General features: G+C 38.4%; 2 protein-coding genes, 1 long non-coding RNA gene and 1 pseudogene across 9 annotated transcripts in view; 2 read left to right on the forward strand and 2 right to left on the reverse strand.

The window, feature by feature from the left end:
- Positions 1-389: 389 nt before the first annotated feature.
- On the reverse strand, positions 390-1070 carry LOC145720360 (uncharacterized). Its single transcript, XR_014143277.1, has 2 exons — positions 697-1070; positions 390-504 (listed from the first exon to the last, which is right to left on the reverse strand). It is a non-coding gene; the product is annotated as an uncharacterized LOC145720360 (long non-coding RNA).
- Positions 1071-4483: 3413 nt separating this feature from the next.
- LOC115940590 (pancreatic progenitor cell differentiation and proliferation factor pseudogene) lies at positions 4484-4982 on the forward strand (annotated as a pseudogene).
- A 21372-nt stretch (positions 4983-26354) lies between these two features.
- Positions 26355-110506, reverse strand: KLHL5 (kelch like family member 5). 6 transcript variants are annotated; one of them, XM_081812452.1, is made up of 13 exons: positions 110240-110358; positions 93199-93672; positions 91999-92094; positions 79325-79507; positions 76373-76509; positions 75638-75834; positions 70487-70699; positions 58927-59113; positions 45061-45285; positions 39925-40087; positions 35663-35875; positions 31873-32044; positions 26355-27741 (listed from the first exon to the last, which is right to left on the reverse strand). In XM_081812452.1, exons 2-13 carry the CDS (start codon positions 93576-93578, stop codon positions 27685-27687), a joined length of 2223 nt encoding a protein of 740 aa, XP_081668578.1. In that variant the 5' UTR covers positions 93579-93672; positions 110240-110358; the 3' UTR covers positions 26355-27684. The 6 variants fall into 6 exon arrangements, with proteins under 6 accessions (XP_081668578.1, XP_081668579.1, XP_081668582.1 ...); XM_081812453.1 differs by having other exon boundaries at positions 93199-93669; positions 110240-110352; XM_081812456.1 differs by lacking the exon at positions 93199-93672 and having other exon boundaries at positions 110240-110506.
- A 12985-nt stretch (positions 110507-123491) lies between these two features.
- Positions 123492-129079, forward strand: part of TMEM156 (transmembrane protein 156) — a 45398-nt gene continuing 39810 nt past the window's right edge. The window contains exon 1 of one of the 2 annotated variants that reach the window (XR_014143061.1): positions 123492-123677. Coding sequence is in view for 1 of the 2 variants with exons in the window: in XM_006732305.3 (XP_006732368.1) it covers positions 123590-123677 (88 nt within the window). In the remaining variant the exon portion in view is untranslated. The remainder of the gene's footprint in view (positions 123678-129079) is intronic. The other variant, XM_006732305.3, reaches the window with a different exon arrangement.

Consider the following 129079-nt stretch of genomic DNA (forward strand, 5'->3'; position numbering starts at 1 on the left):
TTTTTTAAGATTTTATTTATTTATTTGAGAGAGAGAGAGAATGAGAGACAGAGAGCATGAGAGGGAGGAGGGTCAGAGGGAGAAGCAGACTCCCTGCCGAGCAGGGAGCCCGATGCGGGACTCGATCCCGGGACTCCAGGATCATGACCTGAGCCGAAGGCAGTCGCTTAACCAACTGAGCCACCCAGGCGCCCTCTTTTTTTTCACTGTATTATAAAATTGTATTGTTATCTTAGCTTTTCATGTTGTGAAAGGTGCTGTTGAAACAAATTGCTTGTCTCCACCCCCAGAGTTTCTGATTTAGTAGGTCTGCGGTACATTTGGAGAATTTGCTTTTCCTTTTTTTTTATAGTAACTTTTTTTTTTAAGATTTATTTATTTATTTGAGAGAGAGAGAGAGAGAGAATGATCAGGGGGAGGGGCAGAGGAAGAGGGAGAAGCAGACTCCCACTGAGCAGGGAGCCTGACATGGGGCTCCACACCCCAGGACCCTAGGATCATGACCTGAGCCAAAGGCAGACACTCAACCAACTGAGCCACCCAGGCACCCGCCATTTTTTTTTAAAAGATTTTATTTGTGTGAGAGAAAGAGACCCTGAAGGGGGGTGGGGAGGAGCAGAGAGAGAGGGACAAGCAGACTCTCCACTGAGTGCCCAGCCCAATGGGGGCTGGATCCTACGACCCTGAGATCATGACCTGAGCTGAAATCAGGAGTCAGACGCTCAACTGACTGAGCCGCCTGGGCAGCTCTGGAGAATTTGCATTTCTCACATGTTTCCAGGTGATGCTGATTATGCCTATCTGTGGATTGCTCTTTGAGGCCACTTCAGGTAGTTTCTTATGTCTCCTTCACTTTTTGTCATATGTTATACTAAAACAGCCTGTATTCTTTTTGACGTTGATTAAGTTTACAAAGCAACAATACTTTTCCTAGTATATGCCTTCTGAAAAATTTCAATTTATTGTTTTTTTAAGATATTATTTATTTATTTGAAAGAGCGAGCACGAGCAGGGGGAGGGGTAGAGGGAGGGGGGAGAAGCAAACTCCCCACTGACCAGGAAGCCCAATGCAGGACTCGATCCCAGGATCCTGGGATCATGATTTGAGCTGAAGGCAGATACTTACCCGACTGAGCCACTCTAGCATCCCTCAATTTATTATTTTTAAGTTGCAAGAAGCACTTGGTATTATTTTCTATAAACCAGGGATCCTGGGGCACCTGGGTGGCTCAGATGGTTAAGCGTCTGCCTTCGGCTCAGGTCATGATCCCGGGGTCCTGGATCGAGTCCCGCATCGGGCTCCCTGCTAGGTGGGGAGCCTGCTTCTCCCTCTGCCTCTGCCTCTCTCTCTCTCTCTCTGACTCTCATGAATAAATAAATAAAACATTTAAAAAAAAAAACCCAGGGATCCTAATTAATGCCTGGTTGTCTATATTTTTGTTATTCTTGTTTTTCTCATTAGGCTGACAGAATAGGTAGGATTTCAGTAGGGGGATAAGAAAGGATATTGAGAGATAATGAGGTACAGTGGAAGATGCAGGCAAGGCGATTTGAACTCAGTAACAACCACTTAGTAACTTAGATAATGTACTTCCTCAGCCTCACTTTTTTTAATTGAAATATGTTTGACATACAACATTGTGTAAATTTAAGGTATACATGTTAATTTGATACATTTATATATGTAGTATGATTGTCATTGCAGTAATAATTATCAGCTTCACTTTTCTTATCTACAATGGAGTTTGAAAATTAATAAAAATATTTGTTGTATTCTTCTGGAAATATTTGTATCCTTTGCAAATGCTTGAATCCTTTCCTGAATGCAAAATCTTTTGTAATATGATATTTGGGAAAGAAGGGAAATCCAGCTCCCCATTCTAAAATTTAAGAGCCAAGAACATGGGGCGCCTGGGTGGCTCAGTCTTTGGGCCTCTGCCTTCGGCTCGGGTCGTGGTCTCGGGGTCCTGGGATCGAGCCCCGCATTGGGCTCCCTGCTCTGCAGGAGGCCTGCTTCTCTCTCTCCCACTCCCCCTGCTTGTGTTCCCTCTCTGCTGTGTCTCTCTCTGTCAAATAAATAAGTAAAATCTTAAAAAAAAAAAAAAAAAAAGAGCCAAGAACATGATTAAGCCTGTTCATGTGGGAAAGGATCTGGTGTCCACTTATTTGGGAGAGGTTCATTGAAGAGTTTGTTAAGCCATTACACAACCTGTCGGAGGGGTAATTCTAGAATGCACAGAGCTATTTTTGTTTAAGCTATACAATTTAAAATCGATTGCTTATTTAAGTATAAATAAATAGCTGTTATTATAGCAATCTGCAGAAACCTCTAATTTATTTGGAAAAGCATGGCATTATGAAAAAGTTGTATTTTCAGAACCTGCTATAAAAACTGGTAAAGATTGCAGGAAGCTTGTCAAAAGGATCCTGAAAAAAAATGAACATAATTTGCTATAATATCAGAAAAATGTTTTTCCAAAGAGAGAAAGTGAGAGAGACAAAGAGAAGGGAGAGTTTCCAAGATGAAGAGAAAGAGAGATAGCATGGGCTTGGGGATGGAAAATAATGACATTTATACTAAATACAGATAAAGGAATAGGAAATTTAGGTAGAATTCCGGGTGGTTTTTTTTTTTAATAAACATATAGAGAGTTCTTTATTGCACATTACATTTCCAGCAAATGCCAGTATTGTTGATCATCTTATGTTTTTGCCTCCAATTTATCTTTTAGACTTCTGGTCTTTAAAATGGCCATTTGAAGAAATAATTTTTTTTTTTTTTACCAATATTACATAGAAAGGAAGTTAGTTATAGTTAGTAATAATCATACTAACTAGGGAAAGATAGTGTATTCAAAAATAACATCTGGGGGCGCCTGGGTGGCTCAGCCGTTAGGCATCTGCCTTCGGCTCAGGTCATGATCCCAGGGTCCTTGGATCGAGTCCCACATCGGGCTCCCTGCTCAGCGGGAAGCCTGCTTCTCCCTCTCCCATTCCCCCTGCTTGTGTTCCTGCTCTCGCTATCTCTCTCTCTGTCAAATAAATAAATAAAATCTTAAAAAAACAAACAAACAAAAACAAACAAACAAACAAAAACATCTGGTAGGGATCCTAAATTGAACATTTCCCTTTGGTTTCCTAACTAATATCAGTAGCTAAAAATATTAATGTCATTTAAAATTACTAACTGCTATAATATATGATTAATTTTAAGCTTAAAATAAAATAGGATGTTCCACATTAAGCCAGTTATTTTTGTCCAATTCTGTCTGACGCATGATTCTAGGTACAGATACATGGCTACGAATCAAATAGCCAAGGAAATTAAGAAATTAAAGTTAGTTCTGGGCCCATGACAATTTAATGATTCCTATTCTCTGGGGGAAAATTTTTGCATTACTTCCCCAGAATTCATATAGAGTAGGAGTTCTCAGTGTTGGCCGCCATTAGAATTACTTGGGGGTCACTTGGGGTGGCTCAGGCTCAATCCAGATTTATTAAAACAGAATTTCTAGAGATGGAGCCTGGATGGAACTTTTTTGCTTGATTTCCTTTTTTGTTTTGTTTTGTTTTGTTTTTTAAACTCTGTGGTATACAGCCAGAATTGAGAACAACTGATTTATTCTACAGTATGCTAAATCCAAGAAAGCAGATGGAAATCCTGTTTTGTTTTTGAAGGCAAATAGCCTCTTCTCTTCACAAACCTATGCTCAGAAATGTAAAGGGACTCTGTCACTTTGGAAACCAGTTTGATGGTTCCTCAAAAAGTTAAACATAGAATTACTGTAAGACCCAGCAATTTCACTCCTAGGTATATACTCCAAAGAATTGAAAACAGGGACTCAAACAAATACTTGTACACATATGTTCAGCACTATCACATTAGCCAAAAGGTGGAAACAACCCAAATGTCCCAAATGGATAAACAAATTGTAATACACCAATATTATTATTATTCAGCCATTAAAGGAATGAAGTGTTGATACATTTCACGCTGCAACATGGATAAATCTTAAAACTATGTTAAGTGAGAGAAGCCTGACATAAAGGGTCACACGTCATATGATTCTTTATGAAGTATCCAGAATAGGGAAATCCATACAGATTGCAAATTGGGGATTGCCAGGAGCTGGGAGAAGAGGGAATGGGGAGAACTACTTGAGAAGCTATGGAGTTTTCTTTTGCGCTTCCAAGAATGTTTTAGAACCAGATAGAAGTAGTGGCTGCACATTATGAAGGGACTAACTGCTACTAAATTACTTTTAGGATTTATTCTAAATTTTATTTAGTATTATTAATTTAGTTCACTTTAAAATAATGTCATATTATATGAATTTGGCCTTAATTAAAAAAAAAAAGCTAAGCACAAACATCAGATCTTTACATTTAATGTGATTTTCACCCCTGCGCACACCTCAGTTGTGGAGTGGCCTTTGGTGGCCTAGAGTCCCTGTCCCCGCCACCCGCGATTGCACTCCGAGGCCCGCGAGGGGTCACCCCCTTGGTTTCCACCAGCCCACAAGCGACAGCATGGCAGCCATCCCCTCCAGCGGCTTGCTCGTGGCCACACAGCCCCGCCTGGGCTCCACTTCCACTAACAGCTCCTGCAGAGGGGCGGAGCCTCCTGGGGAAGCCATCCCTCACCACCCCGGTCTCCGCAAGGCCGACCTGAACCCTGGTGGGCAAGCTTCTTTTTCCAAAAACCCACTCTCCCGTACGTGTCTACAGTCTTGGAGTCCTCAGAACGCTCGAAATCTTCCCAGGCCTCCAGCGGCGCGATCACCTGTGACTTGGCTCTGGAAGCCATGAGGAAGCAGCCCGGTGGCCAGCCTGGCAAAGCCAACACCGGGCCCCAATCCGCAGTGGCCTCCACCAGGCTTCAGGAGGCGCTGGGGCCCGCCCGCCCCTCCTCCCCTGTAGGCTGCAGCAAGCAGAAGCAGTTGGGTTCTTTTATATCAAAACAGCAAAACACCAAACAGTAAGTCGAGAGACCCTGCAATGGTGTGCCTTGCACCAAGTGGAAAATAAACTCCAAGCAGCCAGTAAAAAAAAAAAAAAAAAGTGATTTTCCTGCTAAAACCAGCTTTTTTGAAAATTAAAGCTTGTCATTAAAAACAACTAATGAACCTAGTTAATCATGTGATCCAGATATTCTGTCTCATAGATAGCCTCAGGTAGAAGCTGTGACTTTCCTATTATTCAGAATATATTCTGAATATACCTAAGAATATACTGTATCTGTATCCAGAGATTTGAACTTCTTTACAACTGGGTGTTTAGGCCTTCAGTGAGGAGCATGCAGGGACCAAAGGGTCTTCCTTGTCCCAATAATTAGTGTTAGTGATTTCAAAACTTCTGGCCCTGTCCTCAAAGGGTAAAGGATTAAAGATACTGTTTTCTCTAAAGGGTAGAGAAGAAGCTTACCAAAGAGAGAACAGGAAATGAAGGAAAATAAAGAGAGAATAGGAAACATCAGAGCAGAAGGGATGAGAAATGTGAATATTGTCTTAAGTAACTGCAGACTTAGAGGTGTTTTTTTTTTTGAAAACACACCAGAAATGTGAATTTTTCTTAAAAAAAAAAAAAGATATAAAGATGCTCTTATGGTATTTAAAAATGCCAGGCAATGGGATATATTTGGAACCTAGGAAAAAGTTGCTGTTTGAGAAACAATCTTCTGAAAGAGTGAAAATTGTGGGTAAGTAATGCAACCGTTCTACCGCAAGATTCTGTGACACACAGGATCACACACATAGGACAGAAGGGGTCAGAGGCCTGACACCTGCCCTTCGATTCTTTCTGGCTGAAGCCCATATCCTCAGGAGGACGGTAGGAATAACATGGAGCTGAGGCCCCAACACACTCTGGTTACATCAGGCCTTTTAAACCCTAAGTCTAGCCCTGAAGATAGAACACATTTTGACCTTCCCGGTTAATGTGTAAAAAATGTGCTATTTGTAGGAAATGCTGCCGCCATGACTCATAAAAAGTGAATTGCCATGCATACCTAATAACTAGCAATTCCCTCCCCTGCTCGTCTTTGTATTTTCAAGAAAACCAGGTTAAATGTAAAGATTTAATTTTTGTACATAAACTTCTTTTACTTTTTACTTTGAAATAATTGCCGATTTATAGGAGAGTGCAGAGGAATGTGCAGGGAATTCCCACGTCGTCTTCCGCTGGCCTCCCAAAATGTTACCATCTTACACAACTATTGTGCAATAGCAATGCCAAGAAATCAGTATTAGTACAATCCATAGTTTATTCAGATTTCACTAGTTACATAGGCACTTGTGTGTGTGTGTGTGTGTAGAGCTGTAAGCAATTTTATCACTGACTTGGCCTTGCGTAACCACCACTGCAATCAAAATACTCAACCGTACCATCCCAAGACTCTTGTAATATTCCCTTGTAGCCACGTTCATCCCCTCCTGCACCATCTCTAACCTCTCGCAACCACTAATCTGTTCTTCATCTCTATAATTATGTTATTTCTTGAATTTTAAGTAAACGGAACGATGTAGTAGGTAACCTTTTGGCACTAGCTTTCTTCACTGAGCATCATTTCCTTTAGGAGGTTCATCCATGTTGTGGCATGTATCAATGTTCCTTTTTTTTGCTGAGTGGTATTCTGTGGTATGGATGTACCACATTTGTTTAGCCATTCACCAAGTGCAGTTTGGGGCTATTAAGAAGAAAGCTTCTATGAACATTCATATACAAGTTGCTGTCTGAAATTCACTCTCCATTTCTGTGGGACAAATACCCAAGGATGCTACTGCTGCATAGTATGGTGAGCCTATTTTTAGTTTTGAAAGGGACTGCCAAATATTTTCCATTATATGCATAGGCGTGTAAGAGGGGAAAATGTTCACTTTCAGAAAGAATGAATTTCGCAAATGAAATCTCTCATATCTCCCTAAATAAGTGAAATTTTTAAGGGAGAAGAGAAAGGAAATTCTTTCTTAACATATAGGGGTGCCTGGGTGGCTCAGTCGGTTAAGGGTCTGACTCTTGGTTTAGGCTCAGGCTACGATCTCATGGGTCATCAGCTCGAGCCCTACATCGGGCTCCGTGCTCAGCGGGGAGTCTGAAGATTCTCTCCCTCTGCCCCTCCCCCTACTCTCACTCTCTCTCAAATAAATAATCTTAAAAAAAAATAGATACAGTGCTTGGATTAATTGTATTTTAAGTTTTGTGACTCAGACATTTTCTTTTTCTACTTCCTCTGTAATGATTCAGAGGTTGCTCACAGCCGTTGTACCTCCGTGAGTTGTGGTCTCACAGAAAATGAATATAACCCCATAGCAGAGACGGTTGTCAGGGGCTCAGGGATAAAAATAATTTTTGGTACTTCGGTTAAAAAGAATCACGAAAACAATATTTTCAAAGAAAGATTTATGAAAGAAGACAATAGTAGTTTCTATTGGCCCACTGACTTGTAAATAAAGTAGGAATTTCTCATGGTTCATTATTATAAAACTTCATATAATTGAACTATGGCAGCTGCTAGCCTTCTTAAATAATGAAGGAGAGAATGAAGGAGATGGAGCCTTTGGTAGTTGGTATATTAGACCAGGGATATTGGCATATTTAGAATGGGACAAGGGAGATGGCAGGCTAGAGAAATAGGGTATTCAGCATCAATTAACCTGTTCCTGCATCTCGTGATTTTTCTTTAAATTTAAATGTAAAAAATTGTCTGTGCATCTTTTCACCTTCTGTGTTCCTGTCTCCTTTTTACTTTTTCTCTGCCCTGGAAATCATAACTATCTGAAAAATAAGCTTTTCCCTTGGCTCATCACTAGCAAGATAGTGTAACATAAATATCACCTTAAACTCATAAAAATGTTAATTCCAGAGGTTTCAGCATTTCTTTCCATGCCTTCATTCACTTTCTCTTATCTCTCCCACAGGAAAGGGGATCAATTTTCTCCTAAACATTTCTTGAAAGGAATAGAAAACTGAATTTTGTGTGCTTCATTTGCTCTATCATAAATATGGTCATTTTCATAAACTCTATCTCATATGGGAGAAGCTGTCATTGGCATTTCTGAGATCGGATGTGCAGTCTTCAAAAATCAATTATTTGCAGATGATTTGCAACTCCACTAATATTTCCTATGCATCTGGGGAAGGCAAGAAATTTACTTTGTGGAAACCTGGAAGGAGGAGGCCTAGAACACAGAGAACATGTGTCAAGCTGAAAACTGAGCCTTTTTAAAAATATATTTTACCAAATTTTGAAACAATCGGAGAGTTACAGAAACATAATTTTTTTCTGAAGTGTTTGAGAGAACATTGTTAGCGTAATGGTCCATCACCCCAGAATACCCTGTATTTCCTACAAACACACCTCTGTACAAAACCACAATACAACCATAAAAAAATCAGCAAGTTCACAAGATACATACACCTAATTGTCTCTATAATGTCTTTTTTTTAAAGATTTTATTTATTTATTTGTCAGAGAGAGAGGGAGAGAGAGACAGAGAGCAAGCACAAGCAGGGGGAGCGGCAGGCAGAGGGAGAAGCAGGCTCCCCAGTGAGCAAAAGCCCGATGCGGGACATCATCCCAGGACCCTGGGATCATGACCTGAGCCGAAGACAGACGCTTAACTGACTGAGCCACCGAGGCGTCTCCCTATAATGTCTTTGATAGTGAAAGAATTCAATCCAGGATCATGCATTGCATTTGATTGTCCTGTTTTAGTCTTCAATCTGGTACAGCTGCTCAATCTTTCCTTAACTTCCAAGCCTCAACACTTTTGAAAATTCCAGACTAGTTATATTGTAGAATGACCCTCCATTTTAGTTTGTCTGATACTTTCTCATGATTAGATTCAGATTATGCATCTTCAGCGGGAATATCACAGAAGTGATGCTGTGTTCTTCTCATCCCATCCTCTCATGTGGCCTAAGATTTTGATTTGTCCCATTACTGATGATGATCACTTTGATTACTTGATTAAAGTGGTGTCTGCCAGGCTTCTCAATTTAAAGTTACTCTTTGCCCTTTGTAATAAATGAATATTTTGGAGGGAGATTCTTTAAAACTATGTAAATGTCTTGTTCCTCATCAAACTCTCAGTGTATGTGTTTTAATATCTGTGTGGGTTCATATTTTATTCAAAGGGTTATAGTTCATTGCTGTCCTTTATTTTTAAGCTTAAATAGGATCCAGTTTGTTTAGTGGAAGCCCCTCCAAGCTGGTTTCCAGGTCCTTTTCCCATGTCCCCCACATTTTTTGAGGCCGATATTGTTTACTGGCACAATAAGATGTTTTAGGCTCACCTTGTATTTTTCCTGCCCCAACTCTGGAACTAGGCATTTCTACAAGAATCTTTTATTCCTGTTAGGAAATGGTATTTAGAAGTCAAGATCTGGGCACAAGGTGTGATCACTGCTATTCCCAGATTCTCTCCGTGGAGAGAGTGCTAGGGAAATACTTGTCCGTTTGTCTATCTATCTATCTTAACTATCTTGAACTGTGAGTTTGATGTGGGAAACAAAGGCAGAAGAAAAATTATTAAATTTCCTTACTACCAACAGCCCATTAACAAGTCCTTGAAACAGGCAGAGTGACATTCCTCTAGGGACTCAACTGCCTCGATGTTAATACTTTGCTAAGAGCAAAAGGCAATCCTAGCCCGAACTCTGCCTCCCCAGGATCCTGTAAGTCTACTTTAACATACAAAAATTCCTTTGGAAACTTCCTTTATCTCTAAACCCCACAAGATACGTGTTGGCAAACATCCCCCAAGCATATGGCCCACCGATATACATCTGAAGGGTCTCATGACTCAGGTTTTATTAGACAGTAATAAATGACCTTTTCTCAACAATAGCTAGCCCCTTCAAGGTCCTGGAAACCTTGCTTCCAAAATTCCTTAGAGACGGATGCTATCCCTAACCCCTTCCCAACTTGAAAGTCTATAATGGGCTACTCCTCATGACCCCATTGCAGCTGTTTCTGCCCATGGGTCCTGTCCCCGTGCCTTAAAAAAATCACCTTTTTGCACCAAAGACATCTCAAGAATTCTTTTTTGGCCGTCGGCTTTGAACCCTAACGTCTTTCCTCCATCAAGTTCACACAGATGCATCCAATCCCAATTCAATACCAGCATTCATTCTAGTTTTTACTATTCTGTACTTATAACTCCCTTTTCCAACGGTTAGAATCTTGTGTTTCATTATCCTTAATAATTACTAATTCAATTAATCCCCTTTAACCATTTTGAGACCAATCCCAATGTCTGTGGGTTTTTTCCACACCATCAAGTAATTCTCAGACATCAGTTGGGTATAATACAATTCAACTCAATTCTTTTTTTTTTAAGATTTTATTTATTTATTTGTCAGAGAGAGAGAGCAAGAGAGCGAGCACAAGCAGTGGGAGCAGCAGGCAGAGGGAGAAGCAGGCTCCCCGCTGAGCAAAGCCCGATGCTGGGCTCGATCCCAAGACCCTGGGATCATGACCCGAGCCAAAGGCAGACGCTTAACCGACCCAGCCACCCAGGCATCCCTCAACTCAATTCTGACACTACCCAAGTAGTGTCAGATCCCACAGGTTAAGGGCTCAGTCCCACAGGACTGCTGCCCCCATTCCCTCAGTTCAGGCACTAATCACAAGTCCAGGTTGCCACCTGTGCTTCGGATCAACTGGCTGTAGATGGAGTTTCCAACAACCCCCTCCTTGGGTTCGATTAATTTGCTAGAATGGTTCACAGAAACATTTTACTTAACAGTTTGCTATAAAAGGATATAACTCAGGAAGAGCCAGGTGGAGAAGATGCATAGGGTAGGGGAACTTACCTTAAAGGTTCAGAGCTTCTCTGCACCCTCCAAGCTGCCGGTTTCCTCAATTCTCCTCAGACTCACCAACTCAGAAGCTCTCCAAACGCCAACACTTTTTGTTTTTTTTTTAGGGAGGCTTCATTTCTTAGGCATGATTGATTAAATCATTGGCCACTGGTGATTAAATTCAATCTAGGTCATGGCGTGGGACTGAAAGTTCCAACCAACTATTCACCTGGTTGTTTCCCCTAGCAACCGGCCCCCAGCCTTAGGGGCTTTCCGAAAGTCGCCTCATTAACATAACAAAAGACACCCTCATTGCTCTGGTCACTTGGGAAATTATGTGTTTTAGGAGCTCTGTTCCAGAAACTGGAAGGAAGACATAAAATGTATGTTTCCTATAAATTACACCCTTGTACGCACACACAGATGCACACACTTCCCAATCCTGTCCCTACTCTCTTGGTGTCCAGATGCCTGCAGCTCGCTGCTGGGCTCTGACTCCCCTTTCCAGGCTGTCCCCCTTGGACACCTTTTTCACTCTGCTCAGCCTCTGACTTGCCAGGGGCAGCTGCCTGATGGTGTGGTTACCTTCCTCACCTTGCCTGGACTCCAGCGCCCCACACTGGGCCACCATGTCTTCCCTCAACACCACTGGCCATGCTGTCCTTGCCATGTTCCACCTAATGGCTTTAGATTGCATTATTAGGGAAGGAAAATGCTTTCTTAAAAATAAATTTTAAATTACTTAAATACTATGTTTTTATTTGAATAGATTCATTCTCCAGTCATTCTGTTTCCCTTACTTGGTTTTAAATTGGCTCAGCAAGAAAATCAGATGGTACTTTGGGCTGGCATTACTGGTAAGCAATGTATATTTTTCAAGGCCTGTTATTTTTACTTAGAAGCTATATAAAGCTTGATATTTTGTTCCCTACTCTTTATTTCCCCCTTTTCTGTTCAACTCCATGATGTCCCCTGTAAACTTTTTTTTCTTTGCCATCTTCTTTAATTTCTTTCTCTTCTCTTCCATTATTTAGTGAGCTCATTTTTTTCCCCACATTTCTCCAAAGAAGGGTCCATAGGTTGGTAGAGATTGCCAGAATAGGTTTTGTTGTTAAGTTCATGCAGAAAAGGAAGAGAACATCCCTTTCCCCTTTCCAGTTGACCTCTGGTTGGAACATGAGATTTACCTCCATGTCCATGCTGAATTTCTAAATCTGAAGTTTAACTGGGGATGGGCAAGGGAATCAGATTATGGAAGAAGAGAAGTAGATGCTACACATTTATTTTTTAAACTGAGATATAGCTTAATTCAGTGCACCACTTTTAAGTATACATTTTTATATATTTATACACCTATGAACCATTACCAGATCAAGATGTCAAACATCCCATTGCCTCAAAAGTTACCTCTTGCCTACTTATAGTCATTACTCCTTCAAAGTTAATCACTCTGAGCTCTATCACCATGGATTAGTGTTACGTCTTTTTGAATTTAAGTAGAAAGATTCAGAAGCATATGGCATGCAGTTTTTTGTGCTCTATTTCTTTCACTGAACGCTACATCTATGAGATTCACCCATGTTGTGTGAATTAGTAGTTGGTTCTTTTTTATTGGTGAGTAATAGCTCATTGTGTCAATAAACCACTTTATCCATTTTCTGTTTCAGGACATTGGGGTCATTTCTAGTTTTGGGCTATCTCCATTAAGCTGCTATGAACATTCTTGTTCATGTATTTTGATAGAGATAAGCACTCCTTTCTGTTTAGTATATACTCTGGAGTGGAATTGCAGGAACGTAAGGTATATTTGTACTTAGGATTAGTATGTAGTGAGAAACATCTTTTACAAAGTGGCTATATTAATTTAGATTCCCACCAACAATGTGTAAGAGTTTTAATTGCTCTGTCCTTACCAACACGCAGTATTGCCAATCTTTTAAAATTGTATTTATTCTAGTATGGTGTACAGTGAATGCTATGCCATCTTTAACTTGCATTTATCTAATGACTAATGATGTTGAGCACCTTTGCATATATTTATTGGATACTTCGGTATTTTTTTTGCGAACTGCCTTCAAGTCTTTTGCTCACGCTTTAATTGGGTTGGCTGCACAACTTTAAATCCTGCAGAGGTGCTCTCTTGTGCCCAGAAGCAGGACTCAATAGCATCAGATCAAACACTTTCTGATGCAGGCAGTCATGAACTCAGTTTGGCTAGTCTGAGAGGTGGGACAGAAACTTCTAGCACTCTCTGGAAGTGTGAGGGAAATGATCAAACTCAGCATGTTCTATATAAGTTCTGAAGCTATCAGAACACTGCTGTATGTCTTGAAGGATAAAAGAAACAATTTTCAGCAGACTAATTTTTTTTTTTTTTGCTTTGTTGACAACACCCATGACTCAATTTAACAGGAAAAAAATTAAATTTTTTTCCCAGAGCTTTCTAAAAATAAGATAAAATTATTCTTTTTGGGACGTGAATCAGTGAAATTACAGTCCCTCACTTAGGTGTCCTAATTTTTCTCTGTGGGACGAGTCACACGCTTCTCCATTATCTACACAACCTGGCTCGGTGTGGCTCTTGGACCCTCCACAGCTCCAGCACCCAAACCTGCTTGTGCCCGTCTCTTCCCAACTTTGCATATAGGGACGTCAGGTTGGTAGCCTGAAATTGTTACCTGGTGGGAGTATTTAGGGACATCACTAAAATTGGCAAATGCACAAATCAGAGAATGTTTTTTTCTTTCCCCACAGATTCGTTGTTAAACATTTACCAAGACACAGCTGCTTCTAGTTCATGCAAACTGCTCATTGCCAAAAGCAGCGGTCAATTTTAAGTTCCCGACTTCCAGGTATATTTTTAAGTTTTGCAGCTGTCCTGGCTTAGGTTGGGTCATGAAGGTACAGGGTAAGGGGCTGTATCATGATAGCAATATGCCCCCAAAGTAGGGAAAGCACAGAAGTATGGGAAAGTAGAGGAGAAATAGCTCATATATGGAAGCAACTTGATGCGAATCTTCCCCAAACCTAAAAGATTTACCTGACATGAGCAATAATGAGTTGGGAAGCTGGGAGGGGCGTTTGTAAACTATGAACAATAAACAACAAATTATGATCAACCAGGCTAGAGGAACGTGAATTACCTTGCTACCTTTCTATACTCTCTACAGAAAATACTAGAAAACTGTCACCATATGATGAGGTGATCAGTAAGCAGGCAACCAAAAACTGTAGGAGAAAAGTATTATAGAGCTATGGCAGGCAGTTCATAAAATTATTTCATTCTTTAACTTGTACCTTAGAGACATTTAACAAATGGTTTTTTTTTAAAGATTTTATTTATTTATTTGTCAGAGAAAGAAAGAGAGCGCCCACGGGCAGGGGTGAGAGGCAGAGGGAGAGGGAGAAGCAGGTTCCTCGCTGAGCAGGGAGCCCGACACAGGACTCCATCCCAGGACCCTGGGATCATGACCTGGGCCGAGGCAGACACTTAACTGACTGAGCCACCCAGGTGCCCCTTAACAAATGTTTACCTAATTTCTGAAAATGTTTGCTTGTCTATAATCCGTTTGATGTGTGGTCTTTAAATCTTAATATATTATTTGGGGTTCACTGACTGTTGAAGGTACTCTCATTTTTCTTATTTTACGAATCACACTTCTTCCTCTGAATTTTTCTAAAGTTCATAATCTGTCCCAGTTGTTACTTATCTTCTTGTAGTGGGATTATCTGTCAATATGCTTCTTTTCTACTAGAAAGTTTCCCCCCCTTTTTCCCTTTTGTAGGAAAAGGGACATTGTTATGGTTAGCTGTCTGTGCCCCCAAGCTTGTGAGCTCCTTAAGATCGCGGAAGGGTTAGGGACTATGTCTTTTGGTTTCTTCAGCTCTCAGTACACAGCGGAGATCACACACACATACACACACACATACACACTTGTTAAAATAGACTGACTCACCCTCTTCCTTCTATTCTATATTTTCAGACTACATCTTGATTCACTGTGCCTTGTACTATTAATAGTCATATATGCCAGCTTTTAATTTACGGCTTCTCATCTCCAATCTTCATTACCTGCTCTGTGAAAATAGAGATGGGCCTTTTCCTCCTTTTCCATCTGGCACAATGCTAAATGCTGGAGACGTTGCAAGAGGAAGGGGAAGGCAATGTCCTGCAGTCCCTGAGTGTCCCTCTTCACTACTAGTAACCCAGGCCATTTCTCAGGCTTGTGTGTGTAGTGAGAAACCTCGAGGACAAAGAGCAGGCTTGTCTACCATTTACTATAAAATCATGAATTTCCCTAAGCTCGGTGGATTCCCCACCTGCTCCTGTGGGACTTGGGGGCCAGGGGAATTAACCCAAACTGTGATAGCCACACTTGTTTTTGTACTTTGGGTAATAAAGTTCTTTGTCTCTGCCCCAGTTTAGTGCCCTCTGCCAGCATCCATGAAACAATTACAGGCTAATCTACTAGCCTGCAAGTAGGGCAGTCAAACCCCACACCATGATAACCAGCCAGTCCTGGGTGAATCTCACCCTCTGTAATAGTACCTAACTCCTTATACCAAACCTTCTCTGTTCCACTTACGGTGTGCGTTCTGTCTCCTGATTGGACCCTGACTGATCCAGTACAGCTGCAGAATCATCTTCCTCACATCCTTAGAATCCTGAAGCATTTGTGTCTCTTAAATTATATTAAATGGCGAACAACGGATTTATGACTTGCTAGCAACGGGTCATCCTCTCATTTCCATTCATGACTGCTCCACCCAGCATCCCTGCTCTTTGCTCTATTGACAGCAACAGTTCTCTGTACCCAGGACATTAAATATGCCCCCCTCACTAAAATGCCCTTCTTTTGTCCTCTCACAATGGCGCGGCACTTACTAAGGGCGTGTGTGTGTGTGCACGCGCGCACGCGTATGCACTCATGCACATAATAGGCAGAATTCCGTAGCCTGTTCCTACTCATTAAAAGTGAGAATTTAAGGGCGCCTGGGTGGCTCAGATGGTTAAGCGTCTGCCTTCGGCTCAGGTCATGATCCCAGGGTCCTGGGATCGAGTCCCGCATCGGGCTCCCTGCTCGGCGGGAAGCCTGCTTCTCCCTCTCCCACTCCCCCTGCTTGTGTTCCTGCTCTCACTATGTCTCTCTCTGTCAAATAAATAAATAAAAAATCATTAAAAAAAAATAGATTTGCCTCTGCCATTTACTAGCTGGTTTCTACACCATTAAGTGGGAATAATCATATCGACTTCATAGGGCTATTGTAAAGATCTTAAAAATTAACATGCATACGAGGTGCTTAGCACAGTATCTGCCACATAATCAAGTTGAATCAAACTCTCTATATTTCAGTAAACAAATGACCAAATCTGAGGCAATTTAATAAAAACATGAGCTTTTAACCCACTTTCACTTGGTTGCCTCAACTGCTAAGCTAGTCTCTAATTGTCTTCGGTCCCAGAGAAGACTTCTCCAAGACTCAATGGGGAGGCCAAACATACTGAGTTCAAGGCCTCATTCCTCAGACTTGCCTCCTCTCTCTATCTTCTTCCAATCACTTTCTTGATATTGAAAGCTCCCTCTTGGTTTACCATTTTCTTTGCTCTGTATTTTCCTTATTTCCACCCCCTCAGAGGCCTCATCTCCTAGGTGATGGAAAAATGATCCTCCATGTACAGGTTGGCAAACTTCTTCTGTAAACGTCAAGAAAAAGATAGGGTTTCTGTCACAACTCAACTTTGCTGTCATGCACAAAAGTAGCCAAAGGCAATATGTAAAAAACAGGCACATCTGTATTCCAATAAAACTTTACTTACACAAACAAATGGCAGACAGATTCGCCCTGTGGGCTATAGTTTGTTGACCTTTGATCTGTAGTTTCTCTGCCTTTATTTAGTCTTTGGACCTAGAGAGCTGAAGTATAATTTTGAGTTGGCCATTTTTCTCTGTATTTGGTCTTCAAAAGAGGAACTCATTTGTAGAACTTTGTCTCACCACAGGTAAAATCTTCATTTTGAACATATTCCCCATTCCAGTAGTACTTACTATATTTTATCATGTATCATGGCCCTTCATTGAATGGTTCTATCTGGCTCCCTGAGATTCTATCGTCACAGGCTATTCACTATATGTATGTAGATGATTAGATACAAAAATACCTTTAGCTTGAATCTTAAAGCACTATGTAATTACTGAAAAAAATGGCAATGTGCTGAATAGCATTAACTATACAGTATCAATGAACAACTCAGATTAATGAGTCAGCATAATTTTTATACTTTGATGTAATATTAGGAAGTCCATAGTCTAAAATTTCTACTGCCTAAGTAAGAAATTGAACTGAATAATTTTTATTATCAAGAGAGAATAATTTCAAAATAATGACTATTAAAATGTTTAATATTAATTAAGTCATTGTTTTATTATGGTCAAAGAACTTGTCATCATTATGCAGTCATGGATATATTGGGATTTTGGTTCTCTTAACTAAACTGTCAGTTGATATTTTGTAGGTTTTGCAATTCTTTCTGAATGCTCAAACATTATATAACATGATTATACTCATGGCAATCACTGTAGTGAACAATATAGGAGACTAGATAGAATTAGAGAAGTAACATCTTTCACCATATTTTGAATAATTACAGAATTAGTTTAATGTAATGAACAAATTTAGTATTGTTGAAGGTCATATGAATGAGAGAAATATTTTGTTGAAATTGTATAGATAGGGCATTTCTTTAATGTCATTTTTCTGAAATTAATTTCCTGAGCACCTATTATTCTGTTTAAATACATTTTAGAAAGATAGTCTTCCTTGACTGGTAGAAATTGCCAGTGAAAATATCTGGGCCTGGAGTTTTCTTTGTGAGAAGATTTTCTTTAAATGATTATAGGACTATTCGGATTCCCTATGTCTCCTGTAATGTAAATCTGGGCTGCAACTTTTATGGCAGGTGTGTGGGGAGGCATGGGAGGGGTGGGGGGCTTCAGGCCCAAAGAAGACTTCTTCTGTAACCTGTTATCAGAGATCCCAAGGCATTTTCTTTTCATTCCTTTTCTTTTTCCTTTTTTTCCTTCCTTCCTTCCTTCTCTTTTTTTTTTCTTTTCTTTCTTTTTCAGTCTCCTGATAATGGAGAATGAGGTAGGTATTATTTTGGTTTGCCATTTCCCTCTAGCTGTAGCACTTTGAGATGTCAGCTTTATAGAGGTAGAGTCTTTCCATCTTGGGCATGTCTTGGGTTTTGACTTTTCTAGCCCACACCCTAGGAGGCCAACAAAACCAAAGGAAAACTTCCTCAGTTTGGGGAATGCCCTCAGGGTAAAAAAGGTTCAGTGCTCAGCTCATCTTTCTGGATCTTCCCTTTCACTTAGCTTTTTGTCTTCATAATCTTTAATATTTTGTTTGTTCTTCAATGCTTTAAAGAAAATGCATTTTATTCAGAATTTTTGGTTGTTTTAAGCAGGATGATTCATCTAAATAGTCTGCATAACCATATTCCCAGTAACGGAGGAAGTCTGCTCTGAGTTGTTCATGTTTTTCAAAGCTGCTTTTCATTTTAGACCATCACAATATCTTCTCAAATAACTTTGTTAAAAATATCCCATTTCTTCTACAAAAATACTATACAGGCTCCCTTATTTGGTGTAACATAATTGGGAAAAGCTCATCTAAATTGCGAAAACCTCTAAGTGGTATGTTAAAATAAATTGTATACTTTGCACATGCTAAATAAAGCTAGCAAAATATCATCTCGTAGTGGTCCTTGGGGGAACTTGAGCAGATAAGAATGATTTGCAAGCTCATAATTTTGTGACTAAATAAAAAATGGTTCTCCTAAAAGGGCTTGAGGGTGCTTGGAAAGTTCGCTCTTGGTGTAACACTGTGGTAGTCTGTGCCAGTTGCTATAAAAAAATATCACCGACTGGATGGCTTATAAACAGTAGAAATTTACTGCTTATAGTTCTGGAGGCTACAAGTCCAAGATCAGTGTGCCATGTGGTTGTGGGAGGGCCCTCTTCTGGTTGCAGACTTCCCGGGATATCCTCTCAAGGCAGAAGGATCTAGGGATCTCTGTGGAGGCTCTTTTTTTAAGACACTAATCCCGTCCAGGAGGATTTCTTCCCTCATGACTTATAAGCACTTTCCAAAGGCTCCGCCTACTAATACCATAACTTGTGGGGAAGAGGCTCTGCACGCGTGACTTTGCAGGGACACAAACACTCAGACTACAGCAAGCACAGAGGGCCTTGATTTGAAGAAGTTGGCAAGGGATGACATAGTCTGAGGGGAGTGGAAGCCACTCTGTGGGACATAGGCCTAGGGAATGGTTCTCTACTGTGGCTGCACATTAGATTCACCTGGGTTCTGGCTGGGACTGACAGCCTGAGATGGCCCATATGGGGTAGAGTCCAGATGCCAGGGGTCTTTTTAAAGTTCGTCAAGTAATCCTGATGGGATGCCATGGCTGAGAATCACTGGACTAGACCGTGCCAGCAATGGGGTGATAACGCCGTACCATTCTGGGTTCTGGCTGGGATGGTATCCCAAACTGTCCCATCTGGTGGATATGAATGCCGACAGATAGTCAGATGATAGTCAACCTACATTATTGAGTACTGGAGCTGGAAGGGACCTGAGCAATCCTCTAGTACAATCTTTGCAAATACTATTATGAAAGATTTATATAACAGGGAAAATACAAAAGTTCTCTACCATCCAAATACCAAATATTGAGTTGAATGTTCATGACATCTGAAAATTGAAATTGTTGTAACATTGCTGGGAGAAGAGAAAGCAGGCCACTTAGCTGATATATTTTAGCTGTACGTGGTCCATATGACTCCTTAAATAAGGTCAGATGGGAAGAGCAGGTAGACAGGGGGCCTACCTGTAGACTGCATCTCCGGCGTTATTTATAACCATCTGGAGCTTCTTCATATTATTTTGGAGTCATGTGCAGATAGAAACGATGACTGTCATTCTTAATTTGAATAAAACAATAAATGAGCCAACATTTCCCTCCATCGCCCTGCATGTATCTGATGCCTCAGCAGTCAGCCTGGGCTGCTGCTTCCTTCCCGACCATATTCTAGTTTTCTCACTCCCATGCACATGCTTTCTACCCCTCTCCTTATGTCATAACCCTCTTTCAAAATGTGAACAAGGAAATCTCATAAATTCTTTTTGTTCTATCTTTCAGAATTTGTGTTACTATAAACCCACATTTCAATACATTTGCGGTGCCTGACCTCAAAGACCAAGTCCACTCCATATTTACATCAACCAGTAATTAGCGAGAGCCTATTATGTGAAGGTGTAACAGTGGGTAAAATGCTAAGTGCTACAGTGGGTACAAAAAGATACCCCAGTATGTGCCCTTAATGAACTAACATTCTTTCCCCTCCTTTGTGTCATGACCAACAATTATATAAGATTTTAGTCTCCCTCCTGCTTTGCTCAATGCACATTTTTTTATCAGAAAGTTTCTGAGATAAATGAATTCTCAATTGGAATAGCTGCCCCCACCCCCACTCTCAGTCCTCTGCAGCTTTGCTACTGAGTTTGTGATACAGAATCAGCCAGGTAAGTAGGTCAGCTTTTGCCAAACTTACTAGCTGGGATTTTCTTTCTTTGAAGTCCTCATACAGCCCAGCTATTCTTGTCAGACACAGGCAGCTCTTTGAATGACAGCTTCTCTCTAACCTCATTGCTCCACCACTACGCAAGGACCTCTTTCCGTCCACAAAATTTACTCCATCTAGGTCTCTTTTGAACTGCTCAGCTTATCATGTACTTTAGATTTGTAAAGACGCATAACTTCAAAGAAAGCGATTTTAAAAATGTAGTGGATTCTACTTCTCAATTTCAAGTGGCGTGTTTGTACTCTCTTAAAAAGTGACAATAGACTTTCTGGGTAGAATTCACTCAGACAAATATAAACAAGCAATCTGACTAGTTTTGAAACTAGTGTAGTCATGATAATGTTAATACATTGAGTATGCCGCCCTCCCAAAGGGTCACTGAGTCATTGTTTGCCTTCCCAACTTCTATTAGTTACTCTTTAGGCACATATTATACAAGTAGTATTCATTCAACAATATAAAACCAATTACCGATATCTTGATTAAATATGTGTTTATTATCCCCAAAGAAATGTCACCAAATGGAACCAACTTCAGCTTGAGCAAAGATGGAGGACACTGAACATGGTTCCCAAGCTTCCTTGCCTTCTTTAGATGCATCTCATTAGCTGGGGGAAAATGGGGTGGCAGTAAACACTAGTTGTGAAGCTAATACCTACATCAATCAATACTGTATTTCTTCAAGAGATTCACAAGATGCCAGAGTTGCTCAGGCCCAGGAGAAGATACAAAATAAACATGGTATTTTCTTAGGTCTTAGGAGTCAGGACAGAGTCTCTGGTGGGGGAGTTGGTCCATTTTTATAAATCATGGAAGGTATCTGAGATTGAGAAGGATGAAAATGCCAAAAGTAGGTTTTAATTTTTCATGGCATTTGATTTTTTACTCCAATTAAAAAATGAAATAGAATGAAAATATTACATGGGAATTTATAATCCAGTCACAGTAAAATGTCATTTTACTGAATATTTGTTCAATAACAGTTAAGAAATTACAAACATTTTAAGCATTATACAATTAATGAAAAGATACTTACTTTGACTTTTAACATTTATGGGATGCCTTTGTGTACTAGGCATTGGAAAAGAGCTTCCAATCAAAATTTCCTCTTTGTCACTGTTTCTAAATCTAAAATCTAAAGAGATTTTCTGTCAGACTTAAAAATCCATTTACTTGCACATTACATTGAGAAAAAATCTCTTTGGGATGAATGTAAATGCAGAGTTTTAATCCTAGCAATATAGAGAATGCCTATTGTTACAACATTTAAATAACAATTTCTAATGTACCTACTAAGCTTTTTATTGTAAAATATACATAAAATTTGTCATAAGTGACATTTAGTACCTTCACCCTGTTGTGTAATCACCACTAATTAGTTCCAGAACATTTTTATCACCCCGAAAGGAAACTCCTTACTCATTAAGCAGTCATTCTCCACTCCCTCTTCCTCTCAGACTCTGGCTGCCCCCACGAATTTGCCTATCTTGTATATTTCATATAAATGGAATCATACAATATGTGGTCTTTTGTGTCTGGCTTATTTTACTTGGCATAATGTGTTCAAGGTTCATCCATGTTGCAGTATGTATCTGTACTTCATTTCTTTTTATGACTGAAAAATATTCTATTATATTATGTACCACAATTTGTTTATCTATTCATCAGCTGATGGACATTTGGGTTGTTTCTACCTTTTGGCTACTATGAATAATGTTGCTATGAATATTTATATGCAAATTTTTGTTTGAACACCTGTTCTCAGGGTTTCTTATTTTGGTAGGGGGGATATACACCCAGGGGTGGAATTGCTTGGTCACATGGTAATTCTATGTTTAATTTATTGAGAAACTACCAAACTGTTTTCCACTATACCCATACTATTTAACCATCCTACCAGCAGTGTATGAAGGTTCCAATTTCCCCACATCCTCTCCAACACTTATCTTCTCTTTTTAAAATTATAATCATCCTGGTGGATTTGAAATGGTTTTGATTACACTTCCCTAATGACTAATGATGTTGAGCATCTATTCATGTGATTGTTGACCATTTTATACCTTCGTTGGAGAAGTGTCTATTCAAGTCCTTTGCCCATTTTTAAATAGGTTGTTTATCTTTTTGTTGTTGAATGTAGGAGTTCCTTATATATTCTGGATAGACTTTTTATATGATTTGCAAATATTTTTTCACATTCTGTGGGCTGTCTTTTCACTTTCTTGATCGTGTCCTGTGATGCATAGAAGCTTTTAATTTTGATGAAGTCCAGTTTATCTTTTGTTGCCTTGTGTTTTGATGTCATATAAATGAAACCATTGCCAAATCCAAGGTGATGAAGATTTGTACCTATGTTTTCTTCTTAGAGGTTTATGGTTTTGGTTCTTATATTCAGATCTTTGATTTATTTTGAGTTAATATTTACACATTTGTGAATTAAATGTCCCATTTCATTCTTTTCCACATGAATATTGCTGTTGTAGCACCATTTGGTGAAGAGACTATTCTTTCTCTATTGAATGGTCCTGGCTCCCCTGTTAAAAATCAGTTGACCATAGTTTATTTCTGGACTTTGTATTTCATGCTACTGGTCTATGTACTTATCCTTATACCAGTACTACACTATTTTGATTACTGCAGCTTAGTAATATATTTTGAAATCACGAAATGGCATTTGATTTTAACTTTAACTTTGTTCTTTTTAAAGATTGTTTTGGCTCTTTTGGGTGACTTCCAATCCCATATAAATTTTAGGATGAGCTTTTCCATTTCTGCAAAACAGGGCCAGTGGGATTTTGATAGGGATTGCATTGAATCTATAGACTAATTTGGAGACTACTGCCATCTTAACAATAATTCTTCTGATCCATGAATGTGGGATGTCTTTCCATTTATTTAGATCTTTATTTCATAAGTGTTTTGTATTTTTCAATGTGCAAGCCATGCACTTCCTTGGTTAAGTTTATTATTAAGTATTTTATTCTTTGTAATGCTACTATAAATAGAACTGTGTTTAAAATTTCCTTCTTGGATTTTTTTTGCCAATGTATAGAAATCACTTGACATTTCTGTGTTGATCTTGTATCCTGCAACATTTCTGAATTTATTTGCACTCAAGTTTTGTTTTGTGTGTGTATGTGTGTGTGTATTCTTTAGAATTTTTAATATATAGAATCATGTCAGCTGCAAACAGAGTAGTCTTACTTCTTCCTTTATAATCGGGATTCCTTTTATATCTTTTTCTTGCCTAATTGTTCTTCCTAGAACTTCTGGTGCAATGTTGACTAGCAGTGGTGAAAGTGGGCATTTTCTTGATCTGAAGAAGATAGTTTTCAATCTTTTACCATTTAATATGTTGTTAACATGGGTTTTTCATGAATGCCTTTTAACAGTTTGAGGAAATTCCATTTCTCCCTAGTTTGTGGAATTTTTTTTTTTTTTTTTACCATGAAAGGGTGTTGGATTTTATCAAATGTTTTTCTTATCAATTGAGATGATCATGTTGTTCATTCCCCCTTCATTCAATTTTTTTTTTATAACAAATAGCTTTATTTTCATGTCATTGTCCTTTATTTTCATGTCATTGTCCAACTAGGACAATGTTGCTCCCTTCATGCTATTAATGTGATATGTTATATTGACTGATTTTCATATGTTGAAACATCCCCATATTCTTGCAATAACTATTACTTTGTCATAGTGTACAATCTGTCTGTGTCTGGCTTTGGTATCAAGATAATGCTGGCCTTATTGAATAAATTAGAATGTGTTTCTCCTATTTTTTTTTTTTTGGAACAGTTTAAGAAGAATTGGTGTTAATTTCTCTTTAAATGGTTGGCAGAATTCACCAGTGAACCCATCTACTGCTGTATTTTCTTTGTTGGGAATTCTTGATTATTGATTCAATCTCTTTACTTGTTATAGGTCTGTTCAGATTTTTTATTCCTTCTTGAGTCAGTTTTGGTAATTTGTGTGTTTCTAGGAATTTGTCCATTTCATCTATGTCATCTAATTTTTTTGGCAATAAAGCCTTTTTGATAAATAAATCTGTTTATGGTTCAGTCATCCAAAATACCATGCAATCCATCTAATATTTATAAAATGTGAAGTATATATCGTGTTTTCTTGCATTTACTTTTCTAAAGCAAATTTGTATGTAAAATTCTATAAGAGATTTAAACAAAATTTCCCCAATGAGACTAAAGAACCAAAATTATCTGAGAGGGGTATGACTGGTATAAATTTTACTTCCAAAAAGCATAAACCTTCTTCGTTTTCTTTTTATTAAAATAAATGATTCCTCATTTATTAAAATGAAACCTCTCTTTTTCTACCTAGAGAAAGAAATAAGAGTATGGACTCTCAAGTGCAGAGTGCCTGCATTCAAATTCCTGTCCTACCACTTACTTGCTATATTATGATCTTGGGGTTAACTTCTCTGTGCCCCAGTCTCCTCATCTGTAAAAATGAGAATAATAATGGAACCTACCTCATAAGGTTGTTGTGAGGATTAAGTGCATTAATGCGTGCAAAAAACTTGGTTCTTAATTCATAATAAGCATTCAATAATTACTAACAAATATTATTTTTATAAGGTATCACTAATTGAGGTTAAAATAAAGAGCATCTAGGTATCATCATCAATGAACAAGCAAGTATAAGTCAAGGCAGCAATGTTGGATGATGGATACAAAGAAGAGTCGTATTTTCCTCCAGAGTTATAAGACCCCAGACGAGAAGAATGAATGTTTTGGTGAGCGTTCTGTCACCAGAAAGAATTGGTTCTCTTTATTAGTATTCAGGAAAGCAGATCCTCTTGACCATAGTTGACCTTTGAACAATACAGGTTTGAACAGTATGGGTCCACTTAGATGAGGATTTTTTTTGATAAATACAGTACAGTACTGTACATATATTTTCTCTTCCTTATGATTTTTTAAATAACATTTTCTTTTCTGTAGCTTACTTTATTGTAGGAATACATACAATATACAAAATATGTGTTAATCAGCTGTTTACATTATTGGTAAGGCTTGGTCAACAGTAGGCTATCAGTGGTTAAGTTTCAAGGAGTCAAAAATTGTATGCAGATTTTTTGCTGTGCAGGGAGTTGGGCCCCTAACCCCTGTGTTGTTCAAGTGTCAACTGTACAAAACTGCATTAAAAAGGTCCTCTATCAAGGTAGAAAAATCAAAGGCACTGTTCATGAATCCCATAAGGAAAGGAAGGTCCTCAGAGAGTGGATGGTGAGTGTTCAAAGGAATAATCACAAGTATAAATCCTTGTATTGTACAAGTATAAATTCCTTTCAAATCACAGGCCTGAGCCTCCCCAAGAAGGTGATGATGTGCTAACACATTTCTGCTTTTGATTTTTTGTTTTGTTTCCTGTAACTTTTCCTCTTCTTTTCCTCTCTCTTCCCCTAAATACATAAATATACTCTAAGGCTGATCCCTCCTTGTCATGAAAATAATTGAATTTATATTCATAATATAATGAATATAGAAAACATTAATGTATTTTTCACTATTATTTTCTTTGTGGCCACACCAATAAGATGACCACAAGATTTGCTTTGGGAATGGAAGTATTCAGTTTCTTGGTTTCCAGGGTAGAAACATTTCAAGAGCATTCAAAATTGGCTGCCTCCCACCCCACCCGCCCCACCCCCCACCAAAAAAAGAGTTGGTTTAATTTTTTAAAGAAAGCAACTAAAATGAAGTCTACCTTGATATAAAATGTAAAAGCACATTAACCACAGTTCTGTATTTTAAAAGATGGGTATTTAGTTTATACTCATTTTTATATTAAGACATAAATTAATGATTTTCATATCTTAAAGGATTTATCATAAAATGTTACTGCCCCAGTGCATTTTTGCTGACAAGAAACAATTCACTGAGAATATTAACATTCACATGTGTAATTGGAGTTTACAAATGTACAAAACTTTGGGTAATAAACACTTTAAACTTATTTTTCAAACATTCAATAATCCCATTCCCCTCAAACTATTTGATTACAAAGAAGCACAAAGGGTTACTAACTGCAGCAAAATGTGAGAAACAAAGCAAGGGAGGCAAATCCAGACTTAAGAACATAAGAATATCCAAACAGTTTTGTCAATATCAAAATCAAAACATCTTATATAATATAAAAGAAAACAAATCCATATAATTAAGTGCTACTTGGGTGAAAGAACATTTTAGGGCATATGACATTCATTTCCTCTACATAAATTTGCATATCTTTTATTTTTTTTAAAGATTTTATTCATTCATTTGAGACACAGAGTTTGAGACACAGAGATACAGAGAGAGAGAGAGAGCATGAACAGGGGGAGAGGCAGAGGCAGAGGGAGAGGGAGAAGCAGACTCCCCGCTGAGCCAGGAGCCCGATGTGGGGCTCGATCCCAGGACCCTGGGATCATGACCTGAGCCGAAGGCAGACTCTCAACCATCTGGGCCACCCAGGCACCCCCATAATTTTGCATATCTTAAATTTAATGCAAAACACCATGTTTCAGTTCCAATTTGAGAATATCATAATGCATAGCTCTTAGTGAATCTAAATATAATAGGATGAATATTTTAAAAGAACCCAAAGATCATTTCATTTTCATTTGGTCATTATTGTTTTAACTCTCATTTTTCTTTATTCATGAGACTAAGCCAACTGAGAAATAAAATCCACAATCAAAGCATATATAATGCAGCTATTTCTGAAAACTGAATATCAGCATAGTGTTTAGTATGTCATTAAAGCAGCGGTTGTGGTTAAATGAACAAATGGATAAAAATTACGGCAACTAATGTACGATAAAGTTACAAAGCAAACGTTCAAAGTGTTATCTGGCATATATGCACTGTAGTAAAAGAAATCTGGATAAAGTGAGTAAAATGTGATTGATTATTAATAAATGACATTCCCAGCTAACACTGGGTCGTGTTGAGGAGCAGTGCATTTGTCCTCATATGTTATGTCAGGAACATATGCTCACAGTCCACCAGCTGTAGTCTGGATTTGCTGAGAAATGACTTACTGAGAAATGTAGGATTTAATCCTGGGTCATCCTCTCGTTCCTCCCTTGTTTTACCATCTTCGCTTTGAGATTGGGCACTCTGTGCCCAGGAATGCGGCATTGCAAATTGGCTAAAAATGTATCCATTGGTAGGAGAATAATTTTACTAAATTCATGAGGCAGATGAAATCTTCATTTAGAAAACAAAGCACTATGTTATAATTTGACAGTTACAACGCAAGCCCCAGCTCTTCCTAGGCATAGTGGAGCAACCTAAAATAAAAAAGCAAAAAGACATATTTGTTGGGTATGTGGGTTCAACTGTTGATAAAGCCATACTAGTTGGTAAAATACTGATATGGTCTGTACTTGTCAAAGAGCTACTGCCAAACTCTGCTGCCCCAGCCTTCCTGCCCCGCCTTCCTCCAAGCCTCCTGCTGCTGTCAAAGTTTCGCAGAGTCAATTGTTTAGGGTGTATCACAGTATTATGCAGTATTCCCTTCTCTTTAAAGGTAATTCTAAAAAAAAAAAAATTGCTCAGGACGTATTCTACCTGAAACACTTTATTTGGCCGACAGGATGTGGGATATGGATAATGAGGAACTGTGCAACACTTTGTGACCCATGTGGCGAAAATATCAAGTATTTTCTAGAGAGGGCCTGTGACAGATACCCTGTCTCAGAGCACACCAGATTCACTGCATGCCTGGCTGCTTTTTTCCCAGGGGCACGAGTCATTGCACATTTACTGACTGCCCTCTCTGTGCAGGGCTGGGCCATCTAAGCCCACTCTGCTACTTTTTAGCACAGTAAATAAATAATAAATATGCCTCCTCCAACTCCCTAGGAGTAGAAACAAACCTGGTGAATAAACTCTATGACAATGAGATACAAGGGCAGGGTGCTGGGAAAGAAGTATAATCTTAGTTTATGGATAAGGAGTAATTCCTAAATCTTTCACTTACCCTTCCTTCCTTCCTTCCTTCCCTCCCTCCCTCCCTCCTTCCTTCCTTCCTTCTTCCCTCCCTCCCTCCCTAGACACCAGGCCATTCATAGTGAAACTAAGTGTGGACAAGGATAGTTTTTAAAGAAAGATTACTTTGTCCACAGTAAGACCTAAGAATTAAAACAACAGTATTCAGGGAAGGGGTGACTAATACAAAGCACTGAGAAAATTTGTTTTGTATTTTATAATCTCATTTCGTTCCCTAGACAAATGTCCTCTTGTCCATTTGTTGGAACACTGAATGGAAAATTTATTTTTCAGATTCTGCAGTTATAAGTCCAAATTTAGGTGCTTAAAAATAGTAATAGAGGTGATGTGCAAACAATAGCTATGTGGTCACTGATTATTAATTTTGATAAGAGAGTAATTCAGCATAAAGCATTAATTACCTGTAATAACAAGTCTCAAATACCGGCCCAAAGATTTCCTTATAACTAGCCTAAGAGCGTAAATCAACACATCTTAGAAAAAGAGATTTTTACATCTCTTCTTGGGCTCCTTGGTTATCATTCACATTGCCATGGCAGGAGGCTGATGGTGGATAATCACATAATTTCTTTTTTAAAATTTTTATGTATTTATTTATTTATTTTAGAGAAGGGGAGGCAGAGGGACAGGAAGAGAGAAAATCTCAAGCAGACTTCCTCCTGAGCACGGAGTCTGACATGGGGCTCATCTCCCGACCCTGAGATTATGACCTGAGCTCAAATCAACAGTTGGATGCTTAACCCACTGAGCTACCCAGGCACCCCAATCACATAATTTCTGATAAAATTCTGTAGTGCTGATTTGCGCTCTCAAATGATCTCTTCTTTCCTTCACCCAGTGACCCCATTTAAACTTAAGAAACAAGATCAAGGTCACACACTAAGTCCCTTTTTCTATCCTCTTCATTTAAAAACTCCTGTCCCTTTCTACAGTCATATTTTCATCTTCTTCTCCAGTCTTGGAAGAGGTCTTTCCTCCAGTCTGAGGAGGACCAGTCTTTGCTCTCAATTCTGTTTCCTGCCCTTCTTTCAGAAGTGTCCTTTAATGCTGCTCTCTCTTTCCAGCATCTGGAATCTCTACTCTCTAGTTTTCACCTCTACTGTGAAAAAGACCTTTGGCTCAAATTCTAACTCTACCATTGATTTACTGTGTGACTTGGGTCAAGTATTTAACCTCTCTGTGTCTCAGATTCCTCATCCAATAGAGTCTAGTACATAAAATGTGTTTGATAAATGTTAACTTCCTATCATCATCATTATTTGAAAATTGTATGCCCCTCTAGGTCCTGCATTTACTTATTTTTCTCTTTACTTTTTACACTGTGTGGTGGTTTCTGCTTCTATCACATTCTCATAGGTTCTTATAACTTCACAAATGACAAATTACCTTCATTCTTCCTTATCCTGTTGAAACCCTGCTTCCTCTCTCTAATTGCTCTATTCCGTTATCTTATCTAAGACACTCTCCAGTCATTAATTTGCTGTTTTCTTCAGAAGTTGAACTTTTAATCCAACCCAGTAGAAAGAAAGAATAGACAGGACTTGGTAATATCTCTTGAATCCTTCTCTAGAGTTGACACCTCAAGCCTTACAAGTGAAGCAATCTTCTAAATGTTTTATTTTTATCCAGCCTTTGCTTCCCCTGCCCTTAACCCAACTTATCCTGTCCCCAACTGCCACATGAACTTTCTATTACTGTATCACTCTCCTGGTTAAAAGTCTCCACTGGCTTCCCACTACCAAACTCTTGAACCATGGCCTTCACTGACTTCCATCCTGACCCCAACCTTGCTCTCTAATAAGAATGTCCACAATAGTCAAACTATGGAAAGAGCCCAGATGTCCATTGACAGATGAATGAATAAAGAAGATGTGGTATATATATATACACATATATATACACAACGGAATATTATGCAGACATCAAAAAATGAAATCTTGCCATTTGCATTGACATAGATGGAACTAGAGGGTATTATGCTAAGTGAAATAAGTCAATCAGAGAAAGACAATTATTATATGATCTCACTGATATGTGGAATTTAAGAAACAAGGCAGAGGATCATAGGGGAAGAGAGGAAAAAATGAAATAAGACAAAACCAGAGAGGGAGACAAACCATAAGAGACTCCTAATCATAGGAAACAAACTGAGGATTGCTGGAGTGGAGGGGGGTGGAGGGATGGGGTAACTGGGTGATGGACACTGGGGATGGTATGTGTTGTAATGAGCACTGGGTATTATATAAGACTGGTGAATCACAGACCTGTACCCCTGAAACAAATAATACATTGTATGTTAATGAATTTAATTTAAATTAAAAAGGGCAGAAAAAAAAAGAAGTCCTACTCCTACTAAGCTTGGATCCTTATAACCAGCCACACTTTCTCAATATATCTGGCGTATTTCTTCTTCACTGACATTTCTTTCGTGTTTTCTCACACAATTTTCCATTTCTTTCTACCTTTTGAATTGGATCAATTCAAAGCTTAAGTCCAACTTCTCACTGAAGCACTCTCAACAACCATTTTATTTTTTCTCTTTGATTTCCTACACCACTCAATGCCTACACCATGCGACACTTCCTACTAACTGTTCTACATTGTGGGTTCTCCCCTTACACACACAGATCATACGTACTTAAGTAGTTAAGCTGTATGGCAGTGCAGATTCTTTTAAGTTTTGTTTTCTTGACAGTACTTACCATTGCTCCTTGTATGTAGGAAAACCTTGGCTCAATTAAACATCTGAGTGTCTTTCAGGTACCAGATACTGAATTGGGGCACAAAATTCCTAATTCTGTTCTCGGTAATGATGGAAACAAAGACCTCAAAAGCTCATTCTTAGAAGTGCTAGGCCCTCCAGAAATAGACACGGCTGGAATTCCTTCTGTTAATAAGCTTGCCGGGTCAAGTTTCTTACTTGTTAATGTAATTTAAGGTTGCCATCTTTATTAGGTGAATCCCAGACATTTCATCTGCTCCCAAATATCAGTGGCTTGAGTATTTAAAAATTATTGCTCACATCTGCCTAAGTGGTTCACATTTTTCTGATTTCTATCTTTGTTTCTTATTTTCCACAATCTCCCCTCCCTTTGCCATAGCTCTCTTGTGGTCCTATCTGCTTTATCAATACTAGAATCTCATCAATTCCCAGTAATCAAATGGTGGCAGATCAAAACTATTAATAATTTCTCTGAGTATTAACTTACACTTTAAAGATAATTTTGGATTTTAGTTAGGTCATAAAATTAAACATTCCTTCTTGTTTTCATATATTTAATCAAGAGATGACTTTATCATGCTTATGCTATATATTTTGATATTGGACAAAAGTGAGAAGATCATTTTTACCAAATGAATTGTTTTAATAAAAAGAGAGAAGTGTAATAATGAAAAATGAAATGCCATACCTGGGTCCACTCATTTGTCTGCGGATCATAAGCCTCCACTGTATTAAGATAAGTCTGTCCATCATACCCTCCAACAGCATATAATTTATCACCAAGTAAACAGACCCCCACTGCATCTCTGCTGATGCTCATAGATGCCACTGCAGTCCACGTGTCTGTTTTGGGATCATATCTGAAAGAAAATTTTAGAACTGGAGCTGACATTGTTCTCACAATACTTTTAAGTAAAAATAGTTTATGGATGAAAGACTCGCATGTCAGACCTGATACCATAAAACTCCTAGAAGAAAACATAGGGGGTAAGCTCCTTGACACTGGTCTTGGCAATTATTTTTTGGATCTGACACCAAAAAGCAAAGGCAACAAAAGTAAAAGTAAACAAATGGGACCACATCAAACTAAAAACCTTCTGCATAGTGAAGGAAACCATCAACAAAATGAAAAGGCAACCTATGGAATGGGAAAAAATGTTTCCAAATCATGTATCTGATAATGTATCTTTATATCTGGAAGATATAAAGAATTGTACAACTCAATAACCAAAAAAACCCCAAAAAACAAAAAAAACCCCAAATAAACCACTTAAAAATGGGCAGAAGGTCTCAATAGACATTTTTCTAAAGAAGACATATAGATGGCCAGTAGGTACATGAAAAGGTGCTTAACATCACAAATCATCAGGGAAATGTAAATCAAAACCACAATGCCGGTTACCAAAAAGATAATAACAAGTGTTGGGGAGGATGTGGAGAAAAGGGAACCCTTGTGCACTGTTGGTGGGAATGTGAATTAGTGCAACTGCTATAGAAAACAGTATGGAGATTCCTGAAAAAATTAAAAATAGAACTACCATATGATCCAGTAATTCTACTTCTGGGTATTTACCCAAAGAAAATGAAAACACTAATTTGAAAAGATATATGTACCTCCCCATGTTCACTGCAGCATTATTAACAGTAGCCAAGACATCTAAACAACCTAAGTGTTCATCAATGGCTGAATGGATAAAGAAAGTGTGGTACATGCATGCATGCACACACTGGAATATTATTCGGCCATGAAAAAGAATGAAACCTTGCCATTTCAACAACATGGATGGACCTTGAGGGCATTATGCTAAGTGAAATAAGCCAGAGAAAACGAATACCTATGATCTCACTATATGTGGATTCTAAAACAAAAACAAAAAACTAAGCTCATAGATTGGTGGTTGCCAGAGGTGGGGCATGGAGGGGGTGGGTGAAATGGGGGAAGGGGGTCAAAAGAGACAAATTTCTAGTTATAAAATACATGAGTTATGGGGATGTAATGTATAACATGGTGATACAGTTAATAATACTGTACTGTATATTTGAAAGTTGCTAAGAGAGTAGATCTTAAAAGTTCTCATCACAAGAAAAAAATTGTAACTATATATGGTGATGGATGTTAACTAGACTTATTGTGATCATTTCTCAATATATACAAATGTCAAATCATTATGTTATACACCTGAGACTAATGTAATGTTATATGCCAATTATACCTCAATAAAAGAATACCTACATATCCAGAAACACCTGGGAGAGGCAGTATAGCAAAGTGGTTAGAGAATGGACTTTGGATTTGGGCTGAAGAATCTTGAGTCCTTATCCTTCCAATCACTGGCTCTGTGGTATTGTAGAGTTACTTAAAATCTTTACATCTTAGTTTCTTTATTGGTGAAAATACTGCTCACCATGCAGCATTGAGGATTAAATGAAAATGCACAATAAGCATTTGATAAATGTCATCTTAAAGATGAGTTGGTTCATTACAATTTTTTCCTATTAGCAAAGAATATATTCTTGTAACAAAAATTCAAAGATTACAAAAATATATAAAAAATGCAATAACTAGCCTCATTTCCTTCCAACTTTAATTACAGAGTCAAGTGGTAACCACTATTAACAGTTTGGTTTGTATTTGATCTTTTATTTTTTTTAAAGATTTTATTTATTTATTTGACAGAGAGAGAGATAGCGAGAGCAGGAACACAAGCAGGGGGAATGGGAGAGGGAGAAGCAGGCTTCTTGCTGAGCAGGGAGCCCGATGTGGGACTCGATCCCAGGACCCTGGGATCATGACCTGAGCCGAAGGCAGACGCTTAACGACTGAGCCACCCAGGCGCCCTGTATTTGATCTTTTAAATATTTCACTTTTTATTCTCAGGGCTTGAGATGCCTATTTCAGAACATGTTTTTTTTTTTTTTTTTAAATTCAATTTACTTTTTCTTTCCACGTAAAACATTAACATTTTTTTCTTTCAAGAAAATAAAAATAGTTTAGTTCTTTAAGCCTACCCTTTATCTTATTACTTCTATCTAAAGTCCATCTGAACATATTTTAGAAAAAATATCAATATTTTCCTGAAAAGCTTTAACTTACAATATTATGGATTCATTTAGTAAATCCATAACAAACTATCCAAAAGAGCTAAAGTAAATACTGAAAACTGCTTTAAGATTTTCTATTGCCTACTGAAAATCTGAGGAAATCAATACACGAAACTCTATGTAAGATGGCTTACAGATGTAATCATTAAAGCTATCCACTTTTGAACCTTCTTGTTCCTTTCATGAAATATATTAACTAGAACAGCCCAAAGTTGTCTATCTAAGAGCAGATACATCATGCTCTAATACATCTATTGCTTCTAATACGTCTTGCACAAAAATGAACAATTTTTCATTGGGTGCAGTACTGCGGTGAGCCTGTAACTTATGGGGTAAAGTGTACAAAGAGTTCCATATTCCTTTCCTGGAGTATAACATGCAGCAAGCGCAGTCTCCCTAAGACAGGTGAAATATAAGTATATCTTTCCTGCTTTCTCAAAAGACAACAAGCCGACCCTCCTTATTATTAAATAGAAAGCACTCATTGTCATCAAACCTGCATTTCACTTTTTATCTTTCTTCCAATCATGTATAATTAAATAAAACATGAGCGTGCACGTGCACACCCACACCCACACACACTTATCAACTTCCCATTGCTCTTTAAAATCCAGAATCCTTAAGACTCCACGTGTTCTGCCCCCATCTCCACCCTCGTCCGCCTCCTTTCCTGTCACTGTCTCCCTCATTCTCTGTTCCCCAGACACAGTGGCCGCCTTTCAGTTTTCTGAATGAACCATATCTCTTTCTGCTTTGGAGTGTTCGTACATGCTCCCATTGACTCTACCTCCTAAATACATTCAATTCTCTCCATTCCTTGAACCAGACTAAAGATAACAGATGGGAGCCTGAACTACTGTCCAAATCGTCCATTGATGTTAGGCTCTTTACCTGGCCCCATACTTGAGTTTCATGAGGCCAGTTTGGATGACTTGTGTAACCTTTTAAGCCATACTAGTTTTTTATTTTATTATTTCATAGTATCTCATTATATCAAAATGTGTTAGAAATGTTCCTCTCCTTTTCACCTCTTACTTAGCCTCCAGCCCCATTCCTTCTCTCTGAAATTTGTCAAGCTCCTTTCCTTTTCTTGTCAGGTACAGTATCCAGTATAAAATATGTACACAATAAATGTTTGTCATATAACTCAATTAATAAATTATATAATTAATTCTAAGGTAAATTTTAAGTAGGCAGTAATATGATGAGAGAAGAATCTGAGTAAGCTGTTAGGAGAAAGACCAGGAGATGGCCGGAGCAGACAACCCAATGTTTACAAAGCTGTGAAGGAACCGCCTTGCATGTGGTAGACGTTCAATAAGGAGTCATTAATTTGTCTGGAAGGGTCAGACAAGTTTTCCTTCACAGGAAATTACCTCTCCACGCAGTCTGAGAGTCTGGAAGTCAAGTTGGACGCAGGAGCATCATGTCCTCCAATTGCGTACAGCAATCCATTCCAGGTAGTTACTCCTACTCCCCCTCTCCTTTTTGACATTTGTGCACAGAGTGTCCATTTATTAGTATGAGGATCAAAACATTCTACTGATTTGAGGCAAGAACTTCCATCACGACCACCAACTGCATAAAGCCTATAAGAACAAATAGAATAATAAATAAAAAAGCGCCATCATTATGATTAAGACAAAGAGATTATTCTTATGGTATTTCATTGAATTTAAGGTGCCATAGATTATAAGACACACTGTCAATTTATGTGCCATCAAGAAAGAAGATATGCCACCAATTATATGACATATGTATATGTACATATACGTATGATATATATATATACCAGATATCACTCTGTATATACATAAAAAAGAACAAACTTACATGGAAGCAATGATAACTATTTCTGACAAGTCACCACTGATTATAAGACGCATCACAATCTTAGAGGCATAAAATGTGTCTTAGAATAGAAAAAATGTGGTATATAAATATACCATGACTTCTTTCTTAAATAGCTAAGATAGGACTAGGTTATAAAGGAAAGAAACTAACCTTTTCTGCACCTACCACAGGCTAGACATTTTACCTGTATTAATTTAATCATCTCAATGATGCTATGAGAAACCATTTATATTCCTGTTTCATGGGTGAAGAAACAGGCTCATGGAGATTAAGAGGCTTATACAGGGTCAAAAGCAGAACCAGGACGCAGTTAGAGTAATGAGCAGCTGTACTGTGAGCAGTCACCTGGGATGTTCTTGTAGTAGTGAAACAGGAGAAGAAAAGGATTGCTTGAAACAATGGTATGTAAATTAATATTTATTACATACGAACAGTGATCCTTCATTAATTTAAATTACTGCAGAGAAGCATGCTGTAAGTTATCTAAAATGAATATGGTATGTTAATGTCCTAAATGTTGCCTAGTAGATAAATTTTAATTCATTACCAATCAATATATGGCATTAATTTTAAAAGTCTTTTACTCTGACCTTAAAATATATGTAAAATATTATATTTTTCTAATAGTTTTTTCAAGAGTAATAAATTCAGGTCATTGCTTATATAAAAGCCCCCACATTTTGAATTTACAGATACCTTAGTTAACATTTAACTATTTTTTTTACCTCAGGAAAGAATATTTGAACTATACCAAATATCTGCCAATTAAAACTCTAAGTATTTATATTTGGGTAAATACATATATTTTAAAGACATTCGTTCATTTTAATTCATAATGTGAAGTACACTATACCACTCAAACTGGTCCTTTAGTGAGAAGATGACCATATCTTAGCAACATATGGGTGGCGCAATATCTTGTTCTAAACTTTATATTAATAGAATTAATTGAATTTGAAATTTATTTGAAACTTTGTTAAAAGTTTTTATCTGTCAAAAACTACTTTCTTGTCTTATTGTTCTTAATATTAAACTGTTCTCATTTTTAACTAATACTTGGTAGAATAATTGTTTGAATATGGATCACAGAATATCAGAAGACATCAACAATTAGAAAACATCCATAATTTGGGCGCCTGGGTGGCTCAGTTGGTTAAGCGACTGCCTTCGGCTCAGGTCATGATCCTGGAGTCCCGGGATCGAGTCCCGCATCGGGCTCCCTGCTCAGCACGGAGTCTGCTTCTCCCTCTGACCCTCCTCCCTCTCATGCTCTCTGTCTCTCATTCTCTCTGTCTCAAATAAATAAATAAAATCTTAAAAAAAAAAAAAAAGAAAACATCCATAATTTAAAAAACATGTACACATGTGCGTGCATACGTGTGTGCGCACAGACACACATGGATTCAAGACCATAAAAGAGGCTTAGTCACGTAAGCTACTGAAAACTTTTAAGCAGAAAAGTGACATGGTCCTATTTGTATTTTAGGTAGGACATTAGGTAAGTCTCTAAAATGAAGGACGAAAGAGAGTTAAGATTAGGGGCAAAATGACCAGCTTGGGAGATATTCCAACAGAACAGTTAAAATCACAAAGTAGATATACTGTACTTTCTTTTTTTTTTTTTTAAAGATTTTATTTATTTGACAGAGAGAGAGACAGTGAGAGAGGGAACACAAGCAGGGGGAGTGGGAGAGAGAGAAGCAGGCTTCCCGCTGAGCAGGGAGCCCGATGTGGGGCTCGATCCCAGGACCCCGGGATCATGACCTGAGCCGAAGGCAGACGCTTTAACGACTGAGCCACCTAGGCGCCCCTATACTGTACTTTCAAAATCAAATGTCTTAATCATTAATAGATGAGTGATCTTCAGCTTCTGATATGATTCTTTGATTGTCTCAGTGTCAGTATTCAATAAATTGTACCTCAGATGGGCTAAAGACTGAAATATTTATTTCTCGTAAGAGAGCAAGAGAAGGTGAGAAAGTAAGATATTTCCATGCTTAGAAGTTAAAGCTACTGTAGGTCTAGAAATTAGATTTTAGAGAAGGCAGCTATGCTTTTGTGCTGTTAGAAATATTTATTTCTAGGCTAGGAAATACGTCAGTGAACAAGAATTAGATCAATGACCTAATCCCAGGAAGTTTAACTGAAGGGTTAAAACTGAAAAGATATGTTAGTTTTCTCTTTTTTCTCATTTACTAGATTCTTTGGTGGCTGACTGCTACCAAAGAATGAGGGAAGATACGTAGTGATAAATTTTGAAGTTCTTTCTTTAGCTAAAACAAATGAAGGGAAGGATTTGGAGATCAGATACACTTTTTTAATTTTATTTTTAAAGATTTTATTTATTTGACAGAGAGAGACATAGCGAGAGCAGGAGCACAAGCAGGGGGAGCGGGAGAGGGAGAAGCAGGCTCCCCGCCGAGCAGGGAGCCCGACGCGGGGCTCGATCCCAGGACCCCGGGACCATGACCTGAGCCGAAGGCAGACGCTTAACGACTGAGCCACCCAGGCGCCCCCAGATACACTTTAAAAAGTGGGTTTCTATTTCTCTATCTTACCACTTGTAATAGTGCTAAAAACCAACAAAACGTAGGACATAACTAATAGGTCCTGAGGAACCAAGACCTTACGTCATAAAGTATAAAAATCTGACTAATATTTTCTCACTTTCTTTTACCAATCAATACAATTCTACAAATAATTTTAAGTCTCTTTTAACTTTGATTCCTTCCCCTTTCTGGAAATGATGATAAAGCATTTTTTTTTTTAAGATTTTATTTATTCATTTAAGAGAGAGAGAGAGCACAAGCAGGGTGAGGGGCAGAGGGAAAAGCAGACTCCCCGCTGAGCCAGGAGCCCGACGCAGGGCTGGATCCTGGGACCCTGGGATCATGATCTGAGCCGAAGGCAGACACCCAACCATCTGAACCAGCCAGGTGCCCTGATGACAAAGCATTTTAAGTGAGTAAAGGTATGCAACACACAACTTTTATTTAATAACATATAGGGCTTCATTTTATGGAAGAAAGGCCTGTGATATGTATTTAGTCTCTGAGTTACCAAGAGCTATTGGTGATGGTTCTGTCCAAATCTGTTAACTCCAGTTAGAGTAGACAAGAGCCAAGAGAGCACCTTTCTAAACCCATTTCAGTTTTCAGCAGTTGACCAAGATAAGAAAGAAGTAAAAGTAAAGATAAGTCAATAGAAGAGATGGAAGGAATTATTTAGGAAAACACAGAGAGGGCCTATAGTACATTTAAAATACTATATACTTTGAAAGCTATATAAACCACCAGATTTTTACTGTATTTATATAAAACTTCTTCACTCAAAATAACTTGAAATTTATAATATCTGCACAATAGAATGAAAACCCAACACGGTGAGTTATTTATATTTAGAACTACAATAAAAAGAGACTATTTTAAAAGTTTGCATCACTCTTAAAGTTTTTCTCTTCTGTGACTTTGTGTATTTTTTAATGTATATTTTTAAGTTAGACAATACAGCTCAATAAATTTGGTTTATTGGGGTGCCTGGGTGGCTCAGTTGCTAAGCGTCTGCCTTCGGCTCAGGTCATGATCCCAGGGTCCTGGGATCGAGCCCCGCGTCAGGCTCCCTGCTCCACAGGAAGCCTGCTTCTCCCTCTCCCACTCCCCCTGCTTGTGTTCCCTCTCTCGCTGTATCTCTCTCTGTCAAATAAACAAAATCTTTAAAAAATAAATAAATAAATAAATAAATTTGGTTTATTGTGTTTGAAACAGAATTTTAAATATTTCCTTACTTTCCACTTAGTACTGCCACGCCTACTGTGCTCCTGGGGGTGGACATAGTGGCAACAAAGTTCCACTGGCGAGCCTGAGGGTCCCATCTCTCCACTGTATTCAGATAGCTCCAGCCATCATGTCCTCCTACTGCATACATGGGACCTTCCAATACAGCCACACCTGCAAGGAGACAGGAAAGAAGCAGTGACTCCAGATTTGCTGCTAGGTCTTAAAGATCACATTTCAACTGAAATCTAAATATGCAATTCACCACCTATGTTTTCACCTGAGTTTGATGGTTCCAGGTCTTATGTTCAAGTCTTTAACCCATTTTGAGTTTATTTTTGTGTTTGCTGTAAGATAATGGTCCACTTTCATTCTTTTGCCTGTGACTATGCAGTTTTCCCAGTACCATTTATTGAAGACTGTCCTTTCCCCATTGTATATCCTTGGCTCCTTTGTTGTAACTTAGTTGACCACATATGCATGGGTTTATTTCTAGACTCTCTATTTTGTTCCACCAATCAATGTGTCTGTTTTTAAGCCAAATACCATAATGTGTTAGTTATTATCACTTTGTAGCATAGTTTGAAATCAGGGAGTGTGATGCCTCCAGCTTTGTCCTTCTTTTTCCAGTTTGCTTTGCTATTCTTTTTTGTTTTGATTTGATTTTTTTTTTTTGTGGCCTCGTACAAATTTTAGGATTATTTGTTCTTTTTCTTTGAAAAATGTCACTGGAATTTTGATAGGCATTGCACTGAATCAGTAGATTGCTTTGGGAAGTACGATGAACCTTAAACATGCAAATTTAATTAAGGAAACATTTATGGTAAAGATACCTGGTTTCTTTCTAGCTCTTCTTGGTTGGTCGGTGGGTGGGTGAGGGGGAAAGTAGCTCTACGGCTCTGGTCTACTAAGCTTTAGAGGCAGTATCTTGAGATCCAACAGTGGAAAGTTATTTAAAACTATACAATATGTATACGTTGCCGTATTTAAAAGATTTTTCAATAATTCAGATTTAAGATATATTTGTAAAATCGTATTTATTCCTTTCCCCCTATTAGTTCAAATTCATGAGATTTTATTCTAGTTAGACTTGATACCACAATCTATTGGTGTGATTCATTACCACGGAACCAAGTTCCCTTATTCAACAAACATTTAGTTTTTATTAAGTGCCAAACGTTTAATAGAAGATAACAGATAAGGGCCCTGCCATCATGGACCTAATATTTTAGTCAGCAAACAGGCAAAATATATTTCAGGTATTGATGAGTGCTAATAAGAAAAATAGAACTGAGTAGAAGGGTAGGGAGGGTCAGGGAAGACCTCTTGGACAAAGTGACATTTGAACAAAAATGTGGATGAAGTTAAGAAGCCAGACATGGAGATATCTGAGAGAAGAGAAGGTAAGGTAAAGGGAACAGTATGTACAAACTACACACATACACACATATGTATAGTTCCAAATATATAAAAATATATCCAATTATATGTGTGTATGTATGTGCATATAATTAATTAAAGAGCTGGAAGAAAAATTAATGGGTCCATCTAGTTCAACTCCTTAAACAATATCTTTGAAAATGAATTTTAGCAGCAGAACCACTTCTTCAAAATGAAATCTTTATTTAATTCTCACATGTAAGAGATAAAAGGAGTGTTTCCTATGTAAAGAGTTTCTTTTGTAAGTTCAAATTTATAACATTGATTTATTATATGGTAAATAAGTAAGAACAAGAATGACAGAAAGATTTGGAAAAAGAAAAACAACTTGAAGAAGACATTTGAACTGGGCACCTGGGTGGCTCAGTTGGTTAAGCGACTGCCTTCGGCTCAGGTCATGATCCTGGAGTCCCAGGATTGAGTCCCCCAGCAGGCTCCCTGCTTGGAGGGGAGTCTGCTTCTCCCTCTGACCCTCCACCCTCTCGTGCTCTCTCTCTCTCTCATTCTCTTTCTCAAATAAATAAATAAAAAATCTTAAAAAAAAAAGACATTTGAATTATATGATCATTCTCCTTTGAACTTGCTTCAATAAAGCATTTTGTATGGTACCTAGAATTAATGTCAGTATTCTATGCACAATCTAATCTGCACAAAACACAGCAAGATCATGGGCATTCTTATTCTCTATACCATAAGAATTTACCTTAAGTTAAAATTAAATTTCTTTTCTCCACGGTGGGGGAAAGTATGCAGGTGAATCATACTATTGACCCTGGATTTTATGGTCAACCCAAGTTTTTAAGTCTCATTCATGCTGCCTTTTTTTTTTTTTTTAAAGATTTTATTTATGAGAGAGAGAATGAGAGAGAGCATGAGAGGGGGGAGGGTCAGAGGGAGAAGCAGACTCCCTGCTGAGCAGGGAGCCTGATGTGGGACTCGATCCCGGGACTCCAGGATTATGACCTGAGCCGAAGGCAGTTGCTTAACCAACTGAGCCACCCAGATGCCCCTCATTCATGCTGCTTTTAAGATACATTCCCATTCTGTGCTTACGTAATAAGTTGATCTTATGGACTCAAGATTAATATTTTATAGTTTTGTTAAATCTCATATAGTTAATTTTAAGCTCCCCTCTCAGTACCTTACCCCTAGCCCTCTGGTTTTACTTCCTTACCAAACTTGAAACTTAAGATCACCTTGAACTGAAATCTAATTGCAAATAGTAGAATCACTTGTTTCTGTGATCTTTTTTGCTGTACCCACTATCAGACCAATCTTCATGCCTAGATAATTTTCATTACTGGCTATTGGCTTTTTTTTGGTGGCCTCTACTCTGGTGCTCAGCATTAATAAATCCAATGTAGTACAAAGTTATGCTATCTAAACTGAACTATGACTTCATTGCTACTCATCCATCTTTCAATTCATCTTTCACGACGATCTATCAAATTCTTTTTTTTTTAAAAGATTTTATTTATTTTTTGACAGAGAGAGAGAGATGGCGAGAGAGGGAACATAAGCAGGGGGAGTGGCAGAGGGAGAAGCAGGCTTCCCAAAGAGCAGGGAGCTCAATGCGGGGCTTGATCCCAGGACCCTGAGATCATGACCAGAGCCGATGGCAGATGCTCAATGACTGAGCCACCCAGGCACCCCAATCTATCAAATTCTTTATTGAAACTAATTTAAACCTTTTCCAAACTGTGATACATTGACAATATGGCCACAAATTCTTTTTATCGCTGAATGCATGCCTATTTTCAATGTGACTCTGCAGCTCCTTCCGCCAAGAGTAGTGTCTTCCGGATAAGAAAGATGCAGTGTCTTTCACACACACACACACACACACACACACACACTGGAATATTATGTTATAAAAATGTTGAGATCATACCATTTGAGACATATGAGTGGACCCAGAGGGTATTATGCTAAATAAAATAAGGCAGACTAAGAAAGACAAATGCCATATGATTTCATTCATAGATGGCATCTAAAAAATGATTAATCAGGGGCACCTGGGTGGCTCAGTCGTTAAGCGTCTGCCTTCAGCTCAGGTCATGATCCCAGGGTCCTGGGATCGAGTCCTGAGTTGGGCTCCCTGCTCGGTGGGGAGCCTGCTTCTCCTTCTGCCCCCCCACTTGTGCTCTCTCGTTTTCTCTCTACCTCAAATAAATAGAAATAAAATCTTTTGAAAAATAAAATAAAAAATAAAAAATGAATAAACAAATAAAGAACAGAATCAGAACTAAAGATACAGAGAACAAACTGATGGTTGCCAGAGGGGAGGGTGATGGAGAGCTGGGCAAAATGGATGGGCAGGGAGATAACAGGCTTCCAGTTATGGAATGGGTAGGTCATGGGAAAAAGAGGCTTAAGAAATATAGTCAGTGATAATGACGTAGGGATGTATAATGGAACAGATGGCAGCTATACTTGTGGTGAACACAGCGTAATGTTTAAACTTGTCAAATCACTCAGTTGTACACATGAAACCAATGTAACATTGTGTATCAACTAGACTCAAATAAATATAAATATAAATACATACATACATACATATATACATAAATAAGAATAGTCTTTTTCTCTACTTTTTGAATCTGGGCTTGCCCACGTGACTTGTTTTGGCCAGTGCAACATTAGCAAACATGAGGCAGGCAGAAGCTTGAAAAGTCTTTGTGCACTATGGCTTGCCTTCTCTTGCTGCTTTTGAAACTCTGTGACTGCCACCACGTGACAAAGCCTGGCTAGCCTGCTGAATGATTAGAGGCACGTGGCCCACTTGTCTCTGTTGCCCAGGCCAACAACCTGCCTACTACTACACATGTGATTGAGGCTATCTGAGATCACCTAGCTGACCTGCCATCCCACCAGAGATCCATGAAAAAACCCAGCAGAAATCATCCAAGGCAGCCTGGACCAGAAGAATGGCTCAGCGGACCCACAGATCCATGAGCTAAATATACGGTTGTTTTAAACCTCTGACTTTTGGAGTATTTGTTATGCAGCAAAAGCTGGGTGATAACCCCATCTAATTTTATTTCCATCTGCTTTACTCTCATCGAATAATTCTATTTCACCTATTCTTTCTCCCATCAAAAAAAAATAGGTCATGTGACACAAGACCCTAAATTATCCTCTATCATACTCAGAGTAAGCCATCAGTTCCTTCAGAGTAAAGACAGTGTCTTCTTCATCTTTGTATACCTACTGAGCAAAGAACACAGCACATAGTACATGCTAATCAACGTCAGTTCAGTGAATTATTGAGTGAAAGAATGAAAAGTCGCTATCATTATATTCTCTGTGCCACCCCAAGATTTCTCTGGGTTTTTATTCACTTCTGCTTAAAAACCAGGGGCTATAGATGAAGATTTTTTAAATAAGCATTTCAATCAGGTTAGACTGTATTCTGTGATTGTCAACACAGAATACATATTTAAAAAGGTGGCTTATCACTCCATCATGCTACAATAAAATCTTTAAATTACTTGTTTTTACTTGTGCTGGTTGCTGTTACACTTATGTATATGCTTGTTTGCCCTGATTCTGCTTCTCAGTTAAGGAGCATGTGAAGGAATGCTTGGTGACTGATTGTTGCTGACTCAGCCGCTGCCACAGTGGTCTTCTTCTGCCTGGTAGATTGTAAAAATGCTGTGGAAGCCTAATGTATGATATCATGAATGAACCTGCATAGTTATACTCACCAAGGCCATGCCTGTGGGTGGACATAGGAGGCATCACACTCCAGGTTTTTGTTTTGGGATTGTAGCATTCTACAGTGTTCAAAGTCTTCAGTCCATCTCTTCCTCCAACCACATACAGTTTGTCATCTAACACTGCAACACCAAACTGTAGCCTCCTCCCATTCATATTTGCTACAGGAGTCCACATATTTGTACGAAGATCATACTTTTCAATGCTTGTTGCTCCTTAATAGTAATATACAGAAGTTACGTAAATAAAAACTTTACCATGTTTGAGTATTTTATGAATTTATACATATAAAAGTATAATTTTATTAGTATTGACAATAACCCTTTTATTATATTTCTGTGAGCTCCTGCATGATCAGGCCCCTGCTTCTATCTCTGACATCATCTCCTACTATTCTCTAGGGCATACACAAGGCTCTATATTAAAAAGTCAAGTGAGAAAGGTTTATTTGTAACAGCCTGTAGTGGGAGGAAAAGCAGGGTAGATTAGTGTCATGAAGCCAAAGTAAAAAAAAATTAGCAGGTAGTTTTGAAGGCAGATGGTGGCAGAGTCCCATGAACACAACTAGATAACTATCAAATCCTAAATACCCCAGGAATGAATCTGAAGACTGGCAGAACAAACTCCACAACTAAAGGTAGGGAAGAGGCCACACAGAAGATGATCGGAAGTATGGAGACATGGCTTGGGAGAGAAACAGATCATGGCCAATGTGGTGAGGAGGGAGCCATGGTCTCAGAGAAGGGTAGGAGACAAACTAGCACACAGGGGAGTGCATGAGGAAAATGAATCCCCTTAGCAATTGGCTTGGCAAGTGAGAGGGCCTGCATTTTATGAGTTCTTACAACCAGTGGGGCTTAAAGTTTGGAGATTTAAAAGTCAGCATGCTTGGCTTTGGAGAGCTTGGAGGACATTGGGGCTGCTCCTGAAGAAGACTGTGGACATACAGCATGGAAACATTGATCTGAAGAGCACCTGGGGCACGCAGTGGGGAGGTTAGTTGCCATCAGAGCATGTCTCAGGGAGGCAGCATTCATGGAGACCCCTCTGGGAACAAAAGAACTGACAGGTGCCATTTCCCTCCTCCTGCTTCTCAGCATAAGCACAGGGCCAACTGCAGGAACCAGTGCAGTGCTAACATTCACCACCTACCTTGCTTACACCAAGCCCTGTTCCCCCAAACTCCAGTGGAACTGCCCTTCACAGTCACACTTGTCTTAGTCCCAGCACAGCAGGCCCCTTCCCCAGAAGACCAGCCCAAATCCCTGCCAACACCATGTCTGCCACCGAGGAGTTTTGTGAGGACTCAGTTCCAGTGGCAGTGGTGACAGGTCTCATTTCACAAGCAGACCACAGCACACCTAGTTAAAATGCACCACATTCAGGCCAGGGACCAAACACTGCCCACAACAAGCAAAGAGAGCCTCTGCAGACAACTGGTCTGAAGCATAAAGTGGCCAGGCCACAATAGCAGAGCACACACAGCATACACTGGAGACACTCCTTGAAGCACCAGGCCCGAGGGAACAGGGGGACACTACACTGCAGGGCACTATAAGACCTCTTCTTCATAGAGCCATTACCCTCAAGAACGGAGATATAGCTGACTTTCTAAACACAGAAAAACAGGGTGACTTAGACAAAACATAGAGACTTAGACAAAATGAGAAGACAGAGGAATTTGACCCAAAAGAAAGAACAGGATGAGGCCACAGCTGGAGATCTAAGCAAAACAGATATAAGTAACATGCCTGATGGAGAATTTAAAGCAGTGATCAGAAGGATACTCACTGGACTTGAGAAAGGAGTGGAGGACATCAGTGAGACTGAGAATAAACTTAGGGAACTCAGTGACTCCATCAAACATAATTAACATTTGTATTATAGGAGTCCCAGAAGAAGAAACAGAAAGGTGGCAGAGAATTTATTTGAAGAAATAATAGCTGAAAACCTCCCTAATCTGGGGAAGGAAACAGATATCCAGATCCAGAAACACAGAGAACCCCCGCAACAAAATCAACAAAAGCAGATCCACCCCAAAACATATTGTAATTAAAATGGCAAAATAGGGGCGCCTGGGTGGCTTAGTCGGTTGGGCATCTGCTTTCAGCTCAGGTCATGATCCCAGGGTCGTGGGACCTAGCCCTGCATTGGGCTCCCTGCTCTAAGGGGAGCCTGCTTTTCCCTCTCCCTCTTCCTGCTGCTCTCCCTGTTTGTGCGCTCTCTCTCTCTCTGTCAAATAAATAAATAAAATCTTAAAAAAAAATAAAATGGCAACATATAGTGATAAAGAAAAAAATATTAAAAGCAGCAAGACAAAAGAAGATGGTTACATACAAGGAAACCCCATAAGGCTAGCAGCAGCAGATTTTTCAGCCGAAACTTACCATGCCAGAAAGGAGTGGCATGATATATTCAAAGTGCCGAATGGGAAAAATCTGCAACCAACAATATCTATCCAGCAAGGCTATCATACAGAATAGAAGGAGAGATAAAGAGTTTCCTAGACAAACAAAAACTAAAGGAGTTCATGACCACTAAACCCAGCCCTGTGAGAAATATTAAAGGGGACTATTTGGTAGAAAGGAATGATCAAAAAGACAGTATGAAGGTAGGAAACACAAAAGCAGTAAAAAGAATATTTCTGTAAAAAGTCAGTCAAGGAACTCACAAAATAAAAGGATGTAAAATATGACACCATATACCTAAAATGTGTGGAGGAGAAAAGAAATGAATGGGTCCAAACTTAAATAACCATCAACTTAATATAGACTGCTATATCCAGAAGAGGTTATATACAAACCTCATGGTAACCACAAATCAAAAAACACTAATAAATATGCAAGAAATAAAGAGAAAACAATCCAAATATCACTAAAGAAAACCAGTAAACCATGAAAGAGAGAAAGACAAGAAGGGATCAGAGAAAATCTCCAGAAACAACCACAAAACGAGTAATAAAATGTCAATAAATACATATCTGTCAGTAATTACTTTGAATGTAAATGGACTAAATCAAAAGACAATCAAAAGACATAGTGTGACAGAATGGATTAAAAAACAAGACCCAGCTGTATGCTACTTACAAGAAACTCATTTTTGACCTAAAGACACCTACAGATTGAAAGTGAGGGATGGAGAAACATTTATCATGCAAATGAATGTCAAATAAAGCTGGAGTAGCAATACTTATATCAGAAAAAACAGACTTTAAAACAAAGATTGTAAGAAGAGACAAAGAAGGACATTATATAATAATAAAGGGGACAATCCAACAAAAAAAATAACAATTGTAAACATTTATGCACGCAACATGGGAGCACCCAAATACATAAAACAGTAACAAACATAAAGGACCTAAGTGATAACACAATAATAGTAGGGGACTTTAATACCCCACTTATATCAATGGACAGATCATCTAAACAGAAAATGAACAAGGAAACAATGGCTTTGGATGACATACTGGACTAGATGGATTTAACAGTTATATTCAGAACATTTCATCCTAAAACAATAGAATATACATTTTTTTCAAGTGCACATGGAACATTCTCCAGAATAGATCACATGTTAGGCCACAAAACAAGTCTCAAAAAATTTAAAAAGACTGAAGTCATACCATGAATCTTTTCTGACCACAATACTTTGAAACTAGAAGTCAACCACAAAAAAAAAATCTGGAAATACCACAAATACATGGAGGTTAAATAACATGCTAACTAAACAATGAATGGGTCAACGAGGAAATAAAAGAAGAAATTTAAAAATACATGGAAACAAAAGAAAATGAAAACACAATGTTTTAAAACCTTTGGGACACAGCAAAAGTGATTCTAAGAGGGTAGTTTATAGCAATATAAGCCTACAAGAAAAATCTCAAAACACCTAAGCTTACACCTAAAGAAGCTAGAAAAAGAACAACAAAGAAAACCTAAAATCAGCAGAAGGAAGGAAATAATAAAGACTAGAGCAGAAATAAATGATATAGAAACTAAAAACAAAACAAAACAAAAACCCCAAAAACAATAGAACAGATCAATAAAACCAGGAGATCATTCTTTGAAAAAACAAAAAAACAAACAATAAAATTGGTAAGTCTCTAGCTAGACTTATCCAAAAGAAAAGAGAGAGGACACAAATAAGTAAAATCACAAATGAGAATGTAGAAGTAGCAACCAACACCACAGAAATACAAGCAATTATAAGAGAATATTATGAAAAACTATATACCAACAAATTGGACAACCTAGAAGAAATGGATAAATTCCTAGAAACATATAAACTACCAAAACTGAAACAGGAAGAAATACAAAATTTGAACAGACTGATAACTAGCAAAGAAACTGAATCAGCAATCAAAAAACTCCTAACAAACAAAAGTCCTGGACCAGATGGCTTCAAAGGAGAATTCTACCAAACATTTAAAGGAGAGTTAATACCGGGGCGCCTGGGTGGCCCAGTCGTTAACTGTCTGCCTTCAGCTCAGGTCATGATCCCAGAGTTCTGGGATGGAGCCCCGCATCGGGCTCCCTGCTCAACGGGAGGCCTGCTTCTCTCTCCCACTCCCCCTGCTTGTGTTCCCTTTCTCACTGTGTCTCTGTCAAATAAATAAAATCTTAAAAAAAAAAAAAAAAGAGTTAATACCTATTTTTCTCAAACTATTCAAAAAAATAGAAAAAGGAAAACTTCCAAATTTATTCTATGAGGCCAGCATTCTTCTGATACCAAAACCAGACAAAGCCACCACCACAAAAAAAAAAAAAAAAAAAAAGAACTACAGGTCAATATCCCTGATGAACAAAGATGCAAAAATTCTCAACAAAATACTAGCAAATTGAATACAACAATACATTAAAAAAAAAATCATTCGCCATGATCAAGTGGGATCTATTCCTGGGTTCTAAGGGTGGTTCAGTATTCACAAATCAACCAACATCATACATTGCATCAATAAGACAAAGGATAAGAACCACATGATCATTTCTTTTCTTTCTTTCTTTTTTTTTTAGAGAGAGAGAGAGAGTGAGCGTGAGTGAGCAGGGGGTGGAGGAGAGAGAGGGAGAGAGAGAATCTCAAGCAGGCTCCATGCCCAGGGTGGAGCCTGATGTAGGGTCAATCTCACGACCCTGAGACCATGACCTGAGCCAAAATCAAGAGTCAGACACTTAACTGACTGAGCCACCCAGGTGCCCCATGATCATTTCAATAGACGTAGAAAAAGCATATGACAGAGTACAATATTCATTCATGTTAAAAACCCTCAACAAAGTAGGTTTAGAGGGAACATACCTCAACACAATAAAGGCCATAGCTAACATCATCCTCAATGGGGAAAAACTGAAAGCCTTTGCCCTAAGGTCAGGAACAAAACAAGGATGTCCACTCTCACCACTTTTATTCAACATAAAACTGGAAGTCCTAGCCACAGCAATCAGACAACAGAAAGAAATAAAAGGCATCCAAATTGGTAAAGAAGAAGCAAAAGTTCCACTATTTGCAGATGACATGATACTATATATAGAAAACCCAAAAGACTGCACTACAAAATTGTTAGAAGTGATAAACATATGCAGTAACATGATATAAAATCAATCTATAAAAATCTATTGCATTTCTAGACACCAATAATGAAGCAGAGAAAGAGAAATTAAGAAAACAATCCTATTTATAATTACACCAAAAATATTAAGAATACCTAGGAATAATCCTAACCTAAGAGGTGAAAGACCTGTACTCTGAAAACTATAAAACACTGCTGAAAGAAACTGAAGATAACACAAAGAAATGGAAAGACATTCCATGCTTATGGATTGGAAGACCAAATATTGTAAAATGTCCACACTACCCAAAGCAAGCTACATATCTATCTGTCAATCTATCTGTCTATCTATCTATTTGTTTTTTTAAGTAGGCTTCACATCCAGCATGGAGCCCAACACGGGGCTTGAACTCATGACCCTGAGATCAAGACCTGAGCTCAGAGCAAGAGTCAGACACTTAACTGACTGAGCCATTAAGGTGCTCCTATCTATCTAGCTATTTTTAAGTAAGCTCTATGCCCAATGTAGGGCTTGAACTCACAACCCCATGATCAAGAGTCACATGCTCTACTGTCTGAGCCAGCCAGGCACCCCAGCAATCTATATATTTAATGCAATTCCTCTCAAAATACCAACAGCATTTTTCACAGAACTAGAACAAACAATCCTAAAATTTGTATGGAACCACAAAAGACTCCAAATAGTGAAAGCAACCTTGAAAAAGAAAAGCAAAGCTGGAGCCATCACAATTCCAGACTTCAAGTTATATTATAAAGCTGTAGTGATCAAAACAGTATGGTATTGGCACAAAAAGAGACACATATATCAGTAGAACATACTAGAAAATCCAGAAATAACCCCACAATTACACGGTCAATTAATCTTTGACAAAGCAGGTAAGACTATCCAATGGGAAATAGGCAGTCTCTTTAACAAATGGTGTGGGGAAAACTGGACAGCAAAATGCAAGAGAATGAAACTGGACTACTTTCTTTTACCATATACAAAAATAAATTCAAAATGGATGAAAGACCAAAATGTGAGACCTGAAACCATAAAAATCCTAGAAGAGAGCACAGGTGGTAATTTCTCTGACATTGGCCATAGCAACTTTTTTCTAGATAGTTTCCCTGAGGCAAGGGAAACAAAAACAAAAATAAACTATTGGGACTACATCAAAATAGAAATCTTCTGCACAGCAAAGGAAACAATTAACAAAACTAAAAGGCAACCTGCAGAGTGGGAGAAGATATTTGTAAATGACATATCTGATAAAGGGTGAGTATCCAAAATATACAAAGAACTTATATAACTCAACACCCAAAAACCAAATAATCCAATTAAAAAACAGACAGAAAACATTAACAGACATTTCTCCAAAGAAGACTTACAGATGGCCAACTGACACATGACAAGATGCTCATCATCACATATCAGGGAAATGCAAATCAAAACTACAATGAGGTATCTCCTCACACCTGTCAGAATGGCTAAAAACAACAACAGAAGAAACAACAGGTGTTGGCGAGGATGTGGAGAAAGGAGAACCCTCTTGCACTCTTGGTGGGAATACAAACTTGTGTGGCCACTCTGGAAAACAGCATGAAGGTTCTGCAAAAGGTTAAAAACAACTACCTTATGATCCAAGAACTGCAGTAATGAGTATTTACCCAAAGAATCCAAAAGCACTAATTCAGGGGTGCCTGGGTGGCTCAGTTAGTTAAGTGACCGACTCTAGAACTCAGCTCAGGTCTTGATCTCAAGGTCATGAGTTCAAGCCCCCTGTTGGGCTCCATGCTGGGCGTGAAGCCTACTTTAAAAAAAAAAAGCACTAAGTCAAAGGGATACATGCACACCTATGTTTACAGCAGCATTATTTATTTTAGCCAAGATATGGAAACAACCTGAATGTCCATGGATTGATGACTGGATAAAGAAGTTGTGGTATATATATATAATGAAATATTACTCAGCCATAAAAAAGAATGAAATCTTGCCATTGCAATGACATGGATGGAGCTAGAGAGTATTATGCTAAGTGAAATAAGTCAGTCAGAGAAAGACAAATACCATATGATTTCACTCATATGTGGAATTTAATAGAAACAAAACAAATGAACATAATGAGGGAAAAGAAAAGAGAGGAAAACCAAGAAACAGACTCTTAACAATAGAGAACAAACTGATGGTAACCAGAGGGAAGGTGGGTGGGGGATGGGTGAAATAGGTGATGGGGATTAAGGAGTCACTTGTCATGATGAGCACAGGGTGATTAAAATAAAAACTTAGGTCATGATCCCGGGGTCCTGGGATTAGCCCGCATCAGAGGTCCCTGCTCAGCGGGGAGCCTGCTTCTCCCTCTCCCTGTTCCCCTACACCCCACTTGTGCACTCTCTCGCTATCTCTCTGTCTCTCAAATAAGTAAATAAAATCTTTAAAAAAATTAACTGTATAGAGAAAAAAAATTTTTTTTAAATAAAAACTTAAAGAAAATTTTGTAGCAGGTAAAACTACTAACAGTATCAAATGCTACCAAGAGGACCAAGTAAGATGAAGACCACAAAGTATTACTGGATTTATCTTCATGGAGGTCATTAGTAACTTTATAGAGAGTCCCTTGTCTGAGTGGTTAAGACATGATGGGGAGGTGGGGGGATAAGAGATAATGAGCACAGATGACTATATGAGAAGTTCAGCTATAAAAGGGAGGAGAGAGATAGGAGTTACTAGGTGGGTTGAGAGAGGTTTTGTTTTGTTTTGCTTTTCAACTGGATAAACTCGAGTTTGCTCACATGCTAACGGGAAGGATCGAGTTGTGAGGAAAGAAGCTGAAGGGGTCCTACTGAACAGCGAGGTTCCTGAGGAGGCAGGAAAGGGCAGTGTCAGAACACAGGTGTGGGGCTGGCCTTCCTAGGAGCAGGGAGGGGATACACATTCTATTGCAACCTAGAAGGACAAGAGCGTGAGTGCAGATCATGAACTTGGGAAACTATGAGTGTGGGGAGTCTGGGAGTAACTGTCTGGTCTTGTCTATATTTTTTTAAGAATTAGAAGATTCCAGGGACACCTGGGTGGCTCAGTCAGTTAAGCGCCTGACTGTTGGTTTCAGGTCAGGTCATGATCTCACAGTCATGGGGTCTAGCCCCGCACTGGGCTCTGCACTCATCACGGAGTCTACTTCAGATTCACTCTCCCTCTCCCTTCCACTCTCTCAAATAAATAAAGAAAATCTTAAAAAAAAAAAAAAAAAGAATTAAAAGATTCCAGGAATTCTTTTGTTTTATGAAGTGAGAAAAAAATTTAAAAGCCCCACCCCTCTAAAATAACCCAACCTCCATTTATGAAGAGTTCAATTAGAATCTATTTTATTTCTCTCTTTCTAAGCTTCTAACACAACATGCAATCAGAGCTATCTTTATAGAATTAAAATCAGGACAAATATTTATTCTAAAGTATTTGTTATAATTAGTTCATCAGAGCACTAATACTATTGATAATCTAAAATTTAGAAAGTTTTGTTATATATATATATATATATAAAATATATTATCTCATATGTTACCAGTTTTTATTTTTTTAATTTACCCTACAAAATTCTTAAGTTATTTGGGATAAAGTCCGAGTCTTTTTCCATCTCTGTATTCTTGTTTTTTTAAGATTTTATTTTTAAGTAATCTCTACACCCAACATGGGGCTTGAACTCACAACTCCGAGATCAAGAGTCACACTTTCCACCGACCAAGCCAGCCAGGTGTCCCACCATCTCTGTGTTCTTCACATCAACAAATAGAGTTCCTTATATGTAGTAGCTGTTCAAAAATATTTTTTGAGCTTGAACAATCTTTATAATTTTTAGGTATAATGAGATTTTATTCATACTATTTCATGTAATAGTATACTTTATTCATCACTCTAAATTTAATCTTTAAAAATGTCTTCATTCTGTCAAATAAAAAGGCAATGCTAATCATTTTTCCTCACTAATGAGTTTAAGGAACATTTTTTTCATTCAATGTTATTTTACTTCCAGTTCACTAAGCAGTATCATAGTTCCAGGAATTGGTGACTAAAATTTCCTTTGCAAACACCAAACATAATTCTTTTTTTTTCTTTTTAAAGATTTTTTTATTTATTTGAGAGAGAGAATGAGATAGAGAGAGAGCATGAGAGGGGCAGGGTCAGAGGGAGAAGCAGACTCCCTGCCAAGCAGGGAGCCCAATGCGGGACTCGATCCCAGGACTCCAGGATCATGACCTGAGCCGAAGGCAGTCACTTAACCAACTGAGCCACCCAGGTGCCCCAATTCTTTTTCTTTTTAACACTCACTTTTCAAATTTTATTCATAACCATTGAATATGTGTATGACAACGCAAATACATTATTACTAGAAAGATAATTTAAATAAACAACAGACACAGTATAAATAACTGCAACACAATGATATTACTTAATAAGTCAAAGCATAATCTTTTATGACATTTTTGCAAAAAAATGGATATTTTTATGGGGTACTTTATATAATAATTTTAATTTTTAAAAAGATTTATTTATTTATTTGGGAGGGGCAGAGGGAGAGAGAGAATCCCAAGTAGACTCCCAGTTGAGCCCCAGTCGGAGCTCGATCCCACAACCCTGAGATCATGACCTGAGCCGAAATCAAGAGTCAGACACTTAACTGACTGAGCCACCCAGGCGCCCCTATAATATTTAACTTCAAAGGAGGTAATATTGTCATCAAGGCAACAATGCCCCCGCCAAATCCATGTTTACCCAGAACCTCAGAATATAAACTATTTTGAAAATGAGGTTTTTGTAGATGTAATTAGTTAAGATGGAAACATGTTATGGAAAAGTATGCACAAGCAGGGGAGCGGCAGGCAGAGGGAGAAGCAGGGTCTCCGTTGAGCAAGGAGCCCAATGAGGGACTTGATCCCAGGACCCTGGCATCATGACCTGAGCCGAAGACAGACGCTTAACTACCTGAGCTACCCAGGCATCCCACCAAACATAATTCTTAAAAAAAAACCCCAAATATCCTCAAATAACAAATTCCTAATAATTACAAAATTCTTTATAAAAGCTTAGAAGTTCCCTGACTTATACTAAAAGATTAACCTTTAAAAAAGTAAGCAGAAATATATCCTAACTTTTTCTTAGTGGCTATTTAGAAACATTTCCAGCTTATTTGTTGGGCCCTATACTAAGATATATGAAGGGACCAAGAACCCAATGATCAGACTGCCATCCAATTAATGCAAATTGCTCCTCATTATAAAGACTTTGGGTACAAAGTAAGTTAAGGCCAGGGCAGATAGCTTGAATCAGATAGAAGGTGAGAACAATTGGCATCTAGGAAAGACTCAGAAATAAAGTTGGTCAAGTAATAATGGCCAGATTACAGAAAGTCTTGGAAACTAGAAAGAGGAATTGACATCTTATGTGGTAAGAAATGAAGACTGTTGTAGTTTCTGAGCAGAGTAGTGCATGTTAACAGAAGAGGTAATAAGGCAGAGGGTGTAGTCTCCAGAGTCAGTGCCTGCTTTGAATCCTGATTCCATCACTAATTAGCTGGGTATTCCTGGGAAAGACAGGTAACTCTTCTAAGTACAGGCATCCTAGGGCAATAACAACATTCAGCTCTTAGAGTTATTATGAACATGGGATTAAAAATGATAGGTGAAGCGCTTAACGTAATGCCTGGCCCATAGTAACAACACAAGGAATGCTATTCGCACTAAATGAACATGATCAAAAGATGTAGGCTCATAGGAGGCTACCAGGAACTGGAAAGTAGCAATGGAAATTTAGAAGAATAAGACTCATTTGAAAGAAGACTTGGTGATTGTCAAACTGTAAGATTTGAAAGAAAGAAACAAAGAAAGAGAGAGAGAGAAATGTATTATTTACTTTGGGTACCCCTTCTTATGCATGGAGAATTTTCCACTGTACGAAAGAGCTTTGATGAGAGTCAGGAGCTCCATCTCCCATAAAGCCGAAGACAGATATTCATCCTCACTCCTTGGAAGTTTAGGGCCCAGGATTGCCCTAAAGCTAGTAAAATAGATACTTGAACCTAGGATTTAAAATCCAAGGCAGGGGGTGCCTGGGTGGCTCAGATGGTTAAGTGTCTGCCTTTGGCTCAGGTCATGATCCTGGGGTCCTGGGATCGAGTCCCGCATTGGGCTCCCTGCTCCTTGGGGAGCCTGCTTCTCCCTCTGCCCCTCTCTCTCTGTCTGTCTCTCATGAATAAATAAATAAAACCTCTAAAAAAAAATAAAATCCAAGGCAGGCATTAGAAAGAAGGTGCAGTGGATATAGTTCCTGCCTATTTCTCCACGGCCTTCCTTATCTGCTTAAATGGGCCAGGGCTGGTGTCCATTCATGCTACTGAAAAATGCTGAATTTCAGTTCCAAGTCCTCAAGTCTGGGAGACATGGTCAGAGAAGACCTGAACACACATAGTTTGAGATGAAAGCTGAACAACAAATAGATCTTTCACACAAGTTGAAAATACGAGAATGAGAGCAACACAAGAGTACAAGCAACACAGAAATAACAATTAAAGCCTTAAAAAAGAGAAGGAAAGAAGGAGAGGGAGAAGTGCTAGTAAGGACTACAAAGCTGAGCACCAGTTCCAGGCATATAGTAAATACTTAATAAGTATTTGCAGAATGATTACCTGGACTGTGGCTCTCCAGAAATTTCAAATATTTATACTATGACTCTCATCAGCTATTTAACTTTACATATTTCTGTACCATTCAGTGATCAAGCCTATATTTGGAACTTAAGTATCTATAAATACATACTTAGCACCATATTGTTATATGGGATAATATCTACATCTTTGTCACCATGAAGCTAAAAGTTAAATTACAGTAAAACTCTTTCGATTAGCGCTCCTATTTTTATATCCATTAAGGATATCACATGGAAAAGAAATCTTTAGATGTGAATAATGCATTGAGGGCTTCAGTCCTACAAATAATTCAAGAGATGGCAAAGGACAACCTTCATTCATATGACAAATATTTATTGATGCTGTCTATGTGCAAGGCACTGTTCTAGGCTCTGTGGGATTTATTGTTGAAAAAAACAAGTTTCTTGCTTTCCAGAGCTTACCTGGGGGGAGGAAAGAAGTAGATAGATCAGGTGCTATGAAGAAACATAAGCAGAGGAATGAGATACAAAGAGGTATGCACAAGATTAGAAAGCGATAGACAGGTGATGACTGGCCAATGGGAATCTTTTTTGGTTAAACTGATGTTTGGAGATCTGAGTGAATAATTTCTGCTAGCCATTCCAACATCAGGGCACAGAACATTCCAGTGAGAGGGGACAGCTAATGTAATATCCCCGATGTGGGATAATGTTTGGCTTGTTACATGAACAAGGAGGCCAGTGGGGCTGGAACGGAAAGAGTGAGGGGAGAAGTAGAATGAGTTGAGCTCAGAGATGTAGTCCCAAGTCAGAGAGGTGCTGTCAGGGGATGGAAGGCTATTAGTACTAGTAATTCAGAGAGAAGGGAGATCAATGTATACTGAGAGAGAACACAGAAAGCTTCTAGCACACTACCTGGCACTGAGTAGGAACTATATATGGTGTTTTATTACTATTATTGTTGTTAGTAGTAACAACTGTTGCAAGAACAGTACAAAGAATTCCTAGAGACCCTTGGCCCAGATTTTCCAAATGTGGATGTTTTACATTTGCTTTCGATGTATATGGTATGTATACTTTTCTCCCCCCCGAACTGTTTAAGATTAAGTTGTAGAAATGATGCCCTTGTATCCTAAATACTTCAGTGTATCTTTCTCAAAACAAGAAACCCTGTTACGAAACCACAAAACAATCTTCAAAATCTGGAAGTTAACATTTATACAGTGCTGTTATCTAATCTACAGACTTTATTTTGGATCTTATTGTTTGTTCCTATTATGTCGCTTACAGCAGAAGAAATTCAAGCTGATGCACTGCCCTGTCTTTATTTGTATCAGTGTGGACTCATGAATACTTATTGATTTAATAAATGATCATCTTTTATCATTATTTATTTTGGTGTTGAAATTATCCCAGATTTGGACAGTGATGGTGCCTACAAACGGCCTCTTCTGTCCCTTGAACTGTCTCCATTATTCTTTGAGCACTTCCTTACTTTCTGGCACTATAAGATGTTCTGCGACTACCTGGTATTTTTCCAGTCCTGGAACCAGCCATTTCTCTAAAGAGCTTTTTGGCCATGTGTGTTACTAATTAAAATTCCTTCCCTCCCTCTGCCCTGTTTCCCCCCCCCGCCAAAAGATTATTTAATACCTTTTGTTGAATCCATTCCTCCAACTGCAAATAATGTTCCAACCGTTGACTTTCTAGGTTTTGTCCGAGGGCTTTGTAACATGGGTCGTCTCTCTGGTAATAAATGGTACTTCATTGCTTCCATAATAAGTTTCTGACATTCTATATCATCCCGGAAAAGTGCATTATTTTCCATGTCTGCCAGGAACTAGAAAAGAATAGTGAGTATGTATGCTGAATGAGCAAGAAAATAGTAATTAAAAGAAGACATAGTTTACAAATGGAAAGCATCTCATTTAAAAAAAAAAATCCAAGTCTGGACACCTATTTTTAACTAAAATATGCAATATTTACAAGATTTACATTTTATTTTATTTTTTTTAATTTTTTTTTAAAGATTTTATTTATTTACTTGAGAGAGAAAATGAGATAGAGAAAGAGAGCATGAGAGGGGGAGGGTCAGAGGGAGAAGCAGACTCCACGCCGAGCAGGGAGCCCGATGCGGGACTCGATCCCGGGACTCCAGGATCATGACCTGAGCCGAAGGCAGTCGCTTAACCAACTGAGCCACCCAGGCGCCCAAGATTTACATTTTAAATTTCATTGAAAAATATAAACTGAAGAGGATCAGTGGTATACTCTGAAACCTGAAATAGTGCTTATCTCTGGGAAGTAGAGAAATGGTGCTTCTTGAATGATCTTTTTTACTGCTTTTCTATATCGTCTAGATTTTCTACAATAAGTCATTTTTACTTTTTAAATTAGAAATGATTTTAATTGAAAAAGAGTAATTATAAATAAAAGTTGACTAATTAGACTGCATTTACCTGACCTATCTAAACAGAGCTCAAAGAACAACAGCAGGGGTGCCTGGGTGACTCAGTGGTTAAGCATCTGACTCTTGATTTTGGCTCAGGTCATGATCACAACAGAATCATGAGATCAAGCTTTGAGATGGGCTCTGTGCTGGGCGGGGAGTCTGCTTGAGATTCTCTCTCCCCCTTTCCGCCTGCCCCTCCCCACCTCTAAAAAATAAAAAAACAACAACAGCAAAAACTTACCAGTTTCTTAAGGGGCAAAGAACTCTAAATGATGATTATCCTGAAAGAATTTAAATCCCTTGTGCGTCACTGAATCCGATTTTTAAAATTTATATAATTTTATGCAAAAGTATAGATATGGTTTCATCCTGCCTTTTAAAAAGTTATTTTCTTGTCTTACCAGATAAAGGGCTAGTATCCAAAATCTATAAAGAACTTATCAAACTCAACACCCAAAGAACAAATAATCCAATCAAGAAATGGGCAGAAGACATGAACAGACATTTCTCCAAAGAAGACATACAAATGGCCAACAGACACATGAAAAAATGCTCAACACCACTTGGTATCAGAGGGAAGTACAAATCAAAACCACAATAAGATACCACCTCACACTGGTCAGAATGGCTAAAATTAACAAGTCAGGAAACAACAGATGTTGGCGAAGATGCAGAGAAAGGGGAACCCTCCTCCACTGTTGGTGGGAATGCAAGCTGGTGCAGCCACTCTGGAAAACAGTATGGAGGTTCCTCAAAAAGTTGAAAATAGAGCTACCCTATGACCCAGCTATTGCACTACTAGGTATTTACCCCAAAGATACAAATGTAGTGACCCAAAGGGGCACCGGCACCCCAATGTTTATAGCAGCAATGTCCACAATAGCCAAACTATGGAAAGAGCCCAGATGTCCATCAACAGATGAATGGATAAAGAAGATATGGCATATACATACAATGGAATATTACTCAGTCATCAAAAAAAAAAGAAATCTTGCCATTTGCCACGATGTGGATGGAACTAGAGGGTATTATGCTAAGTGAAATAAGTCATCAGAGAAAGACAATTATCATATGATCTCGCTCATACGTAGAATATAAGAAACAAGACAGAGAATCATAGGGGAAGGGAGGGAAAAATAAAACAAGACAAAATCAGAGAGGGAGACAAACCATAAGAGACTCTTAATCATAGGAAACAAACTGAAGGTTGCTGGAGGGGAGTGGAGTGGGGGGATGGGGTAACTGGGTGATGGACATTAAGGAGGGCACATGATGTAATGAGCACTGGGTATTATATAAGACTGATGAATCACTGAACTCCGAAACTAATAATACATTATGTTAAATAAAAAATACAAAAAAAAAAAGAATTTCTTTTCCTTTTGTGCTTGTTTCTCCATCCACCTCCCTACCTCTTTTTGCTGTATTTCTTTTATTCAGGTTATTGATCCATGTGAAATTAATTTATAAATAGAGTATGAGCTGAGGAATATTTTAATTTCCTTCAAGGTAGATGGCCAATTCTGTACCAGCACCATTTATTAAACAATCTCCTCCATTTCCAAGTGAATTGAACTTTGGTTATATATCGTATTCTTATAAATACATCTCCGGATACAGGAGACCTGTTTTCTGACTATTCTTTTCCATTGACCTTTTTGTCTATTCCTATTCTAATACCACATTTTTTAGTGTCTTGATAGCATATTCTGATTTTTTAAAAGATTTTATTTATTTGTCAGAGAGCGAGCGAGTGCGCGTGTACAAGCAGGGGGTGCAGCCGGCAGAGGGAGAAGCAGGCTCCCCTCTGACAGGGAGCCCGATGTGGGACTGGATCCCAGGACCCTGGGATCACGACCTGAGCTGAAGGCAGATGCTTAACCATCTGAGCCAGCCAGGCATCCCAGCATATTCTGATTTTTTTAGAGAAATCTATCCTGCTGTTCATTTTCATAGTCTTCTTGGCTATTTTTGAGGCTTTGCTTTCCATATAAGCTAAAGATAAATTTATCTAATTCCCTTTCACCAACTTGATCCTGTTGGAATGTTAATATGAACTGCATTAAATTATTTATTAATTTCGGAAGAATTTACATTTTTATGATATTAAGTCTTTCTTTTCAGGAAGCCTTTCCATTTATATACCTTTCTTCATATAGGTTATATGCCTTTCTTTTATTAAATAAACATATTTAATATACATATTACACATTTTATTATTTTTATTGCTATTGGGAATGGATTTTTAAATTTTCATTTTGCCCATATTTTGGAGAGAAAAATCTTTTGATTATTGTATACCTATAATCTACTATTTTACCACATTCCTTTATAAAACTATAGTTATTAGGCATACAATCATAATCACCACCAAAGAGGGATATAGTTGACATCTCTTTCTAATGTGTATGCCAATTACTTCATTTTTATTTTATTTTTTATTTTATTATTAGAATTGCTAAAACATTCAAAGCAATGGTTAAATAATCAGGGTGATACAGAGTACCCATTTCTGGTTTGAATTGATATGGTTTTAGTGTTTGACTAGGATGAAAGTTGCTATAGCAATTAGTAATCCATCTTTATTGTATTTGGGCTCTTCTTTTCTCCCTATTTTACTTCAGAGTTTTAAAACTAAGAATGGTTCCTACATTTTTTCCAAACGCCTTTTATACATCTAGTGATATGATCATATGGCTTTTTCTCTTTTAAGTTACTGATATAATAATTATCTTGACAGATTTCCTGATAATCATTCTTATATTCCTGGAAAAAATATTCCCGGTCATAGTGCATCATTCTTTTGATATACTGCAGGATCATATTTGATAATATAAGGTATATTTTACATATCATATAATTCACCATTTGAAGTATACAATTCAGTGGTTTTTAGCAAATTTGCCAAGTTGTGCAACCATTACCATAAACAGCTTTGGAACATTTTCATCACCCCACCTAGATCTCACGTGCGGTTTGCTGTTTAATCTGTGTTCCCATCTCCTGTCCCATGTGCTTATCTGTCTCTATAGATTTGCAGTTTTTTTTTTTGATGTTTGATATAAAGTCATATAATATGTGGTCTCTTGTGTCTTGCTTTTTTCCTTTAGTGTGTTTTTGAGGTTCATCTATGCATGTATCAGTACATCATTTCTTTTATTAAAACATTTTTTAATGTTATTTTTTTTAAAATGCAGGTATTCTATTTTTTTTTCAAAGATTTCATTTATTTACTTGTCAGAGAGAGCGAGCGGCAGGCAGAGGGAGAAGCAGACTCCCCACTCAGCAGCGAGCCCGACGCGGGACTCGATCCCAGGACCCCGGGATCACGACCCGAGTTGAAGGCAGACGCTTAACCGACTGAGCCACCCAGGCGCCCAAAGCAGTTTTTTATTGTAGTTGGCACACAAGGTTACATTAGTTTCAGGTGCACAACATAGTGATTCAACAACTCTGTATATTATGCTATGCTCACCTCAAGTGTATGCACACCATCTGTCACTGTACAACACTATTACAATACCATTCACTATATTCCCTGTTATAGCTTTTATACCCATGACTTATTTATTCCATACTGGAAGCCTGTCTCTCTCCCTCCTCTTCATCCATTTTGCCAATTCCCCACCCCCACTGCTCTAGCAACCATCAGTTTGTTCTCTGTATTTATGGCTCTGTTTCTTGCTTGGTTTGTTTTTAGATTCCACATATAAGTTAAATCAATGGTATTTGTCTTTCTCTGTCTGACTTCTTTCACTTAGCACATAATACCTTCTAGGCCTATCCATGTTGGCACAGATGACAAGATCTCATCCATTATTTTTTTAATTATTATTATGTTATGTTAATCACCATACATTACAACATTAGTTTTTGATGTAGTGTTCCATGATTCATTGTTTTCGTACAACACCCAGTGCTCCATGGAGAACGTGCCCTCTTTAATACCCATCGCTGGGCTAACCCAACCCCCACCCCCCTTCCCTCTAGATCTCATCCATTTTTATGGCTGAATAATATTCCTGTGTGTGTGTGTGTGTGTGTGTGTGTGTGTATACCACATATTCTTTATCCACTCATCTATTGATGGACACACGGGTTGCGTCCTTATCTTAGCTATTGTAAGTAATGCTGCAATAAACACAGGGGTGTATGTATCTTTTTGAATAAGTGTTGTTTTCTTTGGGTAAATATCCAGCAGTGGAATTATTAGATCATATGGTATTTCTATTTTTAATGTTTTGAAGAACCTCCATACTGTTTTCCACAGTGGCTATGCCAATTTATATTCCCACAAACAGTGCATGAGGGTTCCTTACTACTTCATTTCTTTTTATTGCTAAATAATATTCCATTTATGGATGTACCACATTTTGTCTATCTGTTCACAGTTGATGGATACAGATTATTTCCAGTTTTTGGCTGTTACAAATAAAGCTGCTAAGAACATTTGCATGCAGGTCTTTATGCCAATAAATGTTTTCATTTCTCTTGGGTAGATACCTAGAAATAGAATTGCTGGGTCATATTGTAAATACATGTTAACTTTTTAAGAAATTGCCAAACTGTTTTCCAAGTAGCTGCATCATTTTGTGTTACCACCAGCAATATATGAGGTTCCTGTTCCTCCACATTCTCCCTAACAATTGTTACTACCTCCTTTTTTTTTTTTTAAAAGATTTTATTTATTTATTTATTTGACAGAGAGAGACACAGAGAGAGAGGGAACACAAGCAGGGAGAGTGGGAGAGGGAGAAGCAGGCTTCCCGCTGAGCAGGGAGCCCGATGTGGGGCTTGATCCCAGGACCCTGGGATCATGACCTGAGCCGAAGGCAGACGCTTAACAACTGAGCCACCCAGGCGCCTGGTTACTACCTCCTTTTATTTTAGCCATTTGAATGGGTGGGGAATGCAGTTTTACTTTGCAAATGCAAATGAGGAATAATGTTGAGAATATGTTCATATTTTGATAATGGAAGAGTTTCTAACAAAAGTCACTATAAAAAAAAGTCTGTGGCATTTGGAAACTGAGAACAGCATGCTAACAGCAAAAAAGCCAAATTAAGACATAAGTCTTAGGACCTATGCCAGAGTATAAATTATGGTATTAATTATTCTGTATTTTTTCTATGCACACAAGATATAGTTATACTTGCTACAGAAACCATTACCGAATATGCACCGAGCTGGCTCATTCAGATTGATCTTAATGTTTATATTACTTCTGTTATATATAATTACTTTAGTCCTTTGTAAATAGAAATAAATGTGAAAAATTGTAGAAAGTAAAGTCTTGGGAGACTTAATAGTTACTACAATTTGAAGTAAAATATATTCTTTTTTTAAAGATTTTATTTATTTATTTGAGAGAGAGAGAGAGATTGAGAGAACGAGTGGGAGGAGGAGCAGAGGGAGAAGCAGACTCCCCCCTACCAAGCTGAGCAGGGAGCCCCATATGGAACTCAATCCCAGGACCCTGGGATCATGACCTGAGCCAAAGGCAGACGCTTAACTGACTGAGCCACCCAGGTGTCCTGAAGTAAAAAATATTCTTAAACATGCTAAGAGTCTCTATACGTTATGAATAAATGAGATTAATCATATTTAAGTTGAGAGATGAGAGTAATAGAAGGGAATATAAAGCCATTAATCCGTGTATCAGATTAATCAAATGGGAAGTACCAGAAATCACTTGAAAAATCATTCAGAAGGCAATGAAAGAGAACTAAAAATTACAGACTCTTGAATACTCTGCATTTTAGATGAATACTATGTGCCTTCTCTGCCATTAGATAATGACAAATTACTTAAATGAAGGCATTTAGAAAAAAGACGAAACATTTTCAATGTGTACATTTTTATCTTCACTCACATACTTGATCTCCATATGACTATTTCTCTAAAACTGCCCCCTCCAATACTAAAGTAAAAAAATAGAATGTGAATGATTTCTGAATTCTATAGGCTTTAAAAATGTTTTGGTATCAAAAACACGTAAACTCAAAGAATGGTAAAGGTAAATACTGGCTCATTTTATATTTTTGACTTTCAGTAGAAAACAGTAATGAAAATTGAGAACAGAAGAGTGAAGACCAAGATACTTATAACACAAGCTAACCACTGGTACCTTTAAGAATTTAGGTGTCAAAATATTTTAAATAATGTACATCTGTCCTAGTATTCCTATTCACATTGTTTAAAATTTGATCAAACAGAAAAGCTTATAATGCATTCAAAGGTAAAACAAAAAACCGCAAACATGTATCCTCTGGATTATTCAGAGTTAAAAAAAAGTCACCACAACCAACCACACTAAATGATCAGTTGGTAGAGGATTATAATTACATATATTATTTCTTAGGTCATTTTAAGGATCTACACTACAATATACACTATAATAAAATTACTACATATGTAAATTTCATCCCTTCTAGCTAGACCGAATACTGTTTCATATTAACAGAGTAGGGTAAAAGTTCACTGAGGAAGGAACTATTTCACAAAAGTGGATTCTTTTTAAAAATTTTATTTATTGTTTTTAAAAATTTTATTTATTTTAATTCCAGTATTGTTAACATACAGTGTTATGTTAGTTTCAGGTGTACAATATAGTGATTTGCCAACTCTATAGATTACTCAGTGCTCATCATAATAAGTGTATTCTTAATCCCCTTCACCTATTTACAAAAGTACATTCTTTAGGTAACTGGACCTGATGGCCATTTAATATTAGTCATTTGTTATTATTTGATACTCTTTGGACAATTTAAATAATTGTCATATTGTCCTACCTTTTACAGTAAAACGTACAGAATACAATCCAACGTTTTCTTGATGATTTTAGAGTCTACTTCCAAACTTCATCACTTGATAACTATCATTTTGCAACCTTGCCTTTCACTTTTAACAAGGAAAGAAAAAAAAAACACCCCTACTGGTATCTCTAAGCATCACAATAGTGCAACATGGTATTATCCTTGCAGGAAAAAAAAACATGGCTCAGAGAGATGAAGTAACTCATTTGAATCATACAGGGCAATGCGGTTTCCATCAGTCACCACTACTCATCTGCTAAGATCTGGTTCCCAAACTTGAGTGTGCTTCAAATCCACTTGCAGGCATATGAAAGCACAATCTGCTGGGCCCCACCACCAGTCTCAGATCCTGTAGCTGTAGAATGGGGCCAATAATTTGCATTTTAAACAACTTCCCAGGCGGTGCTGATCCTAGAGCTGGGGGCCACACTTTGAGAATAAATGGGCTAATCCAGTGGATCTTCTGTCCTTAACTGTCTCCTCTGTAATATCCGATGCTGTTAAAATTTCCTCCTCCTTAACATGGAATCTCTTTTTAATAGCACTTGAGTTATTTAGGCAGGTTTAGGAACTACCACCATATACTACTATTTCTGAGGGTTCCACCCCTAGTGCCCTTGTGTTCTCTTTGGCCAAGTCATTCTCTTCCTTTTGGCTACGACAACCTAAATAAGAAATTTTCAAAACTTCTTCCTAGGCTCCAAGAGGACTAAAGATACCAAGAAGCTCTGGGAACGTGATTCTTCCATTTTCTTCCCACCTTGAAATCAGCTCTTCCTCCTGTATTCTTTGCCTTAATGGACAGCGCCTTCCTTAATCTCATTGCACAGATCAGAATCATTCTGGATCCCTCTTTCTTTTTTTTTTTTTTTAAAGATTTTATTTATTTGACAGAGAGAGAGACAGGGAGAGCAGGAACACAGCAGGGGGAGTGGGAGAGGGAGAAGCAGGCTTCCTGCCGAGCAGGGAGCCCGATGTGGGACTCGATCCCAGGACCCTGGGATCATGACCTGAGCTGAAGGCAGACGCTTAACGCCTGAGCCACCCAGGCGCCCTGGATCCCTCTTTCTTTGGTACCCCGCACCTTTCAATTGGTCATTAAGTTGTATCAGTTCTACTTCCTAAATAGCTCTTGAGCCTGGTAATTACTCTACCTGCTCTGCCCGAGAGCACCTAATTCACTTGTCTGAGTCCCATAGTCTTCCTAATGGATTTCTACTTTGATCGCTCCAATCCAATCTCCACAATGCAGTTAGAGGATCTTCCTAAATAAAATGATAATTATGCCATTCCCTGCTTAAAATTCTTTAGTGCTTCCTCACTGCTTTGGGGATAAAATGCAAACTCCCTGGCGTCACTAGAGACTCTTTGTCTCTCCATACTGCCCTTTTATGTCTGCACTCGAGCCATGTGAGCTCTCTTCAAATTCCAGAGCATGACACATTTGCTCATGACACCATAACTAGGTATAATCCCCTATCTCTCCTGGGCTATCATGCCCCCTCTGCGGGGTAGCTACTCAGGATGTAGACCGAGTGACACTTGAGAAAGTTCTCCCAGATTCCCCACCATCAGCCCGGGCAGGCTACTCCAGTTACTTTCATAATGCCATGTTCATATACCTGTCATTGCCTTCCTCTCATTATATTGTAGTCACAAATTTATTTTATTTATTTATTTTTTTACATATTTATTTTTTAATCTATTTCTTCCTCCACGTGATACACCTCCCCTGACCCAGCAGTTTTACACATAGTATGTTCAGGGGGCTGACTGGTTCAGTGAAAAAGGCACAGAACTTAACTTGGGTTCAAGTTCTCCCTCTGTCTCTTATTAGCTCTATGATGTTAGCCAAGTAGCAAAGGCAAATAAAACTACACTGTAGAAGGACAGAAATTTATGCAATCGTTTTATGATCTTGAGCATATGGTTTTCCTTTTTTGGTCTGTTACTTCATTTGTACAATAGGTGTCAGGCTAAATGATTGCCTTTCAACTCTAAGATCTTATGGTTATGATTATCAGCAGTATCCTGGATAACAGAAGTGTTAAACGTCTCTCGGAATCATGCAAACATAGTATCATAAATATTTGAAACTGCAGGACTGAAGTCAATCATCAGGTTACTTAATCGCACAGATTCTTTTCAAAGTCTACTAGGATTTTTCACATTTTATTTTCTTTAACCTAGAAAAGGATAAGAAAAATAACTTCTGCTAAGTACCCGTAAAATGTAACTTTCTTCTTTAAATCTGATTTCAAGGGAAACGTTTTACAACGTTATTTTTCCTGAATTGGCATCAATTCGTGCAGTTTCATGTCTATGAATTCACATAACATGCTACCTCTGAAGAGGACGTCTTTCTTATAAAGCATCAGCACTACTTCTTGTCTCTATAAGGTTGAGAGCGAACAATACCTTCTGCTAACAACCGCTGGAAATAAAACATAATGCTCAAGATAAATACAAATAAGATAAAATTTATGGCACTTGAACAACAAACATCTGCCCTCGAGCAGTCACAGCTCATTCTTTCTTCACTTTCAAGGCCTCTTTCTCTATTCAAGCCTTCCAGCTAAGCAGCAGAGGAAATTATTGTACATTAAGTCTCCTTTACGTTCCAAGACCCTCAGTGGATGCCTGAAACCGCAAATAGTACCGAACCCTATATATATTATGTTTTTTTTCTATACATACACACCTATGATCAAGTTTATATTTAAAAGTTAGGCACAGTAAGAGAACAGCGACTAATAACATAGGACAATTAAACCGTAATAAAAGTTATGTGAATGTGGTCTTTCTCGCGCTTTCCTTCCTCTTGTGATGATGAGATAATAAGACGCCTACATGATGAGATGAAGTGAAGTGAGTGACGCAGGCCCTGTGATGTGTGGAAGGATACTGCTGCCCTTCCGACAAGAGGTCAGGAGGACCATGTGCTTCCTGACCACGGCTGACCGCGGGTAACTGACACCGTGGAAGGCAAAACTGCAGATAAGGAGGGACTGCTATACATCCCAGTTAGAACTGTACAAGGGGGAAACTACGCGTGCAAATGTGTTCCGACTGATTGCCTTGAATACACTAACTAGATAGCTCTCAATTCTAAAAGAATGCTGATAATTCTACCATGATTATTTGTAGCACATTTGATGTTACAGAGCACTTTTCTCATCTTTATAATAATCCTGTGAGATAGTCAAAGAGGATGTCATCTCCACCTGACAGATTAAAAGACTGGGGTGTGTGAATATGCCAAGACACAGAGTTTTAAGATGTCAGAGCAGGAACTCTTACCATGCCTCAGTTTATGTATCACCAGAATCCAGCATTTAGTGGATACTTAATAAACACGAAGCAAATGAATTAATCTAAATTTCTGGCTCCTGGTATTCACTGCTACTTTCATCCGCAGCTTTACTAATTCTTCAATAGCTAGAATAGGTTTGTAAACTGAGTCAAATAAAATTATTAACCCCGAAGCAACAATGTTATTTAATTAATGCAATTTAGGTAGTGAGAACTTCTGGGTCGAAAACACAAGCAGAAATTTTTTTTAGCTAAGTATCTTTTCACCTACACATTTCATCAAATATGTAAAATAACCTTATCGGATAGAAGAGCCAAAGGAAAAAAACCTATATTCACGTAATTTTAACATGATTAGCATAAAAATCAATACCCAAATGTTGTTAAAATTAGGATACGGGGGCGCCTGGGTGGCTCAGTTGGTTAAGCAACTGCCTTCGGCTCAGGTCATGATCCTGGAGTCCCTGGATCGAGTACCGCATCGGGCTCCCTGCTCGGCAGGGAGTCTGCTTCTCCCTCTGACCCTCTCCCCTCTCATGCTCTCTCTCACTCTCTCTCTCTCAAATAAATAAATAAAATCTTAAAAAAAAAAAGAAATTAGGATACGGATTTTAAATAATCAAAAACAGTTTACCTGTGGTGCAAGAAGAGGTAGCCTAATATAAGCCAAAAGTTTACTGAGATCTTTCCGTCTTTGTTCTAGATCATGACGGACCCAAGTAAGAAGTGCATTCAGTATTGTCTCCTCGTTAGGAATGTTCATGTCATCACTTGCCAAGAGCTTTGCGATTTCACTGGCTGGTAATAATACAAATTCCTGGTTTCGAATTACTTCCATGAAATGTTCCTAGAGGGGAAAAAGCAGCACATCAACAATATTGTTCCTTCTGTGCATCAGTTTAAGAGAAAATAAACACATTTGAATTAGATGCCAAAACACAGTTTATACTTGAGACCTTCCTTACCATAGCATTACTGTTTATTAGGAAAGAAACACAGTATAAAATAACATTTAAACTGCCATTATGTTGTGCCGCTGTAAGTCTCCATAGCAGTAGAATTAAATTTTACCATTTTGTACATTTTATTTTATTTTTTTAAGAGATTTGTTTATTTGAGAGAGAGAGAGAACATGTGAGTGGGCGTGGGGCGAGGGGCAGAGGGAGAGAGAGAGAGAGAAATCCTCAAGCGGACTCCCCGATGAGCACAGAGCCTGATGTGGGGCTCGATACCAGGACCCTGAGATCATAACCTGAGCTGAAATTGAGAACTGGCTGCTTAACTGAGCTACCCAGGTGCCTCCACCATTTGGTACACTTTAAAAATGGACCTGGGATTTTTAGGTTTTGCTTTACTCAAGTTAGGGAATAGTTCTGGCAAGTCTTTCGAGAGTTAGAGGGTAGAAAAAATGAATTAGACTCTGAGATGCAGGATAGTCTAACATCCAAGTTAGGTTACATTTGTGGTTGCTGAAGACTTTGGCTTAACAGTGCAGCCAGATACCTGGGTGAGCCGTGAAATTATTTCTCTTACCCAGAAATGGCTGTCAGTCAGGCTGGCTGGATTTCCCAAGACCGTTCTGTACCACAGAAGTCTTCTCAGACTTCTGGGAAGACTACATCCTTATGGCTATCCTGGCTCTGATTGGCCTTCAAGAGTGTTTTAATGTAATTCATAAGACCACCCAGGATTTTAGGTCTGTTTTAAAAACTTCGAATGGGTTAGCCTGGTGATGGGTATTAAAGAGGGCACATACTGCATGGAGCACTGGGTGTTATACGCAAACAATGACTCATGGAACACCACATCAAAAACTAATGATGTAATGTATGGTGATTAACATAACGTAATTAAAAAAAAACAACTTCGAATCTGATATATGTATGAAGTTCTTTTGGTCTCAAAGAAAAAGAGCCAAAGCAAAAGCACTGACATAGAATGAATGCACTGGGACTCCAGGACCTTGGACTGAAGATAATTCAGTTGCAGCCACATACTAGAATCAGGCTCCTTATCATTTGAAATGGGAGACAGAAATGACTTCAGCTGTGAGATAATGATCTTTAGTAGGGTATTATGCTAAACAGTCCAAAGAGATGGGAAATTTACTATCTGGTTTGCAAGGTTACAAGTCTTAATGCATGGATTGTTTACTCAGCTATAATATAAATGCAAATGCTATGCATATTGTCCCTTAATGTTTTTCTTATACTTCCTACTGTGTTGTGGCTGTCTCAGCATACACGGTTTAAGTGAAATAGGTAGGGCCATTTAAATTAGAGCTAGAGATAAGGATTACCAGCAACTATCTTCTACATTAAAATGAGAATTATATGTTCCCTATAGCTTGCAGTAACCCAAATTAGGTACTGATCTAAAATATATCTTGGGTTGACATTCCTTCCTTAGAAATTCTTAACAGGAAACCATACATGAATAATTAACTAAATTCAATTGCTTCAATTCATCATGATTTGCTAAAGATGCCCAAATGTATCTATTTTAAATGACTGATTATCATTTTCAGAAATATATTTTAATAAAACCTCGATGTTGGCTTCAAGCAAACTGTTCTACTCAATTGTATACCGACATTATAAAACGATCTGGTAACACATTGCAAGAGCTATAAAAATGTTGAAGCTCTCAACCCAGTTATCCTGCTAGCAGTTTAATCCTTAATAAATAATTCACAAGAGGAAAAAAAAAAGCTGATGCTTCTCTAACGATGCTTCTCTATATTATTATTTATAATAGTACAAAATGGGAATTAGCCTCAAGGTCCAGCTATAGGGGGTTGTAACTCAATGGGCTATTAAGCAGGCATTAAAAATTTCAAAAACAAAGATCACATTGATACATGGAAATACATTTATTACATAATGTTAGGTAAGATTCTAAGAAATCAAAATAATACACATTTCTAATTGCTCAAAGGTAGTGTATAGGACAATCAACATTTACACCATACTGACATAATAACTACTGCTTTACTTTCAAATGGTATTAATGGCATTACCAATGCAATGGTATTAACTCATCAAGTAGAAAAGGACGATTATATATATTATTATTATTGATTGATTGATTTTCTATTTCAGAACCATGCCCATTCCATTCTAGTACAATTCATTTTAAGTGAAAATTGAGTCTCTCAACAACTTATGGAAAGACTACTGAACACAAGGTTAAACACAAAGTGCTTTTCAAAAGTATTTGGTTTTACAGCGGGTATTTTAGCAGAATTCAGTGTTTTTTCTAGGTCGAGAAACAAAATTCAAAAATTTAAAATTAAATGCTTATATTTATTTCACAAATCCATAATGCCATTAAATATTTGTAATGATACACCCAGCGTTAGTCAGACTTTTTGGTAGAGGTTAAAGGACTCATGCCAGGTCACAGTGAGTGTCAGTCAGAGTGAGAACAAGTTTCCAGATTACAAGAAGGAACTCCTCATCCTTTCCTACCTGTATTCATAGAGGATGAGTGAACATTCCAAGTACATGCACCATTTACTGATTATGACAACTGAATTGACTATGTGGCATTATGCTTACTTCGGATTTTAAATCTATTTTGTGTTGTTGTGATGAGTGCCGGGTAACATATGGAATTGTTGAATCACTATATTGTACACCTGAAACTAATATAACACTGTATGTTAACTAACTGGCATTAAAATAAAAACTTTAAAAAAAATCTATTTTGTGATATAAAAAGCTATCATGCTACCAAATACTTGCTAGCATTATGCCCTTTCTCCATTTGGAATTAGTTTCCAAGCAAATGAAATTACTGAGGGATTTATTTAAATTGAAGACTGAATTTTGCTATACATTTTCATTGAGTTCCCATAGCAACAACTGAAATCAGACAATCTGCCTCTACATGACTTATTGTTATTAGAATTAAATTTCACCTCGCTGTTGAAACTGAATAATGTCAAATAATAGCCATAAAAAAAAAAACCCCAAAAATGACCCAACTAATTGGCTGTGAAAATAGCTTTAAAAACATTGAGCTGAATCAATAATATTGTAATAACTCTGTATGGTGACACAAAGTAACTACAATTCTCATGGTAAGCACTGCATAATGTATAGAATTGTTGAGTCACTATGTTGTACACCTGAAACTAAAATAACACTGCACGCCAACTTTAATTAAAAAAAAGAGCCAATTTAAATTTAATTTATGTCTAAGCCATTATGTCTTAGCAGCCACTGTGCCTCTACTATAAACAACAGGAGTGACTTAAATGCATACAAGTGTTTTCATGTGAATCAAACTCCTTCCTAGGAAAGAGATATTACTTAAATGATGAACTGATTATGAAGAAAAGAAACCCGTTTTATTTTATTTATAGTCACCTTACTCCCAAAATTATTTGAACCTGAGGTTTAAGGTTAAAATGAGAAATCTGCAAGGGAAAGATAAAGATGGAGGTGGGGAAAAATCTTCCATGGGACTTAATTTAGAAGATGCCAGTTCTGTATAGAACTGCCTTGTCACACAATCTCTGTGACTGATTAACTGATAAACAAGAAACATTCCTGAGAAGTGATGATACCACAGGGGCGAATACAAATCATAAGGGCTGCACTTTTGTCTGAGTGCTTTTGTTCACTCACATCAATCCCTAATGTGTTGAATAGAGCAATGATGGTACAGTGATGGTGATGATGAGGAGGATATCATTTACTGACTGGGTATACTATGTGTCAATCACTATTTTCAGTGCTACACTCCTATTAACTCATTTAATCCTCATACCGAGCTTACGAAGTAGGTAGAATTATTCGTCCCAATAGCTGTAAACCCCTGTTCTTATCATTGTTCTAAAATCTCTATTTCTGTAGTGAAAGATTTCTAAAGTATTTGTCAATCCCTTCACAGACAAACCAACTCGGTGGAAGGATGGAGGAGAAGGTAGACAAAAACATCTTCTTCATGTTGATAAACTCAGTAATATGGATAACTAGCGTAAGTGTGTGTGAATGTTCACATTCTTTCTTCTCTTAGGAGCTGTATTGCCCTAACTGCAGGATACAAAGTAACAGTCTTCAATCTCTGCCCAGCTGTGAAGACCTAACTGCCACAGTGTGACAAGATGGTCATTCCTTAAAAATCCAAATATCCTCCCTTCCCCAAATGCCTGTACTATGAAGACTGGGGGGTGGGGGCGCCTGGTCCTAACAAAATGCCTTCAACACGCCCTTCTTTTCTTGCTGTCCTAGATCAGTCTGTATCCATTATCCTCTGATGTCTGAATGAGAACCTCCTCTGCGATTTATTTTGAACACATAATTTGCTACAATTCATAAGATCTTTCTACACAGCTAAAAACGCTTCTTACGTATAATCAGATTTACCTTTAACAAAAAGCCTCCCTTTCATCCTATCATCTGTACTGCACCAATACCCCCCACTCACGGTCGCCAATTTCCATCCGTGAAAATTCATCCAAGTGCTACGAAGAAAAACGCCGGGGAAATCTGCTTTAAAAAGCAGCAGATCTGAAAATCCTGACTAGAACAGTCCTAGGCCACTGCTCTGCTTCTTAGTGACTGTAATAACTTCAGGCTTGACTCATAGATCCAGGAGAAATATTACTTGGTGTTTTCCCCTTATAACTCAATGAAAATGTCATGCAGTAGACGGTGAACCTGAACCTCAGGACGTGTGGCAGAGCCAGGGGAAAACAGCACCATGGAGATAAACCTGCAACAAGAAGGAATGCGGTAAAGAGCATATGCCTTTCTGCTTCTCAGAAAATACATACCATGGTATAATTGTGAGCCACCTTATGCAAATCTGTACAACCCTGGGCATCAGCAAAAGAGCGGATTCCAAGGCAGTTGGATGGGTGAAGCTGTTTCATTAAAAACTTACAGCAAGCTTCCACAACCTGTGAAAGCTGAAGGAGGCAAGCTGTAGACAGCAGGCACTCAATATTATCTTCTTTTAATTCAAGGCGGCCTTAATGATAAACAGAAATTCCATTAACCATAGAACTATATTAACTTTAACTTATAAAACGGTGTTAACAGTAATAATTCTAAACAAGAGCTCTGTATATGAATTCTAGATGGTTTTAGACAGTCCAAAGAGAAAAAAAGTACTAACTATGAAAAAACCTTATTAGCTCTTTGTGACTTTTATTAAAATAAAAAACGAATGGCTTCTTTTCAGAATTTTTAAATGATGCTTTAATTAAGTAGCATATCTATTAAATATAACGCTCAAATTTTAAATGCAATAACTTAAAAACATTATATAATTCATCTAATTATTATATTAACATTTAAAAATACCAATCATAGGCTTAATTATGACCACCATTTTAAAGATTTAATATAAAGATTTCAACCTTTTATAAAGGTAGCACCAGCGGTGGTGATTCCAATAGCAGAATTCACGGTTAGCTGTGGCAGGCTTTCCTAAAAGCAGAAATCTGAAATCTCATAATGCACCATAATTTTAAGAGGTTTTAGATTTACATTTTCAGATTTATTACCTGTATATGCGTACTGAATCAAGGACCATAGTGAATTCGGTTCAACACCTTCCATTTTTATTTCTTCTTGTCTTGCTTCCCTGACATCATTAGTAAACATGGCAGCAAAATAGTCTGAGACCGAGGAGAGCACCAACCTGAGAACATATCAGAGGAAAAAAAAAAAATCACTGACCGCCTTAAGGTTGATGTTCATTAACAAACGCTGCTTCTCTCTCTCCTCTCTCTCTCTCCCTTTTTTTTTTAATTTGTTACCCACAAAAAGTGCGTGGTACCGGGAAATGCATTTTAAGTTTGACAAATTGCTTTATGCTCTAGTTCTTTCCTTGGAATAATAAATTACCATTACTGAAAATTTTCTGCTGAGGTAAATGATTTACCCATTCATTACTCAAATATCACTTTATAACATCCAGACAAAAAGCTAAAGCCCACAGCATTAAACTGACTATATAAAAAAAGGAAAAAAAAATATAAAGGTTACTTTCTGTTTATCACTTTTGGAAATAACCTAAGTGTTTTTTTCTTTTAATTTAATTGTAGTAGTAGTAGATATATGGGAGAAATTTGAGAATGGTTTTAGCAGGTTGTTTTTAACTTTTGTGATTTATTATTATAATGTTCACATTTTATTACCAAATGATAATATTTTTGTTATAACACCACAAAACTATTTTTATAATAGTACAGTATTATATATTAGGTACATCTCTGACCAGATTTTTGATGGCCAGATATGAAAAAAAATAGGTTATAAATATATATTTTGAAATGTGCATTTTTTTTTATTTGACGTCTTGGAGATCTTTCCATGTCAGCACATTTATATAGAGTCACTTTATTTATTTATTTATTTTAAGAAATAGAAACCGATAATCGTTGAAGCTCCCTCTGTGTTCCTCTCTACTTCCATTCTCCTCCCTCCTCGGGAGCACACTGCCGTGTCCTAGGTTTGCCAGGCTGCTCTCCAAAGTGCTGTGCCAATTTAGACCCCCACTAGCACTGTATGAGAGAGAACATTTTCCCACAACATTGTCAGATGTTAAAATTTTTCGCCATCTGCAAGGTGTTAAATGGCATCTCATTGTTGTTTTAATTTTCATTTCCCTGATTGCTAGCGAGACTGAAGATCTTTTTAAATGGTTATTGGTCATTCAGGTTTCTTCTGAGAATTGCCCATTTATTCATTTACTCATTAAAGACATTCACCCTAATAAGGACAGGGCACTGTTCTAGGTACTTGAGCTATCATCAGTATAAATAAGAGACAAAAGATCCCTTCTCTAAGGGAGTCTTACATTCTAGAGGGGAGGGAGATGAATAATTAACAGCACAAATAAATTCTAGAGTACATTAAGAAAGGGAAGTGCTAAGGGGAAAAAGTAGGATAAGGGCAAATGAGGAATAGGCAGGGGGTTTAAATAAGTGGTCTGACTGGAAAGTGGCAATTGGGCAAAGACTTGAAGGAGGTGCAGGAATTAGTCATACAGGTATCTGGGAACAGCATTCGGGCAGAAGGAATGGTTTTAGCAGGTTTAGCAGGTTTTAGCCAATGCAAAAACCCAAAGGCAGGAGCAGCATGTCTGGCACATACAAGGACCACGCTGGCTGAGTGGCTCAAGCAGAGGGATCAAGGACAGAACATCAGATGGCAATGGCCATCACACGGCCCAGTGGGCTTTCATACCCTGTGACAGGAGTCAATGAAAAGTTAGATCACAGGAGTGACTGGATCTGAGTTCTATTTTAGATTTTTATTTATTTATTTATTTATTTGACAGAGAAAGACACAGCGAGAGAGGGAACACAAACGGGGAGTGGGAGAGGGAGAAGCAGACTCCCTGCAGAGCAGGGAGCCCGATGCGGGACTCGATCCAGGGACTCCAGGATCATGACCTGAGCCGAAGGCAGTCGCTTAACCAACTGAGCCACCCAGGCGCCCCTGAGTTCTATTTTAAAGGATCACTCGGGTAGCTGTGCAGCAAATAGAATGTAGGGGGAAAGAGTGAAAGCAGGGAGACCAGTTGGCAGTTTATGGCACTGAGGGAGACGGTGAGTTTACACATAAGTGGAAGGGAAGGTAATGAGCTCTGTTTTGGAAAAACAGAATTTCAGATGTCTCTGTGACATGCAGGTTGAGGTATCTTTTCCAGTAAACCCATGCTCATAACACGGACTTTTTGTCACAGTATCTAGTAGCATCTCAATAAATGGATGCCCGTTGAATCATTGGAAACTAAGACCAAGCCCATTTTTCCCAATGATTTCACTTCCACTTTGGAACGTTTAAGAAAACCTTTGGGACGGAGTGTTAATTAGTTTTTAAAAGCATTAAAAAAAACAAAAAACAAAAAAAAAAACCTTTTGGGGTCATAATAGTGATTAACACAGAACAACTGAACACAGAATTATCAAAGGAAACATAATGAATTCTTTATTAAACATCTCTCTTTTCTTATTTCAAAAATAGTACTTCATTTGTGTTAAAAGTTTTTGTTCCCTAACATCACTGCTTTTCCTATTTTTTGGAGGTCAGCAAATAGAAGTTGGGATAGATGTCGCTATTTTAAGACTCTTCCGTTTTTGCCATTTCATTCCACTAGCTTTTTTGCTTCTAAATACTCACAGCTCTAATTACCGTCGAGTTTACTTATTTAATAGGTAGAATTTAGGAGAAAAGCTGCTCGTAGTAGCTGAAATCTTTGCCAAACAATACTGACTGATCTGAGGCTAGTGTGTTTTGTTTTTGTGTTTCTGCCGAGGGAAAGTGACCCTTTTGGGGTCATTTAATGTATAATAATTTCACATGCACTGTTTTCTTTGCAGAAATCCCATGAAAGATACCCCCTCCCAAAAGCATATGGAATAGTTAGTTGGAACAAATTATCTCAACATACATAACAGATTAGTAAGGAAATACTTCTCACATACAGAGATTTAGAAAATAATTACCTATGAGCCGGAATTCTGCGATCACCAGCAACTAGAATTACATCACATAACTGTTTGTGTCTTAAATAGTTTTCCATCTTTTTAAATGTTTGCTCAGCATGATTAAGGGCTTGGAAAAATTCATCTGATGAACATGGCTCCATAGTATGGCAGGATGATAACGTCTCACTACTGTTTGAAGTCCTGACAAGAAAGAGAACATGCCTTTTGAAATATTACTATCACATTGAAAAGATCTTTTCTATCAAGTCCTTTAAAAACCTTTAAATGTAATAGAAGTCATCACTGCTACCAATCAATAGTAACGTGTAGTCATTCATCATTTTTGTCTTTTAAATTCAATGATGGCTCAAATCATACATCTTGTAAATACTGTGAGTGAATGTGACAGCTGGTAGTTAATAACTATATATATTGTTTGCAGTGTCTGTTTTTGAGATCTTTTTGCCAGTCAACATAATTTCTCTCTTGAAAAAGAGCCAAGCTATATTCATAATGATAGTATATCTCTTAACATTATATTTAAGGGTATATGAGATCATTCTTTGAAAGCAGGAAGGCAATTAAACTATTTTAGAGACAAAAATCCAAGCCATCCTTTACTTAAAAATGGGTTACAGTCCACAGTTCATTTACAGGATAACTATTTGGAATATTAAACACAGTTGACCTTTGACCAACATGGGCTTGAATTTGGGGGTCCCCTTAATACGCAGATGTTTTACAATAAACATAATGCAGTATTAAAAATGTATTTTTTCTTCCTCATATTAGTCTTTATAACATTTTCTTTATTCTACCTTACTTTTTTGTAAGAATATAGTATATAATACATATAACATACAAAATGTGTTAATTGACTGTTTATGTTATTTGTAAGGTTTGCAGTCAAGAGCAGGCTATTACTAGTTAAGTTTGGGGGAGTCAAAAGTTATATGTGGATTTTTGAGCATGGGGTCTGGTATCCCTAATTCCCGCATCGTTCAAGGGTCAACTGTACACGGTCATAAAAACAATGTTATAAATTATTCATTTGATTCTCTAGTCAGTCTTCAAAAGCCCAGATGACCTATAACTTATATTACAGATAAAAGAAATGTGATGACCTAACCTAGGTATCTAGAAATTATTTGCAATTTCCAAATTAGAATTTGAAAAGTATGAGTTCTTTGTTTTCTTATGATTTACTGATGGAAATGGTGAAAAAATGAAAAGGTTACTACTAGGAACTAAGTCCTAAGTCCACCCCTCCCTGCACCCCCCAGGATCACTTGTAATCAACATCCATTGGCTGTGCAATTAACTACCAACAATGCCATAACTTAGTTCTCAATTCTTGTCACATTTACTTTTAGGGATTATGATTCTGACAAATACTTTATTGATTCAATCCTCACTGTATCTTAAGACAATATTCTTAATATAAACATCTAATAACCTTCCCAAAAAAGAAAAAGTCACTGGATCTTTAGAGTCAAGAGAACTAAAGCCTAGGAGATTAGGTGCCTTGCCAAGAGTCCTACAGTTTGTTCATGACAGAGACAGGCCTGTCACAGGGATCACTATGTGTTCACCTTTAAAACCCTTTCTCTTTTTCTTTGGAGAATATACCTAGGCAGTATTTCCCAGACTCTCTCAAAGACAGGTGAGGTCTTATAATGGAAATGAACTACGTCACCTCCAGGCTAACGTGGCTAAGAGCAGGTGTTCCTTTCTCATGCTTTTTTTTTTTAATTACAAGCTTTTTTTTTTTAGGATTTTATTTATTTATTTGACAGAGAGAGACACAGCGAAGAGAGGGAACACAAGCGGGGGAGTGGGAGAGGGAGAAGCAGGCTTCCCAAGGAGCAGGGAGCCCTATGTGGGGCTCGATCCCAGAACCCCAGGATCATGACTTGAGCCGAAGGCAGACGCTTAACCGACTGAGCCACCCAGGAGCCCCACGCTTTCTTTCTCAGCAGTGTCTCTACCTAAATTCTCCCAGCCCAATGCATTTTTTTTTTAAAGATTTTATTTATTTATTTGAGAGAGAGAATGAGATAGAGAGAGCATGAGAGTGGGGAGGGTCAGGGGGAGAAGCAGACTCCCTGCTGAGCAGAGAGCCCGATGTGGGACTCGATCCCAGGACTCCAGGATCATGACCTGAGCCGAAGGCAGTCGCTTAACCAACTGAGCCACCCAGGCGCCCCGAGCCCAATGCATTTTTAACGCATACAAATATGGGTCTTAAAAAATGTTCCTGGAGGATAACTGTCAATAATAATAATAATAGAAGCAAAATATATATTATCTAGAATGCATGTGTCATACACTATGAATATTATTGGTGTAATGACTTGGAAAATCCAGGAAAATATACTCAAATTTACATTTAAGATAATTATCATAAAAATATATTGAGTAATGTGTAATTATATGTTGCTTATATAAATGAATGAAATTAAAAATTATTTTAAAATCTAGGAGAAAACGTAACATGAGCAATAACAGATGATGGTAACTTTGGTGAATAACAATTTGAAGATTTAAAACATTTTTCAATAAAATGAAGTTTTATATTGTCAAAATACTAACAAATGATTATAAGAGTTTTACTGATCTAAGAATGAAAGAAAATTAGAACATTTAATTTTCATACAACCACAAATTCTTTCAAGAACAAGATTAAGTAAAGAAATCAAGTACTTCTTTCTTAGGGCTCCTATATATTGTATCACATTTTTAAAAAGATTTTATTTATTTGAGAGAGACAGCATGAGTGGGTGGGGGGAGAGGAAGAAGCAGGCTCCCTGCTGAGCAGGGAGCCCTATGCAGGGCTTGATCCCAGGACCCTGGGATCATGACCTCAACGGACGGCTGACCTTTAACTGACTAAGCCACCCAGACACCTCTGTATCATATTTTTTACATTAAATTCTTAGTAATGGCAAGACAGTGAGTTAGTTGAATGTTTTTGAGTGATGAATTGCCATCATCCAAACATAAATGCTAATCAATGTTAACTTCTGAAAGAACAACAGAAATTTATAATATGATTATAAGGCTAGTTTTGATGTTGGTATATAAGCCCAATTAATAAATAGGCCATCTCTTTTCTTGTCAAGAACTTTCAGGGTGTTTGGTTCTTTAACTTCTGGAATGAATAAGAATAACCCAGGGAGCCTTTCAGCATCTGCGTTCAGAGCCTCATTCCCTAAGACTGATTCACTAGGTCTAGTATTTAATTCAAATACTTTGAAACTCTTTGAAAGCCCTACAGGTGATTCGAACACGTGTTACAGGTTGAAAAGCAGTGGTGTGCACTTCAGGGAGAGACAGATAAATTATACAGATCATGTGATAAACTTACAGGTTCAAAACATTGCTTTACACAATAGACACTTTACTTCAAACATGTGTCAACTGAATTTCTTTGCCTTTAAATGAACTAGTTGAACTTAATGGAATATTTGTTATTTTTAAAATGAGCATAAAGGTAAAACATCAAAATCATTTATACGTATGCATATTAACAAACAATAACTTATGTTTCTAAAATACATTTCAAACTTTGTAATTTGCTTTCAAGGCTTCCACTGCCATCACATGTTAAATAAACATATTATTCCAAGGCGACAATTAATTTACTGAGATTTCTGGGTATAGAAATCACTTCCATCCACTGCTACAAATGAAGGATCATAAGGAATGCAGGCTTCTGATTTGTATCCTATGGAAAAGTGAAGCCACCCATTCACAAAAGGAGCATGAAAGAGGGAGAAACAGAGCTATTCGAAAGACTTGAAGAGCTGCACAGCTTTCTAGCATTTCTTGTTTTGTTTTTAAGAAATTTGGAGGTTTACATATATAATTTTAATAATACAGAAATTTACTAAGAAAACTACTGCATCTCCATACAGTTATAGGATCTTGGCCATTAGAAAAATTATATACGGAATTTTTACATCTAGGAGGAACCTATGCGTTTAATTCAATTCCCTTATTTTGAGATGAGAAAATCTGAGGCCCAAAATGGACAAAGTAATCAACCAAAGACACAGAGGCAGCCAGTTACAAAGCCAGATCAGGAAGCATTCAGAGTGCTGACAGACCACTCACAGAGAAATGGGAATTCTTGCCTACCTTTACTCTTAGGGCATCAGTGAGCTCAAGGACTAAGGGTATAAAAGGAGAATGATGCTACAATATGAATGAGGGTAATTTCACAGAAAGAAAAGATAATAGAATTAAGAATTTTAGACAAATGTCTACTGCTGTGTGGCTGCCTCTTTGCTGGGTATAAGAGAGCAAGAATCTTTTAGGTTTCCATGGGACAGAGATCACATCTCTATCCCTGGCTAATCAGACTGCTTTTAATACTATGACTCCATGCAATTTACAATGCTAATATTTCCTAATTACTTCTTTTCTTATTATGTACTTTGGTTTGGAGAGTTGAACTGGAGAGGTATGGTGTAGTGATCAAGACCATTTTAGGAAAATTCTAGAGCTGTGCTGTCCAATACAATAGCCACTAGCCTCATGGTGCTATTTTAATTTAATTACAATTAAATTAAAAATTTAGTTCTTTAGTTAGAATAGTCATATTTCAAATAGTTAATAACTTCAGGGGGATAATGACTGCCAAAATGAATAGTGCAGATATAGGACATTTCCGTCAATGCAGAAAGTTCTACTAACTTTTTCAATAGCAAAACAGGAATAAGTAATACATAGTACTTTCTTTAAAGGATCCCTCATGGGGGGTTCATTAAGTGAAATGAGGAATGCATAGCCCTAGCACAGAATAAGTACACAATAAGGTAAGCTACTGTTAATGGAATCTATGTTTTAAATGGCAAATGGAAAGGCCTGTCTCTTGTCTTTATATAATGTTGTTTGGTTGGTTCTTTTAAAAAAACGATCCCCAGCATTATCAATTTTATAACCAAATCTCATATTTCCTAATTAAAATGCTCTTTAGTAAACCTGGTAGACATCAAAACTCATAATACGGATATTTGGGAATAGGCCATTTATGGAGCATTTAATATATATTTCTCTGAGATTCTACTCGCTCTTATACATGATAACAGAGGAAATATATCTAACATCTCTGCTTCATTTTATTTATATGTTACTAGGATGGTAAATCATTAAAACCATTCATAATAGATGTTCACTGTAGAGAACTATGCATTGCTGAATATTTCCGGGCTATGAAGAAACATTTAATTTTCAGCCTACTGTACCTTGCTTGGCAGTAGGCAATGAACTTGTAAGTCAGAAAAACACCTAATCATAGAAAAGAGGCAAGTATCAAACAGAATCAAGTCATCAAATATTTACAGAGTAACTCCTAACAGGCAGTATTGCACCAGTTTTAGAAACTGGGGGGATGCAAAGAAAGAGAGGATTCTTTAGTGAAGGAATTTGAAGAGTCAAGTTTCATGAACTGGAAAAAAAAAAATTAAATAGCAACACTGCCTAGCCCTTGCAATTCCTCAGATTTCACACATGTGTACACACGCATATGCACGTACAAAATACGTTCCAGGACCAATAGTGCCTTTTAGTAAAAACTACTTAGATTTCTTCACTTTCGTCATCAGAATTTACATTGGTCTTTCTTCATGGAGTGATTTTTCCAAAATAAGTTTTAAAAATCACTTCATAAGAATTACACTGTATGTAGATTTGAGGAGAAAACAAAGCTGCATTGAAACTCTAATTGGTCTGTTTGGCTGGCTCCCTCGGTAAGTGATTTACTCCCAGCTATCTGCCTCATAGCTTCTGGCATTCAGAATTCATGCTTTTGCAAAAGTGAAAATTACTGTATCATGAATCTTTTGGCATCCTCTACAAATATTCAAAACCACAAATGTAAAATAAGAATGTAAATTGCTTGGTATGGGCTAGCAGTCTCCAAATCTTTTTTATGCATATCCTTTCCAGTACCCTTTTAAGCATGTGCCCAAATACATGGATATTTACTAATTTATAAAAGATATACAGATACCATTGTACAATTATTATTTATATTCTAAAACACAGAAAAAATAGAGCTTTAAAGGATAAGATAAAGGAATATAGTCAATAATATCATAACAACTTTTTTTTTGACAGAGAGAGACACAGCGAGAGAAGAAACACAAGCAGGGGGAGTGGGAGAGGGAGAAGCAGGCTTCCCGCTGAGCAGGGAGCCCGATGTGGGGCTCAATCCCAGGACCCTGGGATCATGACCTGAGCCGAAGGCAGACGCTTAACGGCTAAGCCACCCAGGCGCCCCTTGTAACAACTTTGCATGGTGATAGATGGTAGCTAGATTTATCGTGGTGATCACTTCATAATGTATATAAATGATCACAGTTGTATACCTGAAACTAATATTGCATGCCAACTACATTTCAATAAAAAAGCATAAGACAAAATGGAAATAGAAGCTCTATTTTTACCATCTCTCCAGCTGATCATTTTGTACATCCCCAATTGGAGAGTAATTGCTATTGGAATACAGAGAAGGGGAAGAGCAATATGAGCTGGTGTTTGGAAAGGCAACAAGTAGCAGGTGAGATCTGAAATGCATCTTGGAATTCAGTGGGTGAGGGAGAAGAGGATTCGGGGTGTCTCCTCTAAGGGGGAGGACAAGTCAGGTATATGAGGAGAAATGACAAGAAAGGAAAAAGAATGCCTTCACCTCTTCCCTTCTTGAGACCAAGATTTTTGATTTGGGAATTTAAAGGCATTTTTCCGGGGCACCTGGGTGCCTTAGTCATTAAGTGTCTGCCTTCGGCTCAGGTCATGATCCCAGGGCCCTGGGATGGAGCCCCGCATCAGGCTCCCTGCTCAGCGGGAAGCCTGCTTCTCCCTCTCCCACTCCCCCTGCTGGGGTTCCCTCTTTAGCTGTGTCTCTGTCAAATAAATAAATAAAATCTTAAAAAAAAAAAAAAGAAAGGCGTTTTTCCTGGTACCATGGCCAGAATATCTACAGCGAAGAGAATTAAATGTAAGAATCAAATTTTCTTACATAATAACCAGTATGGAGGGGAAGGGCCAGCAGACACTTTCATACAATGCTGCTGAGAATTAAAATAATAGTAATGTTCCTGAAATGACTTTGAGAATACAAATCACTCTAAAAATGCGCACATCCTTGGGATTTTATCCAAAGGAAACAATCATCTGTGGTATACAGACCGCACTACATGGAGGGTTTATTGCAGGTTGTTTCTAACAGGAAAATACTGGAAACAATCTGAATTCCAAAAAGAAAAAGAACACTGGTTTAACACAAGGTGTATCTGCACATGGGAGGATGATGCAGCCAGCTAAAAAGACAGGAGAACAGTTAATGACATGGAAAACTGTTTTAGTGGAACATTGGTTTTGCCTCTCTGGTACTCTTTCTTATCTGGTACTCTTTCTTATGGGAACAGACCCATTTCTACCCTTTGGGAAACCACACATTCCCCACCTCAGTCCACATGGCGTGGGCAGAGATGAATCTTCCCCTGGACAAAAATGAACAAGGGCCTGGGACCTGGCTAGTAAAAGTTATCATACCTCCTGGCAATTATGATTGGTTTGAGTGAACCCATGATTCAAACAAGGCCGATCAGAGCCAGTTCCAAGATGTTGGTTGGCACTCTTGGAAGAGTCACTCTCTTTCCATTGAGGTTGCTAAGCTGATAAAAAGTTAATCTATAGCTGCTAGTGGCTTTTGCTACCACACTGAGAGCCTGCCCAGGAAATGCCATCACAGAGGAAAACAGAATCTAGACAGGGAGAATAATCGATTTCTGGTGTTATTGGAGTATCTGGATTCAGCCACGAATAAAGCTAAGTTCTATCCTTGGATGTTTTATTTACTTACACGAACCAAAAAATTTCTAGTTTTTGCTTAAGTCATTTTGAGTTGGGCTTCTGTCTTTTGCGACGAGTCCTAATTTTAATATTTATATTAGGGCAAAAAAGTGGTTTACAAAATAGTATTTACAGAAAGGTTCAGATTTTCACTCTAAAAATACATATTTTTATTATACATGTATAGAAAATATACTGGAAGGACACTCCCCCAAATTGTTAATGGTTGTTATTTTGGGGTGGCAGGGTAATTAGTGATTCTTTATTTTTCTGTTTTTATTTATCTCTATTTTCCAATGTCTCTATGGTAAAAATATTACATAATATGGAAAAAAACTAATTAAAAAATTCAATCTGAAGAATTCTGTTCAGCTGTCTTCACCTCTTGCACCTGTTGATTATGACTCCTAAATCATTCTTTCCTTCCACCACAGTAATGAGTTTTGCTGGACACATGGCTACCCAGATAAAGAGGACAGTTCTGAGTCTCCCTTGCAACTAGTTGTGGCCATATGACTCGGTTTTCAACAACAGAACGTAAGCAGAACTGATACATGCAACTTGTGTTATTGGCTTAATGTCCTCCCTTTTGCTGGTCCCTCCCATGGGCTAGAATGCAGAGGGGGAGTTGAGTAAGCTAGCTTTGAACATAAAAAAAGGATAATACCCTACAGGATGGAGAAACAGTATGGAAGAAATCTGGGTCACTGAGGGAACCCATGAAGCAGAGCCACCTATCTGCCCTGAGCTACCTGCCCATCGGTTGGGAGATAGAGAAATAAACTTCTATTTTATTTGAGCCACTGTCTTTCTGAATTTCTTATTATATCATCTTAGCCTGTTCCCTACTAATAGGCTCCCTAAAGGTAAATGACCAAATTATATGGCTGTGTGCACATGGGTGTGTATGTGGGGTGTGTGTGATTGTTTTCATGCCTAATATACCTAATATCAAAAATATAAAACCTCACTATCTAGTTCTAAACGGAAAAAATGAAATACAAGCAGTAAGTGGCATAAAGGCACGTTCTTCTGCCTTTAAAATCTGGAGTTATAAAGGCCAGTTGTGCAACTGAAGTGCCTATCCTTTGTCCTAGGCTGATTCTTCAGCTTTCCCAGCAGTTCTGAGAACTAATAGGATTCCAATAAACTCCTATTCTGTTTAAATCAGCCCGTCAATTTCAGTTGCTTAAAGCTAAGAAGGCAGAATGATACAGCAGACAGAGATGCCTTAGAAAGGTATATAAAATACTTAACACTCACACGTGCACACCTGCATGTGCACGCACAGAGTGTCTTGTGGGAAGAGGTTCCATAGCTTTTGTCAAAGGAATTTATGCCGTGACTTGGGCATATATGTGTAAAGGAGGACATGCAATATATCCTTCCCAGATATAAGTATGGTAGAGTTGAACTTCTTTGCCATCTCTGGAAGCAGAATTCGTGGAAATGCTGAGGATTTAATTTCAAACTGTACCAGAATTAATACACTGGTTCGAACAAGGAGATGCAGAGACAACATAATGAGGGGCAAGAAAAAGGAGGTAGCACTTGAGAAAAGGTGAAGATAACGCCTTGTTGGGAGAGGAGGAGGACCTCCGTGCCTCCAAGAGGAGTCAAAGAATAGTGCGTATATCTGCAGTTGAAACAGGGGACATGCAACCAACCATCACGAGTCAGATAGAGGACTGTGGGTAAAGAGTTGTGGCCCTATTAAGAGACTATACCTGTAAGCCAGCCAGGCTTGGCATTTTCAAGAACCAGGCTAAGAAAATTAGCTGAGGAGAGAAGGTGAAAGTGGTGAGAACGAATCATTAACTATTATGTTAATCCAAGTTGAACTTGGTGATGAAAGTCACAGAGAGCTGAAACAGTCACACACAGACTGGCGTGTGAGCATGAAATCTACATCTTAATTGTTTGGGGTCAAAATGCGCTACTTCCAAGTGATCAAGTCAATATCAACAGCGATAATTCAGGCTGATAGAACGGATCCTTGCTTTGATGTGATGAAAATGCACTTTACCTTTGTGGTGTTCCTCCCCAAAACTCATAACCCCAGTCTAATCATGAGAAAAACATCAGATAAATCTCAGCTGAGTAAGACATTCTGCAAAACATCTGACCCCACTCCCTGAACTGCCAAGGGCATCAGAAACAAGGGAAGCCTGAGAAACTGTCCCAGCCCAGAGGAGCCTAAGGAGACATGATAACTAAATGTAACATGGTGTTCTGGATGGGATCCTACAACAGAAAAAGGTCATTAGGCAGAAATTCAGAAAATCTGAATAAAGTATGGACCTCAGTTAATAATAATGTACCAATATTGGTTTATTAATAGTAACACATGTACCATTCTAATATATTAAAAATAAGAGAAACTGGGTGTGGGGTATAAAGGAATTCACTATACTATTCTTCAATTTTCCTATAAACCTAAAACAGTTGTAAAAATATAAAGTTTATTTTTTAAAATGCAGTTTTATTTCACTTACTAACCTTGAGCAAGTTACTTAGCCTTTCTGTTCCTCATTGACTCATCTATAAAATTAGAATGAGAACAGTGGCTATCTCAGAAATTTGTTGTGAAGACTAAAGGAATTCATACTAAAACGCTTAAAACAGTGCTCCACAGGTACTAAGCACCCAGCTGGTATTAGCTATTATTATTTCTGAATATTTGTAAAGTACAGCAATATTTTACACATATTGACTAAAAATGTGACATACAAATCTGACATCTAAAATATTAAACTTTACGAACAAAGCTTGAAATAATGAAATTTCCCTCAATATGTTAAAAATTACATAATTTCAAGGCTGGCAAATCAAGTGAAGTGTAAACTGAGTTTGTACTATGGTCACATGGTGGGTCACAATGGAAACTCTCCTAGCCTTCCTAAGAATTCATCCTGAATTAAGGTCTTAGGAACCTACTGCACACTGGCAACCCTCACTTAGGGTCTAAAATTCCTCACAGTGTAAAGAATAAGGGTTGCACTTCAATACTGAAGTAATGACTTAGACAACTGCCATGGAGAAAACGCTGGCTAGGCTACAGACCTAAGATCAAAATTAAAATATGAAAACTTCTAAAGATTTTATTTATTTAGAGAGAAACGAGCTGGGAGGGGCAGAGGGAGGAGAGAATCCCAAGCAGACTTCATGCTCAGCATAGAACTTGATGTGGGGTTCAATCTCACAACCCTGAGATCATGACCTGAGCCGAAATCAAGAGTTGGATGCTCAACCTACTGAGCCACCCAAGTGCCCCCAAAAGATGAAATCTTTTAAATCACTTAGACGTGTGGCAGGAGAAATTAGCGGAAGTCTAAGGGCTGAAGCTGACATGTCTCCTAGTTGGAATGCAACTAATCAAACATATAAGCAACATATGATGTCTTTCACTTCTGTCTGAAATTGTGCAGACCCACTGTGGGTGCTAGGATTTTGTGTAGGTAAAACCACTCAGCTGTTTTCCCTTTTTTCTAATAATTCGAAATTTCAGTCTAAGTTCTGAGATCTACCTACGTAATTACTATGAATGCTTAAATAAGAAATTCTCCATATATCATGTATATTACCGTTATGTCTTTAATATTTTAAGATATCAATTCATAACATACTCAAATGTTCATTATGTTTTATTTTTTGTAACTATTATGTAAGAAAAAGAAAAACACTTGTGCCCAAGTTATATACAAAAATTTGATGAATGTCAGTGTAGCTTCTTTTGACATTAACAGTGACAGCTTTTGATTTGTAGAAGGGCCACCACCTAAAGAGACTGCTCACTTAATCAAAAAGCTAGAGGCAAATAAATGTATCCTTATGACAAAGATCAAAGACTCAGAGCTGAAGGACTGAAGGAAGATGTGAGAATCAGATATATTTAATCTAGGAAAAAACAGAGGAGTAGTACTATACACACAAATGACATTTCTAAATCTAGAATGGTTGTTTTTTGCAGTAAGATATTAGGATAGAAATTTCAAACCTTTGAGAATATTAAGTTGCTTTGACGTGTTTTTATATCTAAAAATCAGGGACTTTTTAAAAGCACATTTTATTTTTGAAATAATATTTTAGGAATAGTTTGATCACTGCAGATGTAAACTATTTACTCCCATCTTATTATTTAATTTCTCAAGCTTCTTGATTAGCATTTTAAAAACAACTACAATCAGATTTTTTAAAAAAATACCATTCTTACTTTTATATCTCCTATAAGTGTCAATTTTATATTCTTGAAGTACACATACAGCCATCTCTCACTTAAAAAAAAAAGGCAGTCTTTTTCTTTCATAATGAATATCCCACTAAGATGATATTTCAATATGGATACTAAAGAATACATTAACTTGATTTCAATAATCATTAGTTATGCATATTACCTTTGTTGTAAGGAAGTAAATTATAGCAACCAATGTGTCTATAACCTTTACAACTTTAGACATTGCATATAAATTTTATACTCATATATGTATAATCTCTCCAGGTAGTAGATATATGTTAAGATTTTTATAACTTATGGTGATAAATGAATGAATGTTTTGTTTTTCTGGTTTTGTTATAATAGTCTTGATACATTGCATTGATTTTCAAATGGGAAGATGATTACTTTTTGGGTGTCCATAAAAATGATAAACCCTGAGCCTTTTACTGTATACATTATTATTCTCTTTATGGCAACAAGTCTCCAAAGAAAATGCAAAGCAATGAAACCATACTAACTCAACTGATCTCCATATTAAAATTATTTGGAGTTCTTATTCACTTAATGCCAAGTCACAGACTAATTTAAAAATTTTTAAATTAAATACACTAGTTACCTATGTAAAGATACGCCCCTCTCTTCATTATACAAATGATTATAGATGACTGGTCTATATTTATTATTCCAACACCACAATTCAGAATTCCATGTTCTGAAGGTTAGAAAAGGAGAAAGCAATAAATATCCCCAGGTAAGAAATACTTGAATCTATGAATTCATTTTGTCTCCATCTCTTATGATGCCTATAATTAAGAACCAACACACAAATTACAAGTGTTATCAAAACCTGCAGAGAAATTTTTAAAAAAGAATCCAGTAGTCAAATTAGACAAACAACAGCCTTTAAATACTGAGAAATATTTCTGCATGAAGATGAACCAGAAAGATGAGTTTTATGCTGTGACTTGTTACATAATATGCTATAGTAGTTTAAACTGATTGATAAAATTCATTTCAAAGATAAAGCCAGGTTCCAAGGGGGAAGATGGATAAAGTCACTGAGACATCAACCAATTTTTTTTTTTATGTTCTCTCCTCAAACTCACTCTCCCTTCTTCTCTCCCTGCTTTTAGCAGCTGACCACATGTAGCCCCTCTGTGTTCCCTGATACTCTCCTGAAGGAATGTCCTTCACTTCCCTAAATAGCCCAATTTTCAGTGAAGTGAAGGTAATAGGAATTAGTAGCTGTCATCGCAGAAAGAGACATGCTACTGTATTTCCTGTATTAGTCTGGAGGGCAGCAACATAGACAGGACAAAGAGAAATAACCATAAGAAAAATATTATTGTAACTACAATGGTGTAAAAAAAATTACTGACAACTACAATGTACATCTCCTTGTAAAACTCTTCATTTTCATTAAGATTTAAAAATGACTCCATAATCTGTTGCAAAGTAAAATGTCAGGTCTTCTATAGTTTTGCTATGACTATAGAAGGTAAATGAATGAAGCAAACTGCAAGGCCATGATGCATAAAATTGCTACTATATATTATTTTCAAGGCAGAGCCATATCTATATATGGAACATAAGGTATTTCAAAATGAATGCAACTTGTAGTCTTTATAATTTTACAGAATTAAAATTGAGAACATTTCAGCAAACCCTAGCAAAAGTACCATATATGCATACCCAAATGTTATGTATGTGTATGTATGTAGAGGTATATATCATAGATAAATAATAATACTAAATTATTAACACTATAGAGAATATACCCCCACACCCCGTTTCTAACAGTAAGAAAATAATCAACCTGCATGAACTGGAATCAGATTCATTTTCTTCTTCACTAGTGCCATCATCCACTTCTGGTCTATCCAGCCAATGTGCACCGCCACAATCTTCTGCTGTAAACTCAAATGCAGGGACTTCAGAGGTGGATGCCATTGGCCAAGAAGGTGAATTCTGAAAATCCAGTTGGCTGGACCTTCGGTAACCAATTGAAGCCAAAGGCAATTGTAGGCTACATGGATTTAAAAACTTTCTCCCACCGTTTGCTCCAGTCTGTCCTCGATTCCAAAATTCTCCCTGCTGGCTGTCAACTGTAGAGTTAGATGATGCTTGATGGCTAAACCACCTCCATCTGATTTTCAAAATCTGCTTCACATCAAACTCTTTACGAGAACCAGACATCCTCAGAGAAACCAAGTGATCGTCTAGGCAACGGGCAAAAAGCACTGCACACAGATTTGTGCATCCAACCAAGACAAGAGAAGTCTATGCCCTGCTGTACACAATAAACAGATTGAAAGGAAATAAATCACGTTCACATATATACCTACATTAACTTTTATACCAATATAGCAGATTATAAAGAACAAAGGAGAATGAATAGCGATGAAACACGGTGGAACATTCCGTTCAATCAGAGCAAACTCTCATCCACCTATCCTGAAGCAGCTAGACCACTTCCCCCCTCTCTTTTCCCATACTGACCATTAGCTCTCACAAACACTGACAGCATTCATTAAAGTCCTTTCAAATGCAGAACACCACCCTCTTTTCTTAAACCACAAATGACAGAAACAGAAAGCACTATCCCTTGCAATATCTCAGTCTCTGCTGCTTAGCGTATTAACTCTTTCATTGCTGAAACAAGGAATTTATTCCAGAACATTTTCCTTTGTACATAAAAATCACTGTAAAACGAAAATGTTTCTAGTTTTATACTAAATTCCCAAATGAGATATCACAAAATAATCGTTTTTTAAAAAGCGTGTTTTAATTAGATGAGTTATAGTGACTTTCAAGCTGTGCTCTTTAGAGGGCAGGAGGAGGGGAAGGGAGACAAAGGTGGGGCTCCAGTTTGTTGCTTTCCATGTCTATCTTCTTCCTTCGGGAAAGGAATGTATTTAATTAATACAGTAAGATCTGGGGTAAGATTTCATTCGGGCAAAGATTAGGAAGACAGAGAAAGAAAAAGTCTGAAAACTACAAAGGATCAAAATATGACAGTACTTACTCTTTTTTCAAAGAAATAACTGGAAGCCAATATTGCTCTATAGTTAGGATTGGGCTGCTTTGATTTAGTATAATTTCCGAATTTGTATGACATCGTTTAGAAGGAGGAAAGTGTGGCTCAAGAAAGCTACCAAGGAGTGGGACAGGATTATTTCTTGGGTGTACAAGTATCCTAATGGTGCCCTCTGTTGTTAGCAAAACAAAACAATGGTCTGAGCATGGTTACAGTTAAGGCAAATTGATAAAGCAAATTTAAAAAATCAATCAAAATTTAAAATACTATTTACTGTGAGCAAGACACCCTGCTAGGCATTGTGGGGGACACAGTTACATAACATCTTGGTTCCTACCTTCAAAAAGAATTAAATCGAGTTACTGAAACAAAAAGTACTTGGCAATTTAAATATAAGACACAATATAATGCTGCAATATTAATATACTGTGATCTACACATGCAGAATTTAAGTTTTCAGGGTGCTCAATATCTAATGCTATTTCACTTGAATGACAATGCCTATTATCAACTGGCCAAAACAAGGCTCCATTGGAGGCTTATAAAAATATTGGGAGGCATAGATCTTAACTTTACACAGCTCTTCAGAAGAATAAAAATTATTCAGAGAAATAAGAACGAGAGGCATGAAAAGCCATCTACAATGTTGTGGTCAATATGGCAGAACAAACCATAAATACTCTAAGAAAGAGGAAATAGGTATCGGGATGGTGTGGAGTGGTATGTGCCAATTTCATTAGGGAGAAGGTCTCTGGGAATAGTAAGTTGTATAGAAAGAATGAGGATATTTTATAAAGGAAGAAAGATATTAATAAAAGCATGAAGTGAGCATATTGACAAAGAAAGAGGGGGTAAAAATAGCAGTTTGATCAGCCAGCCAGACATACCTAATTAATTTTAAGGAGTAATAAGACATAAACCGGAATGAATATGATGAGATAAAATGCCTTAAGCATAAAGCAAAGGTGTCAAGACTCACAGGCAATATTAAGTGGACCGTTGAACTGGGCAATGTTTTAGAAAATTAATTTGGCAGTAGTATGCAGGATGCATTCAAGAGTAAAATGACACTTTCCCTGTCTGCTCACCTCTGTCACACTCCTTCATATCAACAATTCTAACTCCGCTCTATCTATCCAACTTTATTTCTATTATCCAACAAGGACACACTGCTTCATCAGGTGAGATAGAGTCTACATTATGTTGCTCCCTCTTTTATATGCTGCTTGTGTCCCAAAGTCTCTGGTTTTAAGATCTTACTCATCCTTCGAGGTTAGCATAGGCATTACTGCCCAGAGAGAGGCTCCTCCAATTCCTCTAGCCTTGTGATTCTCAACGTGGGTAGAGCCTCCACTCCTGCACCCCAAAAAGGCTTCTGGAAGTCACAGGGGGTGGGGGGTGAATTTGTAGTTGTTGGATGACTAGAGAGTGCCACAGGCATTGAGTGGACAGAGGCCAGAAATGACAAACATCTTGCAGTGCATGGTACGGACCCATGCCATGGAGAGATGCCCCTGTGGTAACTCATAAGGATCTCGTCATCGTCTTCATTCAATTTGACATAAAGGATTCTTATCTCACCAGTGTTTTGAAACTCATCTGTGTGGTTGTCTGTAGCAGCTGATAGCTGGTTTTTATGGCTATATAGTATTCCACTGTATAAATATACAACCATCAAAATACATTCTATTGCTCAGACATTTTAGTTGTTTCTAGTTTTAGACTTTTGCCAAGTAATGCTGCTATGAACATTCTTGTCTGTGTTATAGGATGCACATGTATACGCATTCCTATTGCGTATATATATAGACAGAGGCAAAACTGCTAGATTATAAGGTATGCATATGTTTAATTTTGACTGTTATTACTGATTTATACTCCCACAACCATATGAGAACTCCAGTTACTCCACACGCAGCCAACACTGGTATTGTCAGTCTTTCATTTTAGTCACGCTGATAGATGCAGAGTGGAATCCCATTTGATTTTACTTTACATTTCTCTGGTTATTAATGTCATTGGGTAACTTTTCATGTTTACTGGGCATTTGGATATCCTCTTTGTGAAAGGGTCTTTGCTTAGTTCTCATTTTTTTTTTCCTATTATCTCTATCTTTTTGATTTGTTGGAGCCCTTTTTATTTCTAATATGAGCCCTCTATTATCAATATAGTTTTAATGTAAACCACCCTTTTTCCACTGAATTGAGGTATTACTTTTGGTATTAATTAGCATCTCATATATAGAGAAATTTCGGGGTGCTACTTCTGTTCTATTTGTCTATTTTTATGCCAATAGTACAGTGTTTTATTTAGTCTATTAGATAAAGTTTAATGTTTGTTAAGGTTCCTACTTCCACATATACCCTTTTTTAAAAAAAGATTTTATTTATTTGGGAGAGAGAGAGAGAAAACAAGCAGGAGGGAGGGGTAGAGGGAGAAGCAGGCTCCCCGCTGAGCAAGGAGCTCAATGAGGGACTCAATCCCAGGACCTTGGGATCATGACCTGAGCTGAAAGCAGATGCTAAACCGACTGAGCCACCCAGGCATCCCTCCATATATGTCCTTTTAAAAGAATTTTTAAAGCTAGGGAACCTGGGTGACTCAGTCAGTTAAGCATCTGATTCTTGATTTTGGCTCAGGTCATGATCTCAGGGTCGTGGGATTGATGAGTCCTGAGTCTGCTCTGCGCTCAGCAGGGAGTCGGCTTGGGAATTTTTTCTCTCGCTCTGCCCCTCCCCACCTAAAATGAATAAATAAACCTTAAAAAAAAAAAATAAAATCATTTTTAAAGCTAATTTTAGATATTTACCCTTGTATATACTTTAAAGTAATATTACCCAATCCTCTCAACAAAAAGCCCTGACCCCACTGAGATTCTAACTGGAATTGCATTAAATCTGCATATTAATTGAGATTATTGGCATTTTATGATATTAAGGCTTCACATCTAAGCATATATGTTATTTAGTTTGTTCAGATCTCATGCTCAGGAATAAGATTTTAAAATCTTTTGACTATAGGTTCTATGCTTTTCTTACTAAATTTTTTTTATCATGTTCTTTTACTTTCTTTTTTTGTCACTGTAGTAAATGCAGTAATTCTTCTCTAGTTTCATTTCCTCGTGGTTTTTTTTTTTTTTAAGATTTTATTTATTTGCTAGAGAGAGACACAGCGAGAGGGAACACAAGCAGGGGGAGTGGAAGAGGGAGAAGCAGGCTTCCCACTGAGCAGGAAGCCCGATGCGGGGCTCCATGCCAGGGCCCTGGGATCATGACCTGAGCCGAAGGCAGACACTTAACGAGTGAGCCACCCAGGTGCCCCTCACATGGTTATTTCTATTATAATGACAGTATTGAATACATTTATCTTGTACCCAGTCATTTTATCACACTTCCTCATTAGTTATATTTTTTTGAATTGGTGTTCATTTCTCATTATGTTAAGTTACAGGTACCTTTGAGACATCTAAGTGGAGGTGTCAGATAGCTGGATAAATGTTCCTGGAACTCAGATCCAAGCTCCAAAAAACTCTAAAAGAAGTCTAATGGTGGAAAAGCCACCAAAGGAGACTGGTAAGGAATAACCAATGAAGTAGAGGAAAATCCTCAGGGTCTGGTGTCAGGCAAGTCAGAGGATAAAGGTGTTTCATGGCCAAAGTCACGGCCACAACGTCAAATAGGAGGTTGGGTACCCCATGCAAAGAAAAATGTCCCCTGGAATTGTCAACAAAAAGATTCTGCCAAATCAGATAGGAGCTGTTTCAGTAAAGGGAAGGTGACAAAGCCAGACTGTGGTGGGTTTAAGAGTTAATGGAGTATGAGAGGAATAGGAGAGGACATGTATAGACAACTTGTTCAGGAAATCTGAACAGTGAGGCTGCAAAATGGGATTATAGCTGGAAGAGGTGAGGGATCAAGGCAACAGATTTGCTTACTTGCTTATTTGTTGATTTTTTAAAACATGGAACATATTAGAATGATGAGAACGATCCTGCAGAAGAGGAGATTGATGACTATAGGGAGAAGCACTGAAGCAAAAAACAGTGAAGACTTTGATAAAAGGGAAGGAATGGCACCTGAGTGCCGTGTATGGCTCAGACAGTCATAGGAGGGAGGCTTCTTCTGTTGTAAGATTTATAACTTTCTAACTGCATTGATTTTTTAAAAGGAAAGGCATACATTAAGCAGTCTACTCAAGATGAAAATCAAATCAGCCCTCTAAAAAGAGTCATGAAATAATAAAGATCAGAGGAGAAACTAAAGAATTAAGAAATAAAATGACAGAATTAATAAAGATCCAGCTCTTAGAAAATTTGCCAGTGTATTCTCTTACCTTCTAGCAAATATAATCAAAGAAAAAACAAATTAGAACTTAGAGGATAAAATAAGTTATAATAAAATAGAATATTTAAATAAGAGTTAAAAAATAAAAGACTAATATGGCTACAAAGATTTTAAGTGTCAAATTGAATAAGGGAAATGCTGACAAATGGAGAGAATTTAGGCAAGTGAAGTTAGAAAATAGTCTTCAAAGATAGAATTTTCTCAAAATCACTTACAGCTAGATCTCTATTTAATAGTTTTGCCTAAGGTTAAGCTTGTCTAAGCACGGGTACTTTGGAGAAAAATCTTCATTCTGACAAGAAAAGTTCAAAAATTATCTATTGATACAGTAGCTTGTTATAGACCTCATGTTAGAAAGAGCTTTACAGAAATTATTCCCCAGCTTTAACTCAATTCTTGGGCCATACTTTATGAAAAATATGTAGTAGGCTTAAGAATTAATACTTTCATGGCATGGAATTCAGCATTTATTTTTTTAAAAGATTTTATTTATGAGAGAGAGAGCGTGGGGAGGAGCAGAGGGAGAGGGACAAGCAGACCCACACTGAGCACAGAGCCCATCGCGGATCCCAGGACCCTGAGATCATGACCTGAGCAGAAATCAAGAGTCGGTTGCTTAACTGACTGAGCTACTCAGGCGCCCCTCAGCATATATTTAAATAACAGTTTTTCTTCTGTCTCATCAACTTTTGCCAAACAATATAAAATTGTTTTGCTCAAAAATTTATCCAGCTCTGATGAGAGGTACTCCTTACGGTAATTATTTTTACAAGATCAATATATATTAAAAGTCATTATATTGTTAAATTATTAAAAAGGTCTGCATGGACTACTCCATATAAATTAGATCCCCCCTGTTCTCTATCCCCCAACTCTTTAAGTTCTTTTCATAGCACTTATCATTGCCTGGCATACTAGATGTTTATTCCCTTATTTATTGTCTTTATCCTTAGTACAAAGTAAGCTTCAGTAGACTTTCGTTAATCACTGTAACCTTAGTACTTAGCATGGTACCTGGCAGACAATAGGTGCTCAATAAATATTTCTCTAATGAATGAATATATCTAACAATTATAAGAGCAATAATAAAAAATAGACATTTTTGAAATTGTAAAATAAATATTCTACTTTAAAAAATATTAGAAAACATTTACTTCTGGGGACAAACCATTTTCAGTATTTTTTCAACTTAAGAGGACAATCACAGTATGTTACTCTACGAATTTCCTTTTTCTATTTCATTCTTTAGGCATAAAATTTTTGTCACTTTGAAATCTAATGGCTAAATAGCAGATGTCTTTTCAGACTGACCAACATTTTCTTCAAACCTATTATGAAATTATATTCTGTACCTCTTTTATTTTAATAAGTTGGCTTTACTTAAACTTGAGATACAGCTCAAACTATTTAAAATAGGAAAATTCCAATTCTGAATACATTTTTCAAAATGTAATTAAGGAGTCCACATGCAATTTCTGCTGCAAATCTGCTCAAATGTTAGTTTGTAAATTTATAAGATGACTCTGTTCAGTACTGTAACAGCAACAGTGAAATGTTATGAAGACAGACTGTAGACAAGCTCACTTCAACTTTAAAAAGTGCGACTTTTAAAAGAACAGCTTCACTCAACAATAAAAATCAAAGCTACTGAGGAACCGGGTTATATGGGTAATCATTATTTTACAAACCTCTCTTCACATAGCATTTTTAAGACAACATTATTTGTTTTATGGAGTAATCAATTATAATGAATCTACTCTTGTAGTTTTAAATGTGTACTATAGATCGCATAAAACACTTCAGGAATTAAGTTTTCCTTCAACTATGAGAAGGAGTTACAACACGTGATTTCAAAGAATCCTCTAAAGTTTGATGTTCCGGGGTACTTTTAAAACTTAGTAAAAATGGGTCTTTTATCAGAATTTGGCTTAAACATTAGAAAACTAATATAATTCCACTAACACTTAAATTCCACTAACATTTAAAAATGATGGCAGAAAACAGTTAATTATTTACACAGGTTAGAAAAGATGTGAAAATTAAACTTTAATTTCAGGAATACATCAGATATTCTGTACCTCTCTCCAACTACATAAAAAGCAAATGTTATAAATGTGAAGAAAAATCCTGTTTATGTAAATTCAACACATTGTTGTGCTGTATGCAAAAAGAACTTAAAGGTGAGAAAACAGACAATAAAATCGATTAGGGCAGGGACCATTATATCCCTAACAACTCATATAGTGCATGGCATTCAAATATTTATTACATTTAAATCAAAGAATAAATGAATGACACAGACCTTGATTTGAAAGATCTTAAAATCTAACAGAAGAGGTTTTGAATGAAACTATTACTGAATTATCAAGGAGGAAGTGTGTCCTTTATCTGGGAGAGGATGAGGTTCTTGAGTCAATTTAGAGGTATGCTTCAAAAAAATTTGGCATTTACTCTTGACAAATAAAATATATATCTACATATTTTAAAAAATTGGCAACAGTGAATAATAGATTTGTGAGGGAAGAGACCATCAGTAGGGAAGCCAGTTAGAAAACTCTTCAAGGTGGGTGCCTGGGTGGCTCAGTTGGTTAAGCATCTGCCTTCGGCTCAGGTCATGATCCCGGGGTCCTGGATCCAGCCCCACTTCCTTGAGAACTACTAATAGTCTAAAACCAGTTAGCTGGCCCATGAACAGGCACTGCTTTAGACTTTGATGATCTCCAACACACACACACACACACACACACACACACACACACACCCCTAAACCCACCCCCACCCAGTCTTTTACAGTTATCCAGCCTTCATCAAATTTGAGAGCAAATTTGTTAAGAACTCTTCTATACTGAGATGTCCCAGAGCAATCAACTTAATTTTCAAAGAATGACTTTTCTTTTCATTATACTCATTAATTAACATGCCTAAAATGTTTCATAATTATTAGAAGAAGCATACCTGTTAAAAACGGGTTTGTAAATAAACACAAACAACTTTTGGTGAGTACCCAGCTCATTAGGTAAGCACAGAGTTGTGCCCCACCATAGGGCATCCTATTTAGCCATGAGTATTTAGTTGGCCCTGGGGATCAGTAAGTACAATTTACAGAGAGAAAAGAATGCATTAGGTTAAAACTATGAATCAATTTAGAGGAAGCCATTTGAGGGGCTTCTGCTATTATTTTCCCACATTATTACTTATCAGTGGTAGCCTAAGTGATAGAGCAGAAGGCTTGAGTCAATAACTAAGCCACTCAACAGCTAGCTGTATGATTTGGGCAAATCACCTCTTAGGTCTTCAGTTTTCTTTTCAGTTAAATGGGATTAAGTAAATAGCACCTGCAAATTATAAGGATTTGAATACTAATAGCAGCTACTATTTCCTAAGTGCATAAATGTGCATGATAATACATGAAGTCTCTACATTGAATGGGTCTTTAGTTGTCTCACACACTCTGGCAAACAGGGGTCATTCCTCTCTCCCCTTACATATGAGGACACTGAAGTCAAGTGAGGTTACAGGTACCTGCTGAGTAGCAGGGTTCAATGTGAAGCCAGGACTGACTCTAAAGACCATGTATGTTCAACTGTAACACATCGCTTCTTGCTTGTAAAATATTCTCATTTGGAACTCGTAACTACCTTGTGAGAAGGTAGAGTATGCATTTACCCCCATTGTCCGAATTGGGAAGCAGATTCAGAGTACAGTTGATTTGTACAAGATTAGATATCAAGGACTAGTAAAGCAGACTTAAATTCTTTACCAATAAGATCTGACCAAAATAAAAGCAAATAAGGCACTAAAAGACAAAAACAAAAAACAAAAGACAGTCCTTAAAGAACACATCACTCCTAAAATAACAAAATACTAAGTTCATCATAATTGCAATTAAATGCCAAAGTGGCCTTTATTCCTGAAGTACAAGAGCCTCCCAGATTTCTCCCCACTTGACTCCTTCCCAATTTCTGTCACTAATTCTTATAGGGCAAAGTGCTGAGCCACATTAATATATATCAAAAGTACGTTTTCATCTCTCAACTGCTTAGTGGTACTAATATCTGGAAGTAAAGCAAGCAACATTTAAAAAATCAGTTAAATTAATATATGGACTTTTTATCCCTGAACTCATCTATAAAAGTTATCACAGTTGATACTATGAAGACCACAGCATAATTATAACAAAAGATTTACTTTCTAAAAAAGCCCTTTAACTTGGTGTGCCTGTGTGGCTCAGTCTATTAAGCGTCTGCCTTTGGCTCGGGTCATGATCCCAGGGTCTGGGATTGAGCCCCGCATTGGGCTCCCTGGTCGCAGGGAGCCTGCTTCTCCCTCTCCTCCCTGCTTGTGCTTTCTCTTGCTACCTCTCTCTCTCAAATAAATAAATAAAACATTTTTTTTAAAAAGCCCTTTAACTTGATGACAAGTAAAAAAAAAAGGAAGGAAGGAAGGAAGAAAGAAAGATAGATAGACAGATTTCCTTGCCACCCATTCTTAGATTTTGTGAATTTTGGTATGTATTTGCTGTGGCGCAAGGATCAAGACTGTTAATACCATAAAGATAATGGCAAACCACAAAGTCCTGCTTGATCCTTTGTGGTTGGCATGTGCTGTGACACCCAACTGTCTTATGTGCCATAAAAAGTAATAATCTGGATAACCATCAGTTTGTCTTTTACTGACCTGAACCAAATCCAGTGTTTCTATCTTCTATGTAGCTTTATGGTGATGGAGGAGAATAAAGGAATCAGTCAGTACTCTCTGGATACGAATATAATCAAGCAAAATTAGCTGGGTTCTCGATACACATAATCAGCCAATCACAGATCAAGTTGATTCTGCTGCAGAACCAGTCAGATTGTATAAATTGTGTATTAGCTGGAACAGCGAAAGCGGGGTAAGTTAAGGGTAGTAAAGGGCAATGTAAACAACAGAGAAAAATGTGAACCACTGTTTCTCAGCTGCTTGCAATTAGAAACAGTTAATCAATACAAGTTAACCAATATAAAGAAATTCCCTACCTAGACCTTAAAAAAAAAAAAAGCCACCAATTCATCCTATAATTCGACTCCAGCAAAAAGTAAAATGAGTTATGTCAGTGAGTCAAATGGCAATCAGTGGAGACCAGTGGAGGCTAGAATTATTTCTTAGTGTTAATTCAATGTTGTTAGGAGGCAGGTCAGAGAAGTCCTCCCCAACTCCCCATCCCCAGGGTGGAAGGGGGAACGTGACAAATTTAGGACAAATTGGTCAGGCCCCTCCAAAGCACCATGCCAAATCTGTCCAGCAATTCTAAACTCCTGTGGAGCAGGAGAATTGGGTATTCCTTCTTTCTGCTTATCAGAGAAATATCTCCCCAAACAGAGGCAAATATTAAGTAAAAGTGAACCAACCAGCCTCAGTCTAAATCTCCTCTCATCCACTCTCCACATTATAGACAAAGTAACCTCCCAAAGTCCAATTCATGACCATATTACTTTTACTTAAAACTTTTTGTTTTCAATCACCTACAAGCTCAATAAAAGCCAAGATCTTTAGTATGGAAACCAGTGTTTCTAATAATCTAGGCGTTCTTGCTATCTTTCCAGCCTTACTTTGCTCTCAACCTCTCTTCCTATGTCACACTTTCCTCTCATAAAGAGTTAAAACACACTACATCAAAGGAAGCAAAATGAATATTATTGAATACTTCCCAAATGAAAAGGGCTATGGAAGACACTACAGATAATACAAGTGTGAGTGGAGTTAAATCTCTTTCCCTTCTGCATTTAACCTTCAATTAACTCTCTTAGCCCTGTTCCCTGGCGATCTGATAAAAGTAGGTATGCCAACTATGTTACTAGGCAACATTGCTTATAGTAAAAATGATTAGTAAATTTGCAGCTGGACTCAGAGGAACTATAAATAAACTCTAAATATCTCATAGGAAGCCATAGCTTTGACTTCCCTGAGTGTGATGGCTCTCGTAATTGTCATATCCCTTATGGGGTCCCTGGAAGCTAACTCTATGGAGTTGTATGGCATATTGTCTCTTGTGAGACACGAGATTTTTTAAACCAAGACAGCTCCTGCATCCATCTTGTGTGAGCTTTCTCTCCTTCAGCTGAGCTTTCACTTGGAGCAAGGACTCCCAGATGGCTACAGGAACTGCTTACATGGACTGCTGTGAGGATCACAACCATTGATGAGGAACATTTGATGCTGCCTTGTTGGCAAGCTGTGGTTCCTGCCTGATAGCCTTCTAAGTAAACAAGCCTATCGTAGTTTTCTGTTTAGTTGAACCTAGAAAGACCCGTCTATTTGCATAGCAAGAAGAGTAAAAGAACGCCTTAGAATGACGTTCCAGGTGTTCTATAATTTGTACCCAAACTCCTCCCTGTCTGCTCTTTTAGATTAATATATATCCTTGACAAATCAAATACACAGCTTTTACTCACCTCTCTCTGTTGTTATTCCTTTTCTGGGGAGCCCGTCTTCCAGGTAACATATACTACCTCCCTTTAGTCCATTCCTTCAGCCATCTGCTGAGATGAAGCTATGGGTATTTGCAACCAGAGAGAAAGGAGATATTGGCTAGGTAAAGGATGCAAGGAAATTTCCTAAGAGAAGCTAAGTGTACACACTTGCAGAAAAAGAATGGAAATTTACTGAGAATAAAAAAATAGGTTGAAGTTGGAGGAGAGATGTGGCAATAGCATGTTAAAGTGTAAAATGTTTAGACAGAGTGTCTAGACCAATTGTAGAAAAGAGCAGAGCAAGGCAGTATATCGAATGCTCCCCCTTTTCCGCATTAGCCGTGGGGAGAAGCCAGGGAGCCCTGCGCATCAGCATCAAAAGCAGGTGACTTGTAAGAGTTAGACAATTCAGTAATCTGTACCTTGGGGGAGGGAGGAGGGATGGAGGAAAGGATTACAAAGGGTATGGCATTTACCAGTGGTTCAGGTAAGGGACAGTGTTGCTACAAGTGCTCCAACTCTACCTTCTTACCCCATTACCCTAACCAGCGTGCCCCAATAGAATGTGCAAGCTGATGTTAACTGTGTCGTAGAACTTTCAATGGCATCACAGCTTTTTTTAATCCCCAACTATTAGAACTGCCTCCTTCTCTATTACAAAGTTGCCAAATACCCTACCTTGTTATACTTTAGGGGCAACTCCATTATTTCCAAACTCTGATTGTGGTTAACTGAAGAACTAACCAAGATGTGGCACTGGACTTGCTAAAGGCTCTAGTAGGTTTCCTTTAAGTGTGTGAATTCTTAGGTTAAAACGCCCATTTAAAAGCAAAATATAGAGAATCAGTCAACAAAGAAAAAGAGGGATGAAGTGTCTCCCAGAGAGACACTAGCAAGATATCATAGAGATGTGAAGGAAAGCAGTTCCAGCTCCTTTTTTTTTTTTTTTTTAAGATTTTATTTATTTATTTGAGAGAGAGAAAAAGTGAGAGACAGCACAGGGGGAGGCAGAGGGGAAAGGGAGACCCAGGACCCTGGGATCATGACCTGAGCTGAAGGCAGACGCTTAACCAACTGAGCCACCCAGGTACCTCTCTGGCTCCTAATTTTCTGTTATTGATGTCAGTTGCCTCTGAGACTGAGCTGTATTCCCTGCTCTTGGACTCTGTGACATAAAGCTATATCCTTCTTCTAACAACACACTCTTTTTGCTTAAGCTAGTTTAATTTGTCACCAAAAAAATCCCTAACCCAAAAACAGTGGTTGGAGCAAAGTGTATACCTGATCAGGTTCTATCATAGTGAAAGATTCTGTTAATGTTGTTTTAAAGAGGAGAACTCAATTATAGCTATTTTATTTGGGGTTGTAAACTTCCCATTCATCTTTTTATTCTCACAGGATCTAACATAGTGCCTTATACACACCACATTTAACACATTTAAATGTTTATAGAATGAAAAAAATAAATGTTTATTGAATGAACATATAATTAGAAAAGAATGAAATCCACTTGGTCAAAATAGTATGTCTAATTATGGAGTCTTCAAAAGCATTTCATTTCCAATTAATAAAAAATACTCTTTGCAATTCTCATTAGCATAATTCTATGATTAAACAGACATACATACACCAAAAAATGCTGCATTCTGTGCTCTAAATAGTAAAAGCATAATTTGGATTTCATTTATTCAGATATTTTGTTAATTCATGAGACTATAAAGCCTGCTTAGTGCAGACTATTCCAGTTCTTCTCCTTTTGGGCACATGACAGAATTGCATCTCTCAACTTCCTTGAAGTTGGGTGTAGCCATATGATTTCTTTGGCCATTAAAATGTTAGCAGAAGTTACACGTGTCACTTCCAAGTAGAAGCCTTTAAGAGCCAAGGTGCAATTCATCACCTCCTTCCCCCCCCCCCCCGCCCTAACAATTGTGGAAGCATGTGTTGAGATGGAGCCTCCGATAAACTGGTGCTCCAAACGACTACCTGGAACAGAATTCTCCTGTTGACCCTACTTGGACATGGTCCTGTGACTAAGATATAACCCTTTTTCTAAACCACTGAGATGTGAGGGTCTTTTGTTACAACAGCATAATTTACCCTACCTGACATACTCAACAAGCACTTCTCTCATATATGGAGTAAAAACAACGAACAGCTCTGGCCTTCAATTTGTCTTCAGAATAGTAACATTTTATATAGCACTGCATTATTTATATAAGAATACTTTCTTATAGAAGTGTACCTCATCATCCAGACTCTCAAAATCCAAACACAGGAACTAAATGGAGTCAGATCCATTTTTGGACCAATCCCTCATTCTCTCAACTCCCCACTACCTGCTATCTGAAACTCAGGGACCAAATACATTTGGATGAGGTGCTATTCCTTGCCTTTCAAACTCTTGCCATCTGAACTCAGGAGTGAAAAAAAATTTAGACAGTAAAGGATTCTTGATCCATTATTTTATTTGTTCCCATAAAGCTGTTTTGCTACTACAATACCTCTTAGCCCCTCAACATCCATTGAATGAACTGTGTGCTGTTATCATTCTAATGTTACAAACAAGGAAAAAGATTCAGGGAGGTTCATAAATTTGCTGGGAACAACCTTACATGTTAGTAGCACAATCCCAGATGTACCATGCTTTCTAAGGTCTCTTACAGCTACAGAATTCCAGGATTTGATACTAAATTAATAGTATCAATAACGTTGTGATTTAAAAAAACCTATGTTAATCACATATTTACATTCAAGAATAATTAAAGTCATTATTGAAGCAATTCTACTTGCCTGAACGTAGTCTAATTCAGGACCCTGAGTGCCCTGAAGCACAGAACAGGAAGAAATCCTAGAGATCACTTGGTCAAACAGGCAACTTGCAGAACAATGAGCAATTAAGAATTTAGGGGAAAGGTAGCCTTTTCCTTTGACATACAGTCTATTTAAAATTCTGACTTTTAGATTCTCTTCACTTTGGTTCTTACCAAATTGGCTAACCTCAAACTCTTTGCTCTCCCAATTTTTTATCAAACTTCGTGAAGGACTGCCTGTCCATCCATTTCTATAGGTTCAGTGGTTCTCAATGGTCAAATAAATTTGTAAAAGGTCACCAAATAACCTCCTTTAAAAGAGTCATCTTTCACATCAGCCAAGAAATTGAGTAAAAAACTATTGAAATTTGTCTAACCCAGCTATTTCAAAGTTATATGAGTTCAGATTCTTATTTCAAGAAATAAACTATTGATTACTCATTTCTTAGAACACAGTTTGGGAAATACTCTTCTAGGTAATTCTAAATGTTATGAATAGATCAAGTTAAGCCTTCAGAAAACATCTTTAGAGTTTTATTACTGCCCTAGGTTGAAGAACACTGTCTAAAATTCATTATTTTCTGTAGGGATTTTTTTTAAAGATTTTATTTATTTATTTGATACAGAGAGAGCTCAAGAGAGGGAGCACAAGCAGGGGGAGTAGGAGAGAGAGAAGCAGGCTTCCCGCTGAGCAGAGACCCTGGGATCATGACCTGAGGTGAAGGCAGACACTTAACTGACTGAGCCATCCAGGTGCCCCTGTAGGGATTTTTTTAAAGATGTTGCCAACTTCATCATTCAATCTAATCTCCCCTTTTATTAGTGCCCATGAGAGAATGCTCTTCTCAGGCCTCATCACCAGAAAATGCCCTCCTTAGGCAGAACTGGTTTTTATCTTATAAGTAGAAACACACTGAAACTTACTTTATCGCCCCCCCCCCCTTTTTTTCTGGCTGCTGTGAAGCCCAGAGCCAAAACTGTGACTCACTTTTAGTACAGGATCTTATACTATGTATGCACTTGTTATCTTTTCCCTTGACTTTGTTTCCTTTTTTCCGGCTCTGCCTCAATTTTCTCATTTAGTTTTGTTTTATCCTTTGTACTATATGGACACAAACTGGCTTCAAATCATTTTTGGAACTCTATGTTATATACATTAAGTCCCATCTTCTTACTAGTTTCATATTGATTTTTCCCTACCTGCCCCATTACCCAAAAATATCACTGTATTCACCTTAGTGTAAAAGTATTCATAGTTATGACACCAACAGAACATACACATTCACAATAGTCAAATCCGCAAATGCTTAAAACCAGAAAAAAAGTCATTATTGTTCTTTTAGCGGTCTGATAACCAAAACGACTTATTAAACTGTGTTCTCAATGGAAGAATTACCATTTATTGGGTACCAGTAACTGCCAGGCACTTAATATACACCAGTTTCACTTTTTCAAGAATGAAGCGAGGGCATTTGCATATGCACTATCTCTGAAAGGATCAATTAGAAACTGGTAATATTAAAAAAAAAAAAAAAAGAAAGAAACTGGTAATATTGGTCGGCTGGGCGGGGAGAAACTTTGTATATCCCTTTTGTACCTTTTGAATTTTGTGAAAGTATCAACTATTCCAAAATATTTGTAAAAATCAAATGGGATAGTAAAGATGGCAGTAATGCTTTACTCTGCTATCACAAACTTTTTTCATCAGCTTTGGATCCCTGAGTACACTGAAATGCCCACAGGAGTTTCAAGCAGGCACGCCAGTTTTTAGTGATATAAAGTCCCTTTCTGATTCTCCACTCTTCGGGATGAGACAATTACTTAACATAAAAACTGAGATTGTGATAGCCTGAGGACAACAATGAAAAAAAAATCCGAAATAGTTTCCAGTTGGTTTTATTAGTGAAAGAGTGCGGGGAGGAAGCAACGCAGTCCACGCCTCAGCCGGCCGGCCGCACACCGCGTGCACAACTTTGCCCAAGTCGGAGCGCGCGGCCCACACGCCGCTCCGGGCCCCCGGTGCGCGGCCGGGAGGCCGGACCGGGGTTCGAGCCCCGGCCGCGGCTGGGGCAGGTCCCCGCCCGACCCAACCCTCGGCTCGGAGGTGCCCCGGAGGGCCCCGCGGGAGGGTCGCGTGGGGGCGGGGAGCGGGCCTCGTCGCGCGGCCGGCCCGCCGCGGCCCCCTCCCCGACGCCGAGCAGGAAGGCGCACTTACCGCGTCGGGCTCCGGAGGCCGCCGGGGGTCAAGGCGGGGCGGGGCGGCCAGGCGTGAGGCGGGGGGCAGGCGGGGGGCAGGGGCCAGCGGGCCGGGGATAGGGATGCTCGGCCCCACGGGCGCCCCCAACCCCTCCCCGGCAGCCTCACCCTGGACGCCGGCCGGCCCGGAGCCGGCCACTCCCCCTCCGTCAGGATGCACCAGGCCGAGGGGGTACGAACTCGTCGGGCAGCCCTGGAGGGGGCGGGCGAGCTGGCGAGGGTCGGGCCGGCTTGCCCGTCAGTCCCGGTGCGGCCCGAGCGGCTGCCCGCCCCGCCCCCTCCCGCCAGGCCCCGCCCCGTCCGCGCGGGGCCGCGTGCCCCGGGAGACCGCCGCCGCCGCGCAGCAGCCGCCGGGTTGCCGCTTTCTCTCCCCCCCACAGCGCGGCGCGCGCGGACGGCCTGGGCCCGGGAGGGAGTAGGTCCGGGGAGATGGAAGGAGAGGGAGGGGAGGGGAGGGAAGGGGATGGGAGGGAACGGCGAGGCGCGGGCTGCAGCTGGGGGAGCTCCTGGGGGAGGGGAGCTCCTTGGGAGAGGGGGTGGTGGACGCCAGGCTGGGCGGGGCTGTGGGGCAAGGGCGGGGCGCGGCGGACCTGACAAAAATTCCGGTTGTTCCCGCCCCCTGAAGCTGGGATGAGGGGAATTCCTGGGGCTGGAAGTTTAGGAAGAGGCCCCTCTTCAGGGCAGGAAGAGAGCGGGCCTGTGGATTTGATTCCTTAGAGAACTGGACTGTAGTGTCCTAGGGCTTTGAGGGAACTCAGCAAGAGTTGCCTCTCTTCTCCATCCCCTACAACCCTTCCCCTTCGACAGTCTGGTAATTATTGTGTACCAGGTAGTGGATTTGTGCCACAGCAATTGTGATCCTCAGCTCTGTGACCATAATCCTTGTTTTCCAATGGCGGGATAATAGGAACGTAACAGAAGTAGGTTCTTTATTCATTCCTATAGCCAACGTACATTAAGCAACAACTGTATGCTAGGTGCTGAGAATAACGAGAACTAATTTATTCAGAGCCTATATGCCAAACACAAATTTTAAGGGCTTTACATATGTTAGCTCATAATCAGTCGTGGGCGAAACAGCTAAGGTCTCTGCCCAGCTTCCCCCATGGAGCTCATGGTGGAAAAAGGAGGGAAGGAGTTTCCTTAGTTTGTCTCAGTGATACGTAAAAAAAATGTTCACCTGCTTTTGGTTCTCAAAGTAACTCATATGTTCATTATTTGCAGATTCCATGTTTGCTACTTTGAGCTAGCCGTGTGATGTCCTTGAGGATGAAATGTGGTCATTCTCCCCCACAAAATGACATTTGCTTAGGAGATCTTCAGTATGTCTCCACAATAAAAACCCAGTGCTAGCAAGTGGTCCAGAAAACTGATGGATCAAATCATTAACAGAACAATTTAGGCCAATTACCGTAGCTGCCTGCGATGGCTGGGAGATCTCTTTAGGGATCTATTTTGTACCCTCCCACTTGAGGAAGTGGTTAAGAAAAAGCAACATAATATACAACAATGAAGCATTGACATGGACTGCTAGCTCAAAGGGAAGCGGATGGGCCTACTTACAACTCTTAAAATCAGGAAAGATACATCACAGAATCTAGCAATCACAAAGCACAGGATATATTTTTTTATCAGAGCCATGTGGTTGTGACTTCCACCCCACCCAACCCCATCCCCTTTGCAACCACACCTACACGCACAAACAAAAATTACTTCGGTGGCATTGTTTTTAAGTACAGAAGACAGTTGTGTAAGCCCTTGGCCTGAATTTTTGGGATTTGGTACTATTTTTCAGCCCTTACTTGATTTTTTTCAGTGTTAACATTTGTGCACAGTACCAGCAAATGACATTCTTCTCATAGTTATTTTGTCCCCCCTCTCATTTGTTGTTTTGGAATTTTAATTCAGCCTTTCTCTTTTGGGTTTATGGTGAGAAAGATTAGAAAAACATTGCAATCCAATCAGATTACAGTTGCAGTAAAAAAAATGAATCCTAATTTAAGACAGGAATTCCTATAAACCCTTTCCTTTTTTTTTCATGTGAAATATATTGTTTGTTTGTCTCAAAATCTGTTCTCTTTGATTTACGCATCTGTATTTTCAGCTTATTTGCTCTACCACCCCAATAAACACAAAGAAAACATTCCTCATGATCTGGCACCCTGCTGCTGGCCTCAGCACCCACCTTGCTTCTTCTCAGGCTGTTCCCCACACTGGACTCCTGCCAACATACCAAGCACTTACCAGTGAAGCCTTTGCTTGTCCCTCTGTCTGGAGGGCTTTCAGCTAACCACATGCTGCCTCCCTTTTCCTTCATGTCACCTTTCCTGACTATCCTATGTCAACCTGCAAACCATGCCTCTCCCCCACTCTCTAGCTACTCATTTCTCAGCACATAGCACCACCTGACATATATATCTGTCTCTATTCCCACTAGAATGTGAACTCCATAAGAACAGAATCTTGGGGTGCCTGGGTGACTCAGTCGCTGGGGGTCTGCCTTCGGCTCGGGTCATGATCCAGGGGTCCTGGGATGGAGCCCCACACTGGGCTCCCTGCTCAGCGGGAAGCCTGCTTCTCCCTCTCCCACTCCCCCTGCTGGGGTTCCCTCTCTCTCTGTCAAATAAATAACTAAAATCTTTAAAAAGAAAAAAAAAGGAAAAAAGAACAGAATCTTGTCTGTTTGGTTGAATGGTACATCTCTAGTGTCTATTACTTATCAAGTCTGTCACATAGTAGATACGCAACAAATATTTATGAATGAATGAATGGCTTCACATAGGAAAGATAGTGTGCATTCCTTTTTGTAATGGCCAAAGGGTTTTCATGAAATTCACCTTATAACTGAGTCATAGGACAGAGATGTATTAAAAAGGTCGAAAATAAAGCCATTTCACCCTACTTAAAATTAGTATTTGAAATAGCTGTTTTTTAATCTCCTATTCTGGCAATATACCAAGGAAGAGAATTTGAAAAAGCATTCACAGCTAAGAATTCATGTTGAGATTTTACAAGTTGGCCCATAAATGGATCCATGGAATCAGAGGGTAATGATGGATCAGTAAAACCTGTCAAAGGCTTAATATTCTTCCCTGAGATGAAACAATATAGCAGTGATCAGAAGTGGAATAATTGAACCTAAATTTGATTACTGATAATTTGATAGATGGTATTAATGCTCCTTTGTCAGTACTCTAATAATTTTAATTGACAATCATGTTGGTGAAGTTAACAATGTTTTAATCTGGTTAAAGTGCGGTTCTGAAAGATAGCAAACAGAACTTAATCGTATTGTGTAGACACCTTTAACAAAGGAATAGTGTGACTTCTGCCCTGATTACCAGTTTGTGTGAGTGTGGAAGGGGGATTAGAGGCTTAAATATCATTAAATATAGTGTCTATGTTCAAAATCTGGATCCCAGGGATGGGATGTCTTTTAGAGGATTTAGGATTTCTTTTAAAAGTACTGCTGCTGTCCATGTTTTGGCATGAAACAGCCTCCTATTAAAATATGGAGCTTTAATAGTCAGGAGCAGATCATACCCCTGGAAGAAGAACTTCCATGTTGACAGAGGCAGGTGGCCAAGTAAACCCAACTCAAACTTTGTCCCCTTGAAGGTCACCTCAGATTTTCACTCTGGTTTCTCTTGGTTCCCCAGGGTAATTCATTCCCCTTTTAACGTAGATTATACAAAAAAGTGGGGGGTGGGGAGAGAAAGACAGAAAAAGGAAAAAAAAAAAAAAAAAGCTTCCTGGACTTCCTTTACCGGGGCCAAGCCAGTCTAGAATTTTCACCATGAGCTTTACTAGAATCTAAAGGAGAAGGAAAATGAAATTGTTATGGAAAATGTAAGAACATACATAATTCCATTCATTTGTTAAGTGGCTCTTTTGCAGTTGCCATTCTTCTAGGAACAAATATTTGCAGGCATTCTCCTTGGAACAAATATTTGCAGGCATTCTCCTTAGTTTCCTCCCATCTTGGCTCCCTTTCTTCTCCACATGTTAGGTCCCTTTTCTGTCTTTCCCGTGGGAGCCATCAAGCCTGTCCCAATCACAGCCAAGGCTAAAAGCCTCACTTGTACTGTTCAGTTCCTACCTGTGGTTCACAGGGATACAGCATGGTCCCAGTCCAATCACAAGACTTGGGGGCTGCCACTGTATATGAGCTCCTTCCTCAGGTGGGAAGGGTCCTGCCAGCCCACTGTCAGGCCACGCCCATCATTCCCCGGAACAGCCCTGGTGCCAGGGACAAGGGGAAGGAATGTGCATTCTCTCATGCACATTTCCATCCACCCATACGTAAGTAGCCCTCCTACAATCAATCAGGCCACATTGTCTGACGGAAAAAAAAAGTTTTTGTAAAACAACTTTAAACACTTCCTGTCAGTCCCCTCAACCTTTGTACAAATCACAAACCCGATTCTGTTCATTTGCCAGGACCCCGCTTAACACACTTCAGTGACTCTTCATCGTCTTCAAGGTAAAAGTCAAACATCTTAGCATGGTTATAAGATCCTTCATAATCTAACTCTTCTCTATCTCCTCAGGCCTGTGCCCATTGCAGTGTCCAGTGTGTGTTATTTCTCCCACAATTACATCTTTAAATATGTTTCCTCCATCTGGACTGCCCTGCCTTTCCAATCCCTGCTTGTTTAGGTCCTTCAAGACTCAACTTAAGGATCACCTCCTCTGGCAGTCTTTATCCTGATCTCTCCAGGCTGAGTGTGTTCCTCCTCTGTATTCACATAAGACTGCAGGGGAGGAAAAATTATTTTCCCTCTACCCTTCTAAGGTTCTTGGCTGAGACACTCCCTGTAATAAAAGATTAATAATATGTATACCTCCTGTATACATGGGAAATACTCAGGAAAACTGAGTAACTCCCCCACATAGCCCAAGCCACTACCTTAAATTCCATCTCCAGCTGAAGACAAGAGATGTTAGGGCCGCATGGGGGGGGGGGGGGCAGTTATGGGAGATTACCAGGCAAAGCACAGTCAACAAAGGTATGGTTGTTTTGCAGGTCTAAGTCAGTTGACTTATCCAGATATAAGGGTCTCTACAGATTTGGCCATCCTCCTCTTCCAGGTACAGAGGAAACACCTTCAAAAATGGAGATTAAGTATCCAACTCTTGGTTTCGGCTCAGGTCCTAATCTCAGGGCCCTGATCTCAGGCTCCTGAGATGGAGCCCTGTATCGGGCTCCACCACTGAGCACAGAGTCTGCTTAAGACTTTCTTCCTCCTTCTCTGTTCTCCCCTCTGTGTGCTCTCTCTCTCTCTCTTTAAAATAAGGAAGAAAGAAAGAAGAAAAGAAAGAAAGAAAGAAAGAAAGAAAGAAAGAAAGAAAGAAAGAAAGAGAGAGAAAGAAAGAAAGAAAGAAAAAGAAAGAAAGAAAGAAAGAAAGAAAGAAAGAAAAAAATATTTTTAAAAAATAGTATGTAAACGCCTCTTACAAAATGGTATCTTCTACTTGGTTTTCAGTGTGTCTGTTGTTTCTTAAAAATAATCAGCCTAGGGGTGCCTGGGTGGCTCAGTCGGTTAAGTGTCTGCCTTCGGCTCAGGTCATGATCCCAGGGTCCTGCGATTGAGCCCCTTGTCATCAGGTTCCCTGCTCCTCGGGGAGCCTGCTTCTCCCTCTCCTCCCCTTTCTCGCTATCTCTGTCTCTCTTCAAATAATAAATAAAAATCTTAAAAAAATAATCAGCCTAAATTAATCCTTATGTCAAAGGGGCATATTTTTGGGTGATATATTTTGCTCTTCTTCAAAACCCTGTGTACCCCTCTACTGTAGCAGTTACCTGATGGGCTGTGAATACTGGCTCACTTGTTTGTCTCCCTGACTAGTGAATGGTCTATGACTGCAGGTACTCATAAAGATTTGTTGAATGAAAGAAAGAAAGAAAGAAAGAAAGAAAGAAAGAAAGAAAGAAAGAAAGAAAGAAAGAGAAAGAAAAACGTCCCTTGCCTATAAAGGCTTGAAAAATAACAATTTATTAGAGATGGCCATTTTTTCCTCTGAGCACTATAACATGTACAAGCAGGACCTTTCCTCTAATTTACTGCATTAGACTACCAGTTTCATGAAACTTTAGAAGGTCCTTAATTTAGGATTCCATAAACTTCAAAGGCAAGGGAATGAACACAAAGTACTTATATTTATTTTTATACATTAAAAAATTCTTTCAGCGTTTCAATATACTTTTAGAAAATAACAGTTTTACTGCTTTTACTTTTAAAAAATAACACTTGCAAGGCTACAAATTGATGTCGCTTTCTTAGGAGTTAAAAAAAAAATGTTCCAGGGTGTATCTTCATATTTGATATATGACTTCCTGATTCACCAACAGACAGGAAGCACTCAATCTGGCTTCCATTGTAATGTTCTCAGAGCACAAGTTCATAACCACTAGACAAGGTTTGTCACTGTGCTGAGGGCTTACTTATGGAACATTTATTCAGCAACACTCACCAACTGTGATGAAGAGGCCCACAGGGTAGGAGATGCTGTGTTGCTTGTTATGGGGGAGAGAACAAACCAAGATGAATCAGACAGATAAGTAAACTGAAAAGTCCTTATCAATCATTATGCTCCCCCTTTCTCCTCCATTTTGTTCGTCTTTTTAAAAGCACACATGCCTCTGTGTTCACACTTACATTCTATATTCAGTGACTATACTTAGCACAGAATTCTTGGGGAAAGATTCTGGCTGAGTAACAAGCAGCTGACCTGAGACCGGAAAATAGTGGGTGAAAAGAAGGTGGCTCTCACTATACACATTCGAAGACACTAGGAGTCAATGGTCTAAGCAATACAAAGACGGGAGAAAATAAGCATTTCATTTTCCTCTCCTAAGAAAATCAAGAAATAGTATTACATGAAGAGTCCCCATAAAAAAAGAGACAGAAGAGCACAATCGAAATGTTCTTCATGATGTTAGAATAAAACAACCTTGACTCTTTACAAAATAGAGTCCTAGTAATTGCTCTATTATTATTAGGTCTCATCGGTGCAGCCTGAGATAAAAAGAACTGGCTGCAACAAGAGGGCTCTTCTGAATCTAAGTAATACTATTTCTTGATTTTCTTGGTGGTTGGAGGGGAAGAGAATGACACGCATTCATAATTTGACATTGAAATGCCCTCTTGTTACAGTCAGTTCTTTTTCCCTCCGACTGGACCTATTGGACCTGATACTTTCAGACTCTGAACAATTGATTTTACTCTATTTCCTGGAGAATCAGATTGTTATATTCTAGCATCATGAAGAATGTTTTGATTTGTGCTTTTCTGTCCCTTTATACATGTAATTAACAAAAGAGTGCATTTCAATGTCAAACTGAGCCACCCAGGTGCCCCTGGTTTTCCCTTCCTGCTTCCTTCCCCTCTCTGAGTATACTGGCTGGGCAGACAAGCCTGCCTCATATTCCTTCTAAGGAGAGTGGCCCCACCAGGTTCTGTCCTGCATAGGCCGATATCTCGGTGCAGTGGGTTTTGTTAGTGAACACAGACTCTGTTTTCCCTGCCACAGGTGATTGGCAGCGGGGACCGTGTAGGCAAAGCAGCTATGTATGGGCCAGGCACTAGAAGGCCAGACGCCTCTGAGGAGGCCTGCGTGTGGAGGCCCCAGGTAAACTCGGCCCTATCTCCGGAGTTCTAAACACAGTGGTGGCAGATCAAACCAGATACTCCCCAGAGGGGAGGGGAACAAGGAGAAGGCAGCGCAGTGATCTGCAGTCTATAGTCTGAGCAACGCTGAGCACCTTCTCCGCTTCTCTGAGGGGCAGGCTCTACTTCCCAGGGGGGGGCCTGGACGCCCTGGCGACTGAAAGGGTGACCTCCTGCGTGCCCTCATGCCCTAGGATTCTTTGCAACAGCCCCACCACAGCCACCGAAAGCAAGCAGGGACAGGACTGGGGTCTCTTCCGAGGCTCTGTGCGTATTTCCAGCTCTGGCCCTGGCTCCCAGGCCCATTCTCAGTAATCTTCGTTTCTAAAACAGCAAAAAGACCATGTGGAGTGGAGGGGAGGAAAATGTCACCTTTCTTCCCTTTTGGATGCTTTGGCTGGCCTAATAATTAAATTGACATAAGATAGATTAACAGGAGACAAACAAATCGAGTTTCATACATACCAGGGCTCATAGAAATATGAGGCTCAATGAAGGAACCAGAGCCGGTAGCTTTTGTATCTTTTAGACAAAAAAAACAATTATTTGTGAAGACTGGACAAGGGGTTTGGGTTTGGGGTAGCAAATTAATAAATAACAAGGTTTGTTAATATAGCCTTCTTGGCCCTGCATTCCCCACCTCTGGCAATAAGGATGCCTTCTACCCCTCTAGGTGCAAAGAACCTACTTTTCACATGGGGAATTTATATCGTGTTTTCAGCGGGGCAAAGGAGGGTCCGAGTGTCCTTCTTGCAGTGACGGTTTCTTAAGTAATTTTATTTTATTTTTTTAAAGATTTTATTTATTTATTTGAGAGAGACAGATAGTGACAGAGCTAGCGAGAGAGAGCACAAGCCAGGAGGAGAGGGAGAAGGAGGCTCCCACCGAGCAGGGAGCCCGAAGACGTGGGGCTTGATCCCAGGACCCTGGGATCACGACCTGAGCCGAAGGCAGACGCCTAACCAACTGAGCTACCCAGGCGCCCCTCTTAAGTAATTTTAATTGAAAATAATTAATATGCAAAAGTGGCATATTTTGGGGTGGCCCGCCTTGACCCCCATCAGGAGAGAAAGAGAGAGAAAATATGTATTGGGTTATAATTTACATATGGTAAAATCCACCCCTGTGAACGTACAGTTCTAGAGTTTTGACTAATGCAAACAGTTGTAAACCACCACATCATCCAGATATAATCCATATATAGAACATTTCCATCACCCTAAAAATTCCCTCAGGCACCTTTGTAGTCAACCCTCCCTCTACCTCCAGCCTCTTGTGGCAACCACTGATGTATTTTCTGTCCCTGTAGTTTTGCCTTTTCCCTAGTGTCATATAAATGGATCGTACAAGACCTTCTTTAACATTCTTATTGAGAGCATCATGTGTCCTGCCCAACTCTCTGTTCGCATATCATATTTTGCCTTATTTTTTTTTCAGAACAGTTAACATTATCTGAAGATAAACTGTTGTCATTATTTGATTATTGTCACTGGAATGTGGGTGTGAAGACTACTTCATTTGCTACTTCATCTCCAGGGCTCGGAAGGCTGCCTGACGTTGTGTAGGCGTTCAGTAAATATTTGTAGAATGAACAGGAAAATGAATGAGTACGTTGGAACTTCCCAAATCCGTCTCCAGACTCAGGCCAACTTCGTTACTAAGAGATTATCTCCTCCCACAAAATGTGTTAATCCAGGCATTGCCGTGTTGCCAGAGTAGTTTGTCTGCAAGCAACACAATTAGAAGTCATTTGGCTGACCCAGATCATGAATTGTTTTTTAAATTCACTTTCTGGATGATTAGATTACCTGGAATTCAACTCGTCTGAAGTGAGTACAATGGAAATCATGACAGTAACGATTTCACAGAGTGGTCGGGAGGATGAAATGACTTCATGTAAGTGAAGTGTGAGGCGCGATGGTTCTCAAGTGGAAGCTATTTTGCCCCCTGCAGAAACAGCTGGTAATGTTGGCGATATTTTGTTGTTGTCAAAACTGGGCTAGGGAGTCTCTACTGGCATCTGCTGCAAAACATCCTACAAAGAACAGGACGGCCCCCTACAAACAGAATTATCCAGCCCCAAATGTCAGTAGTGCTCCCCGTGAGAAATCCTGGGTTAGAGCCGTGTCTGACAGAGTAGGGGCTATATTTGTGTTTGTTATTATCCTTACTGTTTTATAAGTGCCCCTTCTTGACAAATGTTCTCACACAGTCTGAGGGTGGGGGGATAGCACAGTGGTTGAAAGCATTAAGTCTGCAGTGAGACTCTCTGGGTTTGAAGCCGGAACTTTTACTTTGTGTTAACAATGTGATTTTGAGCACTTTCCTGACTTTTCAATACCTAATAGTCTTTGCTTGTAAAATCAGAATAACACAGTGGTAACTCCCTCGGAGATTTGACGGGGGATTGAATAAAAGAATCCATATAAAACATTCAATACTGTGCATGAGCCCACAATAAATGTCCAATAAACATCATTGGTCATTGCTATTGTTTTTGTTGACCCCCAAAGATCTCTCTATACAATATAGTGAAGGGATTAAGGATAGTTTCAATGAGAAAAGAAATGGAGAATGTATTGCTCACATAAAGTATATACAAGTGTATATTTCACATAATAATAGACGACTACATAGAACTTAATTCAAACCATCCTTTTTAAGGCTGTTATTTATTATTTTTTAAAAGTATGTTGCTCTTGCTTCCTTGGGTAGAGCAGCTCCTGGAAATAAAGAATTCTGTATTTTAAAAATTTGTGTCTAGGGGCGTCCTGGTGGCGCAGTTGGTTAAGTGTCTGAGTCTTGGTTTCAGCTCAGGTTGTGATCTCAGGATCGTGAGATTGAGTTCCTCCCTCACCTGCTCTCTCTCTCTCTCTCTCCCCCTTTTTTTTTTTAGATTTTATTTATTTGACAGAGAGAGACACAGCGAGAAAGGGAACACAAGCAGGGGGAGTGGGAGAGGGAGAAGCACGACGACGTGGGGCTCGATCCCAGAACCCTGGGATCATGACCTGAGCCGAAGGCAGATGCTTAACGACTGAGCCACACAGGCGCCCTCTCTCTCTCTCTCAAATAAATAAATCTTTAAAAAATTGTATCTAGCACACAATGAACAATTATTAATTAGGGCTTAGAGACATGAACAGGCAATTCATAAGAATTTCAAATTGCCAGCAAATATTTAAAATGCTTAGACTTACTAGCACTCAAAGAAGTGAATATTAATACAAGTGTTTTTCCTTCCTTTTCAAATTGACAAAAGTTAAGAGAATAAAATGGCCAATGGTAAAGTTTGGTAACATGGGCACTCTCGAGAATACACTCTTGGTTGAGTATATATTGACTCACTTTTTTGGGAGATAGTTGTCTATATGAATTAAGAACTTCAAAAGTCTTTACACTGTTTGTCTTAGTAATTCCACTCAATAATCAGACTCACACAAAGATTTATATATATGAATATTCACATTGTAGTGCTATATAAACAAATATTTTTAAATGACGTAATTGGAGTACCATTAAATGAATTACCTAAGGACCATTAAAAATCTAATGAAGTCTTTAGAAATAAGTTATTCTGCAGAGTTTTCATGTTTGGTTGATTGAAAGGTGATGGTACAATTAAAAGAAGAATGAAAGGAAGGAGAACACTGATGTAAGGGGGGGATATTCCTGAAATATCTCAGGGCATATAATATTTCTCATAATTTGCTAAATCAGAGATGACACACTGGTGTCCAGCAAGTGGATTATAGACCAGGTGTGAGATACCGACTCCCCCATATCCTCAGAGCAGTGAGGCAGTGGCCTGGGATTTAAGAACCCTGGTTGGTCTCTTGACATCCACCATTTGTACAGCTCCAGAGAAGCCGGCTGCAGAGAACATGGGTCAGCACATTATGGACAAACAGCCCATAGAGTTTACTAGGGAAGTTGGTCTTCCAGGTGCTCAAGAATAAAACAACCAGTCTGAGGCCATATTAGGGAGAGGGGTGGGGAAGGAAGAAGGAGATCTCCAAGAATACTACCACAAAGAATACTCACAAATCAATAAAATTTGATATGGACGAGAGAGTTAATCCATCAACCAAAGAATTGTTAAAAAAAAAAAAAAGCATAGATACTAACAAAACTAATTTCAGTAAAATCAAATTAAAATGGAAAAATAAAGAAGTGGTTTAGCTGCCCTTTTAAAGAAAATTGATCAAGGAATTAAACTACCGGAATGGTGTAACATCAAGTTAATATTTTCTTGATCAATTTATTCCCCATTAGTAAAATTATGGTTGGAATATTTGTATTCATACATAAAAATTAGGGAGTCAAAACAGGGTCACACGGGGAGTAGAAAGTCCACTGTCACTTAGTGACACCTGTAAGAGGGGAAAGAATTCAAAGACAGGGTCTCTTACCCCTTTCCACCAGAATCTTTACTGAAGACGCTGCTGGACATATAACCTAACATGTCTCAGTCAAATACGCTGTGCAGGCGGTGACTCTCATCAATTCCTCTCTTCCTTAGAATGATTTTTGATGTTGTTCATAAAATAAGTCTAATGTTCGAAGTTCTAGTCCCATTATGACTCTTCTCAGATTCAGTTTCTAAGGTCTCTTAACCCACAATTCCCATCTGTCCATCAAATCCCCACACCTAATCAGAAGACGAGACAGTTAATTTGCACTCACAACATATTCACAGCACGACCTTTGTTCCCTGCCTCCTACTCCCCACTCACCCCTTGTTCCATACAGCCCAGGGTTGGGTGGGATGAATGGAAACAGATGCGGTGATGGAGGTACCATAGGGAATGAGCAGGCAGAAAATGATTGGAGACATTCCCTACCATTTTTTTTTTTTAAAACCAGAAAACAAGAACAATGGAATAAAAGTATTTGTTTGCACATATTCTTTCTTCACCATGAACTTCCCCTACTCTTCATTTATATTCTAAGACAAAGTCTTTTACTTCACTGGAATTATCATAATGAAAGATCTTTTTTTTTGAAATGGGAACGGACAGTGTGGATTCGGTAACAATTATCACACTGTTTATAGGCATAAGGATAATGAGTCCCATTCCACTGCTTTATACAAGGTAGTAAAGAGAATTGAAATTTTGGTTTATCCTTACATTTGTACCGTTTACTGTCTTATAGACACACTCTTTTCTGAACACCAGAATCCAGTTCAGCCTGGCATTTAAAAGGGGCCAACAATCATTTAACAAGTAAATGAGTAACTGGACACCACTGACCTTCATCTTGTCGTTTTTGGTGTATATACTGTGGGTTTATATTTACTCCTACAGATTGGTAAACGTGGGAAAATAGCTTCAAATTGAGATGAGGACAAGACCCCTTTGCTTCTTGAGATCATTTTTTTTTTTAAACTTTCTTGTTTAGAAGATAGTTTGGAAGTGTCTTACTTCTTAGACGGTAGTTTTCATAATGTAAAGTGAATCAAAATGAAGACGTCTCTGTTCAAGGCTTCTTTTTTTTTTTTTTTAAGTCTTACCCAAAAGGAAGTGAATATGAAGTAAATTGCATAAACTTAAAGTACTGCAGAGATGAAGACCGAAGCAGGAAGAAACATGCCACCAATGTCCTGGTCGGGAACATACTGTGTCATGTGAAGAGACATGACAAAAACAGCCCTCTTTAAATTACTGTTGGCAATACTGATCACATTCATTTTACTTTTGCCTGAATATTTTAAGACACCAAAAGGTGAGTATATCATTATCATTTATCTTTTCTTTTTTCTACTTTTTAAAAATCATGATAGCTAACAGTTACAGGAAAGGTCTTTTTGGATACACGCTGCATGGGCTGAAAGAGGTCTGTGTCTAAAAAGTTAAGAAAATAAGACTGTAATTTTAATTGACTTTTACAGAGCACAGTAACCTTATTCCCAGTACTTCATTATTGTGGCACACAATCGTGAGATGAAAAATGAAGAGACATATTTAAAATCTGTAGTCTAGATTTTAAACATCGAAGTTTGCATTAATCTTATCACAAGATTTTGCTCTCTGAAGTAGTTTCCTTCAAAAACAGTTTTAAGTATGCTTTTAGATTCTGGAAGCATTTTATAAAGCAAGTAATATTTATTATGTTAAAAATGCTTGATTTCCCTCCATCCTAGCCATTTGACACAGATAACTCACTGCTGCCTTTTGAAAAATAAGAGTATTCAAAATATAATTAAAATAAGATGGGTGCAAATTCCAGCAGGTGTGTGTGTGTGTATGTAGATTTGTAACTAGAGTAAAATGGAACAAAATGAACTCTGTGGATAATTCAGGGACTTGTGATATGATTGTTGAAACCTAGGATAAGAAAATAAATAAATGTAAATTTAAACTGTTTTTACATGTCAGTAAAAGATTTGAAAATATATTAATGTGACTGTTCAGATGATAAATGTGCTCCCCAGCATTTAATAAGAAGAAAGGGTAAAAAGAAAATGCTGTATTCTGTCATTAAAGTTATATGAATTTGCTTAAAATCAGCAAAAAGCTTATATTTGATGACTTGCTGCAATGATTATTGTTGCATATACATGACGCTAAGTGGCCAGATAAAAATATTTTGCTGAATAAACACTATGTGCAATTTTGTGAATGACTGAATTTTTCACATTTTTCTTGGTTTTCTAGCATTATGTTGCTTAGGTTAAAAACCATAACATATATTTTTTAATTCTTGATTCCACATAGTGAAAAATATAAAGAGAATAGTAAGAATTGAAATGGAGGTAACATATTTCGATTTTTAAGCTTTTTGTGGTGGAGAGTAAGCTCATTTAATAGTTATCTAAGGTAGGCCATAACGATGGACCTTGCACCTCCAAAAAATTAGGTTCATCTAATGAAAACCAGGTAATCAGCCTAAAAAAGATTTCATAAACTGCTAACTATTGGTTAGCGTTTTATGAGAACTAGTAATTGCCAGAGCATGTTAAAAGTTTTTCTTTTTTGAGCAGATGCCTTGACAGTAATCAACCATCAATGATTTCCATTTTCTTACTTTCATAACTGATTACATCAGCCCTCAATACTCCCTATATTGCCTCCCCAAACTGAAAATAGCCATTTGTCTTTTCCTGGTCCAAGAACAGCATAGATATTTCCTTGGACTCTTTGTGGGGGATGAATTTATTTGGGAATTTTGTTTCAAAGAAACCCTCCTTGGGGCCAACAAACAAAGATGTTTGAAAACCATCATCTTAATCCTGATGTCATTTTGTGGTAGAAGGACTTTTGCACAGAGTCACCATTAATGAAAGGTTGATTATTGGGCAAAATATTTTACACATGCAATAGTGCAATAATAATGCTTTATATTTTATAATGGCTTATGGATCACCAGGAACAAGTTCATATAGCCTCACTTTATATAGTCTAATATAGATTCAACTAAGGGCACATAATTGTTTCACTTTTTTCAGTAATTTTTTAAATCACAATAATAGTTGCCTCATGAAATGTGTTGACTTGTCAACTAGAGCATTTCATAAAATAAAATACCTGGTAAATTAGATGATGAGCTAAGAGTGTTCAAGAAGTGCTAAAATTAACCTTGAGACTTTCCTGTATATCTTACTCTCCTTATCAGTTACTCGTGGTTTTTCATTTTTTCTTATATTCTATTCACTTTTATTTCTAAGATAAATATTATAAAATGATTTTTACTTATAAATTACTCACTGATACCATGTTGTTAGACATCACATGAATTCAGAAGGAATCTTAATGAGGAATAATGTATTCACGAAGTTTAATAGATTTGATTTCAAAATAATAAACCCTCTGAAGGCCTAAGTTAAAAATAGAGAACTGTGTTTGATCCTTTTTCATCAAGAATGTATCTGAGTCTCTGAATAATCATTACTCAGAATATTCAATTATCATAATTACACAGTATAAGCTATCTAGTCTAACTTCACTGAAGAAGAGGAACTTCTTCAATGGTGTTTTGGACTTTTAAGGAGTTTGCACTGAGCATATGCTCTGGCAAGAGCAACTCTTTTAATACTTTCAGTGTATTTGAAAGGCAGCTTATCCTGAGATCCAATAGTTAATATAATGATGTGATAGACTTCTCTTGCACATAGATAATGGAGATAGGAAAGGGAACGGATATATTTTGATTCAGAGCTGCTTGCAATTAAGGGAGCCTGGGTTGCCCCCAAACAAGAGACTTCACCAACCTTTTCTTGGACTTGGCAGTGTTTAAGAGAGAGCTGGTTAACTCAAATAAATCTCAGTGATCTTTTATTTACTTATTTATACTTATGAATAGCGCCTCCCTGTTCTCACTTTGGCACCTGTACTGAAATTGGAATGAATAGGATCTACCTGCACCAGGAACCTGGGGCTACAAAAACGAAAGGCAATTCTTCCTTCCAGGAGTCTTCAGTCAGGGGGATGCCTGACTGGCAAATAATTAAAGATAGTACTGTAATTACTAAAATAGCAATGTAAAAAGGTGTGATGGAACCTAAAAGTTGCTTCCAGGCCTGTCTGGGGAGGATGTTCCTTCCATTTTTGTTGCAAAGAGAAATCGCTGTCTGTCAGAGTTCTAATGATCAGCTAATATTTCTCCTTACCTACCTGCAGAGGCACTTTCTAAGAGAAGCAATTATTATTGATTTTCAGATAAAATGTACTCATCTAAATACCTCAGAAATTCTTGAAACCAGAAACCGTACTGAGTTATACAAGTGTCTTACTGATCATTCGTGGTAATGCGAGACAGGAATAGCAGACGTGAAAACACCTGACACCTAATTTTATCTAGCTGTTCCACTTCCTCACTTACATTTAAGAACCAAACTGACATAAACCGTGTTTACCAGCTTTCATTTCCCCCTTGCATTTCACACTTTCTGTTGGAAAGGGTAGTATAACGGGCAGTGAACTTTAAGAAAACAATGGATAAAGCAACTTGACTTACGAACTAGAGGATAAACCCTGAAGTGTATGAGCCTATGTACACCTTACTTCTGTCTGTATGATAAAGAACGGTGTTAGCAAGGGTCACTGCAACTGATTTGCCTGAGAGTGTTATCTTTGTTCTTAAAAATGGGCACCTTATTTCCCTCTTATTGCCTGGCTCGTTGATAGAAAGTTAATCAGCGATGTCTACCTCCTCCGGGGCGGCCCTGGGACGCCCCTGTCCCCGGACCAATTGCTTCCGAAAAGCGATTCGGAGGAGCTGGAGGAGGAAGAGGAGACGAGGAGCTAGAGGAGACCCTGCCGGAGAGACTGTGGGCGCTGCCGGAGATGTTCCCACAGAGGGTCCGCTCCACGGCTGGAGCCACTTTTGATCTCTCCCTCTTTGTGGCTCCAAAAATGTACAGGTTTTCCAGGGCAGCCTTGTACGGATTGGGACCACTTCCTTCATGACCCTGGTTCTTCCTGTTCTCTTCGAGACTGAGAAGCTGCCCCTGGAGCCGCAGCGGCAGAAGCTTCTAGGGCCTCACCCAGGGCGCTCAGGAGGAATGCTCAGGAAGCGCGCTGCCTTCACTTCCTGGAAAGATCTAGATCGCCACTGCTCTATGACTGGTCTTGGTGGGACAAGTTTGAAAATTCAATAGTGTTTGAACTGCTGATTACTGGGATTCTTTTTTTTTTTTTTTAATTTTGGCGGAGAATTCTCCCCAATGTCTCACAGAGACTCCCAACTTCCAACTGTGCCCTCCGCGCTGTCCCATTTCTTCTGTCCTTGCTCTGATACCAGAGTGCCGCAATGCGGACGGTTAGGCCAGCCCTGGCCATCCCACCCCTTTCCCTAAATCGCTCATGACCAGCAGATCTCAATCCCATTGTGGCACAGGAACTGATGCCACTGGGAAGGATGCACCACTGACCATTTTTGTTTTTAAGCATGGAGATGTTGCACACAATATGAAATCCGTAGTGCATTACAGCCGTAGCGTTAAGCAGACGCTGTGAATTGCTATGTTGGAAAGGAGGGAGGGCCGGGCAGCAGTTTCATCCATAGTTTGGGGACTGCGAAGGACAGAGCAGGAGCTCATTTCCTCTGCGCATTTTTGGCTATGAGAGACCTGTGTGTCTGTCTAAAAAAGGAAAAAAGTAAGCGCTCACTTTTTTGTATTTAAATATTAAAAACAATTCCAATGGAAAAAAGAAAGAAAAAAAAAAGAAAGTTGATCAGTAATCCCCAATAAGGCCTGGGAAAGAGACTAATGGGTATTAAAGGTTTTTTTTAAAGATTTATTTATTTATTTATTTGAGAGAGGCGAGAGAGCAAGCACGAGTGGAGGGAGGAACAGAGAGAGAGAATTTTAAGCAGACTCCCTGCCTAGTATGGAGCCCGCCGTGGGGCTCGCTTTCATGACCCTGAGATCATGACCTGAGCCAAAATCAAGAGTTGGGTGCTTAACCGACTGAGCCACCCAGGTGCCCCTAAAATTTCTTTAAAACGTAATAAATACTTACACATGTACCAGGTACTATACCAAGTACTTTTACATATAACTCATTTTGATGCATTCAATATTTCAACTCCTTCATGGGGAAACATCAGTCTCAAGAGAGACTTTTCCAAAAATATTCGGAGAGAAGGAATAAAACTAGATGGGTACATTTACTTTGTTGTAACATTTTATTTCTTATGGAATTTTCTGAATCTTTGTAGATGAGAATGACTACTTATCGACACAATATGTTTACATGTATATTTCATATCCTAGGTGTTGGCAAAAAAAAAGATACGGCTGCTTTGGCAGAACTGGTTTTATTCTCTCCTCTATTAGGTTCGATACCACCAACCCTTGCTTGGGATGCTTTCTATCAGCTTGTCTCATTGCATTGGTAGATAAATGCTCTCTCTGTATATCTTTTTTGTTTTTATAGAAAAAACAATTTTCTTTAAAACAGTAAGGTGGTAATATATATTATCCCTATACTGCTCTGTTTCTTTTCTCCATAGCACTTATACCCTATATAACTTATTTGTATGGAACCACAAAAGACCCCAAATAGCCAAAGCAACCTTGAAAAAGAAAAATAGAGTGGGAGGCATCACAATTCCGGACTTCAAGTTATATTACAAAGCTGTAGTGATCAAGACGGTATGGTACTGGCACAAAAATAGACACA

Source organism: Leptonychotes weddellii, chromosome 2 (genome assembly GCF_054177405.1).
Source record: "Leptonychotes weddellii isolate Sample4059 chromosome 2, ASM5417740v2, whole genome shotgun sequence".
Lineage (NCBI taxonomy): Eukaryota > Metazoa > Chordata > Mammalia > Carnivora > Phocidae > Leptonychotes > Leptonychotes weddellii.

What these genes read in the sequence shown, in the direction of transcription:
- KLHL5 (XM_081812452.1), bottom strand. Translation starts at nt 93,578, where the DNA reads ATGTCTGGTTCTCGTAAAGAGTTTGATGTGAAGCAGATTTTGAAAATC. An exon ending in GATTCAGTACGCATATACAG is followed by an intron (nt 75,835 to 76,372) that starts GTAATAAATCTG and finishes TTTATCATTAAG; the next exon opens with GCCGCCTTGAATTAAAAGAA. An exon ending in AGACAAATGAGTGGACCCAG is followed by an intron (nt 27,742 to 31,872) that starts GTATGGCATTTC and finishes TTTTTATTTTAG; the next exon opens with GTTGCTCCACTATGCCTAGG.